We start from the raw sequence: 144,179 nt of genomic DNA, 5'->3' as shown, positions 1-144,179 counted from the left end.
ACAAATTTGTTTTGTTTATGCATTGAACATGATTTCTTCTGTTTATGTAATGGAAATAAAAATAAAGTTGAACTTGAACTTGAACTTGATTGTATGTTTGAAATGGATGGTGTAGTATCGGTAGAGATGAGGATGAGAGTTTAAACATTTTGCTAGATATCAAGAAATCACTCACAAAATATTACAGAGCATATTATTCTAACAGGAATTCTAAAATCATTTGATGAAAATCGGTTTATGGCTAAGATATCAAAAAAAGATAAAAATAAAACAAAGAGACGGCAATAAAAGGTTGGTCCCACCTTTTATTAGGATCAGTTTGTTTTGGATATCTCGGCCATATCCAAAACAATTTTCATCAAATAAACAGTGGATTCCTTTTGGAATCACATGTCTTTCATATTTCAAAAAGAGTTATTTCGTTATCTCACCAAAGAATGTTAGAGAGCAAACATAAGTTAGGTCTCAACCTATAAAAGTATATGAATGTATTTAAGACTATGTGTGTGTGTGTATGTGTGTGTGTGTGTGTGTGTGTTTGTGTGTATGTGTTTACATAAATGACCCTACATCAGAAAACCAATAAAGAAGCCACAAGACATGGATTTTTTAGCGCGATCATGTTCTGGAAGAGTATCCAGACTTGAAACTTTAAATAATGCAAAACTCAACTCAAATATACTCTCCTAAGCTATCTAAACATTGGAAAGAAAGCACACACTCTGGAAAAGTGTGTTCCGAGAAAAGAGGTTCTGAAGTACAGTCTATTCAAGCGTTTAATCTTACCGTGAGCCGTGCTGTGTAAAATAAATATCGCAGGAGGGCAAAAAAAAAAATGATGTAAAACTTCATAGCAACGGCAATGAAGGGATTATCAAATCAACTTCTATTTTATCATGCTCGACTAATGTGATTGACGCATGTTGTTAATGTGTAGTACCAACTTTCGAAACAGTGCTAGCAGCATCCTTTCAAAAGATGTAAGAATTGATCTTGAAAAAGTGTGTATAGATTTTTAAGAAATGAAAAAAGGGGCTCTTCGGACACATCTAATCACACAATTCTGCTTGAAGTAAAAATAAAATAAACAAAACAAAAAGGAAACACACAAACGTTTCCAAAATAATATACAGTCTTCAAAGTCGTATTTCTTCATTTTCACTTCTTTGTTTCATTAAAGCAGACACCTATCCAGGACGGGGTCATAGATTCTCAAACGCAAAGAGCTTTATCAAAAAGGTGTTGTTTTGTTGTTGTTGCAGTTGATGATGATGATGATGATTTTGGTGGGGGTTTTAATCTGAAATAAAACAAACTATTATGACAAACGACCTCAACGACATGTTCTATAGAGCAAAATTCTATCGGAGGAGGCAGATTAGATGTCAACCTCACCACCATTAAGATTCAGGTCTTACAGAAATGCCTGAGATGGGATTGATCAGAGAAGGCCTATAATATTGGAATATAATGCAGTATTGAAATTAAAAGAGTCTGAGGTTTTCCCACAATTCTAGATATCTCAACACTTGCATTATGACAAGTCACTCGTTCTTCAGCAAAATCGTGTCGAAGGAGGCCGCAGACGGAAGTCAACCTGCCATTAACCTAAAATAAAGTAATTTAACTAAAAGGTATTTGTAGTATTCCAGTATTAGAGTGTAATGAAGTGCTGCAAGTAAAATAACCCGAGGTCTTCCTACAAGTCGATATATCTCAACAAGACGTGTTAATCTCTCGTTTTACAGTAAATTTGTGTCAGAGGAGGAAGACGGAAGTAAACTTGCAATGCAGTTCAATAATCTAAGTTCTACAAAACATTCAGTGGTGGTTTTGGTAGCATAATATACCATGGAAAGTAAAACAGTGAAATATTCCTACAGGAAGAGACAGCCCGACAGGACGTCTTACAGTGCATGTGCCGGTAAGTTGTATAGCATATCACTCAGTAAAGACTTCTTTTGAAGATAAAAAAACAGGTCTTTATAACACTTGTCTGATTTCATGATTGCATATTTGTCATTGTATCTTTTCTCCCTCTTTCTGAAAGAAAACAGAATCTAAAATCAAAATAACAGTCAGTGACGCATCGTAGAACGTGTTTGTGAATAGGTAAGGATGTTTCTATTAAAGTCACGTGACGGATGAGAGGGAGAAGTACGCTGTGGAGAAAGTGGCAAAAGTAAGATTGAGACACATGTATGTTTGTGTAAGCATCATGTTCACGTGTGTAAGCATGAAATGGCGTGCTTATGTGCATCGGTATAGAATGGTGAACACAGACTACTCATGATTGTGTAAGGCAAACTGCAGCTGTTCGTTGGAGTTGAGTGTATCTGTGATGCTCATGACCTTGTAGTATGACCGTATAGAGAATGACAGGATGTTTGCAGAAAACAAGTTTGGAGGCAGAAGAAAAAACACAATATGAGACTCCGCGTGAAATGAAGACGAATTTATATTAGTGAGTGGATGGATATGATTGTATGTTTGAAATGGATGGTGTAGTATCGGTAGAGATGAGGATGAGAGTTTAAACATTTTGCTAGATTTTATTTCCATTCACAGGGTGGATAGCCCTTTCAGCACAAGACTGATTTTCAAAGGGGTCCACGTAAAAATACAATGATTTACAGGGTAAAACAATACATACAAATTACATAAATAATTGTATACAACAAACATACAAGAATAAAAATAAAAATACTCAAAATAAAAAGTACAAGTATTCCTATTCACTTCAAAAGCATAAAAAATGTGCCTAGATGAATTGAATTTTCTGCCAGAGTATGCAAACATTCATTCGTGATATGTATGTATGTATAATAACAACAAAAAATATGTATATTTAAAACGCAGCCTCAAAACAAATCATATCTTCTTATATTCCGTTTAAAAATACAGATTGTATCACTCGAACGAATATCATACGGTAGACTATTAAACAATATTGCACTAGAATAAAAAAAACTGTTCCGTTTAAAATTTGTATTTGGTTTTGGCAAAAATATTTTACATAAAGTATTACGGAGAGAATATTGCGAAGTTTGCATGCATATTCGATTGGCAAGGTATTCAGGAGCAGTATGATGGATACATTTAAACAGGAGAATAAGATTCATTTTTTTCCATCTCCTTTGAAGAGGTTCAATTCCTGACTGATTGTATAATTCATCACTTCGTGCAAACATATCAGCATTTAGAATAATTCTCAAAGCTCTTTTCTGTAAAATAAAAAGTATATTCAGATGTGACTTATTAGCACTGGTCCATACAGAAGAACAATAATCAAAATGAGATTGAATAATTGTGTGATACAACATTTTTATAATATGAGTATTCAAAAATGATTTTGCTTTGCGAAGAAGAAATAAACTCTTAACAACCTTGCTACGAATATAATCAATATGATATTTCCAATTTAAAGTAGAATCAAAAATCACTCCCAGATATTTACATTTTGAAACACGGTTCAAAATTTCCCCACCTATAGCAAGTTTAATCAGATCATCATTAAATCTAGTCAATCGCCTTTGGGAACCAATAAGCATATATTCAGACTTTGCCGCATTCAGAATAAATTTGTTATGCGTGAGCCATGACGAAATACTTTGTAAATCTTCGTTAATTGATACAGACATAACATGAGGATCGCTAGATGAAAAATAGAGACAAGTGTCATCTGCATAAAGTGATAGTTGGCAGTGTTGTATTGCATTTGGAATATCATTAATAAACAACAAAAACAGCAGTGGGCCGAGTATCGATCCTTGAGGTACACCGAACTCGACTCTCCTGTGCGATGAAGTATATCCATTCACCATAGTGGCCTGAAGTCTACCAGTTAAGTAGCTTTGGAACCAGGACACACTTCCCTCATCAAAACCATAATGCTTCAGCTTCTCTACTAGAATAGCATGATCCACCATGTCGAATGCCTTCTTAAGATCTAAAGTAACAAGGCAAGTAATAAGACCTTTGTCCATACTATCCTGTAAATCTTCAACAACATTTAACAGGGCAGTATTGGTTGAGTGGTTTGCACGAAAACATCAAGAAATCACTCACAAAATATTACAGAGCATATCATTCTAGCAGGAATTCTTAAATCATTTGATGAAAATCGGTTTATGGCTAAGATAACAAAAAAAAAGATAAAATAAAACAAAGAGACCGTAATAAAAGGTTGGTCCCACCTTTTATTAGGATCAATCTGTTTTGGATATCTCAGCCATATCCAAAACAATTTTCATCAAATAAACAGTGGATTCCTTTTGGAATCACATGTCTTTCATATTTCAAAAAGAGTTATTTCGTTATCTCACCAAAGAATGTTAGAGAGCAAACATAAGTTAGGTCTCAACCTATAAAAGTATCTGAATGTATGTAAGACACTGTGTGTGTGTGTGTGTGTGTGTGTGTGTGTGTGTGTGTGTGTGTGTGCGTGTGTACATAAATGACCCTACATCAGAAAACCAATAAAGAAGCCACATGACATGGATATTTTAGCGCGATCATGTTCTGGAAGAGTATCCAGACTTGAAACTTTAAATGATGCATAACTCAACTCAGATATACTCTCCTGAGCTATCTAAACATTGGAAAGAAAGCACACACTCTGGAAAAGTGTGTTCCGTGAAAAGAGGTTCTGAAGTACAGTCTATTCAAGCGTTTAATCTTACCGTGAGCCGTGTTGTGTAAAATAAATATCGCAGTAGGGAAAAAAAATATGTAAAACTTCATAGCAACGACAATGAAGGGATTATCAAATGAACTTGAATTTTATCATGCTCGACTAATTATGATTGACACATGTTGTTAATGTGTAGTACCAACTTTCGAAACAGTGCTAGCAGCATCCTTTCAAAAGATGTAAGAATTGATCTTGAAAAGTGTGTAAAGATTTTTAAAAAATGACAAAGGGGCTCTTCGGACACATCTTATCACACAATTCTGCTTAAAGTAAAAAAAAAAAACAAAAAAACAAACAAACAAAAAGGAAACACAGACGTTTCCGAAATAATATACAGTCTTCGAAGTCTTATTTCTTCATTTTTACTTCTATGTTTCACGAAAAGCAGCCACCTATATCTACGGAACGGGGTCATAGATTTTCAAACGCAAAGAGCTTTAACAAAAAGGTATGTTTTTTTTTATTTGATTTGATTTATTGGTTTCTGTATCATCATTGTATATATACACATTCATGTACAGACATAAATATGATAATATAGTATAACATTGTAATAAAGTATTTTCTTGTTCATTGCCTGTGTACAATGTACAGCAAAGGTACAACAAAACATACTACAATGAATAATACAGAGGGGCTACAGCATAAGCGTAGCTTGATTTTCGTGCAGCCCCCGTAGCATAACACAATATTATAATGTACATCGGAAGGAGAATAGGAGGGAGGAATGACTTGCATAGAGATAGGATAGTTGAAAGGAAAAAGGGAAGGGAGAGGCTTGTCTGCTTTCACTAAAGGTTTATACAAAATAAAATCACCTGTATCACTGATTAGCAAGACATGACAAAATATTTCTTCAACGAGGTACAGGTGGACAGTTGATACAGGTCATGGTCGGTTACATAATCATTATTACATAATAGATTAATTGTGTCGATATTTGTACGAAAGAATTTCGTGTATATAACAATAACAATGGAATTACTGATATTCAGATAACAACATCGTTTTTACAGCCTTCCTAAAAGAATACGTGGACTTTAAACTTCGAATTTCAGAAGGAAAAGAATTCCAAACATCGGGTCCGGTGTGTCTGACAGATTTCAGAGCCATCACTGTTTTGGGATTATACAAATGAAACTTATCAGATTGTCTTGTTGGATAAGAATTATTTTTTATATATTAATTGAAATAATGAGTAAAAAGAAGATGGCAACTGACCATTATGTAAGCGAAACATAAAGAGTGAGTTTTGTAAAAAATTAATGTCATTTACCTTAAGTGTTCTTAATTCTGCGAATAAAGGATCTGAATGGTCTCGATAACCTGAGTTGGTGCATATACGTATTGCTTTCTTTTGCAAAAGTAATATACTATCAATGTGGCTTTTTGATGTTGCCCATACAATGTTGCAATAAGAAATGTGCGATAATATCAATGAATTATATAGCAGAAATAAAATATTCTGAGGGACATAATACTTTAACTTTTGAAGTATACCAACATTACGAGATACTTTATCAGATATATATTGTACATGAACATTCCAATTCATATTTTCATTTATATATATTCCGAGGAATTTAGTACTCTCTTTTTGTTCCAATAATACACCATCCACCATAATATTTTAATGTTGCATTTCATTGTTGTGCTTCTTGTTATAGAAATACATAAAATTTGTCTTTTTCAGATTAAGTGATAATCTATTACTCTTAAACCACATAGATAATTTCGGTAATTCAGTGTTAAGAGTTCTTAGGAGCGAATGAAAATCAGAATTGGAACAAAATACATTGGTGTCATCAGCAAACATAATATCTTGCAGTGACTTAGATGAGTTTGAAATATCATTTACATACACTAGAAATAATAACGGTCCCAATATGGATCCTTGTGGGACTCCATATTGTATAGGTAATACTTCAGAGTTAACAGATTCATAGTACACATATTGCTTTCTATTTGACAAGTAATCTTTAAACCATTCAAGTGGAATGCCGCGAACACCATAAGACTGCAATTTACGTATGAGGATAGTGTGGTCAAGAGTGTCGAATGCCTTGCTTAGGTCCATGAAAACACCGATGACATGTTTTTGTTCAGCTAAGGCAGTCGACACTCTATCGTGTAATTGGGCTAGTGCCATATCTGTTGAATGAAATTTCCTGAAACCATACTGGTCTTGGTTAAATATATCATATTGTGTCAAAAAATCATACAATCTGTTATATACAAGCCTTTCTATTACCTTAGAAATACTAGGAAGAATAGAAATAGGACGGTTATTTGATACAAAAGAAGAGTCATCTTTTTTATATATTGGAATAACTTAAGCAATTTTACATGCATTCGGAAATATACCAGTTGAGACTGACAAATTACAACTGTACGCTAAGGGTGTCAGTATACTACCAATAATCTGTTAAAAAAAAAAAATACGTACTCATTTCATCATGACCAGTTACATAACTTGATTTTAATGAATGAACAATGTCAAGAATCTCACCATAATCTGTTGGTTTAAAAAATAATGAATTATCATTTGACGCACCTAAATACTGCGAAAAATCAGTTTGTGTGGGATCTATTTTTGAAGCTTGACTAGGACCTATAGCAACAAAATACTCATTGAAACAACATGCTACAGCCCTAGGGTTACAGAGTGTTTGACCGTCACGCATAATTTGAAATGTCGACATATTCTTTTGCTTACCAATAACATCATTAATGACTTTCCAAGTGGCTGACATATTTCCAGTAGCATTTTGAAAGGCTTCTGTATAAAACATCATACGGGAAAGCCTTATAATTTGTGTCAATTTATTTCTATATAATAATTTATATCGATTAACGTTATCATTATCAGGATACCGTTAACTGCATTTATATAACATATTTCTTTTCTTTATTGATCGGAAAATTCCTTTTGTTATCCATGGATTTTTAATTTTTCTTTTACTTTTCCTTTCAATTGCGGGGATATGTTTGTTAAAATAAGAAAGAAATACATTCCAAAACGTATCATAAGCAATATTTGGGTCTGCGCAAAGCAATACATCATTCCATGTCTCCGAGATTAAATCGTCGTTGAGTAATGATATATTTTCTGATGTGAATTTGCACTTCTTCTTACTTTCTGTTTGCTTGACATGGGAATGTTGTATCTCATCACAGATAAAAAATATAGGTAAATGATCAGATATATCACTATACAAAAGACCAGATTTCGAATGATCTGTGTCAAGATTAGTAACAATATTATCAATCAATGTTGATGAGTTACCGTCATTCTCGAGGGCTTATCTATAGTGACATTACAGAAATGTGCTTGCAAAATATTGCAAAACTTATTCTTAGCATTACTTCCTTGATTCAAAAGATCAATATTGAAATCACCCATCAAGTAAACATCTTTGTTTTCTTGATTGATCAGCTCTAATAAAACATCCAAATTTTCCAAAAATAAATTGCTGTCTGTATGAGGGGGCCTGTATACAACACAAAGTATTATATTTCTTCTATTACATATATTAATTTCAACACACATGCAATCAAATTCATTTCCGTTTATATCAAATCAGGTCTTACTTTAAACGATAACGAGTGTGATAAGAACAAAACAACTCCGCCCTCTCGTCCGCATTTTCTATCTGAACGGACGACAGAATATCCATCAATGTTATATAAAGGGGGAGATTTGTCGTTAAGCCATGTTTCTGTGACACCAATAACTGAAAATTTCATATTTATCGCAGACAACAATAATTGCATATTTTCAAAATTTCTTTGAAGATTGCGAGCATTAACGTGTAATATACTGAGAAAATGTTCATTGCTAGAAAATTCTGAATTAGACTCGTCAGGTAAATAATACCGACATTGGACATTTTTATGTGTACACAGATTTATTTCATCCATATTTTATATAGGAACAACATATTGACCATAACATGATCATAAATATTTGCTTACAAATTACTGAAAGCAGACAAGAAGGGAAGGAAGGAATAGGGCAAGTCATACAGAATGTGCGTGTGAAAGTATGTGTGCCGATGGATGAGTACGAGGTGCGACATGGTATATCATCATGGTACCTCATTAAATTACGAACTACAAAATTAGCGATTGTTTTGCACATCTCAACTGAATTATTTCCAATGAAACATAAGGACGCTCCACAGCGATCAAAAGTACATACTAAAAAAAAACTCAATTTCGAATCGAGCTCTGTTTGTCGAGAAGACTATAACAAACAAAGTCATTATTATTATGGTGTAACAAACTTGTCATTATAGCTGACAACTCGCAGCAGCAATGACAGCAAAATATCAAATACCTAATATCGTTTAACATTTATCCAATCTCAACAACATTAATTTAATTCTTAAATTATTCACGTCGTTTACATTCATCCAATCTCACCAATAATCTTTTAATTGTATAAAAACATTCAAAATATATTTATTTTTATGTAGGTATATGAAAGTCATATCAAATACGGAAAAAGAAAAATGTCAATTTAAAACGAAAAAAGAAGAAAAAACAACAAGCGAGGCATGTTGAGGTCTGGTGTGACATGGAATAAATAGCCCAGCAGTGGAGTTACACTGATATGGATACATGTACAAAAAAGAAAATGAATTCAAGAGAAGCCAAGCGGGCGTGTATTAAGAGCACGTCCGTCCAATGAGTACACAAATTACAATTACGGTATTATTCCGCCCAGCTGACAAAGAGAACGGGAAATGCTTGTAGGACAATATAACAGGGCAGATACCAAAGTGGCGAAGTTCCAGAGTTCATGAACCTTGTACTATCAATCCTTTAAATTCTCATAAGAAATAAGAAAAAAAAACGAAAACAAAAGTAAAACTGAATTTCATTATGATACAGGTTAACTAGGTGACAAACATTTCTTACATGAGTGTGTACAGTCCATTCTAAGGGTAATGAACAATGTAAAAAGGCTTAGGCTGATATGAATACATGTACAAAAAATGGAATTCAAAGAAGCCAAGCGGGCGTGTATGGAGAGCTTATACACATACACATTGGGTACACAAATTACATTTGAGGGATTGTTCCGCTCACCTGAAAAAATGGTGTTGCATAACCTATGTACTAACATTTGCTGTAATTAGACTTGTTGTATGAAAGTATAAGAGTGCTGAATATAAGAACGGCTGACGTAAAGGCAACGGAATTCAGGTACGAGAAAAAGTTATTTTTTTTATTTATCATATGTAAAATAAATGTATTATAAAGATAAAGGCGCAAATATTCATATTTGAATGACGCGCTTCAAATACAAAAACAACAACAACAGCAACGAGAAGTCAATGTAAGTGCTTTAGAAAGTACCTCTGATGGATACGCAGAAGACATACTGTATGCATTATACGTGGTTTTCAGAGCAAAAGAGAAAGAAAACGAAAAAAAGGTGGAAATGGCGCCATATGACTTCAGGCATGTCATCAAAACAGATTCTTTTCAGAAACCTTAGTACCTAAACCAGTGAAGTTATTTAAATTGATCTGATTCAAGTAAAAAAAAAAAAAAAATCAAATTCTCATGAGTTTAGGCCAACCTTTTCAAAAATAACAATTGTGACAGTGCACCTCAAAACAAACAAAAAGTCGCCAGATATGAATTTTTAGTTAAGACCATATTCTGAAAGACCAGACTTTAAGCTTTAAAATGATGTATAACTCAAACCAAATGGACTCTCCTAACCTATCTAAATATTGGAAAGAAAGCACAAACTCAGGAAAAGTGTGAACTGAGAAAAGAGGCTCTGAAGTACAGTGTCTATTCAAGCGCTTAATCTTTACCAAACCGTGCTGGCTGTGTGATGAATGGGACAAAAAACAGGAAGTAAACCACCAGAGTAACAACAATGAAGGGATTATCAGATTAAATTGAAATTAAGCATACCTCATTAACACATTCTGTCCATAATTAATGCCAATTTTTAAAGCAGTGGCACTATTTTTTCAAAAGTTATTAGAGTTGAAAGTGAAGAGTGTGGACAAGGTTTTTCAGAAATGAAAAAGGGATTCGAAAGACGCACCTAATCACAGTATTCTGCCAAAAATGTTCGAGATAAACTGCTAAAAAAACACACTTTCCTGCCCGTTTTATGATACCAAATTTTAGCATAATGTAAAAGAAGACCCGCTCTTTCAGAAAATATGAAAAAGTCAAGTTCGGCTAGGTTGACCCATTTCACTTATTTTCAGTCCTCACGCAAAATCAGTGTGTGCGACTTTATGTTCGTTTTGAGGTGCACAGTCACAATTTTGGGAAACGTATTGGCGTAGGCCTTATAACAAAATGGCAATTCATCAGAAATTATACAATTCAGCTTATAAATGTCATACTATCATGTTCTTTGATTAAAAATAAATCTACGAAACTTCTTACGTTAAACATTACATAATTATGAGTTGACATTATCTATACAGGACGTTTCATTTCAATGCGATCAATACTGCAGTATTTCTCCGGTAGGGCATTATTATCAAAAAATCTATAACAATACTATAATTTGAAATCATCATATAAATGGCTTATTATGCAAAACATGACTGTAAACCTACTACAAATAGAAAATACTTTTGTAGACAATGCTTTTGGTCACAGTGGATGTGAATAATAATGACGGGCATTATATGCATTATGGAAAAAGAAAAGTACATTGGATAATCAAACATCCTGATTGAAACTTCAGTTAGATAATCAATTGAAATTGTAGGGGTTACCACCAAGTTGTCGTCATTTGCCCGAGTAGAATCTCAGCTTGGTTCCTGCCTTGTAGAGCTCCTGAACCTGTTTCACCCATTTCTGTTTCTCTTACAGGTCAAGTGGCGTCAGGTCATCGGTAATGAAATACTGCTCATTCTTCAGGACATCTCTTGTGCGATGCATCACTTCGACTTTATCGCGATATGATAACAGTTTCAACAGAACATGTCGAGGTTTCCCTTCGTTTCTTTTCCCATCTCTGTGCGCGCGTTCCACCTTGCTGTTGATCTGAAACTTGTCTCGTAGGATGTTTTCTGCTGTCTTGATGCAGTCATCGTGATCACCTTCCTGCGGCTCAGGGATTCCAACTAATCTCACATTATTTCTCCTCAGGAACCTTTCATTTTTATTTGCAGCGATAGCATGCCTCTCCACTTCAGATTTCAGCCGATCCATCTCAGCCTGCATGTTGTTTTGTTGTTGTTGTTACTGATGATGATGATGATAATTTTGGCGGGGGTTTTAATCTAAAATAAAACAAACTATTATGACAAACGCCCTCAACGACATGTTCTATAGAGCAAAATTCTATCGGAGGAGGCAGATTAGATGTCAACCTCACCACCATTAAGATTCAGGTCTTACAGAAATGCCAGAGATGGGATTGATCAGAGAAGGCCTAGTGTAGTGGAATATAATTCAGTGTTGAAATTAAAAGAGTCTGAGGTTTTCCCACAATTTTAGATATCTCAACACTTGCATTATGACAAGTCACTCGTTCTTCAGCAAAATCGTGTCGAAGGAGGCCGCAGACGGAAGTCAACCTGCCATTAACCTAAAATAAAGTAATTTAACTAAAAGGTATTTGTAGTATTCCAGTATTAGAGTGTAATGAAGTGCTGCAAGTAAAATAATCTGAGGTTTTCTTACAAGTCGATATATCTCAACAAGACGTGTTAATCTCTCGTTCTACAGTAAATTTGTGTCAGAGGAGGAAGACGGAAGTAAACTTGCAATGCAGTTCAATAATCTAAGTTCTACAAAACATTCAGTGGTGGTTTTTGGTAGCATAATATACCATGGAAAGTAAAACAGTGAAATATTCCTACAAGAAGAGACAGCCCAACAGGACGTCTTACAGTGCATGTGCCGGTAAGTTGTAACTGTGATGTAATATTGAGAACATCATGCAGAACATTACTTTAGACCTGTTAAGTTTTTAAAAGATGGAGTTATCAACACTTTTAATATGCTAATCACATATTCCTAGGTTCTGGAATTCAAAGGGCATTACGAAGACTTAATAGAGGAAATGCAGTATTATTATTTTGAAATGGACTCGTCAGACTTCAACCGTCAAAAAACAAACAAACGGCAATTTACCCAAGCAGTGAAAACAAGAACAGCAAAAAGTGAGATCCTCTATAGATAATAGCTTGACAGGGAATATCCATGAACACGTAATTGGATTTAGCCTGTTGCTTCATGTTGCCACATGTTCTTAACTTCATCACCAGCTTCCATTCCTTTGCCAAGAATAATTTTTAACCTGTTAATGTGGATCGTCTTTTACAAATTAATATGCATTATTACATTTAGAATGTCAAGTATATATGTGCATTGAAGATATGCCCCTCATGGCAAATATTGAAATAAAAGAAATGAAATAAAAATTGAAAAAAAAAATGATATCATTCATCACTGATAGTAATATGGAAGCTTGAATTTAAAGAGCAGACTTCCTTTGGTTGAAAGCAAGTGAATTTAGTTACTCTTTCTAATGGGTTCCTGTTGAATAGGTGAGTTTGTTGATGTTTCTTTGTTTGTTTGTTTCTTTCTTTATTTCGACTGACCTCTACGAAGTCATTGTTTATTTTTACTTCTACCTTCCGTGTAGATACCAGTCTCCTATCTTCAGTTACAGGGCAGTATATTTTCAAACAAAAGAGCTATCGAAAAAGAATCGTCCTGGTTTTGTTTTGTTTTGTTTTGTTTTGTTTTGTTTTGTTTTGTTTTGTTAAAAGCCATTTCGTAGTTCGACTTTGCGCATGAGCAAAAAAAAAAGTCATTTTATAACAGGCATTGCATCTGTGATGCCATGATTTCTCATGTAATCATTAACAGTTCTTGCTAGCACATCCACCTGATAGCAGCAAATTGTTCATTAAAGCCCAGCATTTGGCAATAATAGTAAATAGTTTGCTCTGCATACAGTGCATACTATGAAATGATGCTTCCCTGATCGTTGATAGAGAGGCGGCTTCTCTGGTAACCAGTCTGGTCTATGCAAATTTATTCTTTGTTTGAACATGAATTCCATAAATTGCTACGTCGGGCAACCGTATGCCTCATATAGCTTTGAAACAAAATTTACATGCCTCAACCAAATGAGCAAAAAGAAAGGTCATTTTCGGAAAGGTTCACGTGAGCTAATTACGAAATTGCTGATACATGTACCCACAACAACTGAGATAAGCCCCAGTGCCGAATCTGATAAGCCACACTGATGAACGCCCTCAACGACCAGATCTTCAGCAAAATCGTGTCTGAGGAGGGCAGACGGAAGTCAACCTGCAATCATGCAGTCCAGTACGTCTAAGGTCTCTAACTTTCACTGGTAGTATTGGTGATATTACAGTATCAAAGTATATTATACTGGAGTATTGAAAGAAAAGATCCTGATGTTTTTCTATACAAGTCGAGATATCTCAACAGAGCGTATTTACCGCTCGTTCTACAGTAAAATCGTGTCGGAGGAGGCAGACGGAAGTCAACCTTTAATACAGTTCAATAAGTTTAGAACTTCCACAGGACATATTAGAAGTATAACAGTAGGGCCTATAGAAGTAAAATGTAATGGAGCATTAAAAGAAAAGACCCTGAAGTTTTTCTACAAGTCGAGATATCTCAACAGAGCGTATTTACCACTCGTTCTACAGTAAAATCGTGTCGGAGGAAACAGACGGAAGTCAACCTTTAATACAGTTCAATAAGTTTAGAACTTCCACAGGACATATTAGAAGTATAACAGTAGGGCCTATAGAAGTAAAATGTATATGGAGCATTAAAAGAAAAGACTCTGAGGTTTTTCTACAAGTCGAGATATCTCAACAGCTCGTATTTACCACTCGTTCTACAGTAAAATCGTGTCGTCGGAGGGAACAGACGGAAGTCAACTTTCAATACTGTTCAATAAGTTTAGGGCCTGGAAGAACTTTCACAGGACATATTAGAAGTATAACAGTATAGAAGTAAAATGTAATGGAGCATTAAAAGAAAAGATCCTGAGGTTTTTCTACAAGTCGAGATATCTCAACAGAGCGTATTTACCACTCGTTCTACAGTAAAATCATGTCGAAGGAGACAGACGGAAGACAACCTGCAATACAGTTCAATAAGTTTAGGGCCTTGAAGAAGTTTCACAGGTGGTATTGGTATCCCGGTAGTACTGTACATGTATGTCCACTGAAAGTAAAATAATCTGAGATATTCCTACAAGTAGAGACATCTCAACTGTGGTAGAATGTTGAGAACATCAGAACAAATGATGGACCTATCAACACCTAAATGCTTATCATATAGTGTCTGCTATATTCACAGATCATTACGAACAGTTAATAAAGGAAGTGCAGTGAAATAATTTCAAAACGGACTCGCCGGACCTCAAACGTCAACAAAAAACCGGAAATATGCCCAAGCAGTGAAAACAAGAACAGCAAAAAGTGAGATCATTATCCATATAGCTTGACAGGAAATATCCATGAACAAATAACTGGATATATCATGATGCTATATATACTCAGATCAGTATTTCCAATGCGCAATGCCGTGACTCCTTTTTATTATACACTATACTCTAGTTCATTAATCAGTCTCAATTTGATATCTCAATTGTGAAAATTTGGCCATTCTCATGAATAAACATTAAACACATGATATCTTTGTCCGTTTCTCACTTATCATTATAACAGAAGTTCTTGGTACATCCTTGAATTCGTCTCTACGCCGTAGCAAATCTGTCATATTTTCTGTATTTATTTATCTGAAGGACTTTTTTTGTTGTTTTTTTTTCAGCAATTCGATGACAATAGAGCAGTGGTGTTCAAATATGCTTCAGAAAGGATTTGCAAAGACTCGTATATCTACGCACAATTTAGGTAATAGAATTCTAAACTCCAAAAGCTTGAACAGAAGAAATCTGATTTTCACAGCATTCAAACCAAACTGAAGTAAAACAAGGAAATCAAGCTAAGTGTTTTGATCATGGGATGTAAAGCGAGAGACCAGTCAGCCCACCGCACGTTAGGCGGATGGATCTGGATCATGGAAGTTGTCTTTTCCGCATTTACAATTATAGATTGTGAAGATTTTGAAGTACGGTTTCTGTCATAAAGTACACTATAATACCTTTTAAATGATATATTGGTCACTATACATACGAAGGTACATGTTTGAAGTTATGGTGAAAAGAAGCAAAAATGTTCTTATTATTCTCTTTATTTTTCTTGACCTTTAATCACCAATATCTCCATTTGGCAAATATGGATTTATCGTTTTTTGCGAACAAACGCTTCATATATTCCCGGAGTGATATTGTGAGTATAGAAGCGATACAGAAGACTAACGAATGCTGAATTTTATTTTCCTCAAACATCTGGTTTTTGTTATGCGAAATTTTCATTCTTCTTTTTGAAGTCAACTAAATTAAGTATAATTACTTTGCATTGATATATTGTATTGATTATATGTTATTTATTTCTTTTGTTTTCATTCGTCATTTCATTGATATTTTATATCTGTTTGTATTTTTTGAATGCAATGTACTTAAGTTTTAATAGTATGTACTCACTATAGTATAGTTAATTATTTTAATCTTTATTTCATCCAGCAGGGTTCTCATGCTTATCCAAGACTCACATCAGAATGATCGGCAGCGGAGTGTGGGTTCAGGTCGGGATTCTTCTCATGAATATTTACCATAGCGGTAAGGAGTATAAAAAAGACGTTAAATAGTATGTTTATTATTTTGCACCACGGTATTATCACCCTTTTCGTGTAATTTATATAGTATTTTACACTAATATGAATTTTACATTGCAGGCAGCTCCAACGTGTGAAGCGGCGAAGAGATATGTGGGAAGTCGTGATGCAAATGGAATGTTATAAAATGTTATGAAAGACTGAAAATGGCCATGTTTGGGTAAATTTTCATCTATTCATGTTGTGTATCATCAGGAGTCTGTATTTATCATTTCTTTATTATCTTATTTAATTACTCAATGCAATTGCTCACTCCGCTTACATGTGTACTTTGTATTTCGGATATTATGTAGAACCGAAAGTGTGCATACGAGTCTTTTGTATCTGTGTTAAATTCATTAAGTCATGACTCAGTATCAATTCCCTTATACATTTTCTTTGTGTTCTTGCAGTTGCAATGACAGTGAACCTCGAGGTACCCTCGCCTCTCCGGGCTGGCCGTGAAGTCACAGCAGTGTGCTCAGGAAATTGTCCAAATATCGCCAGAACTATGCACCAGATCGTTGTATTGCAATCTTAAACATGCAAAAGCTCCGCTATACAGGATCCCTTTCGATCGATAGACTTTGTACACTTTTGAGATTGACGTATATTTCCCTAATTTATCAAAGAGTGTGCAGCAGATCTTTCACTTAACAAAAGCACCCTCATATGCAGAAGCGTCGATGGGGGGGGGGGGGATGGTTCCCCCATAAAAGTGGGACAAACAAAAGCGAAAAATATAGCCACAAACGGCAGTTTTTGGAGTGTAAAATGTCAAAATTTTAAAGCTCGCTCGCTCCGCTCGCTCGCATTTATTCGCTATGCCATTCTCCTGATGTTGATGCTAGTGACTGACAGCAGTTGCGCCCGGTGCGCCCCCCTTAATTTCCAAAGCGAAAAATATAGCTACAAACGACAGTTTGGGGTCTGTACACAATGTCAAAATTTTGAAGCTCGCTCGCTTTGCTCGCTCGCATTTAATCATTATACCATTCTCCTGATGTTGCAGCCAGTAATTGCCAGCAGTTTTCGCCCGATGCGCCCCCTTAATTTCCCAAGCGAAAAATATAGCGACAAACGGCAGTTTTTGCACTGTAAAATGTCAAAATTTTGAAGCTCGCTCGCTTCGCATTTAATCATGCCATTCTCCTGATGTTGCTGCTAGTAATTGCCAGTAGTTTTCGCCCGGTGCGCCTCCTTAATTTCCAAAGCGAAAAAAATACAGCCACAAACGACAGTTTGGGGGACTGTAAAATGTCAAAATTTTCAAGCTCACTCGCACTTAATCATTATACCATTCTCCTGATGTTGCTGCCAGTAACTGCCAGCAGTTTTCACCTGGTGCGCCCCCCTTGATTTCCAAAGCGAAAAAATACAGCCACAAAGGACAGTTTTTGGGACTGTAAAATATCAAAATTTTCAAGCTCACTCGCTTCGCTCGCTCGCATTTAATCGTTATGCCATTCTCCTGATGTTGCTGCCAATAATTGCCGGCAGTTGGCCCGGCGTGCCCCCCCCCCCCCCTTAATTTCCAAAGCGAAAAAATACAGCCACAAACGGCATTTTGGGGACTGTAAAATGTCAAAATTTTCAAACTCGCTCGCTTCGCTTGCTCGCATTCAATCGTTATGCCATTCTCCTGATGTTGCATACTGCCAGTAACTGCCAGCAGTTGTGCCCGGTGCGCCCCCCCCCCCCCCCTTAATTTCCAAAGCGAAGAATATAGCTACAAACGACAGTTTTTGGACTGTAAAAAGTCAACACTTTCAAGCTCACTCGCTTCACTCGCTCGCATTTAATCGTTATGCCATTCCCCTGATGTTGCTGCCAGTAACTGCCAGCAGTTGCGCCCGGTGCGCCCCCTTTAATTGCCAAAGCGAAAAAATACAGCCAAAAACGGCAGTTTTTGGACTGTAAAATGTCAAGATTTTCAAGCTCGCTTGCTTCACTCGCTCGCATTCAATTGTTATGCGATTCTCCTCATGTTGCTGCCAGTAATTGCCAGCAGTTGTACCCGGTGCGCCCCCCTTAATTTCCAAAGCAAAAAAATGAGCCACAAACGGCAGTTTTTAGACTGTAAAATGCCAAAATTTTCAAGCTCGCATTTAATCGCTACACCATTCTCCTGATGTTGCTGCCAGTGATTGACAGCAGTTGCGCCCGGTGCGGCGCCCGGTGTAGCCTTTAAACAAGGCGACTCGCTCTGCGTGCCCCCGTATAGCGCGTTTACCCCACAAACCTGTTGGCCGGCGAGTGGAGCGAGCCGCCTTTATTCACTCGTTCATCAGGGATGTGTACTTTTGTCGTTGTTGTTGCTTTATATTCTTTGACAAATTTGCGTACAAATTTGACGCAGAAAATACACACGGCACCAAGGCAACCCGCGCGCGCTTGCTAACAAATTTATATTCTTTGACAAATTTGCGTACAAATTTGACGCAGAAAATACACACGGCACCAAGGCAACCCGCGCGCGCTTGCTAACAAATTTATATTCTTTGACAAATTTGCGTACAAATTTGTTAGCAAGCGCGCGCGGCTTGCCTTGGTGCCGTGTGTATTTTCTGCGTCAAATTTGTACGCAAATTTGTCAAAGAATATAAAGCAACAACAACGACAAAAGTACACATCCCTGAACGAGTGGATAAAGGCGGCTCGCTCCACTCGCCGGCCAACAGGTTTGTGGGGTAAACACGCTATACGGGGGCACGCAGAGCGAGTCGCCTTGTTTAAAGGCTACGCCCGGTGCGGCACCCCTTAATTCCTAAAGCGAAGAAGTATATCCACAAACGGCAATTTTTAGACTGTCAAAGTATTATGTCAAAATTTTCAAGCTCGCTCGCTCCGCTCGCTCGCATTTAATTGCTATGCCATTCTCCTGATGTTGCTGCCAATGATTGACAGCAGTTGTGCTGGTGTGCCCCCCCTTACTTTCCAAAGCGAAGAATATAGCTACAAACGGCAGTTTTGGGTCAGTAAAATGTCAAAATTTTCAATGTAAAAAGATTTCACCGTGGGAGGGGGAAACCCCCCTACCATACCCCCTTCCTTGCTTGCTTCGCTCCCTCACGATCTCATAACCGCTCCCCCTAAGATCAAATCCTGTCTACGCCGGTGATAGGCCCCACTATTTAGTAGGCCTTCGCAGTGATGTCGCACAGGCGGAGCAAGAGCTGAAATACCACGATTTAGTCATTCAATAATATATTGTGAATATTTCATTTTCTATTGGTTTTTTTAAGAAAAAAAAATAACCAAACGTGTGCACCAGATCGCTGAATATCAGGTCTTAATATGCAAAATCTTCCTCGTGTGGGAGAGGGATACACCCCCCCCCCCCCCCCCATACACACCCTTCCCCCGTTCGGTCGCTCCGCTCCCTCTCACAGATATTTCAAAAACAAACTGATTTTCCGCCGCAAGTCATCTGACAAGCAGAAAAAAAAAGTAACGACAAGAACAAAAAGTCTTCATATTTTTGCTGCCACTCTCCTCCCACTTTATATTTCTGCAAAAGAGTGGGACATCCGATCCCTGTAAAGTTTGCGTGTGGGGGGGGGGGGGGGGGGGGGGGAGGGGGCACAAAGCTCCCCCCCCCCCCCCCCCCCACCCCACCCCAAGGCTGCGCCGGTCCGGTTATGGGCTTGTGATCGTGGTGATGGTGACCATCCCCCCCCCCCCCCCCCACTCCTCAGTACGGATTTACGCCGTTGGTGTGGAGGAACAAGGACTTATTAATGACAACATTTGCGTGTGTCGCGTGTTAAATTGTCAACGACGCACATCTACTACTTAATTTCATGTTGGTTAAAACTTAGTATTCAGAATAAATGCAGATTCATTGAAAAATCTTTCAGTAATCAGGTGTGCGCCAAGGACTCGCATCCTCAGATTACAAGAATAAGTCTTACATCACACACACACACACACACACACACACACACACACACACTCACACACACACACACACACATACATAAGCACTATATTTATCTGCCCATGTGATTTGTGTGAGAAATTCGTGCACATAATATACGAGTCATTGGCATAGAAGGAATCGATTGAGAACAAATTGCGGGATACATTTTTTTTTTTCATTAACACGTGTTTCTAAAATCGCTATATGGGGCTGTGCAGTGTTTCATGTGGTTCTTTTTTGTTTTTCTTTCATTGACATACGTAACAAAGTAACGTGCGAATACTGCTACAATGACTGCTTATGAAATTCAAAGCACATATTACTATAACTTGCGTCTGCTATTTATAAAGTATCACGACATGTAGAGGAAGTATATTGATATCATACACGTTGAGGACATGTAGGATGACAAAATGTCAACAAAACCCGTTAAATTGCCAGGCAGTGAAAACAAGAACAACGGAAAGTGAGATTGTCTACAGCGATAAAAGGCGTGATAGTGAACATCCAGTAACTAGTGTAGGTTTTTACTAATGCCAAACAAACCAGTATTGGGAAGCAGTCCCTCAATTCAACTTTTTGATTAATTCAGAAATAAATATTCATCTAATGTGTACATTATGAGGATTCCGTCATTCTCGACTGAGACATATAAGATGAAAGTTTTTATTTAGATTGATTAGTTTGAGGCCAATTTAGGCCATTTATTCGGCAAAATAGAACACACACAGACACACACATACACACAAAAAACATAGCAATAGTGGCGTTTACAATGAGAGCCAGGCAGCCTTGAAAGCATCTTGTGCCTGTGTTATAGGTTGCCTACACATGAAAATACTAATGCACTTTACAGTAGCAACATAATTATATTTTATCCTCCACTAAAAAAATCTTCAGTTATTCTTTCTTATTCACTTTTTAATATCGCCACTTCCTTACAGGACTATTACGCCGCCGAGTAAATACGCCCTTTGATGCCTACTCAAAAAGTGTCACCGGAGTGTTCGTGTTTTCGGCTTGTCCTTCCAGGTAGGGGCTACATTTAGAGGTCTCACAATCACGTCATAATTATTTCCCTCTTATTGGTATTTTGAGTTTGCAGATTGATGATATATGATAAACAATATGATACTACATGTGAAACTTGTGGGGAAGATTCGGAGTGATATAAAATGAAAGGATACGTTGTTTTTGATACTGGGATTTCTTTCAAATTATTTCGATACTGTTTTAATGCCTTATAATATGTCTCATCAAAAAGAGACTTCAGGATCATTAGCATCCATAATTCATATTTCGGTCTTTCAGCAAATTACAGCCCCCCCCCCCCCCCCCAAAAAAAAAAAAAAAAAATATATATATATATATATATATATATATATATATATATATAAATCAGCAACAGCAAAAACAAACAAACCAAAACAAAATATTTCATCCACTATTTCTAACTGAAACTGAACAGAAAAATACAAAATCTGACTGACGTGTGATTGTAAGTTTATGCTTGTCATATACCAACCACCAATATCGGACCAGGCTAAATCATCTATGCGAGATCCTTTTTATTTCTATAAACATGATCATTGAGGCCGCAAGTGTGCAGTGTTTCTTGTTTTGTTTTGTTTTTTTAATTCACAAACATACAATGTAAGAAGGTATACATCCATATACACGTATAATATGTGAATGTATTGCTATAATTACTTCTTGTGAAATTCAAAGCGCATATTCCTTGCATCTGCTATTTACAAAGTATCACGGCATTCAAACAGACTGCAGTGATATCATTTTCGTTGCGGACTATCGTGTATACAGACTGACAAACAAAAAAGTCAACAAAAACCGGTAAATTGGAGGCAGTGAAAATAAAAACGGGAAGTGAGATTCTCTATATCAAGAAGGCGTGGTGTTACATATCCAGTAACAAAAAAATAATACCAGTATATTGAGAATCAGTTCCTCATTTTCCATGTCTAGTTTGATTAGTTTAGTCATGGATTTTAATGTGGGAAATGAGAGAATTCGTTCGAGACACTTTTACTTCAAAGTGTTATAATCCACTAACCGCTTCAGGGTTGTTTTTCACTAATATTTCACCACTTACACAATTTCTGTGGTCTTGCTGAATGAAGACGCTGTTACATAATACAAAAACCTTTTCTTCTTGTAAAGAACTGAACGACGTAAATGCAATCAATGCAAAAACCAGTCTCATTTGCTGAATTTCTTTAGGATATGCTACTAGTTTATATATATATATATATATATATATATATATATATATATATATAACTTCATAAATGAAATCATGACCGATTTATTATGTTTTATTCCACCTTTCTAATCTTTAAGCATTTATTAGGAAAATTCTGTTTGAGCATGCCTTCAGATCATAAGCATTAAAGGTAGGGAATCCCATTTGCATGCCTTAAACGAAGAGTTGTAGAAACACAGTGGTATGTTGAAGAGAGTATCATTTTAGAAACTCCCATAAAGTATTGAAAGTGGAAGGTAACATTTAGTACATTTTTATTGACCGTTGGATTTTGAATTGATTTTTTTTTCGGGGCTCACCGTAAATTCCAGTACATTACTAGGCTATACCTTTGCAGACCCATGCACTGCATGTGTGTCCATCATGTATATTTTGTGAATAAAGTTCATCAAAACTTACAAACATTTCTATATACATTCTTGCCACCCACGCTATATGTTATTACATCAGCTCTTATACTTTTAGATTTGTGTTTATAGATAAAAAATACAGAAGACTGCAACAAAAAGGCTTAAGTGTGGCTGACACACAGAACTACTGAGTAGTTGAGTTTTGTGCATTATTCAAATTGTAGATAACTGTTGACTTCCAAATGTCTAAGCAGTGGCCTAAACAAGTCCACTGAGGTTCATATTCAATGTTTTGCTGCATTTTAGGAGTTCTGTAAAAGGTATCCCCTACCTTTAAACACCTTTAGCTATGTAAGATAAACAACCATTTTGTCGATTATTATGTCACGCAAGAAACATGTCAAACTGATAATCAACATTGCTGAATTTGATTTTCAAAACTGCGAGCTCAAAGCTACAAACGACAAAATAATGCAATTTGAGCAGAATGCAAATGAATTTAGTAAGCTCTATCAAGACTAATTTGATGAAAGGGATTGTTAACAAGTATAGGGTAGATATTGAAATGAATGTCAATTATCTCTGCAAATTATATGTTGCTTACATTTAACATAATATCGTCTGTTGAGAATGAGAAGGGCGTTAAGTTGTCTTGAACACTATGGGTTTAGTGGCAACTTAACACCCAGCTATAGTCGAATGTATAGTTGCAAGATAAAGGAGAGATTAAAAACTAAACTCTTTAAATGCATTAAGATAAAGTAATCAAGAGCCGTGTAAAAATTGTGTGAGACGGAAATGAGACGGAACAGAGACATTACATTGCGCGGATGAATTTTGATGTACGATTTGTCTCTCTAACATACATCTAACCACCCGTGACTCAATAAAAACAAGGAAATTTAAGGCCGGATGACAAACCAGGATTGAAACCAACTTTAAATCATAGGACATACTCAAGTGTCTCCGGAAATCTGGAAAGAAATTCTTCTGACGATTTCCACATATTGATATCTGTGAGTATTATAGACAGCAGCAAGTATATGAACTACTCTGAGTGTTGACTTTCATTTTCTCTAACCACTAATTTTCCTTACGTATAAAATACTGGATACTCACTCTTCTTTTCTAAGTGAAAATACTGAAGGCGAATGAAATTAGAATGTGTGTGCCGATTAATGACTTGCTTTGCTGCTAGTTTTTACTGATTTTCTATGTAGGTATCTATTTGTTAATGCATTGTCTATATCGTGATATGATAAGCTCATGATTTTATTAAATATTGCCATCTCTACTCCATCCAGAAGGATTCTCATGTTATCCAGGAATCTCATCAAAATGACTGACAGCCGAGTGTTTGTGCATGTCGTGATTCTTCTCATAAACATTCACCAAAGCGGTAAGGAGTACCACTGATTTAATCTAGTTATTATTTTACATTATATGACACCATTCCATTTCCGTATATTATGAAATAAATCCTCATTGATAGCTACAACGTGCGAAGCAGCGAAGAGATTGGCGGAAGTCGTGATGCAAAGGAAATGTTATAAAATCTTGTAAGATTGAGAGTCACCACATTGGCACAACTTTTTATCTAGTAAAGTTGTGAATAAACTGACTTTCTAATCACGCTTGAGCTTATTCCATATTCCTTGAGGCCTAACTATTATAACACACACACACACACACACACACACACCACGCAAACACTCACAGGTTTATTCTGTTCCATTTTTGTATACGTGTATATATACGTGTGCGTGTGGGTGTGTTTGTGTGTGTCCATTTATTCACGGCTCAGAAAGATTCCCTTGTTTTCTGTTATTGTTCTTTCAGTTGCAATGACAGTGAACCTCGAGGTACCCTCGCCTCTCCGGGCTGACCTTGAAGTCACAGCAGTGTGCTCAGGAAATGACATTCACGGCTCGGCTGCTCTGACCTGGTATTTGAACGGCGTCCAAATCACAGACGGCTTCACCACCATCAGCGAAATCAGCCGAAACGATGATTGGTGTACCTTTAATGAATACAGTAGACTGACCGCTAAAAATAGCCAAATCAAATTGAAATACTAATTAGCCTGTGATAGATGAATTCTGAATGTGTATGAGTTTAGAAGTTTGTACTCTACCTTGAAAGACTGACAAAATGGTTCAAAAAATGGAAATCACTCGTGTAAAAAGACTAACGTTTTCTGCCACATGGTTATAAGGGTTATAATTGAAATTATTGTCACTGTGCAAACGCGTACTCTCGATAGGTTAAAAAAATCGGCACAGACAAAAATACTTTAAAAAGCAAGACGAAAACCATGCAACATCTATCGAGCAACGTAATATGCAATGCTTTTCATCAAGTTCAAAGACCGTAAGGTTTACAAACACCAAGATATGCTGGGTGATAAAGACATTTAACAGACATTAACAGACAGATTGCGAAACGGAAAGCAATGGGGCAATTGAAGTCGGATGTCAACTTTTACCAACTTTGATGAAAATCGAGAAGAGTCAGATTTTAACACCAGTTAAGGTATACATTTCTCAAAGATACAGAAAAGGTACAGAGTTTGATCCCTTATCGATCTTACCCGGGTTGTAATAACTCCTGAGGATGTGTTATTTTCTGTCCATTACTAATTCTTTACACCTAGGGGCAGTGGGTGCCGTGAGACGAATGCACTGCGTAACATAAAGTCCACTCTGGTTTTTTAAAGTGCCCCGACAAATGCGGAAACACATGTCCCGGATATACGGGTGAGTACATGAGACTTGAAAAGTTGAATACGATCCAAAATACATAATGCGTAGGCCTACAAGACAACACATTGTACCAGACACCAAGTGCGCGCGATATATCCACACGAGACAAGTAGTACTCCTGTACGACCGAAAGTAAGGCTATCTAGTATACGATATGGGAGTCGACACATAGACCTATAATGCACACGTCTGAATTTGAACTCTCAAAAATATTGATACACTAGCTGTATTCAGTTCCGATTACTTTGACTTCCCTGCCCCGGTCTTGTCTGTGTTGTTTTACAGTACTTTGCTTTTATTTGTTTATGGATTTTTTTTTCTCTACTCCGTAAGGAGGTGACACTTAATAATGATAATGATAATAATAATGATAATAATAATGATGATAATAATAATAATAATAATAATAATAATAATAATAACAATGATGATAATAATAATAATAATAATAATAATAATAATAATACTGATAATAATAACAATAATAGTAATAATAATAATGTCTTACTTATACAGGGTAACCTCTTCAGTGGTGTCACTGCTCTACCAGAGGGCCCTGCCATTATCATTACCTTAGCGTTGCCAGGTACCCCTATCACACCTGGGTAGAGAGGAACATTGTGGGTAAAAACATCTTGTCCAAGGACGGAAGCACTGGGCGGGAATCGAACTCGGGTCCTCCCATCGGGAGTCGAGAGTCTTGTCCACTATGCCACAGTGCCCACACATATTATACTAATAAAAAAAGTTATTTCCTCTGATATCAGCAATAATAGAATGTTTGCCTCCTACCCTATCAACCTACAATTTGCTTGCATAATAATAGACGAGGGATTTTTAAAAAGAAGGAATAGGGAACTTTGGTGTAATGCTTGAGACTAAAGGTGGAATTCTTATCATCAATTTGGACGATGCTTTAACATACAGACACTTTTTTTTTTTAATATTCTTGTTCCCAACCCCTATTCTCCCAATCATAATCACAACTGGAAAACTTCTGTAGGATAATCTCCATGGATATTACCCTAACAACCTTTATGAAAAGAACGCCTTTGAGACTTTTGACTCATCAGCTGTTGGTTTGTTTTATTTCATCTGTCCGTATAACCTGGGAATACAGCCTACGATCATACACTTTGGTATGGTACAGAATGTTGTACACCTAAGGCCCGTAACTAGGGGAGGGGGTTCAGGGAGCCCCCTCCTCCCCCCCCCCCCCCCCCCGTTTGCAACCAGCAAAAAAAAAAAAAGACAAAGTGTGTTCCCTTTAATAAAAAAAACTAACAAACAAGAAATCATCATTCTGTGTGAGGTGATTGCAGTGGTACCAGAAAATAAGCCTTTTTGTTTGTCTGTTTGCTTGTTTGTTTGTTTGTTTGTCAGGTAATTAAACCCGGAAGTGGCACCAGAGATATTTCTTGCGCCCCAATGTTGAACATAAACTTGAACTGAAATTCTGAGACCTCCAATAAAAACCCTATGTATATACGGGCCTGTGAGGCCCTAGTTTGCACGTGAACCTGTCAATGTAATGTCACTCTATAAAGGGAGAGCGGGGTGAAGTGGAATAAAACTTTTTGATTAATTTTTTCGTATAACTTTTCTGAAATTGAGAATGGGACACTCATGTCTCGCACTCAATGACTACAGATGTGCTAGGCCACATGATGTGTTGTTACTTCTTATTCCTATAAGTGTCATATTTGTGTTATTATTAAATAATTTTAAAAATGTGTGAACTTAATCAATAAATATTGGGTGAATGAAAACGGGTGAATTTGGCCACCCCTGGTAGACGACAGTGGGATATTATCAAAGTTGGACGAAGAGTAACTTGGCAAGCGATGAACTTATCATGTGAGTGTGTGTGTGTGTGTATGTGTGTGTGTTGTTGTTGTTGTTGTTGTTGTTGTTGTTTTAAAGAAAGAAAGAAGAGAGAGAAAAAAATGGGACTTTATACAAAAATGCCCGGGGCGATACTTACTTGAGAAACATTATAAAAATTTAGAAATATTAAACAGGAATATTAAGTATACAATGTCTCCACGAGAGAGCTCATATCGTTTTCACGAGGGAGCTCATGATGAATACCTTATACTCTCTAAAAAAAAATCGAGTGAAAATTTTCACTCTAAAAAGAGTGAATACAAAATAGAGTGAATTTCGAGTGAAATTGGAGTGAATTTTAAGTGAAAATGCTCATTTTCACTCATTTTGGAGTGACGTCATGGATCACTCGAAGATTTTGGAGTGATCCCTGACGTCACTCTAAAATGAGTGAAAATGAGCATTTTCACTCAAAATTCACTCCAATTTCACTCGAAATTCACTCTTTTTTGTATTCACTCTTTTTAGAGTGAAAATTTTCACTCGATTTTTTTTAGAGAGTATACTTCACGAAAGCGTGCGTATACCGCACACTAATTCACCCATACACATACACTCAAACACATACACACACGCACACACACACACACCATCACACCTTCAACCACGTACACATACTATAGTAGCAGGGGTCAACCAAAATGTATACAATATTTAAATAAAGCACACAGACAATGCTTTGAATTTCGAAATCACTCCTATTTTTTTTTTGCACTGAAGATTTCCACTCTCTCTTCGACTTGAAGCCCGCAGGTATACTTACATCATTAAAACGACCACTATATTAAGGGATTTCTACAATATTTCTCCATTGTATTGCTGCAAAATTACTTTGCTGCAGCGTTTTATTTTAGTATCTAATAAGTGGTCATATTCGACGGTCTTGATTTTATCAGCTTTTAGATTATCAGATTTATCTTACCTGAGAAAGAACATATACCAGAATGAAAATCATGTAATGGATTTCAATCATTACAGCGTTGAGAAAATACAGCACATTCAGGTGCTGCTTTTCCACCTTTTCCCTTCGAATTTCCATTTTAAAAAATGGAAAAAAAAAGAGAGACACGTGAAGAACAATTTGCAAGAGAAAAATAGTCACAAATAATACAAAGAAGAAAAAAAGAAAAGAATTCATTAGATAAAGCTCGTGAGAAAAAACAAAAGGAGAGAAGGGAAGAGAGAAATAACCTGGTGAGATATTATGACCTCTCCCCATCTATCACCGTTTATACGCATAATGGACCCCCCCCCCCCCCCCCCCTGCTCGATGGATCCGGAACATTAGTTGAAGCATATGAAAATTTATTGAATGCTTATGACCAATGACATTCATTCCAAAATATTGGTCAGTAAGGGAGAGTGGGACATTAGCTGTGTACATTGGTTTGTTATTCTTGCTGCTAAATAGAGCAGGGCATTGTCAATATACCTAGCCCCCCTTGACCTCGTATCCCATCCCGGTCAACACCATTGCTGGAAAAAAAATGAACCGCGAAACATGTCATAACATCACATTTAATGTATCTCTGGTATGTAAAATTTCGGTTTCAAAAGGTACTACTATATAGTAGACGGCGAGTTGTAATGTTCTTAAAATTTTCTGTAGATTTTGATTTTTTGTACTATTTCCCCTATCTTTGGGGTGCTGACCACGAATCCACTTGTTGCCATTTTTCTACAAGACGTCTTCAGCCGTTGCCATGGCAACACATTATTTTCCTTAAAAGAACATATATTCTTCATAAACATCATAAAAACATGTTGTAGACACACAAAATATGTCATTCCCAACCCTCTTTTTTAATCAAATTTAAAAAGATACAATTCTTATAATGTCACGGTTATTACGGTTACCATGGCAACAGCTGTTTCCAAAGAAAAATGGTATTTTTATGAAAAAGCAATAAAACATGACAAGATTTAGTGGAATATTTATCACAAATTGCTATTTTGATTATTAGCTTATTTTTCCACTTTTTTATTTTTTTTCATTCTTATTTTTACTTCATTTTCGTTGCTATAGCAACAACATGACAAAAGCTGCCTTTTAAAGAAAAAGAAGCATTGCTATTGAAAGAAAATTAAGAATAAAATACGTCCAGTTTCGGTTTAAAAGGTAGTACACCCACAAAAATATTTAAAAAAATATATATTAATTCATTGAAAAACAAATGCATGGACCTGCATATTCTTATAGAGAGTGGTTTGAGTGTTATATCATTTAGTAGTATAGAAGGGGAAAATATCATTCCAGTCTGAGCTTGGTAAATAAATTATGATAATCAAAAAATCACGTTTTTCTCTGAACTTGAAATTACTGATGTAGTACCTTTTGAAACAGAACTCTTCATATATTCTCCTTCCTCTTCTTCTTTTTACGATAATGATACAGCTATGAAGTGTTCTCTTCTCTCTCTCTCTCTCTCTCACAGTAATACACATGAAGAGTTCAATAGCAAAACGTATTATATCCATCATGGTCTATCAGAGAAAATTACAATTAAAACGTCTGAAATTAAAGACAATGATAAGCAATACAGGGATATTTTTTCATAACTTTGAATTAAAGGAAAAGTGGGTTAATGACAATAATGTCCCATTATGCCCCAGTATTGGAGCTCACAAGGCCTACACATAGCGTGCTTAGACTAGTGTCTGCTAAAGTTATATAGCAGTGAATTAAAAAATCATTTCACACTGAATGCAAAAAAAAAAAAAACCCTCAAACTTGCCAGCAGAGTTGTTGTAAAGCTGTTACCATGTGCTTGTACTCTGATGCCATAGGCCTAATAGGGGACAAGACCTGAAAAAAAAAAATAGGAGGATGGTTGGCCTACACTTGCATCCCCCCCCCCTAAAATTTCTGTCTAATAATGGACCTGGGTCTGTTATAAGAGAATGTCGGACGGGGGACGTTGGGGGGGGGGGGGGGGGAATGGGGATGGTCAGTCATTGTATTTACAATGTTCAACTGTAGAGGGCTCACCCATTTCAATCGCATCCGTGATTTATTATAATCCTAGCACAATTTTTTTTTTGATCAGTAATTGCAATACTTGGACGCCGTTCTGCTTGCTTTATCTAAATGGTGAGTGAAGCAAAATTTAAAGTAACATCTGAAGCTATTATTTATGGACACGTGCATGAAAATTGAATGATCTTCGAGGGCTATAATGCTAAGCAATGAAAATTCTCGGGATATGATTTAGTTCTAACGTTAGCTGCTATTGGGTTTGCATGTTTTAGACTACTGTATGTGGTATGGTATGGGCAATCACGCGTAGTGTGTGCAAACAGCATAGTTTTGCGCGCGTAGTGAATGTTGGCGAAAGGATCGGACGCTTGGAGAATGCAATGTAATGGGAATGGGCGAATGAAAACCGGTGGAATAATGTAGTATTAAACATGTAATAGGCCTAAGTTAGTAGACCAAAGTTGATGGCAGGTTTGGAGATATTGTAAGGTTTTGTGAATGTGAGAGTATAAACCATTAGGACTTAAGGTTTGACTGAAATTATGTAGTGAAATTATCATGAGGGTATAGACATGAAATCCATCGAGATCTCGTCAGGGGGAATGTAAAGATCAATCGAGTAGGCCTAAAGTTATCGCAAATATTAAATAGGCTAACGCTAGAGAACTGCTCAAATTATAGATAAACTCGACTAGGGTGGGTCTACGTGAATTATTACGTTCACAGTTCGAGTTTGTGTGCGGAGTAAAAATTGAAAATTTACAAAAAGCATTTTGAGGAACACCTTCTTTTCGAATTTGGTATGAAACAATACAAAATAAAACAAAGGTAGGTTGTTATGTTGTTTGCAACAAAGAAACTGATTTGACTAATGTTAATTTACACATTAACTTTATACGATGGATACTTCATGTTTATTGATAATAATAATATGCGCAACAGTTACAGGAAAAAAAATGTAGGTCTAATGACTATATTATGTAACGGTAGCAGTTACGCCTGTTTAAAGTTCTCACAATCATTAGGTTTATGTTAGTGTGTAGCATTTGTTTTGTACGGACGAGAAACAATTCGACATCATTTCTGTTTGTTGTTTTAATCTGAATGTATTTTGTTTTACTCATTTCAGGGCGGTGTCAGAATGTTGGAAGTTGACAACTTGGGAATTTGACGTGTTGTTTGTACTGTTAAGAAAGGACCTCTCATTGTTCGTGTCAGAGGTGTCGTTTAATACTTTCTAGTTGTCTCAGTCCTCAGAAATGTTTGTGCTTTGTTTGTTTGTTTGTTTGTTTGTTTGTTTGTTTGTTTTTTACTGATGTCGTTCCTGTGTCCTGATCTGGTGAGATGTCACTACTATAAACATCGACCTAAAGACCTACGACACGCTCACAACACCAATACTCAGATTATTTGTTATGTTGGAATATGAATTTTTTCACACATGAATGATCACACAAGCCTGTAAGGAAATGTACGGCTGTGTGTCTGAAGTCTTGAGTGTTGTGTGCATATTTTACCATGTGTATCTGACATTCAAACCACACTGTAATATGTCTTATCTAACTCATGAGCAATTCAACCTTTGCAAGTCATTCATGTGATTTTCATATTACCATTTATCTATCTATTTATCTTTTTATCTCATGTTCATTACAGTGAGGCTGGTTGGTGGATCAACCCCAAATGAAGGCCGAGTTGAGATATCGTGTAACGGGCAGTGGGGCACGGTGTGTGACGATGACTGGGATATGAGAGACGCGCACGTGGTGTGCAGAGATCTCGGCTACTCATCGGCCTCAGCTAGTTATAGGTCATCGCACTTTGGGCAGGGATCTGGACCAATCTGGTTTAACGAGGCTTACTGTGATGGAACGGAAAACTCTCTGGTTCATTGCCTTCGTAGGCCATGGGGATGTGTGCTTAGCTGTACTCACAGTAGAGACGCCGGAGTGAGGTGTGAAGGAGACCGTAAGTTTGATTCATTTATTAACGCATTTCATAATGTAGGCTACTGAGTAACTCAGGCCAAGTTACAGAAATGAAAATAATACTATAAAAATCTAAGATGAAAAAAAAAATGATTTAAAATTGAATTAAAGAAGTCTCTCGCTCGAGTTTTGTATCTTTCTTTATCTCTCTCCCTCTCTCCCTCTCTCTCTCTCTCTCTCTCTCTCTCTTTGCCAATAGCACTTCACACAGTGTTGTACGTCTAAATCAATGCACAATCTAGCGGGAGGCACAGTGCTTGTGTAGTGTAGTTTTGCATCGCCAAGCAAATTGCAAACATGCACAAACTCTCCCTAAATATTTTACAAAGGAAAGTCCCTACAACTGAGTCTACAAAGTCTGGTAAAAGTTGAATATTTGCTGTTATTTTTTTCACTTTTAGACTCATTTAAAAATGACTGTAGGTACTTCGCTGCCGTGTACGTGTACACTACCGCACTGCGGTCAGCTGTTGGAGTGCAGCTAGCGCAGAGCTTCAATTCAAACCATCGAGTTATTTTAGAATGGGTAAAAGTGTAACCGAAAAAAATGAACTTCTACAAGGCTTTTACAATTTCAAATGTGGTTTGGATTACAAAACATTTAGGGCGAGTTTGTAGATGTGTGAATATTATCATAATAAATATGAGGCGACACGAAACTACAACTTGTACCACATGAATGATCGCCCGGCCCAATGTCGGGCACGAGTCCTGGGGTGGTATTCTGAAAATCTACCTAAATTTCTTTCTAAATATTATCCAGATTCCTAAGGCACAAAGTTATGAAGTGCTTAAAAAAGATAAGACCAGTCAAATCAAACACCCGGGTCTGACACTTGATCCTAAGAACTTCTTACTGTAAATTGAGACATCCTTATCCCAGCCCACTGCAGTTTCTGATATCAAACTCAACATTACTAGTCGTCGCTTTTGAAAAAAAGTAACCAGTGCAGTGACATTATTATGAAATTCTGACATCAGGTTAACAATTCGTGTTTTAATTTAACTGGAATACTCATGATACAGTCCTAAAACATGAACTTCTTACAAGGAAAGAAGCATTAAAAGAAAATGGCTGACTTTTTGTTTGCTTGTTTGTTTTGTACAAAAGTAAACAAACAAACAACAAGGGTTAGTTCTAGTCAGTGTATACAGCACACGTGTGTTAGGCTGCGTTGACGGTATGTGGCCGGCTGACCGGCTGGATGCATCCAGCTAGCTACACGATCGACCAGCGGGCCGGCGGCCGAGGGCAGCGCGGCGGCAAACGCTACCAACATGCCTAGTACTTACATATGTCATTACGCCTGTTCGCTTTCCGTATGTAGGCTTACGAGTACTGACTGAACGTTAATGGACTCTTTCAAAGAATTTTATGCACTCACATCGATTTCTATAGGAAAGCAAACACCCAACTTGCAGTCTCCATTACTTAGAGTAACAGAAGTAATTACTCACAATGTTATAACTCATACCAGAGAGAATTCTCTGCCTCGCATATTACGTGTTTGTATGAAATGGCGCCCACTGCGAAATGTATAATCTTTTCATATACTCACACAGCCTTTGAAAGTCTTTATAATGAAAGCGGCAATTCTTTATGGGGGAAACATGGGTAATCTTTCCTCTGTAATGTTGGATCCTTCTGTTTGCTATAGCCGCTGACATGATTCTTTGTATATCTTGCTATATCTTAGAAATAACATTGATTATCATGATAACGTACTTAGTACAGGTTTAAGGCTCTCCTTATTAGTCTTCCTAAAATTATTTTTTAAGTGCATTCTAGAATACAATGAACCAATTTCTTCTTAAAGTCAGAAAAGTGCATATCTTTAGAATTCATCCTTAGTTGAATATTCTATGTTTCTTCCTGCTTAGTTAAAGAAAGTAAAGAAAGAAAGGTTTTCAGAATATCAATTAAGAAAAAAATAAAACTTGACATAGTAGACAAAAATCTTCCCAGGAAGGTTTTCAGAATACCATCCCCAGTACATAAAAACCGAGCCAGCCTGGCTCTTCATACGAGTTTGTGGAACAACTTGTCCATTCACAACGTAATTGTTGATGCTTTTTAAACAGCTACTGTTTAATATGACAATGCAAAGTGATCATACATTGCGAAACATATGGGAATTTCCGATTTTTTCCCTTTTTTATTTGAGACTAAGAAAAGTAAATATCGAAGAAAAAAAAATGCCGTGACAACTTTAATGTTATCCTTTGTGTTGTGAAAAAAAAATGATGAATACTAAACATCAACAACAATAACAATAACAACACACCTGAATGGCAAATCTGATGGGCGCTTGGATAAGAAACCTACCTTCTTCTTTTTTAGGTCTTATATTCATTGAGCATATAAAGGTGACAAATGTGTGGGTAGATTATAATACACTAGCACCAGATTTTTTTTTTTTTGTTGTTTCAACCAACACTTTTTGTTACAAGTCGATTTGAGATACTATTTCCCCCTATTTCTTACTTTGAATACATTTTAGAGCAAATCTCGACAGTTCGGCAGTCATAAGAAAATAATGTTTGTCTTTAGAGACTTGAAGACACACTTGACACCAATATCTCTTTTTTATTTTCAAATTATTATAATTTGTCGAAGACACACCAAATAAGGAGGTAACTATAACATCTTTTGTTCTACAATATAACCCATTGTTTATGAGTGTCCTTAGTTCTGGCGTGGCGCATTAATACATTTTTATGGCATGATGAAGTGAACCACTATGTATTGTCTACGCCTATTGAGGTTAAGTTGAAGAAAGCTTCAGCCATGGCGTCTACCATGTAGAAGATCAAGTTGTTTCGTTTGAAAAATCCGTCATTGTTTCTGAGAGTATAGTTTAGCACTACAAGAATATGTAAAACCACAAACTAAATCATCCAGGGAACATAGATGTTTATCATAACTTCTTGAATCCGTTGCTGTCACACGCACACTTGCCGTAGGTAGCCATTCATTACTAGTAGGCCTACTTCCGTCCTGCTATTCAGGCCTGAAGCTATTTCCATTGACATCCGTCCTAAGACAGGATTGAGAAATACTTGGTTCAGATCAATTTTACGTCATGTATGAAGTCATCTTTATCTCTCGTTCTTATAATGGAAGACTTTCTTACTTCTTCTTCTTGTTTTGTTACCGTGCATGACAAAGTTTACATTGTTTCTCTTGTTCTTCTTTATGATATCGTTGGTGCATATAATTTTGTTCAAGGTACTGTCCTTGTCAGATGAATGAAAGTTAATCTGTAAATGTGTGCCGCTTTGAATCTTTTTTATTCTTTTAATGGAAATGGATAAACTATTGAATTGAATATAATCGAAAGCTCTGTGAAATGAGCAAGGCCCAAACTTCCAATGATAAATGTACAATAATATGTCAAAGATAAATCTTCTGATGTTATTCAGACTCATTCCAGTTCGTTGGTTTTTATTTTTCTTTGTTTCTCGTGTGAAGGAAGCGATAATGCAGTCAACGAGTCTGTTACTTCGGGTCTTGACTACCGTATCAATCGTTTTACATATTACAACGTTAGTAGCGAACTGACGTTCACTCCGACCACAGCTGACGATGGGGGCGTACTTCAGTGTCGTCTCATCGGCAGTGAACGGTCTCGAACCTTGGTAGTTCAGCGTAAGTACAGCTTTAGTTCAGTATCTGATCTATCGGGACCTGCATGCAAGTCAAAAGGATGTCATGCTCCTGTGTAAGGTCCTATTCGAGCATTATAGAAGGCTATTCTGGTTCCTATGCAGACACAAGATGATGATGTCTCGAGATACAATTCATGAGAAGATAAGATATGTGTATTTTTACAATACTGTAACCAAAAGTATGACATTGTACTACAAATTAAATTCCACTAGAATGATCTCAAAATAAGCTTCATTTTAATGAATAAAGACTTCTTGATATTCAGGATTGTACAGAGAGATAGTGCACAATAAAAGCTCTGTACAAAGTTAAATCAGAAACATTTTATTTTGTGTACATTCCCATAGGGAAATCCACTGAAAATGCTTGGTGTCCTATGTAACAACCATTACATAGAATAAAATTATTGAAAATAATTTTAAACGCATATCGTTGATCACAAAATATTGTTAAACTTGATTTGTTAATAATGTAACTACATGTATTGTGCTAACATTGCAGAATTTCACTGTTTGTACTTATTTTAGGCATTTTCCAAATATGCATAATAACGCGTGTCGCAACGCGCGTCGCGGTTGGACATCAAAGAGAAAGAGGCAAATAGATTCTTCCCAAATATTATATGTGACCCTGCACCTCAAAATAAACAAAAAGTCGCCAGACATGAATTCTTAGTTAAGACCATCATATTCTAAAAGAGCAGACTTTAAGTTTTAAAATGATGTATAACTCAAATCAAATGGACTCTCCTAACCTATCTAAATATTGGACAGAAAGCATAATCTCAGGAAAAGTGTGAACTGAGAAAAGAGGCTCATTAAAACAGCAAAAATGCATTGATTTCAGAATTCCGATCGACCTTTTCTATAGGATCACTGCGTAACGGTTGTTGCGCGGACACCAAGCGTAACACGCGTTACGCACTGTTTATAATGGCATTTTAGGAATGAACACGGTTTATACACATAATCTTTATGCCTCCGCCAACGAAGTGGCCGGAGGCATTATGTTTTCGGGGCGTCCGTCCGTCCGAACGTACGTCCGTCCCGTTTTGTTTTTGTCGATATCTCAAGAACCGTGAGGTGGTTTTGCATCAAACTTGGTATGAAGGTATATCCTGGGGGGATAATGCTATGTTTGGATTTTAGGGTCACGGGGTAAAAGGTCTAAGGTCACAGGTTATTTTGTGAAAAAAGGTTGAAATTTCATGTTTTTCTCCATATCTCGCAAATGGTTCAAGGTATCTTCATGGAACTTAGTATATATGCATGTACCGATGGGCAGTGATTATCTAGGGAAGTTGGGGGTCATGGGTCAAAGGTCAGGGGTCAAAGGTCAAGGTCAACTCCTCAAAATATCACTACTTTCCTTATATTTATGCAATGCCTGAAGGATTTTTTTAAACTTGATGTATGCATGTATAACCCAATATATATTCTGTGGGAAGTTTCTTGCCAAAAGGTCAAAGGTCAAAACGTCAAAGGTCAAGTGAAAGTGGTAAATTGCACTTCTTCCTCCATATCTCAAAAGTAACTCAAGGTATTATCATGAAACTTACATATTTATGCATGTTCTACCTAACAGTGATTCTATTTGGAACTGTGAGGTCAAAGGTCAAAGGCCAGGTTTAGATAATACTATTTTACCATTTGATACTGAAATTATACTTGTTCTCAATACCTTGAAAATTACTCAATGCATAAACTTATAAAAGGGTCAAAAGTCAAGTAAAAATCATCAGTTCCCCCAAATACCTGCACACTGACGTTTTAATCATTCATCCAATTGAACCTAGTTGTAGGAAACTGAACATTCAGCACATTTGTGGCAAACCTGTCATTTTAATATTTTGCCAATTGTGTGAAACTGTCATCACACATTGTCAAGACATTGTACTATAGACCTATTAGGACAACCATGCATTATGGCGGAGGCATACACCAGTCGCCGTAGCGACATTTCTAGTTTTTACATGTCATTCCAAATAGGCATGTTCTGGAATAAGATCAATCAAAAACACTCATAAAAAACATATAATGTAGTTGAGTATGATGCATTTGATCTTAGGGGTACTAATCATGTCACAAATTTGGTGTCCTAAAATGGTCAATTTTTAAGGCAAATTGTTCAAAATATACATTAAAAATGTAAGGTTTCATATGATTGTATCTCCAGTATGAGTTGAGTTGAGTTTGAGTTGAGTTTATTTTATTTATACACGGAAATAAAAGCCTGCTTTCAGCTGGACAGCTGTTTTTCAGCAAGGCCGTGTTTCACATCGAATAACAAAGTATACATACACACGGCAAAAATGCAAACATATGCAATGATATACAATAAATAACAAACACTGAACAAGTTACAAAGAAGATCAATGAGAAAAAAAGAAAAAAAGATTCAGATATTAAAAACAAAAGAGAAAATCGATATACTTCTATGGACACATTAAGGGATTTCCGCTAACTTCATGATCTCTCTCGAGAAACTTTTGATGTCACTAATTCTTCTTAAATGAACAGAAAGGTTATTGAAAGTTTTACATGCAACATATAATGGGCTATTTCGGACAAAATTAGATCGAGGTTTTGGCATCACAATTTGAGTATTTGAGTTTCGTAGAGTGTAATTTTCAAATGATCTGAGTTGAACACTAGCGGACAAAGTTGTTGGAGCAAGGTTATGCAACAGTTTGAATATAAAGATTAAGGCTTGCTTTCCTCTTCTTTCTTTGAGTCGGTCGACCTGAAGACAAGAATAAAGAGTTTCCCTATTGTAACGGGTGCCAACACCTTGCACCATTCTTAGGCATCTGTTCTGAATAACTTGCAATCGATGTAGTTGACCCGAGTGACCAGTCCTCCAGATTACACTACAGTAGTCCAAATGGGGTTGGATTAGAGTTTTGTATAACAACAGGGAGGTATCCTTATCAATGTACTTTCTTATACGCTTGACTGCATGAAAGACTTTAAGCGTTTTGCTTCTAACGTTTTCAATTTGTGGGGTCCATGTTAGGTTTTCATCGAGAATGACCCCGAGATATCTGCATTCAGAAACTCTTTGCAGAGGTGTATTTTGAATGTTAAGATGAACATTCTGAAAATTTCGCAAATTCCGTTTAGATCCAATCAACATAAACTGACATTTGTTTACATTTAACAATAATTCGTTACTTTTAAACCATTCAAGAAGTGACACTAGGTCATCATTGATTGTTTTCTGTAAACAAGACGGATCCTTTGAAGGAAAATATAAACAAGTGTCATCTGCATATAGGGAAAGCGCACACTTCTTGACAGATTTATGCAGATCGTTTAAAGCTAAGATAAATAAAAGGGGCCCAAGAATGCTTCCCTGTGGCACTCCGCTTGTAACCGTCCTATCTTTTATATTTGTTGGCTACATATCCTGAAAGTTTTAAGTCTTAATTTTTGAAATAGGGCTAATCAAACGCAATCACCTTAAATCTCTGCAGCATCGTAAAAATACACATATGCACTTAGGGATAGTAACCTTGATCCTTTTACTATAAAAAAGAGAAGAGAAATATCCAAGGGTATATCTTACAATAAACTCAAACAAAAATTGTGTCAAAAATACGAACGCTGGGAATTAGTATGGAGACACACATGGCACCCCCAGTGCACCAAAATAATACTGACTGCTCGTTAGCTGATAAGAAAACTTTGGCATGTATGTGTCATTCTTATGCCCGATAAGCATTATTTGCTCTCATTCGTTTGAAGATATGAAGGGGTCGGTGCAATATAGTGCTAACCCACACTTCTGTCAAAAATGAGTTACATGCATTTTCAGAATCCTTATCCTTCACTCTAACCTCCGTGAAAATATCATAATTCAACCAATAAGATGGTAAAAAATGTACAATGTATGGACTTTTCAAACGTTCAACAGCGATTATGTCAAAATGACAATTGTGTGGGTTAGTACTATATTGCACCGACCCCTTCATATATACACCTGCCTGTAACATTTATAGTGTGAAGACTCATAACATACTCCTGAAAGACATTGTGTTAAAGTAAGTCCTACTTTTTTAACTAGTCATTTATTTTGTCGATGTTTCTGCCTGAATTGTGAACATTAGAATGAGTTATAATTATCCTTGTCACATGACAGACCCTCCAGCAGACAATATCATCTTGATCAAGATCGTTGACAACGAGGACGGACAAGAAAATAATGGCCTCAGGATCACGTGTCACGTCGACCCACGTGACAAGCCGTTTCCACCAATAGAAACTTACGAGATTGCAGTGAATGACGTCATCGAGTCAGCTTCAAACTCCCCTTCCTTGATCCTTGAGTCCATTCCGAGAGAATGCGTTGAAATCTCCTGTACCGGTATCAACGACATTGGTAGGACGAACACGACAAAGACTTACTGTCCAAGAAGCGACGGTAAGATGATAAAACTTTCCATAGTATTATTATGTTATGCAAAATCTCTTGCGACCACTGCGAGGAAAAGTCCATTCGATTTCATACACACATTCTCTCACCAAATCTACATAATAATCACTTTCTCTTACGTATTGTTATATTCGCGAGACAGAAAGGTCGTTTGAAGATTTATTTGAAAATTATGCATTATCTACACCAGTGCTGTTATAATAATGATAAGGGTAGCACCTTTATCGTTGATTCTTCCAAGTTGATTAAGGATACACATTAGTACATGTTGCCGTGTGAAATTAAAAAAAAAGAACAAAATACAAGAAAAAAAGTTGTGGCACTATAGATTATATTCATTAATTTTTTTGACATCATCATTTTGTTTTTATCCTAAACCTATCGATCAATACGTTTAAATTTCAATCGATCTGATAGCGATAATGCAAGATATTTTTTTTTTCTTTCCGTAGTTGAAGGTCGCTTGAATGCATAATTGGTTTAATTCATGGACATTATTTCCATGGCTCATTTTATAATTTATGATCGGGTGGGTATTCTCTTCAGATGCATTGCACCACTTCCCAATATTTGTATTTCTAAATATGTCAGGTACCGCAATTAATCATAAGTAAAAGAAAGAAAGAAAGAAAGAAAGAAACAAACAAACGACAAAAGACATTATTTCATTTTTTTGCATGTTTAGATCAAGCGCCCCCAGCGAGAAACATCCTCTCCATCGAGACCCAGGAGATCAATGAAGAAGGAAGCCAGGTAATTCTCGTTATCACGTGTCATGTTAGTCCCGAGGACCAGCCCGCCCCACACCTTCACACATACACCATCGGAGTCGACAACACCACACTCTCCTCGTCCAACAGTCCCTCGACTCTCTTCAGACCACGCCCACACAAGAAGTGCATCAATGTCACGTGCTCGGGGACAAACGGGATTGGTTGGACCTACACCAGTCTCGAGTACTGCTTGGAGAGAGGTTAATCTACTTTTGACGCAATGATTTCATTCGCCTCTGGGCTTTGATAGAGCAAGCGTAAAGACCATAAAAAATGTGTAATATGAAAAAATACAACCTGTCGATGATAGCTCCAATTTTGTCTAATGTTGGACTTTCACCTGCATGTTAGATAATGTATTTCGTCACTATTCCCGATTATTCAAATCTATATCTCAACATTTTGATGAAATTAATTCAATTTGTTTAAAGAATTGACGTAATTATGTTTCATTCTCATCATATTGAATACATTTTGATTATGTTCGTAAAATGACAATAAATGATGTAGCTTAAGTATATGACGAGACGTGTGTTCAATGATGGTCTGAACCTTGACAGTTTACCTTCGATTATTCCATTAATTGCTCTTTGTCAAAACATTACGGTCATTATTTTGGTTTGGTCATACAGATCCAATTGCTTGTCTTCATCGAGGAGTTCTTCAGAAGTCGTCGACCACGTACGCCTTGCTTTTAACGGCGTTATTCATGTCGATGATGACCTATGCCATCGCGGTGATGAAAAGAAAGAAAATTATAATCTTCTGAAGAGGTATACTATAGACTTTTTATTCTTCCTTTTCTACTACATTCTCTTCTTATTTTACCTGTACTTTTTTCTAACTTTTCTTTCTCTTTTTCTACCTTGCCTTCTACACTCCCTTGAAGTGCTTTATAATCTTGTTACAATTTTACCTCTTTGTCTCAAACTTCTATTTCCCGCTCTTTTCTGGTTTCTTCTATTCATTTTTATTCATCGTTGACATCTTTGTCTATTCTTATTCGGATCTTTGGTGTTTAGCCTTGTTGAAATGTCCCCTATTGCAAATCATAAAATACATGGAAGTAAAAGTAAAGTAGAGCTAAGGGCCGCGGGTGTTATAATTTGAAAGTTTTATTTAATACTGGCTCGCCGTGTGGATGGGAGAAGTGCGCCTCCATTCTGTACTCAATCTACGTAATCGGCTTTTATCATAGTGTACGGAACCAATACCATTTTGAGACAATGACCTTGAAAGTGTTAAACGATTCCCTCAAAAGAATAACGGAGAAAAAAAATGAGCTTTCGACTTCAGTGCAATTTTTGAAACCATTCTATATGGCTTGCTGATAATAATCACAAATGAAAATAACAACCTATAATCTCCTGAGGTCTTACCTGTATAATCATCTGAACACTAGAAAAATAAATGTATTTTCCTATTTTCAATAATGTGTCTGTCTTCTGTACTAACATTCAAATTGTTTTTACCTCTCTCTCTTCACTTTTCTTTTAGACAGAAAACATAAACTTGGATCGTGACCTCAAGTCATGTTTGCCATTTCGTTCGACAAAGACCATCACCCTCATTGACGGATGTGACAGTATAGAGTGTAGCTCATAGAGTCTTAGATCCTTATTTTACTCGAGATCGGCTGTGACCTAAACATTAACGGATGGAATACATAAAACCTAATAGCCATTAATGTACAAAGAGGTGGAATCTGGGCAGCAAATTTGACCATTATGTCGTAAAATAATGTTATGGTGTTTTTCTTTGCTTTTGTCTGTTTTTTTGTTTTGTTTTGTAGACGTGACCAGTAATCAAACAAAGAAAATTACCTTTCTTTTCTTCATATCGTTCGTTAATCTCAAACTTCACGTATCGCATGGGGAGAAAATAATACCTTCACATAAAAATGTGAAATTTGAAAGCAATGAGGTTGTCAAGATAATTAACATAAACAAAATATCTCTCATATTAGAAATATGTATGTGATGCAGACTGCATGTGAACTGATATAGGTAAGAAAATAGAATTGTCATGTTTGTGAGTGAGGATCATTCATCTCGCTTATTTTTTTTTTTGTCAGACCTTGTTCTCAGTGCTGAAGGACATAATATTATGAAGGAAGACGTTTCGTTATTCGCACGAGGATAATTGAAACCTTCACAAATAATTTTGCTGGTTTCAAAACAAGGCATGTCTTTGCTTCTATATTTAAAGCATCGGATCAAAGCATGATCAATTTATACTTGAGTGAGAAAAGGGATTGCATGATTATCGTTCAGCCTTAATGCTGCAGTGCTTAATGCTCAGATTGTCATTGTAAATGCATTTCACGCAGTAAAGGCTTTCTTTGAAGAATGTAAATCACGTGTATTAAGCATATTTTTTGTCTTTTTCATGATTTAAAGTGTTAATTGGTAGTTGCTGTTTTACTTTCGATTTTGTTTTTCCAACAAAGAAAAGAGAGTCTAAACTCGCAATCAGAGTAAGGGACAAAAGGTGGACCGTTCATGTGATTTTATTTGAAAGAACACCATTAAAGATGTATTTTTAATTGCAGAATAAAACCATGGTTTGAGAGAGTATGTATACGAAGGAGGGCGATTGACGGACGTAATGCTTGACTGTTTGTGCATGTGACTGTATAATTCTTTGTACCTGCGCTGAAAACCGTTTGATTGCATAAGTATGAAGTGAATGACGAATGCTAGCTATTCATGTCGGGGGCGCTTTTTTTTTAAGTGGGTGTGTTTATATTTTTGGTTCCACTACCGGGTTTCATCAGCTAACAAGCAAAAAATAAAACGTAAAATAAAAACGGCTCTTACCCACGCGCATGCAAGGGAGCTAAAGTGACCCAGCCCAAATGAGCGAGCAGGGATGGTCTGGATTGGGGGGGGGGGGGGGTCCCACCTTCAAAACCATAGAGATTTAAATCGTGCGTGCATATCTTTTTTATAATGAGTAAAACTTGTGTGTGTGTGTCTGTGTGTGTGGTCAGACTTAGTAGTTTTCAAAGTTTTACATTGGAACAACTATAAATTAGTTATATTAAGTACAGAGTTTCAGAATCTATAGTGATTGGGATGGAGAACAAGAATGATTTCAAAATTTACAACAAATTGCAATGAACAAGGACGATGACATGGCAACCTCACAAGAAGAATGCATGAGGTGGGGCTCAAGGAAGCAGAAAGAAAAACAAGGTACGAAAAAAGGTACGAATAGAGGATACTCATGCAGGTGAACTTGGTAAGCAAGTGGTATTGTAATGGAATTATACTGCTACATTTCTTTAATACACTAATGTATGTGAGTCTCCTATGGCATCATCATTGTTAGGTGTAATTTGTTTAAAGTTTTTTTTTTTCAAAATATTGGATTCTCTGCTCAAAGGACTAAAATAAAATCCAAAAATCTATACATGGAGCTGTCGATTTATGTACTACAAGATGTGATATTTATGAAAAATCATCTGGAAGTCCCTTCAAGTTTGCTAAAGAAGGGCATGGCTTGAAATACAGATTTCTTGTTTTCATCACCTTTATTGAATCCAATTCATGAATTCTGGTACAGTATTGACAAGCGAAAACGTTCTTTTTCTTTTCTAGAGGTGAGAGATATAAAAGCAAGAACATCTCAAGATATGATATGAATGATCTGATATGATTACACATTTAACCCAGAACTAACGAATAACATTCTACGTGTACTGTAAGAAGTCACATATTCAATGCCTATATCGCATGCGTGTAGATAAAAGCACTACGATCAACATGATTATAAAGGTATACTTACCACAACATAAAAAACCAACAACAATAATGATTATAATACAGATATTGACGACGTATATTGCATAGTAATACATGTACAATGAAGTACTCGAGTGCTTCCCAAAATTTCCTTGGATACTACAAAATGTAGTTGAGACGACACTTCAATAATAACAATGGCTGAAGACAGTTTCATTCTTGAATAAATATACAAAATCTGACTATACATGGAATAACTCAACAATATTTCTCCTTCTCTTTTCTGTTGAATCCTTTGATGCACTGACACCTGAACACAGCTGGGTGTTTTTTAGCTCTTAGTCGAGACCCAAAATATGGTGCTTGGACACGATGTATAGGAAAGAGTAAATAGTTCGTAGAGGGTTTGACATGACGTTGAAGAGCTCAATAATATAATCAATACTTGATTATATTCAATTAATGTGTCGAGTCTTTCTGGCTACGAAGACCAATGGGTCAACAATTCCGGTGGGTCAATCAATTTTCCAGTCACTCTCTAATTCTTCTTCTTCTTCTTCTTCTTCTTCTTCTTCTTCTTCTTCTTTTTCAACACTTTACTTGCCGCTGTGTCTTGTAATCATCAAACGAAGCTTCGACTTACTTGTGGGTCCCCTTGGATAACTGCTCTGGACAATGCAGGCTTGAAATTTATACACCAGAATGATATGGGCGTTTTCAGCCTCATGCGATACATAGTGAATATTACTTGGAAAATGTCAACTTGACAGAGAGTATCGTGTGCTATTTTACAAACATACACCTGCAAATCACACTTTACGACTAAGTTACCGTTTAACGTTTTGTATTATATATCGAATTATATTTTTTTTCACCCTATGATAAACACACTTATGATGGATGCAGAAGGAATTATGGATAATAATTATGAAAGGAACCCAAGAAATCCAGTTCTTATTATCAGCAACTTCGAAATCCTAGCAATCTTATTCTCCTAATCATGATGACTTTGTCAAACATATCGCCATTTCTTGACGGCATCAAAACTGTGTTTTTTTCATGATGCAGCACTCTTGTTTTCTTTTCTTTTTTTTCCATTTACGAAGGAAGCGTTGTCATGGCAACTACTTTAAAAATAAGAGTTGGCAGGGGGCGCCCCTCTATAAGCTCCATATCTCGACGTGTCTCCACCAAGGTAGACATCTTCAGGAACCTCTGTCCCTCGCTGCAGATGTTGTTGATACTGCATGTACTCGGGTTTCTGCGGTTTTCCTCGGAAGTTTTCGGGACGTGGTCGGTAGATATGCGATCTCCCGTCGTCGCGACGATCAACGTAGTTTGAATTTCCTCCAGACACGGCTGGCACTTCTTGACGGCCGTTGCGATTTGGGCGGTTGACATGGCGTCGACTTTCATCGAGATTACTTCGGCTGTACTCGGCGGAGCCATTCGGGAGGGAACCGTGCTGGTTTGGAAACCCCCGGAAATCTTCTTGTCGATAATCGGCAGGTCGATAGGTGGGATCGTAGTGGTCATAGTTCTCTCTGGCACGGTCGTAGGTTGCCCCACGTGTTCCGTCATATAGATAACTGTGCGGGTAATTGCTCCTTGGCCGCCCAAATTCGTCTGGTTCGTAGCCCACGTTCACACGACCTTGGGCATTGTCGTATCTGTTTCGTGATTGGTCGTTTGCTGCCATGTCTTGAATAGGCATTCGTTGAATGTCCTGAGGGGTCCTCCGGTTAGTATGTTCAGGAGCCGATTCTCTGTTAAAAGCCTCCGGATACGGATAGTCATTACGGATAGGGGGTGACTGTGGGCGGCGTGCCTGGCGGTCATCCGGTGCCCCACGCTGGTCTGGATAACGGTTATTCTGCGGCATTGCGGTATGACGTCGCTTATCCGTGGAATCCGGGAACCGAACGTGACCGTTTTCTACGGGTCGATTGTGACGCGTCTGTTCAAAATATTGAGTGGTCGGATAATCCTGCCTGTAGTCATCCTCAACGATAGGGTTATCCACGAACCGGTTATCTTGAGCAGATACGCCATTTTGCCCCTTCATCTGCAGAATAGAAATAAAAATGGCTGGGTTTTAAAATTGTGCAATCAAAGAGGTCCATAATGGATATCAGTCGTTCTTGAGATGTGTGTTCGCATACCTGACATAATTATCATGTCGCACTTCGAGATGATAAGCATAAGGCTGAGGGATCAGGAGACCAAATCAGATAGGATACAAGAGTGGATCCTCGTTACAAAGAAAGCTTGGGCCCTCTGAACTAATTGCCTCGCTATTTCGGATATCTCGTTATATCAGGGATAACAAACAAAAATACACAAGGAATGGGACTAGGGCCCTGTTTTATCAAAAAATATATTCGATTTTAAATGTCCTTAACACACAGGCTGCCATAGACTTATTGCAGAAATCAACTTCGTAATCGCTCATATTTATTCATAAAGCAGGGCTCTGAAAATTTCTCTCGTTATAACAGGAATCACCCTATGATCGACCTCGTTATAACGAGATTCCGCTGTGCCTCTCTCACCAGACCGTCTCTTTCCCCTTCCTTGAAATCCCTTAATAAAAAAGGTGAAGCAATCAACTAATCACCTGTTCCTCCTCCCACTCATCCTTCATCTCCTCCTCGTAATCTTCAAATGGCGTTGCTAGGCAACAGTAGTAGCAATTCCAGAAGATGGTGAAGAGGAATAGGACGAACCCACAGACCGCCATAGCACTGGCATCGGTAAGCAATAGGAAGAAAGTAAGGTGTATAATATTATCAAATTATCGTCTCTTTTGTCTTCAAAGTAAGTTGTGTGTATACCACCCTTTCAAAATTTATTTAAAAAAATCATCCATATCCTTAAAACTAATCTCACCATAATCTTCTATTACCAATGAAATCATTTTGATGCACATTCTTAAAAACTGAAGGAAGAAATTAACATTTCCCTCATGTGGACTTGATCAAACATTTTTCTTTTTTTTCAAGAAATGTAAAGTAAAAGCCGTTGAAGTCACAAAAATCATCGTGCCAGGGTTCTTTAATGCCTTCAGGTATTTGCTGTGAAAATCCAACTTATGCAGTGTCATTTTTCAGCTGCCTGAAAATGTCAGATAAAAATAGCATTAACACACTTTATATTAAATATAAACTAGAGATTTACGGTCGCTAAGAAGGAGAAGGAAGACTATAATATGAATAGAACGGAGTGTGTAAGCCTACCTGTATATAATTACACTGAAGTAGATTACTACGAACTCTTGTCCTGCTTCGTCGGCTGGTGGGCGGGCTAGATACGCGCGATATGCGTAAAGACATGCGCAGATAATCTCACACGGCACCAGGATGAACGTCAGCGCAACGATCAATGTACCCTGTAAGGAGACAACAGAGGGCGCGATTTAGTACACCTCCATGGCCAGAACACACTCGTGTCCAATTTATACGATGGTTACAAGTCCTGCTGCAAGTTCTGTTACAGGTCCAAATCAGCTGATTACCTACATCAGGGGCGGATCCAGGAATACTGTAAAGGGGGGGGGGGGGGGGGGGGGGGGGGCTTGACTAATATTTCTTGTGCCACTTCCGGGTTTCATTTCATTTTTTTTTCTTTTTATTTCTTTTGTTTTTAACGAAAAATAAAGGGGGAGGGGCGTGCGCCGGTTGCGCCCCTTCTGGATCCGCCACTGTACATGGTCTTACAAGCACGGCGCCGAATTCCTATTAGGGCAATGTTATTACGCTAAGAGAAACGTGCACATGAAGAGGTTAATTATTTTGATATCAAATCGTACAAAAAACTCCGTGAGTTATGTTTAAACATCAGTTATTATTTTGATTATCTAATACATTTTTCTTTCTTTTTTCAATGGTCAAGTTTTGTGGTTGCTGTCACAAAAAAATTACATGGAGGAATCAAAGTTATAATTTCACTTGTGACGAAATAAAATATTGCAGCAGGAGTCTCAAATCAAAATGTAAAAGTGCCGCTTTTGAAAGAAAGTTTGTACAACTTTCAAAGTCAGTTATTGAAACCTATAATAATAACCCGATCTGTGTGCGTGTACGTGTACATATTTATGTTCATTTTTAATACACTGTATAATGTTCACCAGAGGATAACGCACATTCTGTTGAATTTTAATACATAGCTGCACTATGACGGGGAGAAATTCGATCAACTCGTGTTTCATAGTGACCGAGTGACATTGATTTACAATCCACGGTATTTAAGTCAAAATGGGACTGAGCAATCCTAGCAGAAGGGGGTCATCCCACTAGACCGACACCCACGAGTCATACAGCCCACGAGTTCGACATTGAAACAGGCACTTGTGTCATACAGCTCACGAGTCATACAACCGATGAGTTCTACACTACGGTAAAAACAGCCCAAAAGTTCGACAGATACAACACGGGGCTTAATGTATCGGTCTCGTGGGCCTTTTTAGCTTAATGTCGAACTAATGGGCCGTATGAATCGTGAGCTGTATACCTCATGGGTTGTATGACTCGTGGGTGTCGGTCTCGTGACGTGCACCCTAGCAGATCCTTCGTCAGAGGCAAAATGACAAACAGGCAGGGACAGCAATCACAATAAGGACTACACACTGGAAGCAAAGTCAAGGGAGGGCTAGGGACACAGAACAAAGAAATCAAAAGGGACGGACTGGAATTCATGGGCAAGGAGCCCAACAAGTATGATTCTTGGAATCATCACTCACTCACCTTGTCTTTTGTCTGTCTACCTTCCTGCATTAATCCCTCCCTTTACTTGTTGGGCTCCTTGCCCATACGACTTCAAACCCATTCTTTTTGTTTTCTTTGTTCTGTGTTCCAGCCCTCCCCTGATTGTGTTTGTTGTGTGTAGTCACTACTTGTAATTGAAAATAATATCATGAACACAACAGTGTACAAGGTGTAAGGGGATATGCTATTCTGTTTGGTTCTAACACAAGAATAAACAAATCTCTAAAATCCATTTCTTCATCCGATCTGCATTCTGGAATATTTTATAACCCCCTCCCCCTGAACTCTTTATGTGCCATGGGGAAAACCCCCGAGTGACACATTATTCTGAGACACCAACGTCAGGTCATACGTTTAGAAAACACATTAAATCAATATAACATCTAATAATGAATAAAAAAATAATAAAACATAACGACGCATTACTGTAAGCGTCTTCACCTACAGGTATCAGAACCTGAGTGTTGCCATGGTTACTCACGAGTGCTTTAAACTTGACGCAGACGAGAACGATGATCATGAAGCCGATGGCGAATGCCTGCAAGAAGGACGTAACATGACATCGTAACTCAGGATCAGAGTGTCGTAAATTCACTATGTCTGATGAATTAGTGACCGGTATTCCTTCATTTACATGTTATAATGATAATAATAGTAGCAATAATAACAATCATCATTATTGTTATTGTTATTATTATTAATATTATTATCATTATTATAATGATAATAAAAAAAAATAATAATAATACGGTCATACGTAGGATAGCCTAGCGCTTCAGTGTTGTAACTGCTCTACCAGGGGACCCTGCCATTATTATTACCCTCGCGCTGCCAGGTACCCAGTTCATACACCTGGGTCGAGAGGGACATGGTGGGGGGTACAAAGATCTTTTCCAAGGACCTGAGCACTGGACGGGACTCGAGCTCAGGTCCTCTTATCGAGAGTCTAAAGTCTTGTCCACTGTGCCATAGCGCCCTTTGTGTTGTAGGTTATGCTGAATATTATCTGTCACTTTCCAATCCCTGCGGTATCCCAATTAGTTATATAAAATGCAATTGCTACTAAGAAATTGTGGAAAAAAAAAAACAACCTACGTTACGAATGTGATTCAATCATCATTTTGGATTATATGTTTTTATTTCATTATGTATTACACACTCTGGTCATTGTACATGTTGTTTTTTTTTTAATTCAATATACCTTTTAGAGAATCACGCAATCAATCCATTTATATCGATCTATCAATTCATCCATCTTTCCATCGACCAATCCAATCACTCACTCACTCCGTCATCAATCAATCAATAAGTATTAATCAATCAATCAATAATCAATATCAATCAATCAATAATCAAACCAATGTTGTCCTCACCAGAGCACCCGTCCAGATGGCGGCAAAGTAGTTAAAGTCGACATCTTTTCCGTCAGTGCACTCAAAGTAGCACGCCACCCATAGTCCGACTTCTGTCAGGCCAAAGAAGATGCAGAAAAAGGCAATGACCAGTGCGCATGCTCCGAGATGGACCTCCATGATGGTAACAGACTGACGTCATCAAACTTGGCAACGATGGCTGGATACCTGCTCCTCTGGTTCTGATCTGCACTAATAGAACTAGAGCAAATGGTGATACAAAGAAATAATTGAGGACCTGTATATAAGAACGACCCAAGTCCAATTTTTGGCCAAATTTAGTTTGACATGGGAAATTGTAGCTTATGCATGGACTCATCTTGTGTATAAATGATAAATCCTAATTACCCCCGGAAGTGCCTGAAATAAATGAGTTAAATCTTATATGAATGTAAGAATGAAGGACTTGGGTCATTCTTACATTCATATTATAGCGCCCTCTCTCGTCCTTCTCTCATCTCTATAGCAGAATATCATGTATATGAATCAAAGAACGACCCAAGTCCATCACACAAAATGGCCTCTCCACAATTAATGTAAATGTTATTGTCATAATAATATATGTTCTAATTTGTATATACAATGTTGCCTTCCCATCACAGTTAAATAGAATATTATTGGACAAATAAAAAAGATATGAAGTTTTTTTAAGTTTACTCGAAATGGTCTTCCATGGACTTGGGTCGTTCTTATATTCATATACTCAATTTTCTAGCTGTGAAATGCTAGCATTTTATAAACTCATTATGATAGGTGAAGTAGGCCCTACTAATAATGTTACTTCCAATATGAAAATAAGGCAACAGAGACCTTAAAAACCCTTTAGTAATACTCTTGAGATGGCATGGCAGAACTGAATGAATCAATGAATGAATTAATCAATCAATCAATGTACGAATGAGTGAAAATAAACGTATGGATAGATTAATATAATCATGACTGACTGAGTGAGTGAATAAACGAATTGATGTTATCCTTGTTTTCCATGATAAGAATACGGCCCTTCAAATACGGCCCTTCAAAAACCCTGTACACTGGTGGTGTAGAATCTTTAATGGATTTCCTTATAGAGACAGGAGTCAGGGTATTTTGAGGAAAACAGACTGATTTGGTAAGGAATATATTGTTGATTTCGAGCAGATTCACTTTTATTTCTACAAATTACCGGACAAGGATCGAAATCATTGCTGAAAATCAAAATGCAAATTGATTAAAGGGATAGTACAGTATTGGTTGAGGTGAGAATCGGGTTTTTAACTTTTTGCGAGATAAAAAGAAAACACATATGAAATAGTACAGAGCATACCATTTTAAGAGGTATCCAAAGTTTATTTGATGAAAATCGGGTTTGGAATGACTGAAACATCCTAAAACAAAGTAAAACAAAGCGATCGTAATAACGTGTGAGTCCCACAGTTTATAAAGTGTGGGACCCACACCTCATTAGAATCGCTCTTTTAAACCAATTTTCATCAAATAAATGTTGAATTCCTCATAGAATTACATGCTCTCTCATATTTCATAAGAGATTATTATTATCTCATCCAAAAATGTTAGAAACCTGAAATTAGGTCTCGACCAAAACTATACGATCCCTTTAAGATCGAAAGTTATGAGACAATATCTGTCACTTATTTCGAGTGATTTGAGCTTTACAAAAAGGAGCTCTCATCAAACATGTTGTTCTAAGAAATATGTGAAGACATAGATATTCAAAAACAATCATTTTTTTCGGGGATCCCTAGAGGTTGATTAAAAAGAAAAAAAAAACTCTAATAAGTTGGTAATTCAAAAACTTTTCACAATTGGCACCCGAGGACTTGTTAAGAAAGAAAACAAAAAGAAAATCTGTTCCATACTTAGGTTCGCAGATGGACAGGCAAAAATGAAACTCTACATCCAGGCCCTGTCTAAAATATCTATTTTTTCCTCTTATACCATCTACTTGATGTTACAAAAAACACTTCCCACGTTTAATGCTTAATAGCTCGAAAACTTTATATCTGATAAAACTGTCATTGGTATGAGAAATTGCTGAATAGTGTACAATTTAGTTGGAGGTGATTTGAATATGAAAACCAATACCAGTTTCATGAAATCCATGATCAATTTCAAAGCTAGGTTCCAGATTTTGGTCAAATGTGAACTCTCTGTACAACACCTGAACTTTATATAATAAATAATAATAATAAGGTCTTATTTACCCAAGGTAGCCTCTTCAGTGTTGCCACTGCTCTACCAGAGGGCCCTGCTATTATTATTACCCTAGCGTCGCCAGGTACCCATTTATACACCTGGGTCGAGAGGGACATTGTGGGTAAAAACATCTTGTCCAAGGATGTAAGCACTGGGAGCGTTGGATCGCGTCGCGTTGACTGGAACCCCACCCTTCGTCCAAAGCCCCCCCCCCCCCCCCTCCCCGGCTTTGCCGAAAGGGTGCGTTGGTACTTTTCTTTTTTTCTCATGTAACCCTATGAAGCCCAAGGTATTTTGATGTTATTGTTTGATGTTTCATCGTCACATTTGGCACATGGGTAGAGCAACTCATAGTCTACATGACCGCATACTTGATTTTTTTTTATGGTGACACATAGAGGGCGCTATTTACCAAAATATAAAGAAATACATAGGAAATATGCTAAAAAAAATTATAAAATCTGTATAATTTCTTTATCTCCAGTATGTCAGTATGTCATAGACTAATATTTTTCATATTTGCCACAAATGATCTGCAAGTCAAAGCTCACTATTTTTTATGGTTGAAATTTCTCAAGGTCACTACATGGGGGCGCTATTCATAACAAAATAAGGAAATACATTATGAGACCTGTGATGTATTGTTAGGGATAGGTACATGCATAGTTATCATATTTCATATTCCAATAATATCGAAATTTTAAGTTTGCAGATTGATAATGTGACAAACAAATATCAAAGGTATAACTTGGGTGGAGGAATCAAAATGACACAAAATAGAATGGCAATCTTTGGAAAATACTGTTGTTTTCAAGTATCTCCATTATAGCTACTGTTTTATGGCATTGTCACAAAAAACAAAGTAAATAATAGGAAAAACATTTCAGGGCCATAATTACTTCATATTTTGCTCCTTCAGCAAATTTCAGCCAAGAAATGCCTATTCCATACATTATAATATGGTTAATTGGAATTGGAACAGAAAAATATGCAAAATCTGACTGACATGGTTGTCAGTTTTATTGTTGCCATGGCAACCAGCAATATCACATATAGCTAAATTATATATCAAAATGTTTGGAATAAGATTTTTGGAAAAGTCACCAAATTTGGTTAAAACTGGATTAAGGGCGAAGGAGTGGCGAATGAAAATCTGGTAGGGGACACAATGTGCCCCCCCCCCCCCCCTTGGGCTTTATAGGATTAAACGACGAGTTTTGAATTCATATTTAACCAACTGATATTAAACGACAAATAGCAATTAGACCAAACAGTAATTGGACGAAATTATAACTAGACCAACTGGTATATATTAGACTAACTGATATTAAACAGTCTATTAGACCAAATGGCTGTAGACCAAGTTGTAATAGAGTGTAAACCCATCCGGACGATAGCCTCTTTGAAATGGTTGTTTGAAGGTTAAATATGAATTCAAAACTCGTCTTTTAATATTACATGAGAAAAAGTACCAACGCACCCTTTCGGCAAAACCTGGGGGGGGGGGGGGCTTTGGACGAAGGGTGGGGTTCCAGTCAACGCGACGCGACCCAACGCTCCCAACGCACCCTTTCGGCAAAACCGGGGGGGGGGGGGTGGGGGGGGCTTTGGACGAAGGGTGGTGTTCCCATTGACGCGACGCGCCACCACCCAACCCACCCTTTCGGCACAAGCCGTGAAGGCTCCATGTGGAATGTCAGAGCTCTACTTACAATGTGAAACAACAACAACAGCAACAACAATAACAACAACAACAAAAATAATACATGTATTTGGGGTCCGATTTATCATGAATATACAATGTATGACACTTGATGATTCTAGACAGGATGTTTGTATATTCATTTATAACATCAGTATTTGTGTGTGTTTAGATTTAAGGAAAAAATGAGATTAATTCAGTTTATTGTTGATATGTATGATGTCAGTTAAATATGATTATTTTGATGTTATATGATTTGGTATTGTTAATGGACTCTTGTTATTTTCAATGAGAAGGTTAAAGTGGAGTTTTTGGAGAAGAAATTGATACCTTGTTAAATGAACTAATGTGTTATTGACCCCGTTTACAGTGCGGGGCTGGGCCGAGGCCAGCCTCAATTTTGGGGCCGAGCCCCGCAATTTTGTCCGTTCACACTGCCGGGCTTGGCCGCGCTTTTGATTCAAACCTTTCAATATTTCGTCGTAGTGGCGCTCTGCTTGTAAACAAACGCAATTTGCTATTGTCTGGTTTTCAGACCCTTTGCCAACTGAATTCCGTGGCGACGATGTCGCCGTTCGGGCAAAGGCCTTTGCCGAAGGAAAAAATCCTTCGCAGGACAAAACCACCTTAAACTATACTAGTTTTCGACGTTGAGGGGGTTAATATCCTGACGAGGGAAATAGTACTTGCAGAGGGTTTGGAAGCCAGACTAAAAATGGCCGCGCATTTGGCCCAGTTTGCGTTTACACTGAGAAAAGTCCGGGCTCGGCCGCGGCCGAGACCACCTCCAGAGCGTGGTCAAATGCGCGGCCAATTTTGGCCTCGCATTTGGCCTTTTGCTCGTTTACATTGAAATGAAGGTGGGCTCGGCCGCGGCCGAGCCGCGGCCGAGCCTCGCACTGTAAACGGGGTCATTGAGTAAGGACAAGTATAAGACAGGAAGAAGATGTGTTTAAGGATAAGGAAAGGAAAGTAGGGAGAAAGTAGAGAGAGGGAGAAAGTAGAGAGAGAGAGAAGAAAGGGGGAGGAAAAAAAAAAGAACGATTTCTAACCAGCAAAGAGAAGAAAAAATAGAATGAGATAAAGTTGTGTTATCATGATAGGAATGTATTTTTTAGAATACAAGATTGTTTGTGCATAAATGTATTTTTTGGTCAATTTGTTCGTGATTATGACCTAGTTTACAGTGCGAGGCTCGGCCGCGGCCGAGCCCGCATTCATTTCAAAGTAAACGCGCAAAAGGCCAAATGATTTTGGCCGCGCATTTGGCCACGCGGCTGAACCGCGGCCGAGCCCGGCCATTTTCTCAGTGTAAACGCAGACTCGGCCAAATGCGCGGCCAATTTAGTCTGGCCTCCAAACCCTCTGCCCGTACTATTTCGCTATTCAGGATATTAACTCCCTCAACATCGAAAACTAGTATAGTTTAAGATGGTTTTGTCCTGCAAATGATTTTTCCTTCGGCAAAGCCCTTTGCCCGAACGGCGATTTCGTCGCAACGGAATCCAGTTCGCAAAGGGTCTGAAAACCAGACTATACCAAATTGCATTTGTTTACAAGCAGAGCGCCACTACGACGAAATATTGAAAGGCTTGAATTAAAAGCGCGGCCGAGCCCGGCAGTGTAAACGGTCAAAATTGCGGGGCTCGGCCGGGGCTCGGCCCAGCTCCGCACTGTAAACGGGGTCTCCGTTATATTGTAGTTGTCGAGTGTGTTTTTTATTACTAGAATATGTAAGATGTATTGACACGTTGTCCTGTATTGTTCTTTGCCTTTCATGTTGCATTGTTTATTCATATAATAAAGAATATCGAATGACAACTTCAGCAGTATCTTACCAATAGCTTTTTAGCCACACCTGCAGACTGCAGGCAAGATAAAACTTTGTACTCTACAAGATGTCTCATTTTAGCTCTCAACAACAATTTCAAACGAATCTAAATCATGGGGAATTCAAATCAAATCAATGCTTGAAACATAACGTGTAGTTCATGAACTAATTCAGGGGTGTATATCAATACGAGTATAGCTTATATGTCAGCTTGCGTTCATCATTTTTGCTTGTCTCATGACGCTTTATACGACGTATAGTGCGCCACGACTGGGTGTATACCTGCCGTCGATATTGTGAGATCCACGCAATTAATGTGATATTTGTTTTGCCTGTAATCATGCCGTGTATTGATCTATTCTTTGCTCTCAGACGCGGAATTATGGATGCAAAACTTATATGAGAAGAGACCAAATAATCAACAAGTTGTTCCGTTCATCGCCTACGACATTAGTCACCCGTTTATCCTCTAGCTACGATTAGCAAACGTCATTGACTAGTGAAAATAGCATGACGAAATTACGTGACGTAATAAGTTATCAACATAGGTAACGAAAATTGATTATCAATTAATGAGAAATTATGTCAAAAAATGAGAGTTGAATATTAGACTAGTCAACACAAAGGATGATTGGAATGTATTCATTCCTGAATAACAGATTAATCCTCAAGTAAACAAACCACACCCAGCATTGAAAAAGATAAACTAATTGTCAGCGGAGTGCCCTTGTGATTATTCGACCACCATCAAATTAAAACGAACAAACAAACAAGCAAACAAAAACATATGAAATGAAATACTAACCTCGCACCGGTATTACGTAATACTTAGCATAGACATAAGAAGGCTGATGGAGTTAGTTTCTCTTAAAGGGATCGTACAGTATTGGTTGAGACCTAATTTCAGGTTTCTAACATTTTTTGGTGAAATAATGAGAAACCTCTTATGAAATATGAAGGAGCACGTAATTCTATGAGGAATTCAATATTTATTTGATGAAAATTGGTTCTGAAATGGCCGAGATATCCAAAAAGAGTGATTCTAAAATAGTGTGGGTCCATTATGATCGTTTTGTTTTACTTTGTTTTTGGAAGTTTCCAAACCAGATTTTCATCAAATAAACTTTGAATCCCTCTAAAAATGGTATGCTCTGTACTATATCATAATGTGTTTTCTTGGTTTCTCGCAAAAAGTTTAAAGCCCAATTCTTATCTCCACCAATAATGTACCATCCCTTTAAATGCACTCCGTTTCTACCGATTTATGGTACTATCATAGAGTTTACAAAACTTGTTAACAGGACCATAATTTACGGCATTGGTAAAGAGGGCCTGACATTAAACATTGAGATACTTTGAAAGGAAGTCATTTTTGTGCCAAGTATTTTAGACAACTTGTGCAATGCTGTGGTTTCAAATTGACATAGCATGTAACAAAGGATAGATCCGTATACTTGGAAGAATTCAGAAGATTATTCAGAAGATTAACTGTCAGAGTGTCTGTATTGATGTTGACAAATAACTGAAACATGTCTGATTTTTTTGACCGTCATTTCAGCTTACCCCATACACGCACAATTCACTTCCGCACAAGATGAATATAAAGAATAGTTTGTATTTGTATTGCGTTCAGTGTACAGGAGACGTACAGTGTATCCACCCACTTTACGCTGTAGGGAAGTTAAAGGGACCTGTATTCCAGACGATTTTCATAATTTCACATCGTGTAGTACAGAAATCGACAGATCCATAAGATTTGTGGAATTTATTTTGGTCCTTGAGCAAAGAAACAAAATACTCTGAAAAATCTTAAACAAATTAGATTCAACAGTCTTGATGACATAGAGTCTCACATATTTCAGAAATGTGGCAGTGTAATTCATTACAATACCACGTGCTTAACAAGTTCACCTGTGCAGAATGTATGCATGCCTTCTTTTGTTCTGCTTCCCTGAGTCCCGCCTCACGCATTCTTATGGTGAGGCTGCTATGTCATCATCCTTGCTCATTATGTTCTAATGTTAAAGTCAGAAAAAGCATCCGGAGGTCTCCTTTAACACATATCATGCATGATGGCGGTTTGATGACAAAGAAACTGTTTATTGAAGAATTCCATGTATAGTAAAACAATGGTGGACTTGTATACAATATGCCAAAGAGTTTGAAGGGAAAAAAAGAAAAAAAATATAAGAGTGGGTGTCCGACACATGTACACACTATAGGGTATATACATTGCTCACCTTATAACATAATATCAAAAATAAAAGAAACATGTTTCAAAAGTAAGTTAATTTGACACAAAGAATGGAATGTAAGCTGCAAATCAATGAGGCTGTCCATGCATGCACAACGGAGCAAATTCATACAACAATCTTATATTTTAACAGGCAGATTTTTTTTTCTCTTGGCATCTATACAGAAGAGCATCGGCTTCTTTTATTTGCTCGACAAGGGGAACGTATTGTCTGCTTGGGTGTTTGCTTATTAAAGCTACAATACACAATATGTAGTTGTCACAAATTTTGTATTTGTCTCTTCTATACACCAGTTCGGCAATGCCGAGTTCGACCAAAGATACGATTTTCTATTCTATATGATGATAATGATAATAACTTATATCAATAATGCACCAAACCTATAGACATATTCTTCTGCGCTACAAAAGCTTCTGATGTACTTGATGATAATAAACAGTTAAATGAGAAGACGTGTTTTAAGTGCGATATTTGTTTTGAGCTTTGGCAGAGTGCAACTCCCGCAAATTCTTATTTTCTGGTTTGATTTTTTTGTTTCCTTTTCCCGTGAGTGTCGAGACCAGTTCGTAGTCGCGTGTAAATATTTGAGGTACTCAAACCCATACTGCTACTCTGTGAATAGCGGTCTCAGCGTTCGTTGCACGCCTCTCGGATGAAAATGCGGAAATGGAATGTGTGATAGAGAGGGGGGGGGGGGGGGGGGGGGAGAGACCCATTATGGCGCTAACTGGTAGGACTGTGGTGTTAAGAGGATTTCTATGGGAAACAACAATCCAAGGCCATGGAAGAATGTGAGTATATGCCTTGAATAGATTTGGAGTGACGTCTTCAATCTAAATAGTGTCCAGAGAACGAAAGATGGCTGTTTCTGGATTACTAAACTAATGACACGGCATTTGGTTTGTGTATCAGTATCCCTCTACTGGTATCACCCTCTCTCTTTCCATGGAGCTACTAGCTCCATGCTCTTTCTTTTCTGTAAATCATGACAAAAATACCCATAATTATGAATGTGTGTGTGTGTGTGTGTGTGTGTGTGTGTGTGTGTGCGGGAAGGGGGGGCAGTATGTGTGTATTCTTACATATATTACATTATAATCTCAAAAGATTATAATTACGTGCCATTATGCACATACATTGAAGATCAAAATCGATGGGAGCGAAAGAGACACCAAATCAGCGACCTTTCAATCTCTGTATGAATAGACGTCACGATATTCTTCATTTTTTGGAAATATACGGTACAATAAACATTCCTTTTCTCTCCAATGCGCTAGACCTCGTGTCATGTATAGTCTCTATGTAAACGACTACGAGAAATCATCCTAATGTATATCGTTATTGGCACACCACTGAATACGCAAAAGGGAATAAACAAAAGGCAACGCCTATTATACATTATACAGTATACCTACGTAGTTGCTGCGGATTGGGCGCGAGTTAACTCATTATAGTATCTGAACTGAGCCCGAAACCACCATTCCGCATTATTACAGTTTTGTTCTTAGATATTTTCATTGCTTTCATACAGATTATAGCGTAATTTGAAAGAGGTCAAAGGTTAATCAAATTTATGCCAGAATTATTTCTGTGACACACAAGTCTCTAGCTTGTCTTTATAGTTTTTGTAGTCTTTTAAGTAAACATGACTTATGCCAAGGAGGTACTAGGTGAGCCTCCTTGCTTATACATTTCAATACACAGAAAAACGCATGAAGTGATCTCTCTTGCATAATTTGGAGGAACATTGCTACACCTTGCAGGAAACAATACGCCATTATACATACGGAACTTTCAGTTGCTGAAGAGTTAATAACGGAAATACGGAAATATAGGCCTACAATCATTTTTCCCCGGCTAACAGAAGTCGTAAGGCACGTTATAGAGTAAACATCATGTATGTGTAATGTAATGTATGTATACTGCCCTACTTTGGCCAAAGGAAGCGAGTGACATCGAGTAAAAATGCTACAAATGAAGTAAATATGTTTTTTAAGTAGCCCCTTCAACATGGAAATTTATGATGAAAAATAATGTCGGTATTCGTGTAAGTCATATGAGATGCAATTATGACAATTCGAGGAATTTTTATATTGCCATAGAAATTCATCATTATGTAAACTTCCTTCCTTTTGCCAAAGTATTGTAGATAAAGGGTAGCAAGTATAAAAGGTCTGGCAAAAGAAAGCAAGTGGAAATCATATCATGAGGTTGTTACTTGCTTCCTTTTGCCATTTTTTTTTTTCATGCAATTGTGTGCACTTGCTTCCATTTGTCACTAAAATATGTCAGAAATGGGCCAAAATTGTAACTTATGGATTTTTCAGTTAGATAGAGCATGCTTCAAATATGTGAAATCAATAAAAAAGAAGATATTCACAAAGACGTCACAGGCTGTCACAAGACAGGCAAAGGTTCCTCCTTCATGAGACTTATGGCCGGAAATATAAAAAACAGCATGTCTCCATAGTTCTATGTTATCATCTCTGAAAGGATTGTTGCTTATATTAAAATGTAAGAGATGATGCAGGCAAATACACTTTATCATTTTCTCCAGATAGATAAAAGATTTTTTTTTTTCTTCACCGAAGTGAAAATTCTCATAAAAAGACACAAGTGTCATGACAACGCATAAAAGTCACCCGGACAATTTTGTCTGCCAAGTCGTACTCATGCATGCTGAAAACATTCCGTACTTGAAAGATGACTTACTGAGTATTGAATCCGACACGACATGATGTCATCTAATTTCATTACATCTTAACTCAGTTGAGATCTTACTTTTCCATTAGCAATGTTAAACGTCTAAAATAGTTTCATAAAAAGGAATACACACATACACCACAGTCGGAAACAAAAGATTACAATGTATATATGTAAACAAACATCTAAACAGATACATTTGTACGAATACATAATGTATCAAAATAAAGGAATTGAAGACATTTCTTCCAAAAGGCGCTAAATTCATCATTTTTTAAATAGATTTAGCGCATTTTGGAAGCAAGCTCTTAAGATATAGGTGCACGGATAATGATACAGTCTGTCGGGTGACCACATCTGATGAAATGTGCATGATAAACGATAACACATTGCAATGTTTGATACAGCTTTGATTACGCAGTCTATAAAATGTGTTAAAGATTCTCCTTACATATTATAAAAGATTCACAGTGAAGAGTGTTTGAAAGCCTGCATACAAAATTGTATTATTAGTAAGTTTTCGGAGTGCTCCTGATTTTATTGGAAATATGTTTTGCGTGTTTCCGTGACTGCGCTTTTGCCTGCCAAGTACGACAATACTCTTACCAGAGGGATGTACTCATCGGAAGAAGAAGAAGAAGAAGAAGAAGAAGAAGAAGAAGAAGAAGAAGAAGAAGATTTGATGTAAACTCTACGTCACGTCATTTATTGAGAACATCAAGTACAGGTCGGACTATATGTGCGGTATTTACCGGGATTACACAGTTCATTTAGATCCCATAAGTTTGTTCTAGATTTTCTCGTCTCAAACCTTGATGCTCTTATGCCAAAATTTGTTTGAAACAGTGTAGTTAACGGGTGTCAATTTTTCGAGGTGTAAATTAGTTGTGTCTGTATACGCACAAACAGCCAACTTTGCTGACGTACCACATATACCTACCTACCGGTACCAAGCCCATAGGCGTCGCCCGATACTCAGGGCATGAAAGAGGGAAGCGCAATGATATCACTGCTACCACACACTTAATATCAACGTAATGACGAAACAATACTCACATTTTTGTCACGCGCGTTTGACTTCACTCCAATCGTCATTGTGGTATAATCATATGTCTAGGGAACTAACTGACTGCGTTAAAACTCAATGTCCTTTGAAAGTACGGGAGAATTATGCACAGGCAGGCAGCGTTGTGATAAATATTGGCCAGTGTACACATTCCGTCGTAGGTTTAAGGAAATCAGTGCGGATACGCCCCAACGGTTAACAATCGTTTCACCACAAAAAGCATTCTCGGCTTCTGAAAAGAATGAGTGGGTATAGAGCGAGTCACCAACGCCGCGGCGGTTTCTGGCGTAGTGCCGAACATCTGAATTCCGCAATGTACCACTGTACTTCGAGTAGAGCGCCACCCCAAACCTAGGCCTGAGTCATACAACTATTATCATACAACTTTGCAAGTATTAGTACAATGTAGTTGTGAATTCAAAAGTGACTCCCATATTCTGATGGACGATTAAATTGAATTTAATTGAACTGAATTGAATGGGATTGAATTAAAGAGATCGTATAGTTTTTAACATTTTTGGTGCGATAATATAATCATTATTATATTAAATATGAAATAGCATGTAATTCCATAAGGAATTCGACTTTTATTTGAGGAAAAGTGGTTTTGAAATGGCTGAGATCCAAAACAGAGTAATTCTCATAAGTGTGGAACCCACGCTTTATTACAATCGCTTTGTTTTACCTCGTGTTTTTTTTTTTTGATGTTTCAGTCATTCCAAACCCGATTTTCATCAAATAAACTGGAATTCGTCTTAAAATGTTATGCTCTGTACTACTTCATAAGTGCTTTCTTTGTATCTCGCAAAAAGTTAAAAGTCCAATTTTCATTTCCACCAATACTGTATTATCTCTGGTATCTGGTACAATGTCATTCTAAAATTGCAAGTAACTTCCATATTTTATGGACGATTAAACTAAATTGAATTGAATTGAATTGAATTGAATTGAATTGAATTGAATTGAATTGAAATGAAATGATTTGAATTGAACTGAAGTGAACGGAATTGATCACTGTTGCATAGCTAATTAGAGCCAAGAAATCACAGATTGTCTTTTTACCGTTGTTTCAGCGGGATCCCGATCTCTTGAAGTAATGGTGCCAACTAAAATCCGGTTGTCATAATTATTTGTTGGAACATTTCCAAGGTGATCCCTGACAGACTGGGAGATATGTACCGAGATTTCTTTTACATCTCAAATAGATCTTATGCAAGTCATGATGATGGGAATGATAATAATTATGATAATTACAATAGTATAAACTCAAGATACGGAGATAGAAATCATTTTCAATTTGAAACACATGCAGTAGTCAGGCCATTGGTGTTGATGTTATTGCTGTTGGTACATTAATGATAGGTATTTTGCCGATATAAAAGTAGAAAATAAAGATATAACTATATCGCTCTCATTTATTTCCCTTATATTCTTTTTATTCCATTTTTTCTCAAATGTATGACTTTCTGCAAAACTAAGTATCAAGTAATTAATCGTCAATCAGTTTAACGGATGCTTGTCTTTCACTTGTTTTTATTTTAATTAATGTTGACTAACTCTATGATTACATCCTTTTTGTACTACATTAAAACTCTTCTTAGGTTTATTACATCCTTTGATGATTTCAGTAGTGTCTGCGACTCTCTCTCTCTCTCTCTCTCTCTCTCTCTGTATTCATACACATACACTTATACACATTATATTCATATATTTATAACCATTATGTGTATGTGCAGGTGTATGAATATATATATATATATATATACATATATGTATATATATATATATATATATATATATATATAGGTTTTGTTGAGTATTAGGGTTAAAGATTAAGATTGAAAAAGGAACAAAAAGATAATAGGCCATATTCACAACAATGATGTCATCAACTCTTTTGAAATTAATTTAATCAGTAAAATTGCTATCGTTTGCTCATTTTTTTTCCTCAGAGTTAAATCAAGCTAAGAAGTGATCGGTATGGTCTCCTGTCTTCATCTGCAAAGCTTCGATCTTCAATCATTCATTCAGACACCAGCAGCCGTCTAACATTTATTTTTTTCATTGATCTATTGCTGATATTACTTCAAAGATTGACATGACACCATGATTTTTTTAGACGAAGACATTATATTTTTCTTATTCATTTTTGTAGCGGCTAAAAGCACAAAATGAATAAAGAACTTTTGTTTTGTCTGTCGTATTGCGATATCATTCATATTTTCCTTACCCTTGAGACATTGTTGAACTTCATTAAGATTTCTTGTACGTTCCGTATCTAAATCATGAATTCCAGCGACAATATCAACTGAAGCGAATTTGACTTGCAGAACATTCTTTTTGAAGTTCAGTGGCGTATCGGGATAGCTATAGCATTTTAGATACATAGAAATAATAATAAGTGTGCAGTATAGATTGCAGACACGTAACCTGATCCAGTTTAAAGAGCAGGAGAGATTGGAGGGGAAACCTCTTCCAGAAACGTCAACACGTCAAAACGCAACACTCGATTATCTCTTTGTGAGAAGGGACCACAACGCGTTCGGTTTATCTATTGACTTCCTCCGAAGACTGAATAGCGCTATGCGGTCGTTCAGAACCACAACAAGAGCGCAAGTGCAAATATGCAGTTCTCTAGAAATATGTCAATAGTTTACCCGTTAGACTATACTGGGTAACAGAATGGAGGGGAAGTGAGGGGAAAAATCCTACCGAGTGGGGTGCTTCAAAAAAAGTAAGCTGTGCTTTAACACCAAGCCTGCTGATCTTACCTGTAACATCCTTGTGGATCACAGTGGTGCACATGGATCGGGGGGGGGGGGGGGTTCATGTTTTGTTAAAACACAAGAAATTAAAAGAAAAAAAATGGGGGGTGGGGTGCGTGCGCCCACCCCTCCCCCCCCCCCTTAAATTTTTAAAGGCGCTCCTTCTTTACGGAATTCCAAGATCCGCCCTGCGATCATAATATGCGAGGACCTCCTTGAACATTCGTTATATTCCGGTTCGTTAATCCGAAAATGAAATATTCGTATGCATTTTTTTTTTCAGTTACAACCTTTGTCAATTTCCCGATTACAATATAACGCTTTCGGGAAGACGAATATTAAATAGGGTATTTTTTTTTTTCGCTTTCAAATTTACGAGTCTTTGGAATTGCAAACCTTATTTCATTTTCGGATAACCGAACCTTCGGAAAAACGACATAGCTCTAAAGAATGATAGGCCTAGATCCTAATCATGATGGACCTATTTTCACTGAATACTCTGCAAGGGAACAGTGCATTCATTCTCCGTAAGAGATGCATTGGATAAGACTCCGTGAAACCTGGACGGTTTGTAGGCAGAAGTTTCCCCAATTGCACGCGGCGTAGTGAGTGCTGGAAGGTCAGATACTGAGTTAAAAGGCTCTTTTACCTTTGGGAGCAGTGATTTAACAAGTGTTCAAGATATCACCTTTGATCCATAATGTGTAGGTCAGTTGTATCACAAAACATTGCACCATGTACAATTTTTACAAGAAATCCTAAAAGGAGATGATCACTACTTTTTCTCAGTAAACCATATCTGTAGAAGGTTTAGTCTGGAAACATTTTTATCATAATATAATCGTTGTTCACATTGTAATTAACAATACTTAACATGAATTATATTGTTTCAAATTTTTGCATTGGGTGTTTCTACCCCTATCTCACATTTTAGATCTATTTTGAAGCACTTATGCTGGGTTTTTGTTTCATCTGCAAATGTTAAATTATGCTGTTAACACATTGTCTCCTGCACAATGGTATCTAACTCACATGCAAACATAATCATTATGACATAACACCATACGCTCTTACTGATACTTCATCTATAAAGTGGATACTATACACAACACGTTATCAAAATTAATGTTTTATGAGTGATTATAGGCTCAATAATTCACTGCACTATAATAAGAAAAAAATCACCTTCAAAGCCTCTTTAATTAGTCTGCGGTTAAAATCACAACGATCGTTTTCTTTCACACAATCCTGCGACTTATTGAATGATTAAATGAGAACGAATGAAGTGTTTACTGTCGTTACGTAATACAGACAGAATTAGCTGCATCGAGGGAGTTCTTCTAATGAAATCTGCAGCTCTGCGCACAGTTACTGTTCCTACCAAAGGTGAACAGCGCCATCTACGAGAACTATTACCACATGAAGTGGTCTGTACGCTATTTAATGTATAGCTTATAGTAACACACATAAGCAAATACACCCAATATTAAAGGGGATATCCAGTCAAAATACAAGTTAATATGATAAGAAAGAGCGTAATATTCCGAGTTCAATGGTAGAATTTTGATCGAAATCGGGTGAAAAATACGGAAGTTATGACATTTTGAAGTTTGGTTAATTTTTCAGGAAACATTTCTTCAACAATCAATTTATGAATATGCAAATTGTAAAATCAGTATGTCATCCCCTCACAACTCGCCATATAGTTTGTAAATAAAATGTTGAAATTTCCAAGTTTTCATTAAAACGCAATTATGCCAGCGGCTCAAATCCTGGTATATATAACTGATCACTATTCCGAATTTACCCAAGCAACTAGGAATAACATCATTTTCAGACTTCAATGACAGAAATATTGATTTTTTTTTTTTGAAAATTGTGAGGTTTTGACGTGGAGGTTAGCTCACTCATTTGCATATTCATATCCGCTGTACAAGAACTGTTTTTGCAGAAATTAGCAAACCTCCGAAATGTCAGAACTTCCTTATTTTTATCCGATTTCAGTCAAATATTTACCCGTAATATTTTACTCATCACAGGCTAACTTGTATTTGAACTAGGTTTCCCCTTTAAGAAATTAGGCAAAACGTAAGCAACAACAGCTGGATTTCCCACTCATTTCTTCTTCAGTGATTCACTGATTTCAATCAGTGAGAAAAATATCAAATTTACCTTTGGGTCTCACTAGGCTTGTTTCACCTATTCCATTACATTTGTACATTGTACTTAAGATCTTGAATTGGAGAGGCGAGATCAAAATAGCCATTCTCTTCTTTCATTTCGTTTTTTATTAAGTTTCCAGACCTAAACTCTCAACTGTTGTATGGTAAATGGTTCACTTTAAAAGGTGACAACGATTGTTTACAGTGTATTTTTGAGTTGACTTCAATATAGGAACATAATTACTATGCAGAAATCAAATCAACTACAACAATCTAATAATATCTAATATAAGTGCGGGCTTGTTTTCATTGATTTCGCTGAGACCTAATACTTTGTTTTTCTTTGATGAACAATAATGTACATGGTGTTTCTTAGATTAACAATAATGTACAAGGTGTTTCTTCTCATAACTTCGAACAAGTTTTGTAGGCCCGAAAAAAAAAGTTTTAAAGAAGGAGAAATCGCAGCACCAATAACGACAGATAGGGATGCTACCTATCACCTATTAAAACCACTGATAGCTCTATGCCCACCTAATATGACAGAAGAGGAATTATTGCTCCCAAAAACATTTTTTTTTTTTGTCTCGTTAGACTTAAAGTTAGGTTTACCATGATTGGGAGCAGTGACTTAAGAAATGTTGAAGTCATCACATTTGATGATTATGTGTAGGTCAGTTGTATCACAAAACATCCTACCATTAAGAATTTTGCAAGAAAGCCTGAAATAAACGGAGTCATCACTATTTTTCTCAATAAATCATAACTGTATACGTTTCAGTCTGGGGAACATTTTTATTATAACTATTGTTAACCTTTTGTTTGATTATTATTTAACAATAGTAAACATTAATCATACTGAATCAATTTTCTACATTGGTTGTTTCTATCCCTCACTGACATTTTTAGAACTATTTCGAAGCATTAAAACTCAGTTTTAGTTTCATATGCAAATGGTAAATAGCGCCCTCAGTGGAACATTCATCACAATCTTCATCAACGCATAAGCAAGCAGAAGGTGATTCTTCACTTTCACTTTAAAGTGAACATGATCAAGGACTAGGCCAACATGGGTGAGCTGGAAGGAACAATTGTAAGGTGAAAAGATCCCATCTTATATTGACTGATCCTGAACGTTCGAACTTCGGTAAGCACACACCCGAAATCTGGGACGTGTGATATTGGCCGTGAAAGGCTTAAGCTAGCGCGCTGTACGGAATGTTTATTTGGGGCATGGTATTGCGCGGGAGGAAGAGAAGGAGAAAGTGGGGGGGGGGGGGGGGGGAGTGGAGGCACACGAGGTAGAGTGGTTGTGGTTGTTTAGGTTCATCCATTTAGTATAAAGAGCAAATCTTAGAGTAAATCTCTAATAACAAAAAAATGCTTCAACATGGACGGGCTAATACCTGGTGGAAAGAAACCCCCATTCAAAAGGTGATATCAAGAAAGCACATAATAACAAAAGAATAAACCGAAAAAGAACAGTCTTGTTTGAAGACTAATGGAACTCGGTCTTCGGGAACACTCATTCCACAATTTCTCACGCACTTAGAGTTCCCGAACACAATATCTCGTCATTTTATGATTTCACTTACATTGGAAGATGGCGTGCTTCGGCGAGCGCCAACTGAGCGGTCCGAAGACCCGATTCGCCCGGCCTGGCCTCGTTGGCTCTCTGACCCATTCTGACCCCGCAGTGCAATCGGATCAACGATGGTTGTTGCAACTTGGAGTCGGAAGTCTGTCGCCGAGACTGACGTCATTCAGTGTTCAACTTGTTTGATATTTTCTGGCATTGTCGTATTGGATGCTTTTACGAATGTAAGCCGTATTTTTATGTTAATGTTATCATTAGGTTACTTGTTAGATGATTATCGATTGCTTATGAAAACTGAGTATAGCTAGAAAAAAAACCCCAATCCCCCCCCCCCAAAAAAAAAAAACGGATGCAAGGAGAAACGTACCTCGCTGAGCTTCTATCAAAATATCCACACATACACCACAGACAGGTGAACAGACATACACACATAGACAGACAGCTGGAGTGACAGACTAATAGATGAAAGAAGAAAAAATGTCGGTACATGCTATATGGACAGATATGTGGATATCAATCGATTGATTGAGCAATTAAATAATTATATTTCAGCAAACTGAAAATATCTATGTATAAACCGGCATTGACATCTAACGCCTTGTGAAAACTTTTCGCCTGGGTGTTACCTTCATGAATCTTCGCTCCTCACGTAACTAGTGAAAGTTTCATGCAACAGATATTTATGCATGAATAACAGACGGACATAGATATATAGAAAGGCAGATAGTTGTAGATAGATAGATAGATAGATAGATAGATAGAAAGATAGATCAGTAGGTAGATAGATAGATAAATAGAATGATAGAGATATAGATAGATTGATAGATAGATAGATAGATAAGTAGGTAGATAGATAGGTAATAAGATAATGAGAGACTCACGTATTTTCCCTGAAATGTGGATTCTGTCCCCTCATAGAGTCAAGACAAGTATCATTGTTTTCCTCTCCCATTTTAAGATTCCAATGAACAATGTGAAACTCCTCCAACCCTCAAAGTTTCGTAAACTACCTGAACAAGTATGTAAAGGAGTATAAGAAGTAGCAGCATCTAATGGCCTCATAATCCAAGGCTCGACCGTTATATCATGGATATTAATCCCTTTACATCGCATTTTGCTCTATACTGAAACGATAGTCAAGAAACCCAGTCCAAAAAAAACAAAACAAAATGAAAATAAAGGTTATTTTAAAAAGCTTCCAAGGACGTCCTTGGCGGAATATTCATAGAGACAACTCCTGATTATAATAACAAAAGAGAAGAGACTTGGATTGGGTCGAGAATCTTTTTCGTGGTAAAGATATCTGGAAAAAGACTGCTGGTCTGCATTAGAAAACATTTCATGAATGAGAAAAGGTCGACTTCTACACGTGTTGGATTTCTAGTACTGTTTTCGATTCCAGTGTAGTCTAAATAAAGTGGTGTCTCTTGTGATTTGCTCCCTCTTTTCATTGAATATTGGAAGGACTTGGTGAGACATGCAGTCTCCTACTGGTGAGTCTGTTGCTGTGATTTATTTCCATTTTTAAGATATCAACAATTTGTAGATTATTTTACAAATGATTGTCTCGATGCTTAAGAGAGCTTTTAATATTAAAACCCTTTTTGAAGGGAGGGGGGGTCATCGTCATGTAGAAATATACAAAGAGATCCTTTTCCGTATGATACAATATCCACTTTTGAAGGTATGGAGAAAATCGGGCATTCTGATGCACTGCCATACTTTTAAATGGTGGCTTGGATACGAATACTGGGCAGGATGCCTATATCTTATATTCAAGCCAGGACTTGCATAGTTTTTCTTCCTTTGGTGGATCCAGATAAGTATTTTGTTATCATTCATTATCGTTGTTTTTGTTGCTATTTCTTCGTCTTCTTCTTCTTCTTCTTCTTATTATTATTATTATTATTATTATCAGGTGTAGTATTATCATTATCATTATCATTGTTATTATCATTATTACTATTATTGTCATTATTACTAGTATCATCATTATTTTGATCATTGTCATCATCATAATCATTATCATTATCATGATCGTAATTATCATTATTGAGACTACGGCTATCACTGCATTGTCGCGTAAGACAGATGGCTGCTATTCAGAATGTGTGTGTGTGTGTGGGGGGGGGGGGGGGGTGGTCGTTTACTGCAGGTGATCATGATGTACAGGTGACCGCTAAGGCACGTTTTACTGCATGGTCTCTTCAGCATTAAAATATTATGTATAATCATTGTATACAATGCGAATTGATAAGGCTATTATATTCCATTGCCTCGTTATTCGCTTGTGCTTCTCGGCTTTAGGAAATGACGTCACTTCTCATTATGACGTCACAATTAGTTGTGGTCGCATGACGCGATGGTCTCGATTTCCTTGTACAAAGACGAAATTATGTATGTTCTTAGTTAGCTCATGTACTCCTGGTATAGATTTTTTTCCTTCTTCATTGGTTATAAATACCCCACCTATCTTTGAAGCGACATGATGCATAAGCTTGCCAGACTAAATAAGTTTTGGAATTCATTTTCGAACAAAGAATGAAATCCAGACAGCCAAGGACAGGAACGGGCCATTGATTAACACTTATGGAGGAATTGTTAAGTATGTAATTCAATGACTATCGTTCTCTTTTGACAATTGCCAAATACTAGGCTACTGCCGACATGTGCTGGCAGGGCAAGCGCCATTAATCATTACAGGAATCGTCATTACACCTTTGAGTGTCCGTTAGTTATGGTCGCTTTTTTTTCCCTGCCCATGTGTAAAGTGGAACTCGAATGAATCTACAATCCAGGGTGTGAGGTACTCTAATAAGCAAGACGCGTACGACAGACTTTTTTTTTTACTTAATCATACTTTTCTGTATCGAACCAGTATTGTTCCCGATCAACTCTTTTAGTGACTACACTCTATCCACGAGGTTTACTCTAGGGACGGTATGGTGGTCCGATAACGACGTCGGATGTAGTTAGATACCACAAGAGGTTGCCTAGCAACAACCTAACACCTTATGATACTTTCATTATTCAGCACAGAAATAGCCAAACCAAATACATATACTCATGTGAGAAATACGCTAGCTTTTTTTTTTTAAATATATATACATAACAAGGAAAACAAGGATATGACAAGAGTATCAAGTTGTTAAAGATAATCTTCCTGGTAGGCTAAGTACAAGCATGACCAGGAAGACAGAAAAAAAAAACTTGATCCTCCAAGCTGACTAATTGATATCTCATTTCGAGATTCTTGAGGAAATAAATCAAGTTAGAAATGTATTCAATTGAATGTCCTGGGCCCCATTTCAAAAAAGATGTTAGGATAGCAACTCTTCCTGGAATGGCAACTTCCAATACCAACAACCAATCGGTAAGCTGGATTCTTGTTGCCGTGACAACTGACATTCCAGCAAGAGTTGTTATCAGTATCAACTTTTTATGAAATGGGTCCCTGATGTGCGAGTTTCATAGATGTGCGGTTATCGCAAATATCATTATGACGTCAAAATCACACACATTAAATTTCTTCGGTTTTCTCCAGTTAGGACAGGCTTACAAGCAACGCAGGGCACTAACAGTATCTATCATTTATTATTTTCAGTGTGCGATTTCGAATGATCAACGACTGGAACAAGGCTAAGTGTGCATAACATCAGAACAAACTTTCCCACGATCATAGCCTCAAATCCAGTGTCCCGTCCGTATGAACAACTATCTTTCATCTTGTGTGTTTGTATAGCATTGATGTAAACAGCCGTGCACGCTTTTATTCCTATTCAATTCCTTTCAGTGTTCTATTTCATAGTCATCACGTCTGTCACCTCGGGCTAGGTTCCTTCATGCTGCGTGAGCTGGAGTTGGCCCTGCTCTTGTAGCCTGCTGGTATTTATGATTAACCTTCCAGCTATGTCCGTCTCCTTCTCCTAGATAGAGCTCTGAGGAGCAAGTCTGTCTCAAGCAGTCTGCTTTATCTCGTCTTCGCATCTTATCACAAACTTTGACTGGTGACTTGTATCAGTGAGACCTGCTATATCCAATAGCCGGGTACCTGCACTTAAAATCAAGTTGCTTTACCCGCAATTTGCCTGGCTCGTAAGACACGCTTCGGATTTTTACGCTTGGATGGCGCTTGATATTTCGATTCAACAGATTCCAGTCAAAGCGTCTTGACCTGGCACTAAAATAGCGTTCTACAGATTTTTGGGTACAGACTGTCGACCAGGGCCCCAAATATCCGCGCTCCCCATTCTCCGAAAGTTCTCCACCCTTCGCACCTGTCTTTCACGTGCATATTATAAGTGACATCATTCAACTAACAACCAATCAGAACTAATTGCAGAAACGTGCATACTGGTGAGTGCGTTTTTGATTTTGTCTTGTCTGGCATACAGTCCACGGCAATTTGTCGTGCATATACAGTAACCACCTGATACAAAATTGTACATACACCAGGAGTTTGTACTCACTGACTTTAAATCAGCATTTTGTATGTAGCATTGACCGTGTATAATTATTAATGTCACACCTATCTGAGGGGTTGGTACCAGCAAAATAATTTCCCTGAAGAACGTGTTTAAGAGACCAAGGTGTAATCTCTTCTGTTCTGAAATGTTTAGAGGTTATCATAACCTTTGAGATATTGTCATCAATAATGAAGCAGTCAATCCTTTTATATGCACCCCCCCCCAAAAAAAAAAAAAATCATGTACGCTTCAGACATTGATAGGTAGGGTGAGATATAAGAAAACGATACGCAAAGTTCGATGAACGCCCAAAATGAAATCAGAGCGTGATGCACAAGATTTGCTTGGACTTAAAGGGATGGTACAGTATTATATTGGTGGAGCTGAGGATTTGACTTTTAACTTTTTGCGAGATACCAAGAAACCACTTATGACATGGTACAGAGCATGCCATTTTAAGAGGAATTCAAAGTTTATTTGATGAAAATCGGTTTAGGAATGGCTGAGACATCCAAAAACAAAGTAAAAACAAAGCGATTGTAATAAAGTGTTGGTCCCACATTTTATTAGTATTGCTCTGTTTTGGGTATCTCAGCCATTTCGTAACCAATTTTCATCAAATAAACGTTGAATTCCTCTTGGAATTAGTATGCTCTTTCGTATTTCATAAGAGGTTTCTCATTATCTTACCCCAAAATGTTGAAAACCTGAAGTTAGATCCCAACCAAAACTGTAAGAGCCCTTTAACCGCGCTATATTGAGCAGCTTATTTTACTCCATAATGAAGTATATCACTGTCGATTTGCTGTTGTTGTTTTTCTATAATTCTTTAGGAGAAATCATTAAATTTTATTTGTGATTGAAAATGATAAAAAAGACAAAGTAACCATCATTTCAAATCACGAACTGTTAAATAACTATGATGATGAAAAAATGGTCATAATAAAGGAATTACCTCTAACTATGCCGTCAAATCTTAGAAAAGCTAGTAATGACGTCATGAAATCGCAACACATAACATCGGATAAACTAGTCTGTTGCCAGCAACAAAGACTAGCTGAAAAGGCAGCATTTCTAGTAAACGTTGTTTAAAGCACCACAGTTGCCAAAACTCTGGTTTACAGTACATATTGTTTTAGCTCATAAAGTGTTAACATGTTACTATACAGAGCTTTAAATGAAATGACTTATCCCGGGGTTTTACATTTCCTCTTTGGAAATGCATATTATACTAGCCACCTTTTTTTCAAACTGCCCACACCTTTTGGGGTTTCACGATAAGAATCATCTACCTACAAAGCCTGTGATATGATTAACTTCGGCTTTACCAATTTGTCTGCATACAATGTCGTATTTTGAGATTTGTTCATAAAAAGCGTTAATCCAAACAAAATGAAGTCGTTACTTGCTTTTCTTCAGCCAGTCACAATAATTTCCAAGAATAGATTTTTAATCCGATTAGTCAATCTACAGTGATCCAATCAGTCAGTTATTTCAGCTGAATAAGAGAGGTTTTGTTTGGCTTTAGGAGAAAGCATACAGAGTATGGAATATAAACTGAGCAACTTGAAATATCAGTGTAAGCCTAATATTGCGTTTTTGTAAATTCTTCAAAGGAATGTTAAGATTGAACGGATTGCATAGATTTGGGGAACACAAACATCTGACTAATCTGTCACTTGACTGTTCCTTAAAGCATTTTAACTACTAAATATTAAACTGTTTTTTCTTCAAACCAGTTTCCATTTAGAATGTGCAGATAAAGGTCACTGCACACCTTTATAACTGCGACACGCAGATAGGTCTTCGTGAAAAAGATGTTATTAATGTCGTGTATGAAGTGGGTGTATATTGGAATAGAATGACAAGTAAATGTGTATTCATGAATTCAAACAAATTAACAATGTACATTAATTGGTTGTGCAGCACATGCATTTGAATTCCGACATTCTGCTTGGCTTCTTGCGATTGCTCTTAAAAACAATCATGTTTTGGAATGTCTGTGGTTCATAGTTATGGTGACAACTGACCATTGCTCACTGTAAGATCACCTGCTTAATATTGCAAGGTCATAGTCTTTCGTCAGTTATTCGGTAATCTTGTCACTTTATTCACTATCCATAATTATTGAATCAAAATATTGGACCATCAGAACCTATAATAGATCTTATTCGATTTTAAAACATTGAGTTACGTTAGTCAAATCGGGAGGAGGTTCTATAATAATGATAATAATAATAATAATAATTAGCATTTTTACCGCGCTTAATACATGGTTTCTAAGCGCCTTACACATATTATGATAATCATATCGAAACATAATCTTGCATATGAATAAGGAGGAAAGATGATTTAGTGAGATTTGATGCAAGGAGTCACACACACACCTCCAGTTATGGCTGAAACATAGAAAACAGCGAACAGAATGAATACATTCAATGACAGTTTAGTGGTGGGAAAGTTGGATTCCGCAGTTATCCTAACCACATATTTGCCATCATCCATACTCTGCTCTTCTTTCATCGTGTCATGTAATTTCAGTTGATAGATCATGTTGTTGAATAGAGACAGTTGTCTATCCACACATTGTATCTTGTTGAACCGCTATTCAGAATGTCACGCTCAGTACACCAGTATGTTTCACCACTAGACTCATGGAATAGTGTGGCGCCGCAAGTGCCGGGCATAAACAATGGGCAGTGGGGGTGAGACATAATAATTCTTATCAGAATCAACAACACAGCTTGAGTTGTCTCTCATGTCGGATTTTAAAAGCTCCTTGATCGAACCATGGCGTTGTAATCATATGGTTTGACCATTGATCTCTACAGCGTGAATGGGTCAATGAAATATCCAAATACCTCCTAAGTGGCTCCTATAGTATTGGAGATATCTGGAAATCTCACGGACCCATTCACGCTCTAAACACGAGTGAAGCCGTCGCGACGCCATCTTACCACGCAAACTCTGTGGGGATCGCGTTTTCAAACGGACTACCACTAAGATCAAGATCACGTGACGCCATGAGCTCCATACGCAAACCACATTATATGCATGGGTAAAATGCATGCTAAGATGGCGGGCGCGGTGGCTTCAAAGTGATTGAACTGTGAAATATCTAGATACTTCCTATGGAGATCAGTGGGTCTGTCCAAAATACTAATGACGCACGAATTCAGTGATACATGTAGCAGGGAGGAATCGTTCACCTCCCTGGTAATAAAAATGACTGATGGAGATTGATTGTGTAAATGGCTGCCACGGCGGGTACTTACCATTAGGCCAAGTAAAAAAAGATAGCAGTTTCTCGTCCGGGTTTTTTGAGTAAGGCGATGAGGGAGGTCCTTACTATTTGATATCTTACTATTTTTTGAGGATTGTCAAAATGAAAGTAATATGTGTTTATCGTCCGGTAATTCTGAGAAAGGTAACGAGAGAGGGCTTTACTATTTCTATATCCAATTCATGAAATGAAATATCACTCTGGTAGCTGTGTTATGAGAGACCAAGTCCCAAGTGTATGTCTTGCCTGCACTCTGTGCATTTTCAAACAAATAGATTATACTTGAAATGAAACTTCATGTATGCAGAAATGCATTTGCTTTTTCTTTCCACTACATATTCGCCATATGTCAAGGGAAAATGACCATCTTAATACTGGTATTTAGTGTTGTAATGGCATTTCTGATTCGCAGTGTACTTGCAATTCTGATGTATTGTGTACAGGTATAAAACATGTCTTTCAACAATGTACGACTGAAATGAATTCCATGATATTCAAAACACTGCTTTATTCATCATTGGTGTTTGTGACTTTTTGTATCCACACAGCTGGTATGTATTCGAATCAGCATTTCTTCACAGTACAATTGCAGCACATTCAACTGGAAACTGGCTTGTACAATTGCAGATGGATGTCAAAATGATACTGATATGGCATTATAGCATTAAACGTTTAAAGATGTTTCTTCATGTTCTAAAAAGACATTTGATAATCACTCATCATTTGGATGATGAATGATTGTATACCACTAGGTACTACAGATGATATAACTATACACAGCCCAGTCGCTGTACGTAGGTACGTCGCACAGCGTAATTTAACAGCGTCTGGTCGGGCTACAGATGATACGACTCACGGCCGTGTCTGTGAATTTACATCGTAAAGAAAAGAATCCCGCAGAAATACGAGACAAACCAGAATCCGTGGAAAAGTTATTTATTTTGGAGATACATCCATTTGATAATTTTACATTTGCTGGAAAAGCGCATTCATTTTCTCTTCAAAATAGAACAATACATCGCCGTCAGATGCAACGTTACAGAGCAGAGTGTACGGGCTTCTACACATTCGAATGTGTTCATGCGTGCGTGCAGACAGCAACCATAGAGATGTATACTAAGATACATCTCTATGACAGCAACAGACACGCACACTTTGCCAATACGGCCACGGTGCGGCACGACGGCCACTGAACCCGGCGGCACCGTACCTTACGACACTGCACACACATGCACATAGTCACAATGACATGAAAATGTATACAAACTCGATACAATCCTCACAAGCATTTGTACAGTATAATTCATCCGCTTGAAATATGAGAAACGGGGAAAAATACGAACAATGCTCGAAATATGCGTGGAATATCAGCGATTGATCGCAAAAATGTTGCCGCTATCGCGTTCATGACATACCGAGTGCGCTGTATCACAGCTAGCCCAGGCCCGCCCGCCGCGCCCGCCGCGCCCGCGCCCATCCAACTATATACAGTTCGACTGCTTTGTGGGTCATTCCTTCTTGCCGAGCTCGCAGTGTGAAATGCATGCGTATTACATACGCACTACAGAAGCTACAGCTGTACTACAGCTAAGTAGAGGACGCAAGGCGTAATTAGAAATGAGACATCACGATTGGTAGGTGAATTGTCGATTTTTTTTCGGCGGCCGAAAAAATAGTAAATATCAAAAAAGTCGATGCGGCAACTGAAAATCGATGCGGGCGGGGTGCGGGCTGGGACGAGAATTATGAATTTCTCGGTATTTTCAGCGCCATTTTGAAAATAGTAAATAGTAAAAAAATCGATGCGGCGGCCAAAATCGATGCGCGCGAGGACGAGAAACTGGTTTCTTTTTTTACTTGGCCTTACATACATTCTGACAACTATTGTTTTCCCCCAGAAATGCCAGTTATCACTACAGAGATAATGTTTTCACTCCGCAGGCTTCAGAAAACGGTTCTTAAAATTTCATTTTTTTTTTTACTCGAAGATAAAGCTGAAGTTTGTAGTCAAAAAATGTTCAAATTACCAAATCTGACAATAAGATTGATCGAAAATGGAATATATTATGCTATTTGTCTCAAGTATTGTTGTGATATTACAAAATAAACACATTTACCAACATTTACTTGAAGTTTGAGCATTGAGAAAAAGTTAGATGATTACCATTAAGTAGCTAAGCACATAGGACCTATAAGCAATGCGTATTGTGTCGTGTGTCTTGCGTGTGTGTGTGTGTGTGTGCTCTACAATTTGTACGCGCGTCCTGCTATTATTATGTAGGATATACCTACACGAAGACCTGGGGCCTGTTTCATAAAACTTGTCATCAGTGACAACTGCCACTATTTTCTATGACAAATTTGCTCTCAGCCAATCAGATGTGAGGATTTCAGTAGCTTGTCAATCTATGACAACTTGTCACTGATGGCAAGTTTTATGAAACAGGCCCCTGGCTCGGCATGTCGTCCAATTCTACATTTTCGAATACATGTATTGATACCTCACATCACAGCCGGCAGTTGCAGACATGGACCCACCTCAATCTATACACAAGATAGCTAACTGTAGCGTGAAAGAACCTTCACGCTATTGTGACGTAACAATGAAGTGCGGCACGGGTTGGCCTCGATCTTTTGTTAGCTCACATTCAAGCAAACAAGCCATCTTACGGGAGATCAAAAACCACACTTTTATTCTATATTCTCCTTTTCTGATGAGTGAACCCAAACTGTGGTTTTCATACAGATCACTGATTCTGATGTGTGTGTTTCCCCACCATGACGCACACACAGACAGTCCTATGTCTGTATATTAAGACGTCTGCTAGACGCTCTTGCATTTTACATGCACTTTGCAGACAGCTTCCTTGATTGAAGGGATGTACGTGATATCTGTGCAGAGAGCGTGTTAGCTGTGATTGGGACTCGTGTGGTATGTGAAAGACGATCTCAGATACCAGACTAAAGGTGACCTCTTCCTTATAGTCTATTGGTGACTTCGGTACGAGAAATGTGGGGGACATGTAGTTAGTCTAAACGGACGTTCCTATTCTGTATTCACAATTTGGGTGCGGCTCTTGCATCGTTCCTTTTTCCCTCAAAGCTGATGTTATCATCATGGTTGATTGTGTGATATTGTAGCCTTTCTGATATCTAAGGGATGTCCAACACAATTTTTACGACAACTTGAAAGACTATAAAATGTGTCAGAAAAGATTTGTTGTGAAAATATCCTTTTTTTCATGTATCCCTTCGTATATGAATGTCTCAAGCATGATCTTGATGGATGTTTCTTTGTAAATCAAATCTTTGAGTTATTGGTATTCAAGGAATCACTATTAACGAGTATCCTATATAATGTGTTTTTTTTTTATTCCTCCATTATAATTGGTATGTTTGCTGTTTGTGTGTACGACTAATGTCATTTCGATGCCAGATGTAGACATAAATTTGGCTGGAAAAATACATGACATTGGATGCATGTGTCTCCATAGATGTACGTGTATGGAAGCGAGTGAACCATGTGCCGTTTGAACAAAGTTGGAATTGTGGGTCGCTTGACCGATGAGATAGAATAATGGTATAAAGAGGGAGATAAACGAAAAGCCTGACGAACTTTCGACCAGAGGGGAAGTTGTGGAAGCAGCGTGACGTGAGGGACTTTATTTGTTTGTTTGTTTGTTTGTTTTCCTCTCTTTTTGTCAAATCTAAACTAATCTCATTAATGGATGGTATATTAATTCTTGCTTTTTGTCATACTTTGTGCAATAAGCCAGTTCACAGTTCTAATCTGAGCATGTGCAGATAAAAGCTCATTGCAGAATTTCTCTTGAAATGGATTTGCAACTGAGGTATTCAAAACCTGGGTAGAGCTTCATGACAACATAGTTATGTTATAAAGAAATGAACCAGGTGTAGACTGGTATTTCCAGGTTAATTTGCATTCTTTTTACCAACGTTAACAAAAGCCATTTATGCAGCACTGGCATGTAAATTACCACTTCCAGCATGGTCGTTTTCGACTGCTTTTTTTTGAAGACTATACATTCCATGATTTCCAAAGTCCGTGGTTGGAGAGGTCATTGCAGACTAGTGCTAACTGTGAACTGGCTTATTTCTAAGTTCATGTGGTTTACCTTAAAAAGAAAAATGAATAAACGTAGATTTTCAAATCATAATTACTTTTATGTATGATATAACTTCACATGAATATTATTTTTTTCTCACTTCCAGACCCCCCTGGTTACGACCCCAATATGGCGTACGTCTACTCCAACGCCCTCAACGTCAGCATCGCGATGCTGGTTCTTGGTTTGATACAAATCACATTCGCAGTTAGTTGTGAGTTTGGTTGCTATGCCGACAAAGCAGCAACCTACGCTGCTCCCGGATGGAGCGGCTTGATGGTGAGTTAGATTTATTTATTTATTTGCTTAAATTTATGTATTCATCATTTTAGCGTAATAACCTTTCGTATACAGTTTTTGAATGATTTTGTATTTTTGATGTTTCTTTTTCCACTCAACTATCTTCCTCTCTGTTCTCTTTTTACCGGTGGTGGCGCTCTGTATGATTGACTCTGGTTTACTTATTATTTTAAAAAACTGTATTATGTACAAAGGAGAGAATATCTTCGTACAGTTTTCCTCAGTTTATTTCCTGTCTGTGTATTCATACTTACTGTCTTTTAAGTTTCCAACTCTTCCAACAACACCTCTTATTTGTTTCCTGACTGAACTCTTAACAAAGAAAGTGTGCAGTATAGACTCCTATTTTAATGAAGTCCTCGAAACCGGCAATTTCTCTCTTTTTATCGAAATTTCGTTATAACCGAATGAATCAACAACAGAAATACATAGTGTTGATAAGGTTGCGGTCCTAAATTTCACTTCGATGTAACCGGAATTTCGTTATAACCGTGTTCGTTATAACGGGAGTGCACTGCTGTGCACTTTTATTTTTCGAAGTTCTAAAAAATGGCTTAAGTCTGAAAGTTATTTCTGTCTCATTCTGACCGACAGGCGGTCCTGACTGGTATATTCGGAATCTGTATGGTGAGACATTACAAGGAAGTCGTCATGGTGAGTAGATCATAGCAATGCGAGTTCAGCTATATACAAACACAATGCAGGCGTTCTACAGAAGCAGTTACGTGTCCCTTTAAAAAAAAATACTATAAGATTTTTGCACATCGATAACTTCCAATATGATTACTCTGTCTCCATGCTATATCAGGGTGTAGAAATACAACATCTTACCTATATTTCGCAGAAAACCCCATTCAATTTGCTTAAATGGTCACAGGGAAATGTTAATCGTTGTGAAGCATGTCATGGGTGTTATTCTTCAAAGTTTAGCAATTGGATGCTCTTGGAACTGCATGTTAATGTGTGAACACAATGGACAGAACTTGGATGGAAGGGATTCCTGACATGCTCTATACAAAAATCCTCATTTCTCTTTTGCCACTGAAGCAAATCGGATGGGGTTTTCTGCAAGACGTTGGCAATGAATTTTAGTTTCATACCCTAAAAGTGTATTCGGATTTATTTACGGCAAGTTATCATTACGAAAGGTCCTGTTGCATGTTTTTTTTGTGTGTGTGAGAGGGAGGGGGATTATTATCACAAAGGACTAGCACGTCTATGCCTACACACCACGCATACCTTGCTCTAACCCTCTGCTTACCACATAATCTCACCTGCCCAAAGGTTTGTGTGAATTTTGTGCACATTTGACCTATTGGTGCAGCAAGGGTTAAGAGAGCCTGATGATCAAGCTGGGCTACAAATCTTTCCTTAAAAAGAAATTAAATATGATAATGAGTGAACGAAGGAGACAAGATTTGCTATTGATTAAACTGATGTGCCGATAGCATCAATTGAAGCATAATTATCATTTTCATGTATTTTGCGTGCCATAGAACATTAGTTCTGTATTGTATTTCATAGTGAAATGTTTAATCTTAAATTCTTTCTTTTAATAATGATAAATATCATGTAATTTGTTGACCTCAGAAATAATCTCTATATATTCAGTTACACTGCAAGAACTCTTAAAGGAGACCTCCGGATGATTTTCATATTTTTACATTTGAACCACTATAAATTAGTTATACTGAGGACAGAGTTTCAGTATTTATGATAGTTGGGATGAAAAATAAGAATATTTTCGAAATTGATAACAAATTGTAATGAACAAGGATGATGACATGGCAGGTTCTCCATTAGAATGCATGACTTGGGGCTCTTGGAAGCAGAACAAACGAAGAAGGCATGCATAGATTATACACAGGTGAACTCGCAAGCAAGCGGTATTGTAATGGAATAATTACACTGCTACATTTCTGGAATATGTGAACCTCCTATGTCATCATCCGTGTTCAGTGTCATTCGTTTAAGGTTTTTCAAAGTATTGTTTCTCTGCTCAAGAACCACAATAAATTCCACAAATCCATACATGGAGCTGTTGATTTATGTACTACATAATGTGAAATTATGAAAATCGCCTGGAATGTCCCTTCATTGCTATTATGCTGCACTGTCCTACAAATAGAAACAATATATCAAATGTATGTTTTCAATCTGCAATATAATAAATTCCTCAGCTTTTTTCTCTAACTAAGAAAAGTAAGTGCATCATATCCGAAGTAAATTTCTGTACTTTGATTCAATATCTGGTCCAGTCCTGTTCAATCTAAAAGACACAGTTTACCATCATCAGCAGTTTTCAAGAATGGTTTCTCAGATGTATGGCTTAGGGTACCATTGTGTGGGATAACAAAGTATGCTTCACACCAGGTCTACTCCGCGGAAAGAATGAGACAGCTCCTCGCCGAAAAACAAAAACAAAAACAAACAAACAATCAAACAAACAAACAAAACAAAATGTGACTGTGCATCACAACCCCCCCCCCCCAAAAAAAAAGTCGCATCCCATGATTTTACATGAGGACTCAAAAGAGGTGAAATGGGTCAACTGAGTCAATCATGAGTTGTTCATATTTTCTGAGAGAGCTATCTATAAATTCTTCTACATTATTCTTAAGTTTGGGATCATAACATGAAGAGGAAAGTCTGTTTTCAGCAGTTTTTCTACAACCCTTTCTCGGGAGAGCAGAGTGATCAGGTATTTCTTAGAGGCCCCTTTTCATTTCTTGAAATCCTTTGCACACTCTTCACTTCTAAGTCTATTACCCTTTGAAAATTTAGCGCTAATTCTTTGGAAGTTGGCATTTAGTCATGGACAAAATGAGTTTATAGAACATGCCTTTCATCAAACGGCTCGCACGGCTTGGTATTAAAAGAGTTAAACGCGCTTGCATAGACACTGTACTTCAGAGCCTCTTTTCTTAGTTCACACATTTCCAGCGTGTGTGCTTTCTTTCCAGTATTTAGATATGTTAGGGGAGTCCATTTGAATTGAGTTATACAACATTCTCAAGCTTAGAGTCTGCTCTTTCAGAATCTGCCCTTAACTAAAAATCCGTGTTTTGCGACTTGTTGGTTTTGTGATGCAGGGTCATACATAAAGAAATATCCAGCTATAAAGGGAAGTGAGACAACAAGCCATCGAGTTAGGTCTTCTGTATCCGCCCCCAGTAAGATAAACAAGATCGTGTTTTTAATCGCCTAAGTCAAATATTTCACCCTGTCAACATTCATCATTTTAGCGGTGGACGTCCCAAGACGGGGAGACCTGGGGGGCGTTTCATCAACGAGTTCGTCGGAGTTTTCACCGACAAATTTGCTATCAGCCAATCAGACGCAAGGATTTCATTAGCTTTTAACAGTTGTCAGTGTAAATCCTTGCGTCTGATTGGCTGATAGCAAATTTGTCGGTGAAAACCTCCGACGAACTCGTTGATGAAACGCCCCCCTGTTCTGCTGACTATCATGACCGTTTTACGAGTTGTAGCGACAGATAAAGCCTCCGTACACTTTCTTCATATAGGGAAAACTAAACCCGAATCGATAGTTTCAATATACCTATAAACTCAGAACATTTCTATACAAGGGTATTAAACGGGAAAGTCCATCGTTATATTGTGTTGCTTTGTATAAAAACAGATCAGATTTTTTTTTTTTTTTGTGGGGGTGGGTGGGAATAATCGGACACACACACACACACACACACACATAATCATGAACTGTGCATTCTAGAGAGTTTTCTGTGTGCCGTATAAGTGTTTTACAGCTCTCCAATTGTTTTATATACGCAAACTTTTTTTTTTCTTAAACATTTTTTTTTTTTTTTTTGCACAGACACAACTTATCCGCGGCTTAGGGGGACATGCAAAATGTACCACTTTTGTTCCATTCTAAGAACAGAATTAAAGATTTAGACTCTTTTGTGTGTGTGTGTGTGTGTATGTGTGTGTGTGTGTGTGTGTGTGTATATATACAAACAGAAAGAAGAACTGCTCATTTTCTTTGTCACACAGAATTGCAATTTTGTATTGCTCTCTACATTTTGACTGTTCATCACTTTCTTCTTTGTGCGTATGTCTATTTCCCCTTAACTTTCACTGACCTGCTGTCCTGATTTTTCTGTTGAAATACAAAGCACCCATATTTACTGCTGGAAAGAACACAGCGTCCCACAGTGCCAGTGGGTATACATGTGGTCACAATGTGCTCACATAGTCGGCTTATAGTGAAAACGCTCGAATTTTAAGAGTGTAAAGATGATTATATCTCACTGATGTGTGTTTTTTCACAGAGTGTTGAAATAGTAAATGTTCTGTTTCACACTGAATTGATGATTTACAGTGTGTTCATATTTATTAAGATGCTCGAATTTAACAGTGTGAAAGTGATTTCAAACTGGTATTTTTTTTCTTTTACAGAGAGCTCACACGAATGTTCTGTTTCACACTGAGAATTGATGATTCAACATGACATTGTGTTCACATTGGTAAAACGCTCGAATTTAACACTTTGAAGAGATTCCACACTGTGTTCACAATAATGATCAAACTGTGCTTCACACCGTGTTTCACACTGTGGGTACCATGTTCTTTCCAGCAAGATATCAGGGTGGGATTTCTCTTTACATGGAAACTTGCAGCAGGGAGACAGAATGCAAACAAAGCTTGTAAAACATCAGAGTCGGGATTGAAATACTTGAGCAAATTTGGACAAAAAGACATGGCGGTCTCATCTGACTGACTGACAGGAATTATGCCTATTTACCATATGAATGAATCAGGAAGCAGGCAACGTGATCACATGGTTGTAATGTTGCCTTACAGTTCAAAGGTGATTGTGATAGAGTGGAGCAAAATATAACGGAGTGTCACTGTTTTTTTTTTATAGATAACGCAACTGTCTAACTTCCTAACATCTTGAGATAGTTAAAACAAATTATCAATTGCTCTTAATAGCATGTGGGTCTCACCTTTTATGAAAACCTCTTTGTTGTGTAATATCGCAGCCATTTCAAACCAATTTTCATAAAATCAACATTTTATTTCTCTTAGAATTGTTTGCTTTTGATATTTCATATAATGGTTTACCATAATATTGCAACAAAAAAAGTTAAAACGTGAATCCCCATCTCAACCAAATCCATACCATGCGTCAAACACACTCTATCCATTACTAATGCCAACATTCATACAGTAGCAGTGTCTAGTATTTTTAGTTTTTATTTTTTTTTTAGTTTTTAGCAGGCTACTTTGTGAAGATCTCAACTTGATAAGAATCGAGTAAACTCGTTTTGAGATCGAACGCTTCATATCTATTGGGCCTTGAGTCTTTCATACTCTCTTTTAATCTTTGCCTACACTATTTTCTTCCCCTTGACTGTTTCGTTCACCCTTTCGTATTGTGTCGCAGGGAGTTTTCTTCTTCGTCCTCAGCGTCGTCGCCATGTTGGCCAGCATGGCGAGTCTGGCCATCATCGGCGGAATCGCCTGGATGGCTGAGTACGACCTCGCCGTGTCCGAGTCGGACGATCGAGAGAAAACACTGAACGCCACAGGTCTGGCGATCCACACGTGTACCCTGGTGTTCGGCCTCTGTCTACTAATTACCTCTTGCTATGCCACCTGGTTGAACTGCTGCTGTGAGAAGGCACCCGCTAAGAAGGTGACACTGATGTTTGCTGATCTCTTCATTAATGTTAGCCACAGTGGCAATAAGCTGTACTCTATTAGTTATCCAATCGCCAGCTATATGCTATCATCGTGACTGCATGCGGTTGACCCACATACTAACTATACCCGTTAACCCAATACTTTACTTTCTATACAAAAAACCGGGAAGGGTGGAGAGATGTAAACGTGAATTAATATACATTCATTATTTGCAAACTTTTTTATTATGGTTTTTCTTAAATTGCTCTGCCCCAGTAGTTTCAGGTTTCGTTTAGAGAGACAAGCAGACAACGGTGTATTTTGAATTTCGACGCCTCGGCGTCTTATCTCTGTCTGATTTCATTTTGTACAAGACTGGAATTTTTATGTATAAGTTTATTCACAATACACTTCCATCTGTTTTCATGGATTATTTCAAACGTTGTAATGAAATTCACGCAAAAAACACACGGCATCAATTTAATATTTATCCATTTTGTTTCCGAACAACTCGTGCCCAAAAACAGTCGATAAGGTTTCATGGATCTAATATTTGGAACTCCGGAATTCCGGAAAATCTTAACAAGCTGCCTCTGAACAATTTCAAGAAAAAATTTCGATATGCTCTTGCCTTCTCCTCATTTTAGTCAAAATAGGAAATTTGAATTACATTTTTTTATTATGCTTTTTACATGAGCTGCAATCGGTAATGTCTTCTCGTACTATTTACACGTGTTTTTGTAGTCTCGTTCTATACCTCGTTCTGTTTTGTTTGCTTTGCTTCATGTGGTGTTCTTTGTTTTGTTTTGTTTTGTTTTGTCCTCTGTCTTAGTATGTTTTATTCTCTCCATGTTCCCTTGATGTTATTGGTAATTTTTGTTAATTTCAATTTTGTGCTTGTTTTAATATGTTTTATTCTCTCTGTGCTCCTTTTATCATTTGGTATTTTAATGTGTAAATTGCAATATGTGTATTATTTGTTTTCAAGGGTACATTCTATTTTAACAAGCCTCTGGCTTCCTCAGAACTGTACCTGTTACATTTTGTAAACATTTTACATCGAAACGATTTTTATTACTGAATAAATGTATGAATTGAATTAAATTGAATTGAATTGAGTGTTCATGAAACATGTAGATTGTCGGTAAAGATTGAGAATCATGCACGAAATTGTATGTGAGTGATTATAAGGTTCAATTGAAATAATCGAACATTCCTTCATTGCAAATTTACTCTTTGCTTAGAAAGCACAATCATAGTTTACAATATGGCGAAAAGACTCACAATATTTACTATTCAACATAATTATCTGCCAAAGAGGCAAGCACAAATTTCTCATTTAATTAGTTGTTGACGGGAAATGACCGCGGCATATAAAGGGATAGTCCTGCCTCAAAACAAGTTGATGTGGTCTTAAAAACTTCTTGTTTGTTTGTTTATTGTTTCTCATGTATTTGTGTGGAATTTTTAGTTTGGGTTTTTGTTTTGTTTTTTGCATTACTTTCTCTGACAAGTTAGGCAATTTCCTTTTCTGTTCATAAATCATTTACCATGCCACAGAATTTCGTGCTAGAAAATAAAAAGGATGGAAACAACCAATAATCGTGGTGAAAATCGCCTTTTATTGACGACGACTTATGGTAGATTAGTGTTGCAACACAATATCCAAAGGATTATAAAAAAGTATACTAATTCTCTGTTTAACTTTCTGTTTGTTTGTCTGTTTGTCTGTCTGTCTGTCTGTCTGTCTGTCTGTCTTTCTTTCTTTCTCTCTCTGCAGGGCTACGGTCTGGCTTTGGAGCCAGTTCGAGTGGCGCACGGGGATTCCCCAAGTCGTCAACGAGGAAATTTGTACAACGCGTGAGGGCGGTATTGACACAACACGTGATTTTTCAGAACTCCAGTAGTTTCCCGTGTAACTGTAAAAAGTTGTTCTGAGAAGTTAACTGAACGGGCAAATCCTTGTTTGAGGATCGTTCGAGGCAGGACTCGTGTTGGTTTATCGCCGCAGAAACACACCAATGTGATTGACAGCATTTGCAGGCTGATAAGGTCAAAGGTCATGCTGTTTCAAGCAGTACCCGGATGGTGTATAAATAGCTTTGTTTCCTCAATTTGTCAGATAAGTCTTCTTTTTATCCGGCAGAAGTGCAGCGGGAATAAGAAATGATATTTGTTAAGCAGTCAGATTATGATGTGTGTAGCTAGTCGTTACAGCAATCCGCGATAGAAGAAGATAATAAGGAAAGAGAAAGTTGAATTAGAGAGGTAGAAATAAAAGTCAAGACATTTTGGGGATCTCGTTAGAAATCGGACAACTCCATGAAAAGGGACTTCTGGTTATTTGGCGATGACTTAATTTGTATCAGATCTTTATTTCATATGTCCAGCAAACAAATGGCTGATTTATTTGACCTGTTATCATACCATAATTAAAGGTAAAATGTGTACTTATGTTTTATCAACTGCTTGTAGGGTATGAGTAAGAATATGTCTTCATTGATTTACGTACATCAAAATGAGAAATCATAAAATGAATAATGAATGCATTTAAAAAAAAATGATACGCTTTGTTTCATTAGATAGAAACCGAGAGAGAGAGAGAGAGAGAGAGAGAGGCGAAAAACTGATATATTCGTACTATTTAGTTTCTCGTAGTTTCTTCTCCATCTCCACATCTGAGTATTATTTGTGATACGAAGATATGGAAGAGTGAAAGGCTGTGGTGTTGTCATGACGATGGTGCCATCACATGCAACATACAGAAAGAAGAATATTGTGGTTGGTTGTTATCTTATCATTATTTCTTGTATTATACAAAGCAAATCTGCCATAGCTTTAAGAACGCTTCGTGTGAAATTATTAGATGTACATAAAATTCTGTTGCGTTGCAAAAGTTAAAGAATGCAGTTGATGCTAGTAAACGTAATGCTTTCACTGTAGTCTAAATCCAGAACAGTGTGTGTTGACGGAGCAAATTACATCTTATGTCACATCAAGCTGTGTGTATTTATATTGTTTGTTAGACTTGTTCATAGTCTTCCCTAGTTCGCTTAAACCTTGCCAGGCTTTGATGCTAATTCTAATAATATGACTTACTTTTGACGTGAATAGGTTTCTCAGGCTGGAGTCTTTCCTTGCTTTTCTAACTATGGCAAATTCTTTACCAGTCAGTCCGATTCTGGGCTTGACAGTCTTCCTCAACTAGGGGTAGTCCCTAATGTAGCCAGGGAGATGCTGCACCTTTCTGGTGTAGCTCCTGATCTGATCTTTCCATCTGGTGCAGGGGTGAGGGGGGGTTCAACGAGGTGCTGATGTTGTGAAGTCATGGTAATTTGCATACTTGGTGTGGGTATCGGTAGTGGGGTACCCAGGAAACCTCAAAGTCGGTTGTCGTTTGTGCAATTCGGCAATGTCATTTCTGAAAGACGTGTAATATAGGTTTTCCCATCCATTTTCGCACTTTTGTCATTCAATTTCAAAGATTTATTATTCAATTTCGTCCCGAGAAGCACGTGGAAGGCAAATCCTAACTTCAATTTCGTCAATTGTCATTGTAATTCGTTTTTCGTCAAACATTTTCGAAGACATAGCATTCAGAATCGTCGATTGACATTTAATTCGTCCCTCCCGCTGACGGATCGCAGAATGTGAAGATCAAATTCGTCTTTGTTCACACAATTTCATGAATTTTTCATTCAAAGTAGTCAGATGTTGTCGATTCTTTTGATGGTGAACCAACTTTAAGCCGACATATTTTTACTTTCTCTCGTAAATTGTATCGTTACACATTATTCCCTAACCATTTTCTTAGACAATACTCACGAAAAACATGACTGCCGATCAAAATTGATTGAAGGATAAACGACAGTCGAAAGTCATATCCCAGAACAGTATGTCAGTGTCACATTTTGAACTTTAACTCGTAATGTTCAGGTTTTCGCATCATAATGCATGAAGTAAACTTTAAATTTTGTACCCTGGAAACCAGCAAACATGATTATGTTATCCATTCTTTGACATTAAACAGGCGACAATTCTACACTTAAATTTTGTCTTTAAATCATGTTTGCCTAGAAATCGTTTGTCAGTGTTTTCGTCTGCGAGACAGTACGTCTGTTTGTATCAGTGTGTGACTCGGATTGCTTGTGTGTGTGTCTGTATCTGTGGTTCTGTGTGTGTGTGTGTGGGGGGGGGGGCACTTGTATGTATGTTAACTCCTGAATGTAAAATGTGAACGGTTACAGAAAAAAAAAATACATAAATGACTGGAAAATCACACCGGATAGAGATATGAGACGAATATGAATGAAAATTTAACGAAAATGATTGACAAAAGACGAAATCGATCCTGCTGTTTTGAGTGCTGCGAGTGAGACTGACGAATTTGAACTGTAAATGACGAAAATGTATGCCAAATGACCCAATTGAATGGGCTTTATTTGAAAATGAACGACGAAAGACGAATTTGATAGTAAGATTGGCCTATTCCCGACATCCTGCGACGAAATTGAAGTGAAAATTTGTGAAATTGAATGAAAAAAGTTTGAAAATGAATGGGAAAACCTATAGTTAGGTAGGCGATAGCAGCTATTGAGGTTGGGGAAGGAGATGCTTTAATCCTTGTGTGTCTCGTTTATTTCTTGTCCATTGGTTTGTGTATGAAATTTGTGCACATCTGATTTGCTGGCACAGGAAGTGTTAAATACATCTGCCATCTCACACTAAAAGTATATACGTGATTGGTTGATTTCTGAAGGAAGTTTGAGATTATGGTATATAAGATAAATATGAAGTTAGATGTAAAACCAGACAATTCATAATTGCATCTAGGTTACATCAACTATAATAAATTATGGTCTTCTTTATTCATGGTAATATAATATAGCCGCCTCAGTGTTGCCACTGCTCTACCAGAGGGCCCTGTCATTATTATTACCCTAGCGTTGACAGATACACAATTATGCACCTGGGTAGGGAGGGACATGGTGGGTAAAAACATCTTGTCCAAGGACGTACTCACTGTAGTGTTGTAGACCACTAATGTGGTCTAGCGCCCCCTGTTGTTGGAATGTACTGTGAAGACACCAGAAATGAGAGATTAAACAGCTACAAGTGAAACGCCAGATCCGCCGTGATATTCTCTTTATTTGGGTCGTCCCAGCTGGTAGTCAGTAGATCTGTTAGCCTCTAACACTAACCACACAACTCTACAATGGCGACGAGAAGTTTGTAATGTGCTTACGAGCCCATGTTTGCTGTAGATCAGCGGGCCCCAACGAATGCTTCCACTACGTGATAGCGATGCAGTAATTCATCCCTGTAGTCCCATGCATTGTCTTCCATGGTGTCAACGTGTGCATGACGTCGTCACATTACAGTGAGCTGAGTGAGTACCAGTAATCGTAGCCTTCGTTTGTTTGAATACGAGTACACAAGTAAAATGAGTGCCTTACCAGCTTTTCCACCATTTGTTGAGACTGACAATAATCCTGGCCCTCAATGGACCAAGTGGCTTAGTCGCTTTGAACGTTTAATGGTGGCACTAGACATCTCTTCAGCCAAACGAAAACGAGCCCTTTTGCTCCACTATGCTGGACCGAAGGTGGACGAAATCTTTGATACTCTCCAAAACGTTGGTGACGATGATGACTATGACAAAGCGGTCGATGCCTTAAACAAGTACTTTCAGCCGAAGTCCAATTCGATGTATGAAGTGTACATCTTCAGGCAGGGAAAGCAAGAACAAACCGAGTCCCTTGATCAGTATGTCACTCGTCTTCGCATGCTGGCGAAAAACTGCAAGTTTCCGGATACTGATAGGGAGATAATGGCTCAAGTCATCGCCCACTGTCAATCTCCTAAGCTCCGTCGGCAAGCCCTCAGTAAGGGGGACGACCTAACACTGACTAAATTGTTGGATATTGGGCGGGCTTTGGAAGCCAGTGAGGCACAGGCCAGAGCTTTTGAATCATCTGACACCACTCACAACGCTGTCAATGCTACAAGAGGTCGCAGTCTTCAGCGGAATAGGGGCCGCAGACCCCCAAGGGCGAATAAGTCATCCCAATTCAGAAGTTACAAACAGGACGGCCAGAAGCAACATGTCCATAACCAAAATGCCACACGTCCTCAAACGACGCCAAAGCCTTCTGGGACATGTTATTACTGTGGAGGCCCATACCCTCATCAAACGTCCTGCCCAGCAGCAGGAAAGCAGTGCAAGGCGTGCAACAAGATGGGTCATTTCGCCAAAGTATGCCGTTCCTCATCACGGAGAGGGAAAATCAACAATGTAAAGGATGGTGATGATGTGACTGGAACCAGTGTCACCCAACCAGACGATGAGTATTCATTCACCATTCGAGACAAAATCTACAGTGCTCAGAACGGACACAAGCACTTACCCACTACACAGCTGATGGTTGGTCACAAAGGAATGGAGGTGATCATCGATTCTGGGGCAACAGTAAATATCATGGACGCGCCTACATTCCATGACCTGAAAACTACGCACAAGTTCATACTGCATAAGGCCCATTCGCACATTTTTCCGTATGGATCAGATGAGCCCATTCCAGTCATTGGTGTTGTAAATGTGCCTCTCCAGACAAAACAACACACACGCTGTGATGCAGAATTTTTTGTCGTGAAGTCCAACACAGGCAACTTGCTGAGCTTTGAGACTGCATCCGTGCTCCAATTGATCACCATCAACCAGGTATTTACAAGTACCACTCTGACTGACGAAATTTTCACGAAGTATGCCACTCTTTTCCAGGGCACGGGAAAGGTGAAGGGAAAGCAAATCAAGCTACACATCAATCACGAGGTGAGACCAAAGCAACAGAAGCATCGTCGTATCCCGTTCCACACGAGAAAGGACGTGGAGAAGGAACTGGAGAGACTAGAGAAAGAGGACATAATTGAGAAAATTGATGGACCTACACCCTGGATCAGCCCCATTGTTGTAGTACCGAAATCTGACGGTCAGGTACGCATTTGTATTGACATGAGAGAAGCCAATCGTGCCATAGAACGAGAGAGACACCCAATGCCAACACTGGATGAACTCATAGAGGATATGAATGGTGCAACAGTCTTCAGCACTCTCGATCTCACAGCAGGCTACCACCAGTTTGAGTTACATGAAAGCAGCAGATACATCACAACATTCAGCACTCATGTTGGCCTCAGGAGATACAAGAGATTGCTGTTTGGGGTCAATTCGGCTAGTGAAATTTTTCAGGCTGCCGTGGCTGAACTCCTGAGTGGACTAGATGGTGTGAAAAATGTGTCAGACGACATAATCATCTACGGGAAAAATCAGGCTGAACATGATTCCCGACTGAAAGCAGTGCTAGATCGACTCAACTCTCACAATGTCAGACTCAAGAGAGAAAAGTGTCAATTCTCACAACCCTCTGTGACATTTTATGGCCATGTCTTCAGCAGGCAAGGATTGAGCCCAGACCCAAGGAAAATCGAGGCCATAATCAATGCTGACGCCCCTCAGAATGCCAAAGAGATGAAGTCACTACTAGGCCTGGCATCCTACATATCCAGATTCATCCCGGACTATGCTGCACTTACAGCACCCCTTCGAGCATTGACTCATCAGGATGTACAGTGGACTTGGGGAGAGCCGGAAATCAGAGCATTTGAGAAACTGAAAGAGGTACTGACAAACGCACAGACAATGTCATACTTTGATCCAACCAAACCCACACTACTGCTGGTGGATGCGAGCCCCAAAGGCCTTGGTGCGATGCTCTGTCAAAACAACCAACCAATTTCGTATGCAAGTAGATCTCTGACAGACACAGAGACCAGATACTCCCAGACGGAGAGAGAGATGCTTGCTGTTGTGTGGGCAGTGGAACGATTCCACCTCTACTTGTACGGTGCTCAATTCCAGGTCATCACAGACCATAAACCTCTGCTCAGGATCTTTGAGAAGCAAACCCTGATGTCTGCCAGAATCGAACGGTGGAGACTGAGACTGATGCCATATAACTGCAAATTGGTGTACAGACCTGGCAGAGATGAGGAAAACCCAGTCGACTACTTGAGCAGACATCCAGACAAAGCAGAAGCATGCTCGCCAGACAGAGATAGCCAGTACCTGAACTATGTCTGCAGCCATGCAGTACCCAAAGCTATGACATTGGCTGAAGTGACGCAAGCCACACTGGAAGACGAGAATCTCCAACTTCTGATGACAGCCATCGAGACACAGAGACATGAACATTGGAACAGGCCAGAACTGAAGCCATACCAGTCAAGCAAAGAACAATTTTCGGTGCATGAAGGTGTGATCCTCAGGGGAAACAGACTAGTACTCCCAACAAAATTGGTCAACAAGGCAGTAGACCTGGCCCATGCCTCACACCAAGGAATAGTGAAAACAAAGAGCCTCCTCAGAGAAAAGGTTTGGTTCCCAAGGCTGGATCAGATGGTGGAAGAAAAGGTGAGGTCATGCATACCTTGCCAAGCTGCCGTATCAGATGGAGCTGAGAGACCAGAACCCCTCAGAATGACGGACCTCCCAGATGGACCATGGCAAGAAGTCTCGGCTGATTTTCTCGGTCCACTACCATCAGGTGAATACCTGCTAGTTGTAATCGACGAGTACAGCAGATACCCGGAAGTGGAAATAGTTTCTTCGACATCAGCCAAAGCAACTCTTCCTGCCCTCGACGCTTTATTTGCTCGACAAGGTGTGCCGGTTACCGTCAAAAGTGACAACGGACCTCCATTCAGTGGCCATGAGTTCAGTGCATTTGCCGATCACCTCGGGTTCAACCATAGGAAGGTGACGCCATACTGGCCTAGAGCTAATGGAGCTGTTGAACGGTTTAACAGAGCCCTTGTGAAAGTCATCAGAACAGCTCATACTGAGAGACGAAGCTGGAAGCAGCAACTCTTCAAGTTTCTCAGAGCTTATCGAGCCACACCCCATTCGACAACGAATTCATCACCGTGCCAAGCCCTGAACAGACGAGAGATGAAGTGTGAGCTGCCACAAATCACGCTTCCCCTGCATGAAGTGGACGCAGAGAGCAACATGAGAAACAGAGACAACATCCAAAAGGAAAGGATGAAACAGTATGCTGACAAAGCTATGAACAGCAAACACAGTGAGGTGAAAGCAGGTGATGTTGTACTGGTCAGGCAGCCAAAGTCGTCAAAGGCTAGCTCTCCATTTGACCACAGACCACTGATCGTTGTCAGCAGAAAAGGCAACTCTGTCGTAGCCAGGAGAGGTAACTACGTCACAAAGAGGAACATTTCGTTCTTCAAGAAGGTGAATGCTGAGGTACGCCATGATGACGACCCTCCTGACTCTGATGTCGACGACATCGCAGACCGACGAGACGTCGACATCGATGCTCTACCTGCAGATGGCAACGCAGGCGATGTCAACCAACCCCAACGACCGTTCCGGAGGACCCCAGTGCGACGATCTGGTAGGCGACGTCGAATGCCAGTTCGATTCCAGGACTACGAGATGTGAGCGCGACGATCCGGTAGATGACGTCGACTGCCGGTTCGATCCTACGACCATGAACGTTGAGCGGTTGCTGTATTATTTTTGTAGATTTTAGACCTTTTGGTTTTACTTGTTTAGTTTTTTCAACAAAAAAAAAAGAAAAAAAAGGAAAAAGAAAAGAAACAAAAGGACAGATTTGGTGAACTAAAGAGTTTGAACATTCAGGAAGATTGAATGGACACTACATGAAAGTTCATGCTGGACTTATGATTGCATGATATGAACTTTGGACTCCACAATCCGCGGTCATTTTACGCTATGCTGATCTGGTTGCAAGTATCCTGCTCGGTACACCACAATATTGAACTCTGAACTCTGAACTCTGAACATTGAACATTGAACTCTGAACTCTGAACTTTTTTTTGTGAACCCAACAATCTGTTTTATTCACCAGATTGTTATACATATCTTTACACTCTCAAGATATGGCGCTTATATTAGACAATTACCAGACTGTGAAGCTTTTGGAACGTGAAGTTCACCCTTATGCTGTCAAGTGTTTTAAGCACTTCGGTGTTTTAAGAGTTATCGTGTTTTAATTGTTTCAAGTGTTTCAAGCCAAAACTTCTGGAATTCTGGAGTTATTTCGAAAGAAACCTTTTGAAAAAATGATGAACAAGAAACCATATTTCTGATAATGTGCATTGTACAGACACAGCACAGATTTCATACGTTTCTGAAAGAATGGTTTTGTATAAGTTTTAATACAAAAAAAAAATGATGGATGTTTGAAGTTAAAACAAAAACAAAAAACAAAAGGAAAAGGGTGATGTAGTGTTGTAGACCACTAATGTGGTCTAGCGCCCCCTGTTGTTGGAATGTACTGTGAAGACACCAGAAATGAGAGATTAAACAGCTACAAGTGAAACGCCAGATCCGCCGTGATATTCTCTTTATTTGGGTCGTCCCAGCTGGTAGTCAGTAGATCTGTTAGCCTCTAACACTAACCACACAACTCTACACTCACTGGGTATAGGATTCGAACTCGGATCATCCAATTGGGAATCATTAGTCTTATCCACTATGCCACAGTGCCCCACAAATGCATTGAAGTTGTCATATTTCGAAAAGAGTGCGATAGGAAAGTACAAATTGTTGTAAGTCACCTCCCTTTCCACGCTCAGTGTACTATGTGGAATATTTATTGGATTTTAAGTGCTTTCATCGTGGCTGACAATAAATCACCGTATTTTTGAATACTATGTAACAGCCGTGTTCTTCCTACACTGTTTGTAGATAAACATGACGATAGCAGAGCAGCGTAACGTAGACAGTATGCAACAAGTTTTAAAGTGAGGGCGGAATAAAGAAACATTTCAGAAAAGTAACCACGTTATTGCCTGTCTTGAAATCGTGTACCTGTCTCATCACACACACACAACGCGTGTATCTATTCAAACCTGCTGTAGCAACAACCTGGTCATTGCGACCACGTGGAAATTATAATATTTTAGAGAGAAAACAAAGAAAATGCGTTTTAGTAAAGAGGAAGAACCTGCCTATTAAAAACAAGACCAGTGATCACATTATAGTTTCCGCTGATCGACCTTAAAGCGACAACAATGACTGCTCTGTCCATTAAAGGAGCATTAGTCAGCGACTTCAATTTTCATTCAAGAAATACAGTTGTTTTGTAAGTCCATTTAATCCCAACACCCCTATCACTGTTTGAAGCCAAACCCAACACCCCTATCACAGTTTGAAGCCAACAGCTCTTTCAGGGCTGAAATAAGAGAGAATGACAAACGCCACCGTTGTATAGGGCCTACTATAATAGTGTTGGTAGTTATATTCATCCAACTCAGTTAAATTTTACACGATTAAAGAAATGGACAAAACGACATTTTACACACTGTTCATGTAACTCAAACACACACATACACAATCATACACAGACAAATAATTCAGAATGAAAATGAAGTTACAATGAACATTTGACAAGCATAAATCAATAGTTATTATTACTGTTAACAAATGGAGTGCATTTCGAAATCAACATCATCGTCATCACTATCATTATTGCTAATATTGTATATGATTGCTACACTTATACTAGGTGTTACAAAAATATTCCCCACTTTTGGCCCTTGACAGTTCAACAAACTAAATTGTATATTAGATAACGCTAACATTGATTGAGGCAATGCCTTAATAGCGTACAATTTCGTTGGACGTAATTTAAAGAAGGAAACATAAATCAGTTTCATAAAATTCAAGATTTACTTTTCAAGAGGAAATCCAGTCCAATAGATTAGTCTGATAAAAAAAGAGAATACAATCTTACGAGTTCAGTGGTAAAATCAAGGAGTGATTGAACCTGGAGTACCAGAATCTAACAATATACACATGTACATTTGTGATTCTGCCGTGTGCAGGTTTTCTAAAATTGCCCACAAGTCATTATTTGCACAGTCTCCCTACAGCGGGCGCTCTTCACCGATGCGGCTCAATACCGTAGATGCTAGCAGCGGCTCTGAGGTCAGGGCGCCGGCGCGTGTCAATATTATGTCACCGCATTATGTTAATCCTTCAAAGGGGACCGCATGTACAATTCTCTCTAATCAACCTGCTAACAAGCAGGTTCACTCTCCCAATATTTAACGCTGAATTTTAATTCAGACCTTCTAAATAGGAGTAGCTTTCTACTGCAGAGGGAGTGCGTATGAAGTCAATTTTGCAAGCTGTGGACAGGTTCTTAGATACCCCCTTCTAATTTATAGGATTATTGCTCGTCAAAAGGCGCGGTTGCCGAAACCAACTCACAGAACTACTAAGAAGACCATACGACTTCGATAGTTTTGATGGCACCTCCAAGACCTGCTCTGATCTGACTTCTGTGTGGTTCTCAGGAAAAAGAAGGTGAGTGATGTTTCATCTTTACAATCCCCCATGTGGATCAATTGTTACCTTTGATTCTGCAACGCCTCATCTGCTGAGTGTTTGGGCCTAACATGAAGAAATTTAACATTCTTGTATAGTTCTAGACAATATTTTCTTTCATTATACAAGCTGTAGCTAATTTACTCTTGACATTATTTGATTTTATTGCGTCAAGTCAAGTCCATCGTGTTTGATGGAATCTCTTCACGTCAGACTTCTTTATAATATTTGCTCGTTTTAATTCTTAATTTGCATATCTTATACAGTGATCTGTTTAGACGTTCTAGGGTTTGTATCTATCTTATTTAATTTCGTTGATCAGTGAGCCGTGAAAAGATAGAAACAAAGCGAAATGCTACAATACTTTAGTTACTCTGGAATCAGTCATTTTGTCTTGTCTCAATTATTCTTTGTTGGCCTCTATTGGACTTAGAAGGTTCCCCGTCACTCAGGGTAGTAATTTAAAGTGTGTTCGCATTGTCTTCAACGCAGGATATCCCGGTCATATAAAACCCAAAATTCTTTTCATAACAGAATACCGGGGGTTGTAATAAATTTCTGGCCGTTTTATTTTGTTCATCACCTGTTGCTAAATTATTGTACAAAAAGCGAGTTTCGGAAATTCTCAATTCCAGTTTTGCACCCGAGTACAAACACAAGAATACACAGCAGGAACACAAATACGGCCTCCATATCCAAACTAATTTACATCACCCATGTACCTTGGACACTTAGTGTTTCTAAAAAAATTGAGTCATGACTGTTTCATTCCTTTGACGATGTTTGATCCCGGCACACAGAAATTTGCAAACTATGTGCCATACTGGACTTGCCCTAGGCTGCGTTCACATAGAAGTATACTATTCGGGTGTTCGGGGCTCGTTTTCGAGCGCACGCGAATAGCTTGAATCGAACGATAGGATTTCCTAACACCGGTTCACATATAGGAGGGCACTATTCAAAAGTACCGAATAGCATAGAATAGTATAGCATAGTGGGAATCGAGCTTGTTCGATTTTCTTGCAGCGTATACCGTCTCTCGTTTATGAAATAATGACAATTTTGGTCTGGATTTGCCCTTTAGCAAAAAATAAGCATGTAGACTGACATTCTGATGCAGTTTAGAAATTGTTAATAAGATTTGCTGGGATGTAGGAGGAAGAAATCCTCACTGCATGGGATGGTGAGTTGACGGTGCGAGTGATGGTGTACTGGGTGCCCGAATAGCGAATAGCGAATACCGAATAGCGAATACCGTCTACTTCTATGTGAACGCAGCCTAATGTAGATAGAAAAACAATAGACCAGTTCACTTATTCAAATTCATGGATATTTCCTACGTTCTGACGCAGCAACGAGCTGCATTTCTATTAACCAGTATGTCGAAAATACCTTTGAATCCAATCTGCATACATTAGTTGTTACTACGTCGGGCCAACCTCCTGCAAGATTGCAGGTTGTCAAAAAGAACCTTTGTCAGGAAGGCATGCATAACATTTGCTTTGACTATAAACCTGTCCGTTCGTTCACTTAGGCTGCGTTCACATAGAAGTATACTATTCGGGTATTCGGGCTCGTTTTTCGAGGGCACGCGAATAGCTTGAATCGAACGATAGGATTTCCTCACACCGGTTCACATAGGAGGGCACTATTCGAAAGTACCGAATAGCTGCGAAAAGTATAGCAAAGTGGGAATCGAGCTTGTTCGATTTTCTTGCAGCGTATACCGTCTCTCATTTATGAAATAATGACACGTTTGGTCTGGATTTGCCCTTTAGCAAAAATAAGCATGTAGACTGACATTTTGATGCAGTTTAGAAATTGTTAGTAAGATTTGCTGGGATGTAGGAGGAAGAAATCCTCACTGCATGGGATGGCGAGTTGACGGTGCGGGCGGCGGTGTATTCGGCGCCCGAATAGCGAATAGCGAATAGCGAATAGCGAATAGCGAATAGCGAATACCGAATACTTCTATGTGAACGCAGCCTTACCGTTGCACAACCGAATGGCCAGCCACTCTTTATGAGCCCTTGTAATATTTATTACTTTTTGCCGGGTCTAGGGCAATTACCCCCTGGGCAATTACCCCCTTGTCCTAATCCTAATCCTAACCCTAATCTAAACTCTCTAACCCTAATCTTTGCTCTAACCTTACCACTAACCAGTATTTAGCCAGGGGGTAATTGCCCTCTGGGAGTAATTGCCCGGATACACATTTTTGTCATCCCTACATTAAAAGATGAAAGGTACAAAACGGTAACATAAAGTTATGTGGGAATCATGAACGTTGCGCAAATTTTCATAATTCAGATACAGCTACACAGGCCTCTCTGCTCTGAAGCTTGTTCCACGCCCATCCTCAACACACTTGACAAAGATTAGGTAATGGCGTTAGTGGAAAGGTTATGCCCTTGTTAGTCAGAATTTCTGTTACATTCCAGTAGACTGGTTCTGTAATGTTTAATGTGTGTTGAGATTTTATGCCCGCTTTGTTCGCAAGGTTACCCCTAAAGACACACAGCACACAAAGCTTGCCAGGGGCTTGCAATACTTAGCACTAACTTCGTGAATAAATATCTTTCGAACTTGATGGGAAGGAGCAGGTGAATGGAATACCACGTTACTAGGTTGTAGGAAATCGAAACACCCATATTATACATTATTGTAATAAGATACAGCCCCTTTTGTTTTTGTTTTGTTTGTTTGGTTTTTTTTTCTCGGTTATGTTTGGTTTTTTAGCTACTAACGCCATTACTGTCTACATGATTCTGTTTTTTTAAAGTCTGCACGAGTACAAAATTGGTTTCGTTGCCCTTGTTCTGTGATCTACAGTCACTTTCATTGATGACGTCAAACCTCAGATTTTCGCAGAGATTGTGAGAGAGGCGGGGCTAAAGTTCCAAAGAATGAATTAGTCTTGACAAACGAACCGCGGACAATGCAATCCCAAAGGTCAATATTGTCTCTTTCCCCATTACTCCCAAGATTAGGCCTGGTGTTTGCTGAATGACGCTGTAGAAAGTAGTAAATGGCGCCTCACTAAAATTGACTGCTAGTGAGCAAAGAATGCATTGAGACACACGTCAGAATCACGTGACAGTGAACACCTGTCCGTGAGTGGTCCACCACCTGTAAGATGTGGCGTGCACAGTCACCCAGCGTGCCAATTATGATTTCTCATTGCTCCTATTTCTTCATTTAAACATTTCTGTGCCAATAAGTCAAATATCATGCTGGGCTTTCAAACACATACCTATTGACAGAAAATTAGAGAAAGGCACTAATACACAGCCGTAAAAACTATAATTTGTGTCAGATCGCAGACTCCAGGGTGTGGCCTTTAGTATCAAAGTTCCAGAAGTTGAAATGTTGTTTTAGCGTCCGCTCAATTTCTGTTTGCATATTTGCTTGTCTTTGTATGGTTTTATCCTATCTCAAGTATTTATTAGAATCTGGAGGACGAAACTCTTGCATGCTTGTATTTTTGAGATATTCCAAATTGCTGCCAAAATGGTTGTCAAAAAATTAACGTCCCATAATTTGGCAAGGTGGCGATAGAAGACAATTTGATCTTATTTAACTCTATGCCTAGAAAACTGAATTTGGATCAGGATGATGCAGCTCTTTCATTCTTAAATGTTATGAGTTATTCAACATGACCGATGAACTGGCCACCAAAATGGCTGTCAAATTCTACAATTCCTTTAAGACTTTATTTCCGTGAAAAATTAAGCTCTTAAGAGATTTGAGTTATCATGGTTATGGGAGCAATGATTTGTATTCTATGTGTAAATGAATATATACAAAACATAAATTGAACATGTTCTGGCATTGACATTCCGCGTCGAGACTCCTGAAGAAGGTGGATGGAAGCCACCGAAAATTTGAGTTGCTCAATAAACTCATTCTGTCTTATATATTGGCGAAATATTGCATTACCGGTTTACAAGTATTCTTCGTTATATTGGAGCCAATACATGAATTCGCAACATCTTTATATATATAGATGGATATAGATATAAAGAGATATAGATATATAGATATATCATATATATATATATATATATATATATATATATATATATATGCGTGTGTGTGTGTGTGTGTGTGTGTGTATGTGTTTGTGTCAGTATTATTATTACGATCGTGGTACGTACTGAACTGCATTACATTGCGCTGTTTGCCATTTTATTAAAATAAAATGGCCTCAGTGCCCTTTTAAAGAATGGTAGTGGCCTTCAAAAGTTTTATTTTGAGCTCTGATCTCAGTTTAGGGGATTTATCAAATCTGAATCAGTCATACCTTTATGGTCAGAAGTATCAGATTTTCATCTCTTTTACAGAGGATATTAGAACAAATTACTTTTCTTTTTCAAAATGCGTGAAAAACAGCCCAAAAGATTGATATCTGGGTGTGTTTCCTATCGTAGCGATGTTCAGCGGAATGGATGAAAGCGGGAATCTACAACCCATGGTGGCGCCCAGCGAGACATTCGAGGAAGCGACCGAGTCTGAAAGCCAACCCGACCGGGAGAGTTCCACGAGAGTTGAGCCCCTCGAGTGCCACGATAGCGCCAAACATCTCCAGCTCGTGGACACGCTGAAATGGTATTCCCCTTCCCACCTCTCTCCGAGTCTGTTATGTCTTCTCACTCGTCTCATTTCAGCCACTCGCTGTTTCCAACAACTGTAGAACTATTCCACTTCATGAAATAATTCTTCCATTGATATGTTTTCATTGTAACTGTTTGGCAGTTGCCCTATATCGACGTAAATAAGAACTGTATTGATAAGTGTTTAAGAAGCCATAATAAAACGTTTTATTATTATCATTATCATAAAGTTGTCAATCAGTTGCAACTTAACAACTCTGTTGTAACAACAAGTTCATCAAATTTACAAATTGCAAATTTCATCCAAGACTAGACTATAGGGAAGAGAGACTTACTAGTGAAAGGAAACGGCATCATTGGAATCTTGACTAAAACACAGAAAGCAATTAAGCTTATCAATCAATCTTCTTTGATCCTCACCATCACCACTAACTTTCACTTTATCTTACAATGTAATAGCGGGTGACAAAGTAATAAAGGAAAAAAATGATTACATTGTATGGAATTATGTATAACTTATGATTAGTCAAGGGGAAGGTGCATTCAGATGTGTTACTCATATTGATTAAATAATAAAATAAGCAGCTCACTATGTGTCATAGATTCTGAGAAACATTCATGAATTAAAATGCATCAGTGGGTATTGCGTTAAGGTTGCAGTATTCGGTGAAGATAAATAATGTTAAAATGTGTGTATATTTTCCCCGACGAAAAGGATACTGTTAAACAAACCATTTCTTCAGTCTATTTCAAGAAAGATATATCTAAGTACAGTGACCAAGATGGAGTGTCAAAGTTATTGCTATGTCGGGCAAGAGTTTGATAATCGTCCTGGTTCGTCGGGGAAAAAATGAGAAAGCCTACACATTTTGCTATTAATGTGAATACGTGGATATATATTTTCATTGTGCCATGGAAGATCACTGCTTTTTGGAGAATGGGCTACCCTTACAATGAGAAGATGTACATCTATGCATAAAAACGTTAAGCATCTGTGGTAAACATGAATGCATGTTTGTGAAGCAGTCCACTGCGTACCATTGTTGCTGTTTTCCCCGCTATAGGCTTAGCGAGAACTACGAGAGATCTGCCGGGGTGTGCCTCCCAAGGTGTGTACTCTACACACACTACCTGGACTTTTGTAAGAAGAACCAGTATTCACCCTCCAGTGCAGCAACGTTTGGAAAGGTATACTTCAGATTTTTTTTTCTCCCTTCTTTATACTGTTATTCCTAAAAGTGTTATCGTCTAAAAAACAGCAACAGCAACAGCAACAGCAACAACAACAACAACAACAACAACAACAACAACAAAACTTATCGCAAATCCGTCATTCACATTTTTTTTTTGTCTAGACTGACTATCTCCAAGGAATGATTTTTCAAAACTGTGTTGCTGAGTAGTATAGAGTACCTCTTACATCTCACATAAATCACAATCAAGCGAAAAGCAAAGGAGTTTAACTACAATTTAATGGCTATAAGGGGAAGAAAAATAATAACGAAGATCTTTACCAGCCCAGAGATGTCTGCGTACAGTCTGTACCTTCTTCATAACAGGTTGTGATTATTTTTAAACGGGTATACAGCAAGCATAGTCAATCCTTTGGATTTCATGCTTTCTTGTTTCCACTTAGGATAAAGACATTTTCGTTTGGCAGCCAGCCAGGTGGTATCTCAATCAATTATGAAGACATTGCTCAATTTTATACATCACAGAATGCTATATCTTTATCTGGTCAATTTATAAATCAAGAGAATATGTGAATTTAGATTTCAAATTTTCTATTATAATTATACAGGGGTAAGAGGAGGTTCAGTAGTAATGTATGTATGCCGTGTGCGAGGATATTAAAGTAATCATAACTATGATGATAATGGAAAACACATGTCAGTTATTTGATTCATATTTCCATTTCTTACAATATTCTGACAAACACAGCCTGCCTTCCACTTTATGATTCATTTTATAAAGCTATTAATCATCTGCTCAATCAAAATTAATCGGGTGAAAGTCATGTCGTATAATCCACAATACATTTCTTGCACAGGTCATACGGCAGCAATTTCCGAAATTAACTACGAGACGACTGGGCACCAGAGGCCAGTCAAAGTGAGTATAATTATGACATGATATCATTCCATAAACACGTTATTGCGAATGACGTTTTAACTTTTACAGAGAAAGTGTATATATTTCTGTTGTTGTTTTTTAGGGGGGGGCTGGGGATAGAGAAAGAAACTGATAGACGAACAAAATAACAGTCAAAATAAAGATCTGAATTGAAAGAGAAACCTGTTTGAAGAATACCACAAAAAAGACCAGAAAGTATGAGAGACGAAAAAGTTATACGAGGAATTTAATACGAAGTCATCTCCCTGTTTAACACTGAGTAATTTCTGCTTCCACCAAGGAAGGCGAATCGCAGCAGTAATCATTTTGAGGGCACACATGAACAAGGACGTTTCAATCCTCTGATAGGCCTATAGTCATACTATCGTTTACTCTGAAGAAATCAAAGTCACTATGTCTTGTCTTCTCGTTCCACCTCCACTAGATACCATTATTATGGAATCAGCATCAGAAGAACGTCGATCTATTATCACTCGGTCTACTCGGGACCTGGTCTTACCAGGTAAGTCATGTTCTCTACGTTAATATCGGTGTATGTGATTGACATTTGGGTCTCCAATTTTAGTTTGAGATCATTTTCAACTGGATCATTAAATGTGACCGGCGACAACAACGATTTCAAGCAAAAGTCGGGAATTTTGCAAATTCATTTTTTTTTTCATTGAATCACATTGCTCATTTCCTAAGCTTTGCATTGATGTAGAACACTTGTATTCTCCGGCGCCGTAAGTGGGCATACAAAGCAAAATGTCATGGACTTTAAAAAAAAATGCGAGAAAACGGGCTTTGAAGAGATACCTCTTGCTCAAAGACAATGTCCGAGTTGCGATGCGAAGTGAGAATCACCCATCCGTATCATGATAATGCTAGCAACCATAACAACCACAGCGCTTTCTGATTGGCTCACTGAGATAGCCTTTTAAGTATTCCTACATAAGGAGCTTATATCTACTTGTAGCTCGATAGGTTATGAACTCACGCACGCAGTTTTGTAATGAAAGTTGGAATTTGACATACAATGTAGACCGTAACAATTCTTCATTTTCTTTCTCCTGCTCAACGGTTTGTTGTTGTTTTTTTCCAATTCACTTTGATTTCCTCTGATTTGGGGTCCTAATTATGTCGTTTATTTTTCCCTCTGCAGGTTTTCCGAAAAGAAACCAGAGACTGAGGTAAATACGTTCCTTTGCAATTAACCTCTACCATTTATACGAAGATTATAATGTTTCCGACTGCCATAATACCAGCGTTACGGTATCATGACAATCTTCCCTGTCTGTAGTTTTCAAAAGATCGCAAGAAATACATTTGATTCTAATATCAGTATAATTTAATTAACATTTTCATAGGCGATAGTGGGTGCCCCGTACTCACAAACAGAGAGGGAACTGCATGCGATCAGTTAACCGGTAAGCACTATTTGGGCACCCGTCCCGCTTCATCATTAATATTCATCAGGCAGTTAGATACTGTACTAGTAAATGGCAGAACGCTGGATATGTGCCATAGAATGTAAAAACGTATTGCCGGGAAATGTAAAATTCTCGAAAATTGCATCAACGGGGAATGTAAAAACGTCTCGCCGGGAGATGGAAAAAATGTTCACTTTTGCCGAGAAATGTAAAAACGCTGCCGGGAAATGTAAAAATTATGTATTTCCATGGTATTACGGATACATGTAGATGATGAATATTCATGATGAAGCGGGACGGATGCCCAAATAGTGCTTACCTCAGTATAAACCGTGGTGACTCCTAGTATCTTGTGTTAATAGCGCCCTCACCGTTTCCAGCGTAAGTGGTTGGTTATCATTTTTGTAGGTACGTGCAATATTCCCGATTATTAAACTTTGTGACTGAAGCAATCGCCGTTCGCCACATAATACGAAGAATTATATAATAATGTATACGCTGATGAACAGCAGCTACAGACCAATCTCAGAAAATTTCAGAGACTCAACAACAACAACAACAACAACAACAACAACAACAACAAAAATGGTCTGTGTATACATTACGAACTGTGCATTCATGTTTTGTGCGATTAGATTTAACAACGAAAAGCATTATACTTGCTTGTACGAGGCTTTGCTCGTTACTTTGATTAATAAATAAGAGTAATTTATTTTGTGGTAAACAGCATTCCATTTTTGTGCCGGGGGCCTTAGAGAGTGTGTACAACGCTATATATGGGTTTGTCAGCGCTAAATGACACTTAAAACATATGAAGGGTTGATAATGTCTGGGTTTATTCTTCTCTGTCTTCTCACACGTCAGAATTCCAACAAGAAGTTTTCGCTGAGCTCCAAAGCGGGCACACTCCTTCCCGAGTACCCGGATGCAGCGAATCTCGTACTGCCTGCAGACGTGCCCCAAGAAAAAGTGAGTGCACAAAGAAAGTTTGGTAAAAAGAAAGGACTAGCTTGAAGGCTAATCTGGGATTTAAAGCTTCTCATACATACCATTATAAAATTTTCGTTTAATCCATTGAATGTACGTCCATAATGTCATGTATTGTTCTTAGTTTTTGTTATGTTTCTCTAGATTATCACCTCCCTCTAAAAACATCAACTTCAAAAAGCCAACAAAGTAAACAGCAATAAATTTCAGTCAACTATCCAGGAAAAATAATGTTAATGGTCTATTGGTGTGAGTTTTCACAATTTGGAATTGTAGTGTTTTAATACTGAGTTCTCGTTAAAAAAAAATATATATATATATATATCACTCAAAATGTTTAAGAGCCAGCTTTATCTGGCATATGGAAAGAAAAAAAAAAAAACTTCGAAAGATATTCCAGGTACTGAGGGGAAAACAAAAACATCCTCACTTCTCTTTTTATGCGATGTAAATCCTAAAACAGTAACAGGTGCAATGTTTGTTCGATAAAGATGATGTCAATTTTAATCCCACCAGGTGGAGACGTTCATATTGATGTACCGGACTCACTCTCAGAGACTCCTGGATGTTATCATCTCCAACAACTTTGATGAGGTAACCATAGCAACCGAGATAACTAGGCGTTTTGGAATACGGAAAAAATGCCTAAGTGATTACTGCGACAAATAAAACAAAATAATAATTGTTATGATAAAAGTACCCTGACTGGACGAAAGTCTGCTATTCTTCTCTGAATAAAGGTGTTGGGTTCAAAAGTTGTAAACATGCAGTAGTCTTATAGCAATGGTAGTAAATGACAGAAAAAAAAAGTTCGAATGATTTATGACATCAGGGAAGCCTATCGGTAAGGAGAGGGTAGTGAAACAGAATGAGATTATGATAATTAGTGTGCGTATAAAGTTCAGAAACGTCACGAGTTTTCTGTAGTAAAGTATTTATAACTGATTCTCACAACCTCCACTGTAAACTACAGGTTCAGAATTTTCTGCTCCATTTCTGGCAAGGACTTCCGTCTCATCTCTCTTCGCTACTGTCATGTGACGTCATCAATGACGTCATTATTCTTTGCGATTCAATCCTGTACAAGGTATGTCGTTACTTTACTATGGATTAAGACTAATCGTTTGCAAGCTACCAACAAAAACTCAGACCCCGCAAGCATATCTTTATGGATTTTAAGGCAAGGAATTTCGGAGAGATTTTTAAACCCCGAGAGTAAATTCTAACGCATTGAAAAGAAGCAGCGAGAGAAAATTCATTTGGAATTTTGCTGGAAAAATGCGTTGTCCAAGTAATTTTCCCACATCATTATTAAACCTATGTAACGTTAATTGCAGTTATTTTCAATTCGTCTTACACGAAATACTGTAAAAAAGTTTTTTTTCACATTACAGTTGTCAACGTTATACTCGTAAATTGAGCAACTACGATAATAGAGGAGGACATGAATGCTGAATAATATAACGTCATGTTTTGTGTTGTTCTATGCATTTTTATTTTCATTGTCACGCTGTATCTTACGTGCACTTTTGATGTATTCATGGTCCTTTGTCAACAATGTCTGTAATTCAGCCTGCGGGCTGCAATGGATATTGATGAATAAAACACCTTTTCAATTCAATCAATTCAATTCGGTGCTTTTTTATATTGCGATAGATGTAAGCCTTTGCTGTCACTGACACATAATAGTATAATTTCTCATCTCCAAGTGCCTGTATTATAGACCAATTAAAGAAGCTCGTCTGTCAACATGTGCAGCAATTTCTGTTTGTGTTATTGCTTGTAAACTTGTCTTTTCCATTTCATTTGTTTTTCTGCGTCCGTCTTTCAGGTTCTAAATGAGATTCTTATCCCTGGTGTCATTCAGGAAATCCCAGAAGGGTAAGATATCAATTGGTATTCAAAACTGATTTAAGAATTCCTGCACAATGTCTGTTAACAACATGATTCACACATTTCTGAGAAACTACACACAATGTTGAATCTCTAACAATTCTGTGCACGAACGCCATGTTTGCTATGATCTTTACATTAGATGTTTTTAGACTAAAAACAACAGGACCTAAATAGCAAGTCCCTATAAGTCTCCGAGAAAGAGTTAAATCATGATCGATGATATTGTTATCACAAATCCTGTCTGGCTCATGATTTCGTATTCCTTATAGCTTACTGGTTAAGTTTGTAGAACAAATTGTATGGTTTAACGCAGTAGAATCAATGGCAATAGCCGTAATACGCTATCGTAAGTATGCCTTTTCTGTGGTAATTGGGCTATGTACATAGTCTTCATAACATCGCTATTCTTTCATTTCAGACTCTCGAGTGAAATTCGACAATTCTCCAGGAAGCTACCAATGTGGCTTGAGATGTCACTAGATCAGATCCCGGAGGGACTGAGGCAACGCAAGCTGACAGGTTAGCATCAAAACAAGGAGAAAATCGTTCTTTCAAGAGATGATAATTATATAGCCGTATACTACTATTGGTGGTGATGAGGATTGGGTTATTAACTTTTTGCGAGGTATCAAGAAACCACTTATGAAATAATACAGAGCATGTAATCTTAAGATGAATTAAAAGTCTATAACATGAAAGTCGATCCTAATAAAAGTGGGTCCCAGCTTTACGGTTGATCTGTTTTCGATATCTCAGCCATTTTGAAACCAATAAACAATAATATATGTTGAATCCCTCTTGGAATTACATGTTCTTTTATATTTCATAAGATGTTTCTCACCATCTCACCAAGAAACACACACACAAAAATGTAAGAAACCTGAAGTTGGGTCTCAAAGAAAACAATACGATCCTTTGAAACCCCGCCTCACACTGAGCGATTTCTTGCTATGCAACGTCGCATTGCAGAAGATTGTCAGTGCACAGTGTCAAGGGGAAAGTGCGCGACATCAGCAGACGATTCTTTGAGTATCCTTCACGGAGATCACCGGCGCGATATCGCTCGGAGTTGCTTTTAGACGCATCGAGAGATAATGGCGAGATGAAATCGCTTGACGTGGTTTTTATCTTCACTACAACAGAGGATTCAACTATTAAATTAGTGATACGCAGTAGGATTCAACAAGTTCAAAAATATGTATTAAAACTTTTAATAAAGTTTTTGAGGAAAGTCAGGCAAGTGGTTAAAATGAAAGAATCGGTAAAGCTTTCGATTAGCTTCGGTTAACCTTCAAAATCACAATAATGTAACGATATAAAGAAAACAAAACTAGAGTCAGTGTTCTATCGGGGCATCCAAAAGTAATGTCTTAACACAACCTCCCAAAATAATGGAGAAATATGTGTCTCTGTTTATTTCAGAAACATGTAAAGATAATGAATAATTATGTTAAAAGGCAAGACATAGAATATTTTCCCGGCAGCCTTTGGGGGAATGATGTTAACGACTTGACTCAAGGCTAAATGCCCTCTCTCACGAACATGACAATGTCCCTTTAAGTAAATCCTATATTGAGTCTTTTTAAAACTTCATTGAAATGATCTTATTTGTGTGCTTTTTATTGTTCAATGTATTGACATCAGTTCTTTAAATTGTCATTTCGAGACTTTTCATATATTATGTCTTGCTTTTCTTTTTTCTTTTCTCACTATGCCTTTAGTGGTGCGCGCATTTGTCCAAAGCATTCGCCGACAGATGGCTTTCATACACTTGGCACAGGTTTGTAGTTTTGTTTGAGACCACCAAATTTTTCCTTATTGAGTTAAATTAAGGTCAATTAAAAATGTAATAGAGAAATATGTAAATAAAAAAGCCAATTCTTTTGGCTGAGTTGACGGGGAAAGAGTTCCTTGCCACTAAAGGATCTGTCATGGAAAGAAAGAAAACAAAGACATGATTTTTTTTTGTTAACAAACTGGGGTAATGTAAAACCTATCTTTAGTTTTTAGAAAAGCAACGCGACGAAACTTATGAATAAGTCGCAGCAGCTGTCTTATACACAGATTTAGGTCACCGTGGACTTTTTCACTTTACAGAACAAACGAAAATACTGTTTTCTGTCCTTATTACTGAAAAACCCTTTAATTTTAGTTGATAAATGTTATTATGGAATGCAATGACAGTGATAATTACTGCTGTGATTAGCATGCATATATAAATGTTATTATCATCAGTATTATTATTATTATTAATATCGTTTCTATTATTATCATTATTTTTATTTTTATCATTATTATTGCTATCATTATTAGTTACTATCCGTCAATACTACCAGCATTAGCTGACATTAGATCTCAGATGCCACAGTCATTATCATCAGCAATGCCATTCCCTAACTAGAAAGAACACAGTATCCTATAGTGTATTCACAGTGTGTTCACTTCATCCACTATGTAAACATGCTCGAGTTTAACTGTGTGAAGATGATTACACACCGTGGTGGGGTTTTCATAGAGTGATCACTTGGTAATGCTTTGTTTCACACTGTGAATTGACGACTCGCACTATTCAAACAGTTAAATCACTCGAATTTAACAGTGTAAGGAGAACACACACTGTGTTCACATTGTGTGCATACTGTGCTCACACTGTATTCTTTCCAGAAGGGTATTATAATTGTCATCATTATTGTTGTTGTTATTATTACTATTATCATTATTATTATTGTTGTTGTTGTTATCATTATTATTACTACTACTGCTACTACTACTACCACTACATTCTCATCATTGATTTTGATTTCATGAAGAGCGCCCGCTCCGTCCTGATGAGTCATGAATTGATCCGTGAAATGATGAGAGACCTAAAGGAGTTGACCTCCACAGAATTCATCCTACAGCCCGCCCTCTCGAGCGACATGAGGACACACACTGTAGTGGAGTGTGAGTACTGCTGAACTCGCTCTGCATACACTTTTGTGTATGTGTGTGTGTGTGTGTGTGTGTGTGTGTGTGCGCGCGCGCGCGTGTGTGTGTAGGGTATCGGTGTGTTTTTAAGTACTGTATTTCTATGCGCGTGCGGGTACTCGCCTTTTTGTAAACCTGTGTCTAGCAACATGAGGACACGCACAGTTGAACGTGAGTAGCTAAATTCACTCGGACGCACTTTCATGTGTACGTGTGTGTGTGTGGGGGGGGGGGGTGAGTGGGTGTATGTGTGTGTTTTTACGTGCTTCCATGCTCGTGCGGGAACTCGCCCTTTTTGTATTCTTCTGTATCTTAGCAGTTTCCATGGAGACCTTTTCACTTTAAGAGATGATGACTATACAGTGCACTCCCGTTATAACAAACACGGTTGTAACGAAATTCCGGTTACAACGAAGTAAACATTCAGGTTGCATCATTATCCGCTCAATGATTTTGTTAAATTGTTTGATTACAGCAAATTTTCGATATAACGAAAAAAAGCTGCTGGTCCCGAGGACTTCGTTATAACGAGAGTCCACTGTAATACCATCAAGCCGAGTCATTTGAATGTTTTGAAAGATGGAGTTGAAAAGTTCGAGGTAATTATATTAGCACAAACGTTTCCATTGAAATAGAGCGATGCTGCCCATTTTCTCTGTTTAGTCTGCATCGTACAAAAAAAAATGTATTAAAAGGAAAAAACAAATTTTTTTGTATTGACAAGGAGAAAAACGAATCCCGGCAGTTCCTTGTAATGACAATATGTTGACGCAGAAGTCATTACTCACGTCTGCTTAGGCGTATTGAAAAATTTAATATCTTAAAATAACAAGAATGAAGTTAGATCATTTGGCGATCATAGTCTTTATATACGCAGAAAGATTGTTGGCTATTAATAACTATTAGATAAACCAACAGTATTTTCATTGTATAATTGATGATGGGCATGATTTAGGACATTATAATCTTTGATCACCAGAAGTGATGATATTGAAATTATGATTATGAATGTCATTGTTACTGTATATCAAAATGCATCATTTTCATCGTCCTTTCTCTGTGTACAATGTTATCATTCAGTATTAGGAGAATTCGAAGACCTGATGAGCAAACAAGCTCCATTGGAATCTTTCGTTCAGTGGATCGACTTCGTCATCAATAAGTTCATTCTAAAGGTAAATTATTTTCTCTCCATTTCATTTCTAGTCGTGTTTTGTTTTGTCAAGTCACAGACATATTTGAACGAAAACGACATTGTTTCAATGGAAATTCAGAACCAAGTTTTTATCATCTCCTTGAGAGATTGAAGAAATATTTACATCATATCAATTATCTTTATTGATTTTAATGTTAATTGAGTGTTTTCAAGAAAAGTAAAACACCGCTTAAGACAGTCAATGATGTATTTATACAAAAGTAAATGTAATTATTATGTTAGTGTATCTGAAAGATGCTTACGCCAATGTTCCGTAACTCAAGTAGAAAAACATGGCAAATTGATGTGCACATTTTCATAGGGATATTACTTGCAGGTAACTTCTTGTCATGACTAAAGCAGTAATGTTTGGGTCCTTTGCAGGAACTCGCATCGGACCCTGACTCAGGCCACTTTACAAACATGTCTTCGTCATTTCTGATGAGCTGGTCGTTCGTGACGGGTCGCCTCATGGCAGAACTCACTCTCAGATCTGTCAGGAGTTTCGGTGAGTAAGAAACCCGTGCTTTGCTCTGAATTGCACTTTTCTTACCATTCACCACATGAAGTAGCACAGTCTTGACAAGAAGAGCATTGTTTTGTAAGGATGCGCGTCACGATTAGTATTAGGGAGCTTTAGACTTTAGACGCGCGGACGTTCAAAGGAAAAAAAAACATGTTCTGAGCTTGCGCAGTAGCGCGCGTAAAGTCAATCTATTTTTAGCTTGCGTCGCCTGAGTTGTTTACTACGCGTACTGGGCTATTTTCACGTCCGCACAGTTTGCGACGCAGAGAGCTTTTTCATGCACTGATCATATGGGGGCGCGATTTTATTTCTTATACGTTGCGTCCCAGCGTAATCTAAAGCTACTTTTCCACATGACGCAGGGAGAGGAGAACGTCCAGCGCAAGCGTCGGCTCAAACGTCCGCGCGTCAAAATCTAAAGCTCCCTATTATTAGCATCGCAGATCGAAAGCTAGCGTGGATGAATAAATGAATTCATGAATGAATATTGACTTGCGTCTGCCGATCTTTTGCGGATTCTAGTTTTCAAAAACTGGTCGGAATAAAAGTATTGTTTTTGTTTTTGCCTCCGACCCACAGGTCACTTTCATCTCATTCATTTGATGCTCCAGGAGTATGCCTTACTCGCCATAGAGACACAACACGATAAGATTATCCATGCAGGGTATCAGCGAAATGTGCAACGACACATGAAAGAAACTGGTAAGTGTCATGAACCTATACTGAGGCTACACTTTATTTGAATCACAGGGAAATAAGCTTATAACTGAAATTGCACCTTTCCCACAATCGAGACACAGTGGACAATTCCAACACATTAATTTCCATATTTCACTTCACATTCAGGTAATATCATATTAATATAATCATTAATTTTGATATAAGGTGTGGTATTTTCAAGGTAAAAGGGCCAATATCAGGGATGTCCCGTTATTTTCTGTATTACATCTAATGCAACAGATCTTTGAGAACACGGTCCCCAAATTGCTTCAAACAAGAAATATAGGAGTACATTAGAATGGGCTTGTGCCGAAAGGGTGGGTTGGGTGGTGGCGCGTCGCGTTAATGGGAACACCACCCTTTGTCCAAAGCCCCCCCCCCCCCCCCGGTTTTGCCGAAAGGGTGCGTTGGGAGCGTTGGGTCGCGTCGCGTTGACTGGAACCCCACCCTTCGTCCAAAGCCCCCCCCCCCCCCCCCCCCGGTTTTGCCGAAAGGGTGCGTTGGTACTTTTTCTCATGTAATATTAAAAGACGAGTTTTGAATTTATAATCAAATTATTTAACCTTCAAACAACCATTTCAAAGAGGCTATCGTCCGGATCGGTTTACACTCTATTACAACTTGGTCTACAGCCAGTTGGTCTGATAGACTGTTTAATATCAGTTGGTCTATTATACCAGTTGGTCTAGTCATCATTTCGTCCAATTACTGTTTGGTATAATTGCTATTTGTTGTTTGATATCAGTTGGTTAAATATGAATTCAAAACTCGTCTTTTAACCCTATAAAGCCCAAGGGGAGGGGGCACATTGTGCCCCCTACCAGATTTTCATTCGCCACTCCTTCGCCCTTAATCCAGTTTTAACCAAATTTGGTGACTTTTCCAAAAATCTTATTCCGAACATTTTGATATATAATTTAGCTATATTTGATATTGCTGGTTGCCATGGCAACAATAAAACTGACAACCATGTCAGTCAGATTTTGCATATTTTTCTGTTCCAATTCCAATTAACCATATTATAATGTATAAAATGGGCGTTTCTTGGCTGAAATTTGCTGAAGGAGCAAAATGTGAAGTAATTATGGCCCTGAAATGTTTTTCCTATTATTTCCTTTGTTTTTCTGTGACAATGCCATAAAACAGTAGATATAATAGAGATACTTGAAAACAACAGTATTTTCCAAAGATTGCCATTCTATTTTGTGTCATTTTGATTCCTCCACTCAAGTTATACCTCTAATATCATTTGTTTATCACATTATCAATCTGCAAACTTAAAATTCCGATATTATTGGAATATGAAATATGATAACTATGCGTGTACCTATCCCTAACAATACATCACAGGTCTCATAATGTATTTCTTTATTTTGTTATAAATAGCGCCCCCATGTAGTGACCTTGAGAAATTTCAACCATAAAAAATAATGAGCTTTGACTTGCAGATCATTTGTGGCAAATATGAAAAATATTGGTCTCTGATAAGACATACTGGGGATAAAGAAATTATACAGAAAAATCATGTTTTTAGCATATTTCCTATGTATTTCTTTATATTTTGGTAAATAGCGCCCTCTATGTGTCACCATGAAAATATCAAGTATGCGGTCATGTAGACTATGAGTTGCTCTACCCATGTGCCAAATGTGACGATGAAACATCAAACAATAACATCAAAATAGCTTGGGCTTTATAGGGTTACATGAGAAAAAGAGAAAAAGTACCAACGCACCCTTTCGGCAAAACCGGGGGGCTTTGGACGAAGGGTGGGGTTCCAGTCAACGCGACGCGATCCAACGCTCCCAACGCACCCTTTCGGCAAAACCGGGGGGGGGGGGGGGGCTTTGGACGAAGGGTGGTGTTCCCATTAACGCGACGCGCCACCACCCAACCCACCCTTTCGGCACAAGCCATTAGAATGTATGCCTAAATGAAAAATTTCGGGCGAACTTACCTCGAGTGTATTGACAAATCTGTCACATTTTTGTCAGTTCACATACAACGTCACTCCTATGAAATCTAGAAATGGTATTAAAACAGTGTTTCAAAGAATTTAAGGGCTGCTATAATAACACATCTTTTTAAATCAATATCAGGCCTTACAGTTGAAAAGATAAAAAAAATTTCAAAAATATATATTACTTGACCATAAATTATTGGTACAAAGATGACAGCACAACGTTACATACGTTCTCCCGAAAATTTTAATTTTGGAATAGATTTTGATAGATTGATCGTTTGAAGTAACTTTGGAGGAAAGTTATCTCTCAATATAGTGTTCTCAAAGATCAAATTGTATTGGAGTAATGCACGCTGGGAAAAAAAATACGCTACGTCCCTGAAAATGACCTGCTAAGGCACTTGTCATATCCAAACAGAAAAGAAAACCAAACTAACATACTATAGAAAATGTGTTCGCATACAAGACCTGAACAAAAGACTATAGTGCCACCAAAATGTGAAACATGGAGGAACCATAAAAACAGAGCAGTCGATATTATTTCTGACGGTAAGAATGTCACTTTCTATATTTTTTTATAATCATGAATGACTACATCCTCAGGCAAACGGATTCTTAAAGTTTACCCTGGAAGAAAATAAAGCGACATTAGATGCAATAATCATCCAAATCAATTAATGTGATAAAGACGAATACGACGAATCATTCTTGATGTACTATGAATGTAATGCTTAGCAGAGCACAATATTCTATTATAATTGCCGTTTCAAAATTAATGTCTATCCTTGGTTATAATGTACTGCCTATCTGGAAGTAGCTGTGTCTATTATCTCAGAAAGGTCTGTGGTTGCCATAACAACAAGATTGATACGTGTTAGCTGAATTTACACCAATAAACGAATGACTTTGTTGTTGTTGTTGTCAAAATTTTCATTATGTTTGCTGTCGCTCTCGGTTATTCTCTTCCAGCTGAAATTAGTACCAAAGCAAAGGTGAGATCGTCGAGCCGGAAGATGGCATCAAGCCACGCCCACAAGGCTAAAAAGAGGAGAGCCAGCGAGGTGGAAGCGGAAGGTACGATTTTCTCTCTTTCGTCATTTTCTTCTTTCTTTCCATTTCTCTTCTTCCTTTCCTTGCTTCCTACTTTTTTTTCCCTTCAGCCTCTCGTTACGCTTTACATGTCTTCTTTTCAATTTCCTTATAATCTTCTCTCTGTCTTTCCGCCGTCTGTCTGGTCTCTGTCTGTATTTCAGCTAGTCAGTTTCTTTCCTTCTGCCACGGCATCACAATCTTCCAGTCTGTGCTCATAATGATAAAGAGACAAATGTGCCAGTTTAGATTGTCTATGAAACAGACCTACAATTGTACTCACACATTCCAAACCCCGCTCCGACAGAAAGGACGGGTAGACTCTTCCGAGCCAAGATATATACTGCTAGTAACATCATCTGTGAGGCATTGTGTTGGAAGTGTTAATTTGATTAATGAAAGACATTAGAACACAACTTTATATAGACAGAGTATTATAACTACAATTTTGGTAGTCAGACAATTTTGTTTTAAATGGCAGACAGATAACGTCACTGAAAGATCAGTTGTTTCATTTGAGTGCGTGTGTATGTGTGTGTGTGTGTGGGGGGGATATCCAAGAAATTTGAATGAAATAAATAGTAAAAGATAAATTATTTTTCACAAAGAACATTGGACATATATTTTGACATTAATTTCATTCGGTCGCATTACTGATATTAAGGGTATTCTGAGTCAACACAATTCAGCATGCATAATTTGATGTATATAAATAGGTGCATTACATAGTTTCTATTTCACTCAGTAATTCATTTGATGTAATCTTTCCTCATTATTTTCGGGCCATTTAGCACCGGAGGCGTGTCTACAGACCATGGTATACACCTCTCCTAGCAACCAACAACCAATCGGACAGAACCCAACACGAGGCCAAGACATGGACTCGATTGTAGACTCCGCCCCTCAGAATTACCTCCCCCTTGACTCGGCGAGATGTGACGCCGAAAGGAACCGATTTTCCTCGTACAAGGGTTCGGTTCCTCACACGTACCCTACAGAGCACGCTGGGGCGCCCCCTCCACAGCAGTACAACAACACATACCCATATTACTCGTCTGTTCAAAACGAAAACACTTTTTACGGTGCATCCTTACACGTACCTTACGTTAATTCGTATCCAAGCAACGTGCCTCCATACCAACCAATGTGGGATGCAGCTCCAAGCGGGAGTGGATATGGCGTTTATGCAGAGCTGTCTGCGACTAGCAACAGCTCACAAGTTGACCCCAGAGCCCAGGGATTCAGAAGCTTCTCCAATGATTTTCCAAGGGTCACCAATGAGGGCGCTATGAGGATCAGTAGTCCACTGCTTCCACATCGATTGGGACGTGGGTTAGAAAGGTCGGATGGTTATGTGAGGGGTGTGGCTCTGGCCAGGGATAGTATGCCTGTTTTCCAGGGCTTAGATCTACATGGCTTGAATGACAGGAACTCTGTCCCGTATTATGATAATAGTTAAGGCATACCTTGATGATATTTGCCAAGTATTCGAGAAGACGGTTTAACTCTAATCTGTGGTTTATTGCCCGGATGCGATGCAGATTTCTTCTGCGTAAATGCGTTAGACAGTTGCCGCAGACATCCAGGGATACCGTCAAAGGTACGGACGGTTATTCCACACCTGTGGACTAAAATCTAAATCATGGTTTTGCTTTAAAACATCCCGTGAATATCAGAATACAGGCCAATGTTTAGCTACTGTCATGAAACGTAAGCAAACCTAACGCATTTTGTGATTACACGTGCCGCAAAAAAAAAAAGTAATTAAAAATGGTTACTTCATCTATCCATCTATTTTTCTTTTAAAGGGACTGAACAGTACTAGTTGAGATGGAGATTCAGGTTTATAACATTTCTAAGTGAGATAAGGCGAAACCTCGTATGAAGTATGAAAAAGCATGTAAATTTAAAAAGGATTCAACGTTCATTTGATGAAAATTGGTTTCCAAATGGCTGAGATATCCAAAAAGTGATATGAATAAAAGACTACAGACCACGTCTTTTATTAGGACCTCTTTGTTTCACCTTGTTTTGGGATATCTCAGCCATTTCAAAACCGATTCTCATCAATCAAACTTTTGATACCCCGTAGAATTGCATGCTCTTTGACATCAAATAGAGTGGTTTCTGAATATCTCGCAGAACGTTAAAAGCTAAATCCTCACCTTAACCAGAACTGTACACACCCTTTAACACGTTTAAGAAAGTTAATTCATAAGTAGCTGCTAGCCACTGTTACCTCCTTAGTATTTATCTGACTGAAAACTGAAAAGGCACCCGGTGCCCTTTAGCTGTCTTAAAGAGTCACTTTTTCGTTGTCGTTGGCGGCGTCATCAACAATTTTGTGTATTATCTCTCCCTCTCCACAGATTAAGATGGCAGGTCAATGGTCAATGAACTTTACCTGATAAACTTGTATAACTCATTATGTGCCAAATTCGCACTTCGACTCAGTCGACGACCTGACAAGTTTGCATATTTTGTCAAACGTACGCAGGATATCGCCCAAACCGATCGATAAATCGCCAAATGCCACCGTATAATGAAAACGTTCCTTGCTATTCCATTCATGGTATATTATTTAGCTTGCATCCTATGTGGTGATTGACTGTCAGCGGTGTTCCCAACTGGGTTTGCTAGCAAATTCTAAGTTTCTGTCACTGTTTTGTGTACAATGTCATGCCTTTACGACAATGCAGCTGTTGATCATTTGAAAGGAAAGCAAACTCGGTGTTGTCATACAATTAAATCACATGAAAGTAAAGTTTGTCATGTTCTCTAAAACTTTGTTTTGTTTTATGTCCAGGGTAATGTGATTCTATTAGTTACATGGATTTGAAAATCGGAATGTTTTTCTAAAGCATGACTACGTTGCTGTCTCAGTCGAGCGCTATATACCATCATCACTCCATCGTACTACCATGGACTTTAGAATTAAGTTCTGCACAAAATGTTTTCATTTTATTTTTGCAAACAAAATTTGACGAGATGGCAATACAGTTAAAGTCAGTTTAGATATTCACTACTCACGTTTTGTTCAGAAAAAAAAACTTTGTATAATTATAATGTATAAAGTGTGTAAGTCATTTCCACTGAATAAAGGTGAGACCCAATAAACCAAAATGGAAGCGCTCAATTCGGTTGATGCTATTAGTCACATTTATAAATGATTATTGTCTTTATCATTGTTATCATAACCAATATACTCGTTATCTGTATAATTATTATGATTATGGTTGTGATTCATTATGCTAGCATTATCATGTTAATTGTATTTCTGATATTCTTATCATTAATCATGCGGTATATAGTATACTAATCGTTATGAATAGAATTCCTCGTATAGCAATCAACAACAGCTGTACTGCTATCAATAGTAACATATCTCCATGCATTTTAGGGCTACTCATAACTTGTAATTTCTGTCGGTTTAACATGCTATTAGTTTTATTTCTGGTAATGAATTATGTCATACAGTCTTTGCAGCAACAAACCTGGAAAGTAATTGAAGAAGCTATGAGATTCCTCGAGCAGCCTGGGTGGCCAAGTCTAGCATCAAAGAATAGAAGCGCACGCAGGCACCATAAAAAATAGCTTATCCCCAGATTTTACCAGAGGATTGCACACGTAAACGGGTCTCCGAGAGTTTCAAATAGCTGGATTTACTACCACGCTTGTATATTACGTGACCTATACAAAATGAATTCTGTCTCCCTTCCATATCCCCTTTTAACGGTGCAGACGGATGTACAGATAATATCATGATAATAACATCTTTATGTCATTCAGAAACATTACTTTTGCCTATGAAAAAAAAGAAACATGACATAACATTGAAAAAAAAAGCAGTATGAAGTTCAAAAAAGGTCGAGCCAAGTAATGTAGGCCAACCTATAACATAAGCCACAGTATGTCTGTGGGTGTTTGTTTGTGTGCGTGTTTTATGAAGAAGCATTATTAGAGAAAAAGAGAAAAGGCAATAATGTACTACCGAGCATTCTATTCTTTCTCTCTCCCTCTCTCTCTCTCTCTCTCTCTCCGTCTCCCTCTTTCTCTCTTGCATTCTCAGTGTAGTTTGCTGTATCACGATGATATTCGATTTAATTAATTTGGGTTAAGGAGCCTCCAATTAACAGCTCTACAGTAATCCCGAAATATCAGTATTTGGTGCACAACAAATATTTTAAATTGCTCACAGTGTTTTAGTGTTTATTAACTTGACGATAACTGGTTATAAAACGACCATCAGTATAATTACTACCACAAAGTGCAACGTAGTAGACCTTGTGGGAATATTAGTACAGACTGTAAGTCAGAAGTAGTACCTGTCTATTCAAGTCTATATATCTGGATGTAATGAGGTAGTTGATATTGTCAAATCGTCCATCCGGTTAAACACACACGGAATGCAAAGATATTTTAAAAGTGTCGTCGTTCCAGGCTGCATTGATGCGTTTCTGAATAGCAATTTCAATGATTGGATTTTATAACTCGGCGAACGTACAACATCAACAGCCACGTGCGCTGTTTAGAAGAGCACGTGAACTAACAGTGATCACCAACGCGTGAAGAGACTTTCAGGGGAATTTGATAATTATCTCGCTCAATTCAATTAATGACGATAGCCCTCACACTTCTCCCAGCCCTACCCCCCCCCCCCCCGTCTCTCTTTCTCTTTTTTCTCTCTCTCTCTCTCTCTCTCTCTCTCTCTCTCTCTCTGGCATCGTTGATGGCAGGCCCTTTATTACTTTGATATTACAAAAATGTACGGCGACGAATAATTGCTACATATAGGTGAGAGAAAGGACGAGACCATAGATGTAGCTTGAATGCTCAAAGTTTGATTTTTATTCTCAAGCTTTCGGGCCCTGCCCTTTATCAAGACCGAGGATCAAGGAAATCGGACAAAACAATGATAATGGATAAAGAACATGATATAGATATCGTATACAAAAATAATAATGATCAAGATAATAGTGAAAATAATAACGATAGTGATAAAGATAAAAATAGCAGAAAATAACAAAATTAATAGGAGTGTATAATTATATGCGTTAATCATACATAATACGAGAGGAAGATAACAACCCTTTTGTTAGTCAGTGATAGTTCAAGATTTTTGAGTAAGGCGTAGCAATAGCAGCAGGACAATTTTGTCAGTTGATGTTATTGAGACTTTGGAGGTAAGACGGTTTTTTTAAATCTATAAAAGCTACAGCAGCTGGATTTTTTTGAGTCTGCTGGTTACGACTTGAGCTGACGAGATGAAGTCGGGTGCCAGCAGCTTCAAGGCATCAGTCAAACTAAGGCGTTAACTTGGATCATCTGCAGGTCAATTAGACAACCAGTTTAAAGGGATAGAACAGTATTGGTGGAGATGAGAAATGAGCTTTTAACTTTTTTGCGAGATACCAAGAAAACACTTATGATATAGTACAGAGCATACCATTTTAAGAGGAATTCAAAGTTTATTTGACGAAAATCGGGTTCTGAATTACTGAAACGTCCAAAAACAAAGAAAAACAAAGCAATCATTATGTGCATGGGTCCCACACTTTATAAGAATCACTCTTTTTTGGATATCTCAGCCATTTCAAAACCAATTTTCATCAAATAAACGTTGAATTCCTCATAGAATTACATGCTTTTTTATATTTCATAAGAGGTTTCTCATTATTTCACCCAAAAAAAAAAAAATGTTAGAAACCTGAAATTAGGTCTCAACCAAAACTGTACGATCCCTTTAAAGAAACTCCAGCTCGTGAGAATGTAATCTCTGACCACTTCAGGGGGGCATTTCATGAAGCGTCTTGTCAGATATTTCGTCTGACAAAATGTTAAAAGCTACTGAAATCCTTGCATCTGATTGGCTGAGAGCAAATTTGTCCGACAAGTTGTCGGACAAAAATGCTTCATGAAATGCCCCCAGGACAGGGAAGGAATCCGTCATCTACGGCACCTTGGGATTCCTGAAACCGTCGGCGACGGCGCGTCGTCGCCTCGACCTGGGGCCCGTTTCATAAAACTTGTCATCAGTGACAACTGCCACATTTCTGTTTGCTCTCAGCCAATCAGCTGCAAGGATTTCAGTAGCTTGTCACATCCAAGACAACTTGTCACGACTGATAACAAGTTTTATGAAACGGGGCCCAGGAGTTGAGCACCCTGCATTCGCAGCGAACGTCGGTAACGTTCGACGACCATGGAGGCAACTGCATAATTATTATTTTTATTGAAAACATGGAAAATGTCGGGTTTTGTTTAAATTCAGAAGGAAAATAATTTGCCCTCTTATTAAACCCCGTTCACAAGTTTTATCCCCTGATTTAGTTTGAAACAGAGAAATTGTTGTGAGTGTTGTGTTAAAGAAGCAGTTATAAACGTATATCAGTAACCAGAGTGTAGTTCTTGCAATTATGGCCATAAATATGAAGAGTTTGTTTGCAAAAACCGACAAGTCCATTTCTGAAGATTTTGAAGTACGATCTCTGTCATAAAGTACAAAATGATACCTTTAAAATGATACAATGGTCACTTCATATAAAGGTACATTTTTGAAGTTATGGTCAAACGAAGCAAAAATTTTCTTATTATTTTCTTTATTTTTCTTGACCTTTAATCGTTAATATCTCCATTTGGCAAATATGGACTTATCGGTTTTTTGCAAACAAACTCTTCATATTGTGAAGCAGTTAATATTACGGTGCCACTGCATGGGCTCCGCACCTTATGAATAGTTGAGGAAATTGGGACGAAGCGGCATTTAATTTAAGTAGAGTGGAAATGAGGTGTTATGAAAAGCATCGACTGAACCGTGGGTGTGTGTGCGTATGTGTCTATGTGTTTGTTTTGTTCCTTGTATCACCGCCATATAAGTATTCGATTTTGCCAGACCAGAATTAAACTTTTATTTCCGGAATCATTGTGTTTTGTGCTACTTTGTCCGAAACAGGCCATCACAAGCTTTCTACGACTGTGACAGAGATCTCTATAATTGTTCGTCTGTTATTCCATAATTTGAGTGTTATTATTTTCATTGACTTGACAGCACGGTATCAATGCTTTTAGTGATGTTTGACAACTTGGTTCTTCCGCGTGTAATGTAGTCCTCTAAATCTGAATAGATGTACAAAATCTTATATGTGATGTGACAAGTTAATCAAAAAAAGAACTATGTGGGAAAATATATAATTTCACACACGCAAAAAAATGGTCACAAATTCATCTCCATTTTTTTTTCTAGGCACTTTCTTTTTAATTGCTCCTTTCTCAGTCTGTGTCGTCAGAGCGCAACGATATTTCACCGGTCTGCCGCAACTTAGCAAATGACAATACGACTGCTCAACGACTTCTCAGTCTCGTCAGATACCTGAGCGCCACCAATGACATGTGGTGTATTAACGTTTTAGCAGAATCATTAGTCTGTGGCATTCACTTTAAAGACATCTCCATTGCATCGACACACAGACCAAGAATCCAGGAAGCGCAGGTAAGAAGCTTACGTGTCTTTAGTGAAGCCGCATGGTATTATTGGCATTCAAATTTAAGTATGTGATTGATTTGAATGGTTGTATATGAGATTTTTTGGCATCACCGCTAGAAATTGTTGTGCGCAAACTTACTTTATATTTCCTGTAATAGATCTATAGGTTGTTTCGCCCATCAGATTTGCATTTGATTTCACATTGCGAACATTGTTGTCGAGTAAATTCGAATGACCACTGGGTTCAACATGATTAACATTCAAAAAGAGTAACTAGCTCATGAAATTTCATCAGCAGTATGCGATTTCATGATTTTCTCAAACATGTAAAAAGGGGCGTTCAAATTTAAAATGCACGTGCAACGCATTCAAATTCACTTCAGCAACATCGTGAATTAGGTTGAGGAATTCAAATTCGCGATAACGCAAACATGTATGATATGGACAGTGTTTTACGTTGTTTCTTATATTCTTTGTAGTTAGTCATTTATTTGAATGCGCAAACTTAATGTACCTTGAAAAATAGGCCTTTTAAGTATGGCTAATATAGAGCCAATGAAAGCTCGCATAACTCCTCTTTGAAACACAAATGTACATTATATTCATGCACGATTTCAGCGCTGCTAGGGAAGAGTGTACATGTGTACTCGATAATGGACAGAATTTGTGAGCGAAGCTTTTGACAACTAGAAAAACCTATATTACCACTGGCGAAACCCTTATGTGAGACGATAGTGGCAACAATCGTTTAAATTATGATAATGGATACGGAACAGGTAGGAATGAAATGAAAATCTGAATTTGAATAAGGACAAAATTTTGAGATATAGCTATTATCTTAATGTTACATCGATAATGTAAGGGGTAATTATAAGTCGCATGCAAATACTATGATGATATTGGGCGTGGGACCCTGTATTAATGATATAACTTTCTAATATAATTCATCTGTTGAAACAATTTCAATATACAATATGATCAAATAATACTTTTTTGATGTTTTATTTGTGTTTCAAGGCATTCCAAAAACCCATTAATGAAGAGTCCCGATTATATTCGGGCAAAGGTCTATAGCAAAATCAACCTACCCTCGACAGGTACAGAATTTTTAAGCGTGCTTTAAAAAAAAAAGGATATTAAGGATGCTTTATATTCTACTATATTTTGTTTCTTTTTTATTTTTGCTTGAAAAAAAATTGAAGTAAAGTGATACAAAAAGATAGAAATGTAGGTTTTGAAATATCTGTCATGCGTCTGTATGAAACTATGAAATGAGCATTTTGTGTGCTACACTGCTCAATTTTTCTTCAGAAAGAGACAGGTCAAAGAGGATTGATTGAAAGGATGGTAATGATTACAAATGTGTGGTTTTTTTTTAATGTCGATTGCATTTTTTTCTGACGGATGACATGATGAAGTCTTCTTTGTGTTTTGCTGAACATTGATCGAATTGATTTTGATTGCGTCGTGTTGAAAAACAATGCTCAGTTGTGAAAAGCGATTGCTCGGAAACCAAACCGAAAGTCCCAAAGCCCATTACACTATTTTGAATGGACATACTTCGAAATCTTTATCCAACCTCGAAATAGAATGCTAACACCCGCATTGTACTAGTGACAAACGACTTGGGTGGCTAAAACAAATTTGAAAACCTTAAACGTGAAATAGACGTCAGTCATTGAACCGCTTAAAACATACAAATTTGAATGCACATTATGATTAAAATAATGAAAGTTTTACGAAATTGGCGGGAAGACCTGTAGGAATACTACTGCACATTTTGTTAATGTTAGTAATCATTGCGCTCCATTTGTGTGAATCCGTATTATATCACCTTTGCAATCTTTTTTTTTATATAAATGTCATGTGACTATTATGATGCCATACGAATTGATACATTATGCGATGTAAATGCAATACAAGAATATGATATAAGAAGCAGAAGAATTCAGGCCTTGGATCGTTTGGTTTCCAGATTTTCCTAGATTTACCAGTCAAATCTTGATAACTCCTCGTTTGTATAATTAGGGTAGTATTTATCACAATGACATAAATACTGACATGTCTCTCTCGCTAAATCATTTCAACAGGAGTAAATTCCAGTAGCCAGTTTTCAAAACTTTACTTGGAAGAAATATAATTATTTCGCTTGAAGACTCGCTTACCCGGAATAATCATGTAAATATAGCCAATTATGTATAATTTCTTTGATCCTAATAACCTCCATTAGTTCGGGTAATTACTGCAATGCATTACAGAAACAAGATAACATCAAGGGTTTTTGTGGACTCATTTTGTTTGTAAATCGTCCTTTTAACCGTTTTGCGATCAACCTCCTTATTATTATATTACACAATTTTGCAATAGCAGCATGTTTAACTGCCATGTTTCTGCTTTGTTTTTTTTTTTTGAATTTCACTCAAGGTCCCAATGTACTTCAATACCGTGATGCAGCTTCTAAAGCGACTTCATGTTGCCATGGTGATAACTGCCCTGTCACTGCAGATAGGTGAGTGCACTTCCTTAATTAAAACTTAATAAATAAAAACTAAACACGATCACACAAAATATACAGTGTAGATACATGAAAGATTAGAGATAGACACATTTCCTACATTTGGTCTTGAGAAAGACGAGCAAAATTTGATGGTAGGACCTATTAAGACTTTGGGGGTAAATGTAGGCTTCACTGAGTGTTCGATATACCTGTGTGTTGGCATAAACCTGTATGCAGATAAGATAAAACGGGTGCTTATACATTATCAGTTTACATCATCACCACGCGATGTCACTAAGTTGCCACGAAATGATTATAACTGCGATATATTCATTAGGATTTCGTTTTTCATCTCATCCAATAAATGAAAAATCATGTGCATTCATTTTGAAGGACAAATTCTAGCTTTTACTGGAAGCGTTCTCTTACTGGAAATATGACCTTTTTATTTACGTCCCTAATTATAACACATTGTGATGATACATTTTTTCTATAAAATCAACAGGCGCATGCTCACTATCACACACAAACAGAGACACACAGACATACCCACATACACACACCAAACCATAAATGTCCGTTTACATATACGCAACATTTACACACGTGGCCGAACACTGAAAAAAAAATGCCCAAACAAAAACGTAAGTGTTATACACTGCAAGCACAGTAGCAGCCGTTGAATCGCTGTTTATTCTCAGCTTCCTTTTATTATTATTATATCTCCCCGTCCAATTTCGCACCTACTGTGGCCTTAAGTGCATGCAAAAGTAAAATGTAGGTTATTTCATTTTGTTAATAGTGCCTGAGCCAAAAAAAAAAAAAAGGAGTTGAAGTAGGCCATTAATTTTCGTGGGGAACGCTTCCAAATTACCAGTTGGCCTTCAAATTCGTAATTAAGTAGCGAAAATCAGAAATGGCTTTAAAATCGATATTTGCGATGTGACTTTCACCAATTTACAAAGTCGTACAGCTGTACATGTGGAACCGAATTCGGTCAAGAGAACTTCGTTAATTTGTGTTCTATATTTGTTTCTGTATCATTCTCATCATTCTTCTCTTCTCTACGACTCTAATTGATTTTACTTTTTTAAAGGGATAGTACAGTATTGGTGGAGATGAGAATTGGGCTTTTAACTTTTTGCGAGATACCACGAAAACACTTATGATATAGTACAGAGCATACCATTTTAAGAGGAATTCAAAGTTTATTTGATGAAAATCGGGTTTGGAATGAATGAAACATCCAAAAACAAAGTAAAACAAAGCGATCGTAATAAAGTGTGGGTCCCACACTTTATAGAATCGCTCTTTTTTATATCTCAGCCATTTCAAAACCAATTTTTATCAAATAAACTTTGAATTCCTCATAGAATTACATGCTCTTTCATATTTCATCAAGAGGTTTCTCATTATCTCACCAAAAAATGTTAGAAACCTGAAATTATGTCTCAACCAAAACTGTACGATCCCTTGAAAGGATGATTCCCTTGCATGAGATGGGGCCTCAGGTCTCCAACTTTCTTTAATGATTATCTTCGAGATAATAATAAAAAAAATTGTTAGGAAATATAAAAAAGATAGTATAGTTCTAAGAGGAATTCAGAGTTTATTTGATAAAAAATGATTTTGAAATGGTTGTGATATCCAAAACTAAGCGACCCTAATAAAAGGTGTGAGTTATTTTCTTATTAGGATTGCTTCGTTTTATTTTGTTTTTAATTGTCTACTCTCTAAAAAAAGATCGAGTGAACATATTCACTCTTTCAAAAGTGAATTTTGAGTGCAAATGTTCATTTTCACTCATTTTGGAGTGACCTCAGGGATCACGCGAAGATTTTAGAGTGATGAAATACAACTCACTTCCAGTTCAAAATGTAACACAGTAATGCTCCTATAGTGGATCAGTTTTCTATGAGCCTTATAATACAAATTTATTTATTCATTTATTTCCAAATCTATACTCTTTTCTTACTTTTTTCTATTACACTCTCAACCTGTGTATATCTTTAAAAATGTAAAAGTATCACATTATGATATTTTGTTTTTTGACATTGGGTTGACTTATTTTCAGTATTAACAATTGATAGGGTTGAATGAGCAAACTGCAAAAGATGAAAAAATCAGTAGCAATAAAGAATATTCTTTCTGTAAAGAAATGTTGGAAGATATGGTATATTTCTTTTATGAACGTGAGACTAGCAAGTCAATGTGGAATGAAACTGGAAAGTGGATAAATGGTGGTTCTAAAACACAGATAAAGTCTAGTCTGAAAAAAATATTTATGGTTTCAAAGAAAAGAGAAAAGAGAAACGATGTTCTAAATTGTGTAGTGATTCTGATTAAGCAACAATTGTTTGTACAAATGTTAAAGAACAAAGTCCCTAAGTTTAACTTTATGAAGAAAAAAAATGAATATTATACAAATGAAAGATATATATTAGTGTATACTCTAAACATCATATTTCTGGGTACTCTCAAAAAGTTAAGTTTAAAGTGGCAATCACCCAAACATTTGTTTGTGTAAATGTTAACGAAATGTTGATTAAAAAGAGATATTATGATTTGTACTATGTTGACATTGAGACATTAAAATAGCCTATGGAGGACGATATTCTAAAGATATTTTCATGGTTGGTGGAAAAAAAGTTATGATATCAAATAAAGTAAAATCAAATGCAGCTGTTTTTTGGATACACTTGTTTTAAGGGGATGTTACGGTTGCGGTTGAGGTGGAACAGGAGGTTTTCAACTTTTTTTTTGGATGATGATGATGACATCGCTGAGTTATCTAAAGCAAAGCGATCTGAACTAGGGTCGCTTCCTTTAATTATATTTCTTTTTTGATATCTCTACTTATAAAAACTAATTTTGCATTCTTTACAGAATTGTATATTTTTTGAGCATTTTGTAATGTGGTTTCTAAGTTTTTCTCAAAAGGTTAAACGCTGAATTCTCACCTCACCTAAGACTATACTACCCCTTTGATGACATGATTTAAACTCTATTGAGCACAATACTATGTTCCTGTGGGCAAGAAAATTTGTCCATGGCAAGTTTTTCTTCCGCACACTAATACGAATTTATCAAGGAAAAAAATACATTACATTTTTATTTTTGAAAGTATGCTTATGTCAGTTGTAAGTATTTGTAGGGTTAATGGATTAGAGATTCATATACAGCTTAAATTTAAATGTGTATTCTTCGACGATGTAGTCTATTACGTGCAGGCCACCGCCACTGGAAGTGACACTTGTTCCAATGTACCGATGGACATGGAAAATCTTTGCCCAAATATCTTCTCTGAGAAGACAGGCAGTTATGTCCGGTCGATACCAAAGTATGTCCCACGTGACCATCCTCAGTATGACGTCATGGTTCCGAAAGCAGCGAGAGGAAAGACCAACTTTTACTGTGCCCATCCCGGTTAGTTGTTATTTTTCTTCTTTCTTTTTTTTTGTGCATTCATGTTGATTATTGATTGCGATGTAGCTACTAGACACGTCAATATGAGGGAGTGATTTCAACCCTAAACTTTGAAACTCTCGGCTAATTTCGGAATCAAAGTGTCATGGTGATGCATCGGTTGACAGCAGTCAATGTGGACAGATTGACTTGGGAAAAATCAAATTAATTATGGGCTACAAGTCTTTGACTTAGAAAAAAAATATAGTAGAGTTAACCTCTCATGAGTTCAAGGCTTCCGCTTCGGGACTGAAGCAAATACTTTCCGACTCGCGTGATCTTTAATTTGTGTCCATAAATTATTCACGCCGTCATTCAGGCATTTTGTGTGTGTTTGTGCGGCGTGTTATAGTGTGCGGTATGTATAGGCGTGTCAGTACTGCGTGTTTCTCATCATTTTAGATAACGTTACTCAATGCAGTTAAGAGCTTTTGCTATTAACCCATTTCATACGGGAACCTGGTGGCCTGCGTATTAAGTCCATGGGAATTTCAGAATTCAGTACGGAATGGGTTAAAAATATCAAATTATCGTGAATTCCATGTGAAAACGACTAGACATTCTTCGTCTACTCCGATTTATCTGTATGCAAAAGGTGAAATCATTTTTCTTTTTTGAGTAAAGCAACTTTCGCTCATGACTGACTTCAACTTTCCTGACATAAATATTAATCAAAATGAAGCTATAAAGTGTCAAGGTTTGATGTATAGATATAAATTTCTCACGTAAATTATCACGTACCAAAGTAAAGAAATTTGAATACATCTCCCATCATGGCGATAACCGTCTTGGAATCTTGTAAAGTAAGTATAATTCAATTAATATTCAACACGATGAGGGAACATAGTCTACGCTGAAGTCAAAATAAGTTTGTTTTGTTATTTTGTACGACACAAACAGGGTGTGTGCCCGACCCATGTCTGAATGGAGGGAACTGCTCGGAAACTCTGGATAACTTCACTTGCAAGTGTCCGAGATATTTTGTCGGAAACCGATGTGAAGTGGGTAAGTAAGTGCTTCGGTTCTATGACTTTGATTTTACGACAATCGCTCCCATGAAATATCGAAACGCTATGCTTGATATAAATTCTAACGACAACCATATCCCTACTCCTAATCCTCACATCAAACTACACCTAAAACCTTATCACAACTCTAACCATAGGTCTGTGGAGAAAACAAGACCTGAGAGACTGTCGCAGGAGCACATGTCGTGACGTCACCATGTTGGAAATAAATAACGTTTGTTTGTTTTATAACTGTAAAGTATTGAAACTAGTCTTCATAAACTAATAATTCAAATTGATAAGAACCTTATCAATATGAATATACATGCATGAATGTAAGACAACATTTTATTACAGATATAGTGGTGGTGTACTCGCAAACTGAAGGCCCTGAATTCGAATCCTGACTGCAACACTGTTGTTTTTGTTTCGACCATTGCGCATGCGTGTTTTATGTATCAGAGAAAGGGATTGATGCACGTGATCGTTAAGTTTGGTCCATGGTGACACTTTTGATACAAGCAGGTGTTATATGTATGTATGTGTGTGTGTGTGTGTTAACGGGTGTGGTATGTTATGTAGACATGTCCATGCTGTATGATTCTGTTCGCCTGAAATTTATTCTATGAATGCAAGCAAGATTGGTGTGAGATTTTTGTCGAGAATGTGACTGTTATCATTGTTAATGATATCAAATTATCGTGACTTCAAAGTGAAAATTGACCAGAAATTTATCCATCTCACCTGATCATCAAATTTGACTCTCCCTCTCCTATTAAACCTTTTCTTTTTATGTAATTGGGACATTCCTCAAAGAAGCGTAAACAACTAAGTCTTTCAGTGACCAGGCTTACCATAACTATCTTTCTCACGTAACGTGTTATTTAAATCAAAGTAACCTGAATTGATCTAAAAGCATAAAATGGCATAGCGATATCTTGGCACCTTTAGAGTGAGCATATTTCAAATTCTATGTTCAACATGATGACGGAACGTAGTCTTAGCCGAAGTCAGAATAAGTTTATTTTGTTATTTTGTACAACAGAAACACGGTGTGTGCCCAATCCCTGTTTGAACGGAGGAACCTGCTCGGATATTCCGGATAGCTTCAATTGCACGTGCCCGAGGACATTTGGTGGAAACCTATGTGAAGTGGGTATGTATCTATGGTTTGCATACACAGCGTTTATTCATATCATAGTAACCGTAAAATAAGAACACCCCTCTTCATACGCAAATACTGAAAGTGATAAGAACATTGATAATATGTATACATATTTATGAATATGTATATGAGTATAAACCAACAATCTTGAGAGATGATTATACAAGTGTAGTTGGCGTGTTGGAGAAATAAAGGTTGTGCACTCGCAAATTGAAGACCTGGATTCAAATTTTGTCTGGTCTGCACCTGCCATGTAGAAAATGTCGTTCCAACATCGTCCCGGCCTCTCGATGATCATTTTAAAATAATAATGATAACCGTCCTGATGAAGGGAAATCTGTAATACACAGACAAACACGTACGCAAACAGACATCACAATATATTTTATAATTGAGCAGATAAGGTAATTTCCACTACAATCGAAATAATTATGCTCAATGATTATTGCCACCCACTGTATGTGTGTGTGTGTGGTGGTGGTGGGGGTGTGGGGGGGGGGGGGGGAGAGATAGGTGAGCAGGTGTGTGTCTAAAAGCCCTGTTATGGCAGACCTAATCCCGACAACGGAAAGGAGAAAAGAGATCGTTTCAAACGATAACAGCGGGAGACAACGAGATGTAGGCGCCCACCATTTTAACAGACAGACACCGAAAAGTTTCCCCGAATATAGATTTTCGTAAGGGTTGTTGTTATTTCCTAAGTTTCTTTTCCTAGAGACCAGCCTGGTCGATTTTTGAAGACTTTTTCCAGTCTGCAGATGGTATTGGAGGTGTCTCTCTGACGTCTCCTTAGATCCGGCCGCGTCGCGGAGATTTATTTTGCCTTCAAGACGTCTCCGCAACGTGGTCGAGCTTCGTGCTCATCTTTCGATGACGACGATGTAGAGACGTCCCGCTGACATCCGCGGGCGAATGAACTACTTGTATCAATCATCTAGTGTGAGGAAGAGTTAATGGACGTTTCCCTTTTTAGTGACGCGCAAGCCCATCCTTTTCTTTTTTCATTTTGCCTTTGTGATTTTTTTTCTTCTTTGTTTGCGCAAATTGAGGTGGTTCATCAGATCCGGCAGTTGAGGCCACGTGATAGTTCCTGTTTTTTTTTTCTTTTTTTTAAACTTGTGCATCTCAGTACTTCTTTTAATTATGCTTGGCCAGCCAGGTTTGCTATTAAACTAGTCATTTCTTTTCATTTTTAATGACACTTTGTCATACAATTGTTTTTTCCCAATATTGGACCCCAATTGAATTGTTCATGTTTCTTCTTTCTCAGGTGTTTTCCACATAAATCACAGGACAATGACTAAAAACAGTTACTGTATACGTTTATAAAGTATTGTGTATTTGTGAATTTTCTCACCTTTTTCAATGCTAGATATTAATTTTCTAGTGCTTCGTTTTATTTACCGTGCCTAGAAATCGTCTGTCCCGGCATTGAGTCGTCGTCTTCGGTCTCCTGCTATCTCTACCGACAGGATCTCCAGAACTGGGAGGCGGCGAGGGATAAATGCCATGAATTAGGTGGATATCTGGTTGCTATAGAAACAACAAGTGAGCTGTCCAGTGTCGTAGAGGCAGTTCGAATCAGCAATCCTGGATTTTCTAGCCTCACTATTTGGATAGGACTGAATGACCGATCTTCTGAAGGAGTCTACACGTGGGATACAGTTAATGGTACCTTGTCCAGCTCAGACAGTTTGTGGTTTACTGGTGAGCCAAATCCACAATATGCAGATGGCCGGGATTGTATGTACGTACATCTTTATCAGACGATAAGTAGTACACATATCCATGAATATGCCTGCTCGTATACGAGGCCATACATCTGCGAATTCCGGCCATAAGGATTATAAAGTTGAAAATGCCATGTTGTCCTTTATTTTGATTTGAAATTCTTCTTCCAAATTCTACTCCTCTCACTCTGCTTACCCCCCCCCCCCCATTATCCCTTTTTTTTTTAACGTCATCTTTTGCCTTTTCTGTTTGCAGAATTACCTCATTCTTCTTTTTCCAAAATAAAGGCAGCTGGTTTCAGATAAGAATAATTATTTAGATTTCAATGCTGTTCCAATGAAAATATTTTGTATAACACAAATCTGTTCTTTGGTTATAATTAGTAGTCCGATTAAAATCCACCTTGGTCTCCAAAACATCACAGCCATATTCTATATCCTCCTCCCATTCCTCACCCCCAGAAAAGAATATACAATTAGTAAATTCTTAAAGCTTGTACTCAGCATAACCAATTTATGAATGCCAATTGCGAGTCTGAAAATTATTTGGAAGTCTCCTTTGGATTAGGATTGGACGAGCCTTGCTGGATACGAACTCAGCAGTTTGTATAATACACTGTACATAGTATACTAGGTGATACAAAAAAAAAAACAACTTTTGTTCCTTATTTTTCGAAAACGATACATCAGATAGTACTGTTATTGATATGAATACTAGTGTACAATTTAGTTGGAAGTGATTACAATATGGGAGCGTGAATCAGTTTCGATAAAGCCATGATTAATTTCAAAGTTAAGTTCCAGATTTTGGTGAAATTTGAACCCTCTGTACAAAATTGAACTTTACACATGTATCAATGAGGTGTATGTGAGTGTGTGCATATAATGACACTGACCAGTAGACATGAATACCATGACTACCACCTTTTCAGAGCTCTGCTGACTAGGCTTCTGGAGACTCGCTTCAAGGCAATATAATGTTTTATTAATAATTCACGATGGCTTGCCGTGGTCAATGCTAGTCTGAATTTATGGCAAAGGGTAAAATGCATGCACATGACAAATATTTCTCATGAAAATGTACAAACAGACCATTCCAGTCCTGGTTATTGTTCTTGTTCAGGACCATTGTCAGGGTGTTAACCACACACTACCATACAGACCTCGTATTGACCCGTGTGCAAGATTGAAATTTTACACAGAGGGTTGAACACAGAGCAAAACATGAACCCTAACTTAAAAATAAATCTTGGATAATGAGTCTGATTAAGGCTGTCATCTTTGAACTACCTCCAACAAAATCGTACACTATTCAGCTATTGCTCATATCGATGACAGTCTTATGTGTAATATAGTTTTTGAACTATTTAGGATCAATAGTGGGAAATATTTTTCTTTGTAACACCTGGTACTATATATACATATATATATATATATATATATATATATATATATATATATGAAGAGTTTGTTTGTAAAAACCGATAAGTCCATTTTTGAAGATTTTAAAGTACGGTCTCTGTCATAAAGTACAAAATAATACCTTTTAAATGATATATTGGTAACTACATATAAAGGTTTATTTTTGAAGTTATGGTCAAAAGAAACAAAATTTTTCTTTTATTCTCTTTATTTTTCTTGATCTTTAATCGCAAATATCTCCATTTGACAAATATGGACTTTAATCGGTTTTTGCAAACAAACTCTTCATCATGGCGGGGATTTTAAGAAGAAGAAGAAGAAGGATTTTGAATGACAGGTTCGATGCCGGAGTAAATGAATGCTTCTATTGTGAAATTGATTGACAAAATAATGAACGTGGTCGGAAGAAACTTATACTGCGTTTGATCTGTATTTAGCTGCATATATTTTGTGTGAATTGTACGGCTGAACACGACGTATTCTATTTACTTTGTTATTGCATGGACACGTGTCTGCTGTAGGAAAATAATGATCCAAAATAAACCTGTATATAACATGTTAGACATAATATTATGATGAAATATTTTGTACAGGTATAAACTGCTTCTAAGTGGCTTATAACTGTAGACATTTGGATTATTGCATTATTTGACTTCAACTGCACTTTGTTGAACATTGTGTATTGACAACTGTTAAATAACGATTCAAAACATATTGTGTATTGACAACTGTTAAATAACGATTCAAAACATGAGTATATCTTAATACTTTCAGTTAATTTGCAATGTCATGCATTATGAATAAATATACTACATGTATTAGAAAGAATTTGTTATAGCGATCGACTTGTACTTGTGACAAACTGAATTTAACTGACTATTAGAAGATTTGCTACTCTTGAACATATCAAGCCTGCCATTTATGCAGATGCATTATCAAATTACGATGTATAGTTTCAGGCACAGGTGTCACGACCTCAATGTCCACGAGTGATTCAGCCCAAAAGTGACCAAGGTCCACGACGAGCTGTAACTGCTCACGAGCAGCTAGACAATTAGGCTTAATTTAGTTTAGGTAACTTTATCAAAAAACTCTCCACCCTCTTTGGATATGCAAGCATAAGGTAAGAACTTTGATAAAAAGTCCAGGAATAATAGAATAGTATAGATGATTATGATAATAAGGAATTAATATGAATAAAAAAGATAAACCATTTTTTTTTCACAACAGGCGCTGTGCCTGCAAAAAGGTGGTAACCTAGCAATCAGTGAAACCCTTCATAAACACTTCTCTACAAAGTGTGGCAGTAAATTATACTGTAAAAGGGGGAAAATGTAAAGGGCACTGAGCAACAAAAAATACGCCCACGAGCTCTGTCATACATTACGGGACTTTATATACGTACATGAAATGTTGAACTCAGGCTCAACTTGGAATTTTTTTAAATCTTGTTTTATTTTGTATGTCTATTGTGTCGCATTCAAAGACATGTATTTCTTTTCCATAGTATGTAGCTTGTCAGCCTGCGTGCATGTTGTCTAACAGCCACTCTTGGGCTGCCTCACCCGTGGGCTGCATTACGAGTAGGAAGCGTTAGATTTTCGAGACGGGGACGTTCAGAGTATCTGCAAATCTGAAGCTCCCTATTATTGGGTGTATGACTCATGACCCTGTTTTCAATTTGTACGTCGTATGACTCGTTGGTGTGTAGCTCGTGGGCTGACTGCAAACAGACTTTGATTATCTTAGGGAGGCAACTGAAATAATCATTTGTAAATAACAGTGTGCAAAAAATGTAACCGTATCATAAAACAAGCAAACCTGTCAATTCCATTCAATTCAATTCAATTCAATTCATACATTTATTCAGTAATAAAAATCGTTCCGACATAAGATATTTACAAAATGTAGCAGGCACAGTTCTGAGAAAGCCAGAGGCTGTCCATAGCGACCACTCAATAGAGATTTTTGTGTGTATCGCCTACATGTATTATCGTTGTATACATGCATGTGGACATATCTACATGTACGTAAGCATTTCATGCGTTGGAAAATGCCGGTATTGATTGTGTTGTTACTCGGAAATATCCTTCGCACACAAAGCAAAATTTTAACTATGACTGAATGGAGATTGAATCAACGCAGCGGCTGCAGTCACTACAGACTAGAACGCTGAATTATTGACTCGGCCTCGGCTCCATATGAGACTATGTGGCCGCTATAGACAGGTTAAAGGGGGTGGCTAGTAACTGATCAGTGGGAATCAGTGAATAAGCTGATTGATGATTGTTCCAATCCTTGTGGGCTTCATTCAAGAGTTCATTATATATCTATTGTAGTGTGAAAATTGTTTGCTTCAGAATAATCTCATATTCAAGTAATGTGCAGATTAATGCCCCGTCACTGACCAAGCATGCTAACCTGGAAACATTAATCTGCACATTACTTGAATATGAGACCGTTCTGAAGCAAAGGATTTTCACACAACAGTAGATATATAATGTACTCTGAAATGAATCCCACAAGGATTGGAGCAATCATCCCTCAGCATTCCCACTGATTTCCACTGATCGGTTACTAGCCATTCCCTTTAAGTCTGCAGGGGAACACAATTTTTGGACGTTATACACAGAGTCTTTAACGGGACTTTTTTTTTTCTGGGGGATTTTCAATGCCACGTTCGACAGGCGGTCACTACAGACAGGTAGCTGCTAAGGCATATTTGCCTGTAAGTTTATTGAGTATCGTGTGCTTTGCCATGTGTTTAAAAGTAATGATAGGAAAATCTGCCTGTCGATATTATGTGACTAATTGACACGTTATACATGCTATCATTATACTTTACCGTAAGTACAATTTACCAATCCATAGCAGTAGACCTTTGGTTTGGTGTGAATATACTACTAGACGTGAATTAAAATTTATTACATGGAATGTGATGGTCTGCAGTTTTGAAAATACAAATGATTGCAAAATACTAGTATGTACATTTTGCAGAATTTTAAGGAATTTGTTAACGGTTTGGAAATAGTATTGTATATTATGAATGTTATGTACTATACTACCTGATAGAGTGGTAAACGTTTGCGGTTTTTTTTTTTGTGTGTGAACTGAATTCTATTAAATAATTATTGTGTATCATGGTATATTATGCAGTATACGAGAGTGTGACCTTAATAAAGTTACCTTCAGTAAAAGGATTAAACTTGTCTCATGTAACAATTGTCGTCATGTATTTGTTACCTCTATTACGGATTACATATATATATATATATATATATATATATATATATATATATATAATATATTATATATTATATATTATATATTATATATTATATATGAGGACCAAATCTCCTGCCCCCTTTTGCTTGGACTTACGTATCTGCCAAAGGAAGAAGAAACATGACTCTATGCTGTCAGGCAGCTTTTATAGGGCAGTAGTTGGTGGGGTCTGGGTTGATGTAGGACACGTCAGTGGAGCCTTCTTTGTTTTCTCTTTATTCATTTTGCGGGACTGAGGCAGCATAGAATTTAAAGGATAAGTATAAAGGCACAGGTAAGAGTTTATCACATAACAGATAAGATGATCATTACTAATAGCAATAAGCCGTATATAACAGATGATAATTCAGGCGTTTCAAGATGTTATCCAAGTTATCATAATTTCCACAGCAGGCATCGCAATACAACCTGGAATTTTATTGCACTCGTCTAAGCCTGTACCTACTGGAATTTGAAGTGTGTGAGGAAAGGGTGTGTAATATTATGGAGATGTTAATAGCAGGCGCGTGATTATCGACTGATCTGTAAAGTAACCATAGAGGGCGTTTGTCTGTTTTCATTTAGGAGGTTTGCAATCATTTTTGAAACTATTGTAGTTGCCACAACCGTTGGAGGGAAATACCTAATCAGTCGTCTCCATGGCAACGGCCTTCTTTGCAACTAACAACAACTGCAAACAGTTTAATGTCATGAGCCCCTTGTGTTACTTCTCCAGAACCTATATAAATCGGCCCAATGACCATATAATACGTTACACACTGGTGAAAGATGTTAGTTTTCTGACACACGCCTTGTGGAATCTTAGTTTCGTGCGAAGATTGATAAATATTACCTTAGAAATCGTATCCGCACACCAGCCAAAATATGAATACCATTACTTCTACGACTACTATTACTACTACTACTACTACTACTACTATTACTACTACTACTACTACTACTACTACTACTAGTAGTAGTAGTAGTAGTGTACTATTACTACTACTACAACTGCTGATAAAACTACTGCTACTGCTACTACTACTACTGTAAATGAGTGGACTGATAGTGCTTCTGCTAATGGTGAAAATAACAGTTCATCTTCTCATTATTATTGTTACACATAACTTATAGTCATAATGCACTATTATTGTTACCTATAATCATGATAATGATAATGTTGGCATGCTGGTGATATCAATTGTGACATTTAACTCATATTCGCCGGTTGGGTAATTAAGTTTATAAGCTGTTGGTGCCGGAGGCTATTTCACGCATGATCTATCAACTGTGCTCTCTCAACTTCAAATTAATGTAACTGACATTTTAATTAGACGAAAAGTATGGACAACTTTATATCACTTTGAAGATGATTTGTGGTCTTCAAAACAAAATGATACAAAATGTAAATCAGCGTTTCTGATGAATTATGGGTCGGCACATAAAATAGATAGTTGCATACGAAATACACATTTGTGAAAAAGTCACACTGCTTCTTCAAAAGAAACGACTTATGAAAAAATATTGGTAGTAATAGGAAAGGATATCTTCAATGGTGTTACCGCAAATATCATTCTCTTCCTCTAAACACCACACTGTTCAATTCTAAAAGAATGCATACAAATAAAACGAGCGCATTAAACGATTGAAACATAATGGTATTGTGCGATACATTAAAGGGAAGATAAACCCCAAGAGCAATGTGGATTGAGTGAAAGCAGCAGCATTAGTAGAACACATCAGTGAAAGTTTGAGGAAAATCGGACAATCGGTGCAAAAGTTATTAATTTTTTAAGTTTTGATGTTGGAACCGCTGGATGAGGAGACTACTAGAGGTTATGACGTATGAGTGGACAACAATACCAAGAAAATATAAAGAAAATTCTGCAAAAATCAATTTTTCATGAAAATTACAAATTCCATCAACTTCATATTGACATATGTTAAGGGTAGCAATTATTCCCCCTGCTTTCTGAAAGCGGTTGGTCCATTGCTCTTTCATAATTCTAGAAAAATGAATTTTTGTTGAATTTCTTTTATATTTTCTTTGTATTGTTGTCCACTCATACGTCATATCCTCTAGTAGTCTCCTCATCCAGCGGTTCCAACACCAAAACTTTAAAAATTCATAACTTTTGCATCGATTGTCCGATTTTCCTCAAACTTTCACTGATGTGTTCTACTAATGTTGCTGCTTTCACTCAATCCACATTGTTCTTTGGGTTTACCTTCCCTTTAATATTGTCTATGACGCTTTTGTACTTGTAACCATCCCGATGATACACGAAGAATTCTGACCTTGACCTTGCGTTCTGGCGCCTCAGTCCTAAAGGCCCCTGGCTTGATTGTGACGACGAATTCCAAATTGTTACGTATTGTTATCATAGTCTGAAAAGCAGATGGCGCCAAGGTATTATATAAATTGTTGCTGTTCTATATTATGATAGCAAAAAAAAAAAAATGCATTATGGTTTTACTAAGCTTATGTGTGTGTGTGTGTGTGTGTGTGTGTGTGCGTGCGTTTGTTTATTCGTTTGATCTCTAGAATCGATTGTGTTTATATTTATTCTGTTGATGATTATACCCCCACCCACACAAGGCACATAGGAATCAGTCTGAGGTCGAGTGGCAATGTGAAATCTGGTTACCGTTACCACTTCATTACAACAAGTGCAAACTTTATC

The 144,179-nt window shown here is 37.6% G+C and overlaps 2 protein-coding genes across 2 annotated transcripts; one reads left to right on the top strand and one right to left on the bottom strand.

The window, feature by feature from the left end:
* Window positions 1-46,276: 46,276 nt before the first annotated feature.
* On the bottom strand, window positions 46,277-63,351 carry LOC139741598 (uncharacterized). Its single transcript, XM_071652178.1, has 6 exons — window positions 63,168-63,351; window positions 51,386-51,625; window positions 50,494-50,550; window positions 48,486-48,637; window positions 47,867-47,993; window positions 46,277-47,314 (listed from the first exon to the last, which is right to left on the bottom strand). Exons 2-6 carry the CDS (start codon window positions 51,542-51,544, stop codon window positions 46,379-46,381), a joined length of 1,431 nt encoding a protein of 476 aa, XP_071508279.1. The 5' UTR covers window positions 51,545-51,625; window positions 63,168-63,351; the 3' UTR covers window positions 46,277-46,378.
* A 10,298-nt stretch (window positions 63,352-73,649) lies between these two features.
* On the top strand, window positions 73,650-89,939 carry LOC139741597 (uncharacterized). Its single transcript, XM_071652177.1, has 5 exons — window positions 73,650-74,057; window positions 81,684-81,856; window positions 82,472-82,531; window positions 87,290-87,541; window positions 89,309-89,939. The coding sequence occupies exons 2-5, from the start codon at window positions 81,707-81,709 to the stop codon at window positions 89,390-89,392; spliced, it is 546 nt and encodes a 181-aa protein (XP_071508278.1). The 5' UTR covers window positions 73,650-74,057; window positions 81,684-81,706; the 3' UTR covers window positions 89,393-89,939.
* Window positions 89,940-144,179: the final 54,240 nt, after the last annotated feature.

Source organism: Diadema antillarum, unplaced genomic scaffold (assembly GCF_040938485.1).
Source record: "Diadema antillarum isolate AM-2024a unplaced genomic scaffold, OU_Dant_1.0 seq00000937_RagTag, whole genome shotgun sequence".
NCBI classification, from domain to species: Eukaryota; Metazoa; Echinodermata; class Echinoidea; order Diadematoida; family Diadematidae; genus Diadema; species Diadema antillarum.
This window is presented reverse-complemented; position numbering and strand designations above follow the sequence as displayed.

What these genes read in the sequence shown, in the direction of transcription:
- LOC139741598 (XM_071652178.1), bottom strand. Translation starts at nt 51,544, where the DNA reads ATGGAGGTCCATCTCGGAGCATGCGCACTGGTCATTGCCTTTTTCTGC. An exon ending in GCGTCAAGTTTAAAGCACTC is followed by an intron (nt 48,638 to 50,493) that starts GTGAGTAACCAT and finishes GTCTCCTTACAG; the next exon opens with GGTACATTGATCGTTGCGCT. An exon ending in ATGAGTGGGAGGAGGAACAG is followed by an intron (nt 47,315 to 47,866) that starts GTGATTAGTTGA and finishes TCTATTCTGCAG; the next exon opens with ATGAAGGGGCAAAATGGCGT.
- LOC139741597 (XM_071652177.1), top strand. Translation starts at nt 81,707, where the DNA reads ATGGCGTACGTCTACTCCAACGCCCTCAACGTCAGCATCGCGATGCTG. An exon ending in CCGGATGGAGCGGCTTGATG is followed by an intron (nt 81,857 to 82,471) that starts GTGAGTTAGATT and finishes TCTGACCGACAG; the next exon opens with GCGGTCCTGACTGGTATATT. An exon ending in AGAAGGCACCCGCTAAGAAG is followed by an intron (nt 87,542 to 89,308) that starts GTGACACTGATG and finishes CTCTCTCTGCAG; the next exon opens with GGCTACGGTCTGGCTTTGGA.